This window comes from Harpia harpyja, chromosome 6, assembly GCF_026419915.1.
Source record: "Harpia harpyja isolate bHarHar1 chromosome 6, bHarHar1 primary haplotype, whole genome shotgun sequence".
NCBI lineage: Eukaryota > Metazoa > Chordata > Aves > Accipitriformes > Accipitridae > Harpia > Harpia harpyja.
In genome coordinates this window covers 41,877,439-42,021,617 of record NC_068945.1, presented here as the reverse complement: position 1 = coordinate 42,021,617, position 144,179 = coordinate 41,877,439, and the positions used below count along the sequence as shown (strand labels likewise).

Here is a 144,179-nt window from a genome sequence, read left to right as displayed (position 1 = left end):
TCCCCATTGGGAGGAGTTATAAAAAGAAGTAATCAGGAAGGCAGGTAGGTTGAGGAAGAGTTATCTTATCTGTAAGCAGGGGTAAAATTTGCTGCCTTAATTCCCTAAAACAGTGGCCTTTCTCTCTCCGGATAAACACCACGATAATCCTCTCTCCCACAAAATGGGTTACACTAGCCAGGTTCTCACCAGTCCTGACTACTGTTTTCCAAAGACTTGTGAGAAAAAAGTGTGATCTGGTACTATGGCTATGGAGTTCAACTGTAAGATCAGCAAATGAAGAGACTCAACATATCATTGAAATTTTCAGGTGTTGGAATCTAGGGGACTGTGATAAACTGTTACTTCATCTGCTGTTTGTTTACAGGAATTGTCCTCAGAAATCTACCCTTCTGCATCCTGCATTTTATAAGGGCTGAGGGAATAGTAAAAGCCTCTTCAGAGAAAGAATCAGTAGTGAAAGTCTGACAGCTATTTAAGTAAGATTTTAAGCTTAAGAGAAATGTAATATTCGACAAGATTATGCAGCATATAGCTAAATCACACAGTATTGAAGTGCAACTCTTACTCCAATGAGAACTAGTCCATTAGGGTCTCTAAGTAGCTAAATGAGGCAAACTACATTTTGGGGGTGTTTTTCAGGTATTTCATACAGACAGGTATAGTTCACTTTATAGTTCTAATGAAACTACATTTGAACAGAAAATAATTTGGACCTAGTGGTGTCTGCACAGTGGATTAGGAAAAAAAAAATCAGCCTCTGTTAGACCAAATGGCACCAGAGAATGTTTCCCTGCTGTAAGCAGAGTCCCTCTTGGATCAGTTGACCTCTTTAATAGAAGGAGAGTCTGTCCTTCCATTAAATCAAAGGGAACAGAAATCAGACCTGTAAGCAGGTGTTTGTCTCTGGCTGATGACCAAGGTCAGACTTTCTAACTCTTATATGAGTTACTGGCGAAACTGTCCATGAAATTGGGGACATTGTGAAGGTAGAGGCTAAACAAGCTGTTCAGCCTATAGCACTACCCTGCTAGTGTTACTGAGACTCAACACTAATGGTCTTCATGAAAACAGAAAGGCTTAAATTCTCGTTCTAGGACTGATGAGATTTTAGACAAGCTGCATGGTGCATTTTTCCTTCTGTAAGAATGTTATTTAAGTGTTATTGCCCTTTAGACTCAGTTTCAGCATCTGGTGAACCAAATCATTGAGGAGAACGAAGGCATTTGCCCAATAATATATTAATAGCAACTTATTTCTATCTGAGCAAAAGAAAAATACATTCCCTGGGGTAAGGGTGGGTTGGATCACCTTCAAGATAAGGTACTGATTGCAAAAATTGAAAAATATAAAGTGGGATTACTAGTACTGGTTTATCAAAGTGACTCATATAAATCCACATGGAGCATAGGCAGGACCTACTGAGGGTTGGTGCAGACCCCAAGAGCGTGCCTGGTCCCTTTTAAAACAGTGGACTTGTATGGGAGATCTGTGCCCTGTTCAAATTTGGTTGGCTTAGGTAATAAAAAAGCCAACATTTTCTGAACTCATTAATGTGAAAAGTCTTTGCATGGCACTTAGAGTAGCACAACATAAAAATCCAGGTCTGGTAAGTACAGATTTTGACTAAACCTCCAGAAACTTCTCAGTCCCTGATTTGTCAAAGTACTGGTGCTGATGCAGAGTACTGCTAGGGCAGGAAGATAACCAATTTTGTACTTGGGAAAATAAGAAAACCTTGCTTGCCAAGAAAGTTACTTGTAACTGTTGAAAAAGAGGGCCTTGAAATTTTTGATTCTTTCAAAGATGGGAAGCCTGACAATGTTTTTGTATAGGCAATAATCTTTTGCTCTCTGTTCTGTTTAAAACACTTGCTTCTAGTATTTTAGCTGTTTGATTTGAGAAAGCTGGCCATTGTTACAAATTTCTTCATATTTCTCATGTCATAAGGTGGTTTTGGAGATGGTGAAAAGTTTTTGGAAGAATAAATGAAACAGCAGCCTAGTGAAATCTTGATATAATAGAGTCAAGGCAGGGTACTTAGAACAGGACAATACTGGGGAGATCGACCAGGTAGAGTGTTGGGGATTTTTCAGCCCTGTCATTATGTTCATCAAACCTGCTCCTAAAAACCTCCAGTGATGTTTTCCAAGTAGCCTATTCAAATACTTAATGATCTTCATCCTTAAAAGGTTCTTATTGGTAGCAAACCTTAATCCTTTTAGTTTTCATCAAATCTACAGAGGGCATAAAGAACAGTTGGTATCATACTAGCTATAAAAACCTTTCATGCATTGAAAGAATATTCCCAAGTTTCATCTAAATGTTTTCTTTTTTTTTTTTTTTGGATTAAACCAGAACATTTCTTTTAACATACCTTGCAGATCATATTTTCTAAATCTCTTACATTCTTATTAACTGCTGGGCTGTCTCCCAAAGGAGAGGTAATCTTTGTATCATGTTGCAGTGCCCAAAAGTGAACACTGCACTCTAGGTGACATCTCTCCTATGCTGAACAACTCTCATGTCTTGTAGATGATGCTTCTCAAAATACATCTTGGAATGTCCTTTTGCAATAGTATCACTCTCTTGACTTAAATTAAATGTCCGATTCACCGAAAGCCCAAAGCCTTTTTTTCAGTATTGCTGACTAGTCAGCTATTCCCCTCTTGTATTTATGCATTTGAATGTTCCTTACTAAGCCCTTTACTTAGCCTTTATTGAATTTAATCATGTTGATTTCAAGCCGTGCCTTTTGTTTATTAACATTACTTAAAATTTAAATCCTATTCTGCTGAGCATTTGCAACCTGTTCCAGTTTGAACTTCTCTGCAAATGTTACAAATATGCTCTCTAGTCAGTCATCCAAGGCGTTGAGGAATATGCTGAATGCAGCCTACAATGGCTGTCTGCAGCCTGTCTCTTGGTATCTTCTGACAGTCAGGCAGGTAATTTTTGATAAGTACCTTGTGAGTGCTTTCTTTTTCCTGGGTAGTTACACACCTATTTCATGATGTCTATCTATATGTACTCTGTATTTGTGTATTTAGCTAGAAAGAATGATATTTAAAACAGTGTCAGTAGCTTTACTAAGTGCAGTGTATATCAAATATCTGATCAAGTCTCACCCTTTGTGAGTACTGAAGCAGAGATGATACTAACTTTTCAGCCTTTACTATCTGCTGTTCTCTTTTCTTCCTTGTTAAGCAATAGGAATTCTTCTCCTTGCTGTCTTCCCATTTCAAAAATATCTTTCTTGTTGCATTTTATGTCTCTTGTTAGATGAAACTCATATTCACTTTGATCTATGCTGCATCTTATTCCTTTATAGTCTCTTTTACATCTATACATGTAGGCCCTTGTTCCTACTTTTGTATTTATATTTATATTTTTCTGCTTTCCTTTTTCTTTTCCTGGCCCTTAAAGAGCTTTTGATGGAGCCATATTGGTCTCTTACTATGCTCCATATGTTTCCTTTGCATCACGACAGTCTGCCATTGTATCTTTAATATAGTCCCTTTCAGTAACTGCAAACTCTCTTGCAGTCTTTTTTTCCTTAGAATATCTTCCCAAGAGACCCTACCTTCCAGTTCCCTCAGTTTGATGAAGTCTGCTTTTTTGAACTCCATTGTCCTTATTCTGCTGCTCTCATTCCTCCCTTTCTTTAGATTTGTGAACTCTATAGTTTTGTAATCATTTTAACCGAAATTACCTTCTACCTCCAGCTTCTCAACCAGATCCTCCCTATTAGTCAGAATCAGTTCTAAACCAGCTGCAAGCTTCTCAGTATCTTCTTCCATCTTCCTAAAAGAAAGTTGTCCTCAACATGTCCTGAAAGCCTACTGGACTTTCTTCATCCTGACATTATTTTCCAGCACATATCTGTATATAATTCAAATGTCCCACTACTACAAGTAAGAGGGCACCCTTTGGATGCTTCTATTAGTTGCAAAAAAACCCACCCCAAAAAGCACCAAAACCTTCTCTTCCACGTCCTTCTGATGAGGTTTTTTCCTAGCAGGTCCCTATTATGACATTGCCTTTATTTTTTTTCCTTTTTACCTTTTCCTTGAGATGCTCAATGCACCTCTCACCTCTTCTGGTAGTTGAGCAAGGATCTACATTTTTGATGTACAGTGTGGCATCTTCTTTTTCCCCAGAGCCTGTTTTTCATAAACAAAGTATACTCCTTTATCACAGCAGTTAGAGGAAATAGCATGGAAATATGACCATTACACAGCAGTCATAGACAGCGGCTTAGTCCATCTGGGACTGTTTCTGTCTCACATTCAATAGCTACCTTAGTTCCAGGGAATCAGAAGGCTTCAGAAACTTCCTCGGTTTTGTGATACCCTTATCTGTGATTTTTCACCTGAATAAAAATTTTTAACAAGTTTGAGGCTTAGTGAAGTTGGAAAATTAGTTTATTGAGCAAAATACCTGTAATGATTACACCATACACAATCGTGGTGGGAATTCCTACCTTAAAACTAGTGCTAACTGGTATTAACTGGCCAGAAGATCATATAATAAATAGAGATTGTAATATAAACACCAGATCTTAGGGGAGGGAGACAGGGTAATTTTCCAGTAGAGCAGGGTTGATTTTTTTCCTCCCCTTTCAAAATTCCAGCTTATTCCTGCTGCAGTAGATTCTCTTTAGCTATGAGTAAATTTATCTGCAAAGCTACAGAAATCTTCATAAAATTGATGTACCTCTCTAACCTAGTAGTGGTTATTTGGATTACCTGGGCTATGAACAAGCCACACCAGTCCACTGACATCACCCTTCCCAACAGTGAAAGATTTTTTATGTTTTCATGATGGAAAATACAGCCTCTCCCTGTCTGGCAGATAGTTTTAATCCAAACAGCAAGAGATGCAAGCTACAGGGCTGCCCTGGGATTATTCCATGACTGTGGAAACTAATTCAGAACATTTATCATTGTCCCAGAAGTTGTTCCTGGTGTCTGTGATTTACCTGCACTGAAAAAACACAGAATCACTGAATGGCTGAACTTGAAGGACCCCTGGGGATCACCTAGTCTACCTTCCCTGCCCAGCACAAGGTCAGCCACAGCACATTGCCCATGGCCATGTCCAGTTGTTTTTTGAATATATCCAAGGATGGTGACTCCACAACCTCCCCAGGCAACCCACTCCAGTGTTTGAACAGTAAAAAAGTTTTTTTCTTATATTTAATTGGGATTTCCTGTATTTCAATTCGTGCCTACTGTGTCTTGGTCCTGTCCCTGGGCACCACTGAGAAGAGTCTGGCTCTATCTTTACTCCCTGCCATCAGGCATTTAGTCTTCTCCAGGCTGATCAGTCCCAGCCCTCTCAGTCTGTCCCATTGTCTAGGTCATTAATGAAGATATTAAACCATGTTGGACCCTGTATTGACCCCTGGGGGACACTGCTAACTATTGGCCTCCAGGTGGACTTTGTGCCACTTTGAGTCCAGTATTTCAGACAGTTCATTCTGAACAGGACTGAATAAAACATTGTTCTTTGTGTAGAAACACAGAACAAGACATATTAACAAGAGAGTACTTGATGACCATTCACTGATCCATACATGTACACAGGATATTTTAAAGTAGGGATGTTGTGAATATAATTCTGCCTACTTATTTGGAATACTGAAAAATATAATTGGTATTTACATGTCTGTTCCCTTAGAATGCAAGGTAGAAAGTTTTCCTATAAATATAAGATTATTTTGATTTGAAAAATTTACACCAAGGGTAATGCAAGAGTTGGCTGACAACTGTTGGGTTTTTTTGTTGTTGTTTTTTTTACTGTGCCCTTTTGAGAAACTGTCTGCAGCCCAAGAAACCAGAATGAAATTTCAAAAAGAATCTTCTAGATCAGAACGTAATATCCTAGATCTAGGAATTTCCGTGCTTTGTAGAATATACAGCAGCAACCAGGAATGGTTAACTGGCTGTGGCTTCATTTCCTCCAGATAACGGAGTGGTTCATACTTCTGGAGAATATCCATTACAATATCAAACAAATGAGTGAGATGATAATTCCTCAGCCTCAGTTCTCCCACCTGCTTCTGCAGGTGAATAGCTGTCACTGGGAGCTGTGGATACAGGGAATGCTGCTTTTGTGTCATTGCAGTCCTTTCCATCATTCCCAGAGCCCATGACTACCCTGAATAGCTTGGACCCCAGAGTTCTGGAAACAGAGATAGCCAGGGTGGGAGAGCAAGAAAGGAGATTTATAGCAGACTTCCCTCAAGAAGGGTGGATACCTTTTCAGATGCCCATAGGCAGTGCTCCAGTAGGAGCATGCTGCCAGTCCCTGTGGACAGGGGGTCTGCTCAGGTGTGGGGTGGTCCCTGCCGGACCTGTGCCTACAGAGGGCACAGAAGCACAGGGGAGAGTTCTGCTGGGCAAGGAATTTCCCATCTTGCAGCTAACCCTGGGCTCATGAGAACACTGAGCTTTTCTCCCCTTAAAAGGCAATGTTTAGTACTTTCTACCCAAGAGGTCCCTCTCTGCCCTCTCTCCTTACTAGAAAAGCCTGAGAGAGGCTAAGAGAAGTGCTGACTTCATTACTTGGACCAAAATCAATGGGAAAAGAACCAGGCTCTCCATGGGTTTAGATAGGTTTGGATTTACAAAATTTATCCTTTGTACACAAAATATACATTACTGATTAAAATGTGTTGTTTGAAAATGAAATACAAGTAGTAACGCCACAATTTTTTATTCAGTAGGTGTCTGAAAAAACCACACTCGGTTGTAATGCAAATATGCCAACCTATACAGCCTTTCTTTCCAGGTATATGCCTTATGTATTAAAAACTAATGCCCATACAGTACCTTCTAACAATTTGCATATACTGAATTGACTATGTAGAGCAAAAAATATGACTTGCATAATGAATTGTACACACATAAAAAAGAAGGTATGCAAAATAAACACATCAACTAGCTGAATACTAATTACCTATAAGCAAAATCTGGAGACACTCAGTATGCAGAACCAATCAGTTATTGCAGTGAACACCTATAACTAATTTCCTCCAGGAAGAAAATTTTCCATTAGCTTTAGTGAATTTATACCCATTATAGAAAGGTTGTAGCTAAATAAATATTATTTTAGTTTAATTGGATTAAAAATTAGAAATGCAAATTCTGATGCACCATGTCTCTAAGTCCTTGTCTCCCTTTTTATGGTAATACCCTTCTAATGGTTTAAGCCTATGAAGAAAAAACACTGAAGATTTTAACTAGCAGCTTTGCAGGGGGGCAGAAAGGAGCAAAGAAGATTTAGTGGTGAAAAGAGCAAATAAATAGGTGCTCCAAGATTAAACAGAGGGTAGAAGTGCATGCTGAGCTGTTGAAAGACCTCTCTGTGTTTAAAGAAAAATATTGTTTGGTTCTTTCACCAGTGCATGATCAAAATAAGAGGTACAAATTAGTTCATGGCTGCTGAAGCTACAAAACATCATGCAGAGAGCTGTCTTTGGGAACGTTTTAATGAGGAGAAGAGGTCATCAGACTGTGACATTGCTTTTCAGAATTCTTCAAGAACAACACAGACTTCCTGTTCCAAATGTGGTAAAGAATAAAACAACCTTAGTAGTAATCGTACAACTTTTGAACCGTGTTCCTTGGAAATACTGTACCGTGCTCATTTTGTAGCTTTAGTTAGCTATCTCAAAGGAACTCTTCCATATTTTCCATGTGCCCTTATTTCAAAAGTACAGTGAAATGGTAGAGCTTCAACAAGGATTATATTTATAAAATAAAGTTTTATTCAGTCTTCTAAAGAGATTTTAATGTTTTCATTGCTCTAGGTGAAATGGTACACTGTGGCTCTGTTCATTAACATTTAGCATCAGTGCAAAAATCAAGGATTACCACATACAGATTGAAAGGACATCCAAAATGACTTTGAAATTAAATTCACTACAATCTTAGTTTTGCAGCATTTCAAACGTGATTTTAAAATGTATAAGTTAAGTTAATGGCATTCCAGGTCAAATATCCCCAGCCCAATAACAAGTCCCACACAGAATGTCATTATTTAAATTTGTGGCATACTGTATATGCTGACTAGAATTGAAGAAGTCCACTGTAAATTTAATAAATAAGATGTATACTACAGTGCAGTTATTGGAAAAAAAGCTTCCTTGAGGATATCTAGAGAGACTATTAGCAAAGAAAAGATACTCGTAAATCAAATAATTATTCTAAGTTATGGGTGTCATTAGCAGAAATTTCACAACTGGAATGACTTCAGCATTGCCAATAATTATAAAAATACCAGTAACTAGCAAGTGACAGTGGTATTTACTCCTGATAAACAATTGCTCCTGTGAAAGAAATTGGTATCAAAATCATGATTTCTAAACCTCTTTTTCAAAGCTTTCTAGCAGTAGGAAAAACCACAAATATATGTCAAATAAGGTACAGAAATCAGGTGTTATAGTTAATAATTTGACTAAAAATTGATTTACTTATCTATTCATTAAAATAGAAAAAGCTGTATTACAAACCAGCCCTTTTTCTTTTTAGAATAGTTGTAATAAAATTTCGTTTGGAACAGCATCAGCAACAATGATACAAAGCTGGTGTAGATGGACTGTTGCTCATGCTGTAGAAATTCTATTGTAATTTTTTCATTGCATATTCTTTTAAATTATAATCACTATGTTAAGAGAAGAAAGGATAACATAAACCACACTGTATGCCACCTGTCTCTTCCTTTCCCACCAAATAAAGGGAGAAAATGAATTTGGTAACTGTCTTCTGTAATCAGAAAGGAAATCTCTGTCATAGTGGTTTCACTCAGCTTTTTTCAGGTGCAAAGAGCACTGGCAACTGTCCACCACTTGAAGTATGTAATTCTAGCCTGAGTAATGAAAGACTAAAAAAGAAACATATACGGATTTGTTAACAAAGACATGTTTTCATTGACAAATATATTTTAGTAATAAATATTTATTTTTATGCCATTAATCTTACAACTTTAAATATTAATGATTAACAGGTCATTGCACCCTGCAACATTCTCCCATGAACCAGTTTACTTAAGCTTTTACACTGATTTTATTTTCTGTGGTATAGTTTTCTTCTCTTTCACGAGGTACTGAATAGACATTTGGAAATATTTTAGTTGTCTGTTTCACCTCTAAAAAAATCCCAATGCAAATTTTTCCCACAAAGGCTAACAAGTTTGTTGGTTTTCAGCTTAAACCTTTAATCCTGTTTGAATGGATTGATGTCTTTTTCCTTGATTTACCAGATTCTTCTGTCAGTGATTAGGGCCTGGGAGTTTGGGCTAATCTGAGATTTCTCCTCTTCTTGTATTGTCATTCTAGTGCCCATTATTCTCTTTTTTCCTTCCCAAGAATACCACTGTATTCTATTCAATAACCATTGCTTGCTGAAAGAAGATGTCTTAGATAGCCAATTAGCTGTTATGCATAGAGTTTTTAGCCAGCATGGTAGCAGTATTTGTTACAGGCTGTAAGCAAAGCATTGAAAAGTAAATGTTAAAAAAGAGAGAGGAAGGAAAAGGAGATTCTGAAATTCTGAATTTTGCTTTCAATTATCCCAAACTACATCTACAGGCAGTAATGACAAGTGTAAGTTTTGCGAGTCAACATGATAGGAGAAAAGGATCTTTGATTCAGTGGATAAGCTGTGATGTAGAAATCCTGCAGCAGTTTTACTAGTAAGTATGCTTTTATAATTAGAGTATCAATGATTCTCTGTCTAATGCAAAAGTGTTGTAGGGTCCTTTGATAGCAAATGTGGGCAGCTTTTGGAAACTTTTATATAGCTGTCATAAACCAAGACACTGCAGAATGTTCCTGAATTAAATGCCATTAAATCCAATGAATAACTTCACTGACTGCAACAGATTTCTACTGATGTAAACAAAATAAAAAACTGCTCCTTGATACATAAAGATGTAAGTTTTGGAAAAAAACCCACACTTATAGACAGCCATAAAATAATCTAGGGTATAATCTAGGAAAGAACCATATATATATGGTTTGCTGTAATCAGAGTTTAAACTACCAGTCTTCTGTCAAAATCTTTTTTGAATAAAGAAAACAAACAAAACCCATACCAACATCCAAAACATTATTTTAATTTTTTCATCAAAAAGAAGTGATGTTGTTCATTAAATGGCAAACATATATCCTCAAAATACAATAATACATAAACTTTCTATAAGATTGTATAAATATCATGGTATATGCATATAACTATGTATTATTGTTAGTTGAGTATTTATTTGTACCACTATTAGTGATTTGCTATCTATTAATATGTTTATGGTTTTCGTGCATATATTTTATCTTTTTAATCAAAACATGAACTGTAGTTTGATATCAGAGTGTCTTCAAAAATATTTGACATTCTTTCATTTGACTAGTGACTTAAGATATGCTTACATAAGCATTTTGTTTAAAAGTTTTAGAAATATTTTGTAAATTTCATATCTTTATACAACTCTTCTGAAATTTTATCAAATATCAGTTGTACAGGAAAATCACTGATAGTTGTATCAAAATTATTTTTGCAGCTTCATTTCATTCAGTTTTGGTTTTCAGTGTGAATTTCTTTTTTTTAGTAAACAAAAGTCTGTAATATTTTTGAAACAGACTTATGTGCCATTTTGGGCAAAGTATTACAGCAGATCTTGAAAAAGGAAGGTCAATCCCTGTAATATAAAAAAGGTTTCTTGGGAACATTCTGTTCTAGAACTTGATGTTTTAAACACAGCATTTTCTATGAATGTGCCACTCTAAATGTCTACTGGTATTAAGGAAATGTCCGTTGGTGCCGAAGTAACTGCACCTGTGTTTTAATATTGCCAGATTAAATCCAGTATACCCCACATCTTGTTGGGTTGTTCCTTAAAATTTTAACTCAGTGAAAACAGATCATTCCAGTGAACTACACCTGAGCAGTGCTTAGCAAGCAGATGTATACATCTATGTATATTATTGTACACTGCATAAAGTAGCATACTGTGTTATCATGCCACGCATACCCTATGATCTTGTCAGGACTTATGAAAGGTATTTTATGAATGTGAGACATAAAGAAGGACAGTCTAGGTGCTGTATGCTGCTCTGGAAGTGATTTAGCAGGTGGTTAGTTCATTATGTTAAGAAAGTACCACTGTTATTATAGGGAGCTGTGAGACATTATGCATTGCTGACTTATTGTTTGGATGAAACATAAACCTAAGATTGGGTTTCATTGCAATTGCCACAGATTACATGGTAGTTTTAGCAGGAGTAAGAGTGCTGAGCCCTGTACCCTAACCAAACTCCAGATGAATTGGTTAGAGTCTACTATTGCAAGAAAATACATCCATGGGGTTTCTCACTTTGTAACCTATTGCACAGTGCTGCTTTTCTCTGTAAAAAGGTGTAATGTGTCACAGGTTGCAACCCTCTTAGAAAGCAGTGCTTTGTACATAAATGCGAGAGACCATTACTAAAGTGTGTTTCTATAAAGAACCTGTTAGTGATAGGTACCTTGAGACAGGTGAACAAGGAGGATCCTAAATCATAGCATTGTGTAAAAGGTAGCAGCTGTAATTAATACAGAATAAATCTTAAGACCTCAGTAACTGGTGTTTCTTCTACTGATGTTTATTTTTATATATATGTATTTAAACCTTGATGTTTATTCATAACACAACAGTGTATGTGTTATGAATTGCTTAATTAGTTAATTAGGTCCAAGGTTTCTAGAGTGCCAAGACAGGAGCACTGAATCTCTGCTTCCATCAGCAGAGAGCAGTTGGGTGGCATTTAGTCTTCTCTTGAGAGTAATTCCGCTTGTCCTCAGGACCCTCTGCGCATTCCTTCCAGGCAGCCCTGTGGGTTCATGCTCAAAGACTGAAAGGTGAAAGAAATGAGGAGAAAATCTTTCAGAAATCTAACAGAAGCAACCTAATAGACAGTCAAAGTGCAGTGAGGCAAGAGCAGCACAGTGCTTGAAGGGGCCCTGGTACGTGAAGGTAAATGGCCTTCTAGTTTGTCGTAAGATCCAGTAATTTAGGAGGCCAAACTTCCATTTTGTGGCAGTCATGGGAAAATAAACTGTATCCCAGAAGAAGAACAAGAAGGAAACTCTCTGAGTAAAAAGTATCGCCCTGTTATCCCTGTCAGTCCAGCACAGAAGAATATTACTCGAGGAGAATAATAAGAGAGAAGAGATAGACCCAGGGGGAAGGCAAATAGCGAGACATATAAAGAATGTACAAGATCCCCATAACTGATGTTATTAGCCTGATGCTGCCAATTGCATACTCAAACTGGTAGCTTAAACGTCATAACTATGCATCAGTGGTGTCATTTATTAAAACCTCATCACTAAGATTTAAACTCCTGGTCTTAGGACTCATTTAAATGGTCATAACTATGGGTAGGCAGAGGCTTTGATCCTCTTCTCTAGCACTTTGAGTCTCACTCCATGGCTGATTGCTGGTGAGTTGAGAGAAAAATTCTACCTGGTGCCATGCACATACCATATCAACACCACCCAGAATGAGAAGTTAGGTGGCATTTGCTTATATTTCTTTCCAATCTACTGCAGGACACTTGTCTTACCTATATTAAATAAAAGTTTCAGACATTTTTCTGTTTCTCTCTTTCTCAGACTTGCAGGCACATATCCTAGTTTTAAAATTGGGATGTGTGCCCTGCATGTAAACCCTTGTTCACTCTCTAAGCTTTGAATATGAGTAATGAGAAACTGTACATAGTATCGATGATCCCTAAGTCTTTTCAGCTACCCGGGGAGATGCTTTTCTATTCATATGCCATGACTCTTCAGAGTTGAGAAGGCAAAAATGAAGCATGCATAACAAGAGGAGGGTAAAACCATCAGGTTTTTGTTCCTCTAAAGCAGTTTGCTGTATTCACAAAATAATATTTATAACCTTGTCCGGGTTAAAGTTTGACAGTTTTTGCAGATGTTATAACTTTCTAGCAAGGAAGCTGCAAAATTGTATATATATCATTTTTACAACATCATAGATTGGAGTAGAATTATGAGCGACCAAGTGTCCTGAGAAGTGAGCTCTGAATGCAAGAAATATATACCAGCATTTATTCCATAACATAACTCAGCACTGAATCTATCCATCCACCTTGTCATACCAGCACCTGCCATGAGGGAAAAGAGATCTCGAGCAAGCAAGCAAGACATCACAAATAAACGTATTTGTCAGGGTAGGGCCCCCTTAGAGTGGTATTATGCTCAATGCCTGAAGTTGTTATGTTAGAATAAAAGTTATCCTGAAACTTACAGGAGGAAATACTTGGGCTGCATTAAAAGTGTTTTTAAAATATCTGTGTATTCTGGTGAACCTGACAGCAGCATCTATTGTTTAGATTGTCTCAAATTGTTAACCATGTGATTGTTTCTGAACTATTAACTGTTTGTGTTGAAATGTTCTCATCGCTGGACATGGCCCCAGGCAAGTTTCTGTAGACAAAGCACCATCATTTCTGAGAGCAAGGCTATGGAGAAAATACATTAGGCCAATGTTAAAACCTCTTATAGCTCTCTATTTGAAAAGGAATTGTGTTACCATGAGGTGGAGATGGTACTTTACATTTACCCAGCAGGCTACGGAGTATCAGAAAGCTCTTATATATGTAAAAACCCCCATAATAATAAAAAAATAAAAGTCTCAGATTATTAGATTCAATACTTGTAGATCGCATATAATCTCTTGGGGTTTGTTAAACTATAACAACAAAACCCTTGTATCACTTTGAGCATTACTTCAGCATATAGTTGCAGAGATTAAGGAACAATTTTTGCACAGCTGATCTTTTGCCTGCTGGAGGTCACAAAAAGAAGATAAAAGAGATACTTCAGCTTCATTTCCAGGACTCCCATTGCTACAGAGACAGGGAGATGGAGAAGAACCTAGAAGCAGGAAAGTCAGCTATTGAAAAGTTGAGAAATGTCAGGAACTTAAAACTGGCCAGCAGGTATTCACACTGTGTAGTTTAGCCTGTCTGCTGGAGGAATTTTTGTGCTCTTCATCTTATTTAATATGTAGCAATTGTGCTTCTGGTAGCAGGTCTGCTGCACACCTTGTTACAGATTTCTCAGCGAAAATGTAAGAATGACAGGATCCTGCCTTGTTCTCAATTTCTGTGGTTGGCTGCTGCCAGGTTAGCCCATGGTCTAGAGCATTTTTTTCCTATGCAAAGGTCCCTCTTAATGTATTAGAGTGCAAGGCCTCTTTGGGACAACATGGCATAACTATTCATGTCATCAGCAGCTTTTATCAACTGTATATGCCCGTTTATTGAATGTGTTACTTCCTCTTCCCCTCCTCCCTCAATATTTGGCCTAAAGAAGCATAATACTTGGTGTAAAAATACTTCAGAGATGCAGCCCCTAACAAGTAGTGTGATTGTACGTACAATTAAGGTATTTTTGTTAGTATTATGCTCTTTTCTGTTTTTCTTAATGCCTCACTTCCTCAAATTATGTGAATACAATAGTATCTCAAACATTCTCTCTTCTGAAATACGCTTTTGGCTCTTCTGAGACTGAAAAAAATCTGAAGAGTTAAGAAGCTTAAACCCAAACTATGATTTTTTTAAAATTTATGTAATGAAATAGCATGGGGTTTTGTACAGTTATTGAACTCAATGGATTCATAACACTGTTTTAGATATACTTAGGGTAAGGAGAGACTGTCAAACTTATGTGATCTGAATTTGTACTCTGTACTGGATACACTGTATTTTCATTAGAGGGCCTGTGAAACTTGAATTTGTTCTTCATTCATCCGAAAGACCCTCATTCTAACAGAGATCATGGAGAACATTGCATTGCATTGACCAGGAGGTCCTAAGGCCCGTACTGAAGGGACACCCAAGGGACTGCAGGAGGCCCACTTTGGGTCAGAAGCCGCCTGTCCTTGTCCCCCTGGTGCTGAGGCATCCCCACCAACATAAGGGTGACTGCTTCTGGGTGGAAGTGGGAACTCTGGAGGGCACCACAGGTTGTGCCTTTTGATTTTAATGAGATGCTTCTGTGCTAGTGTGTCACTGTGCTTGCAGTGCGGTGGTGTCCATGGTCTGGCCATGGGAGGGCTGCAAAGGTCGTACGTGGTCAGCTTGGGCAGCGAAGCAGCCCCTGGAGGGATCCAGAATCAGAGTTTCTGGCAATACACCTAGTTTTGATCAGGATGCGTGCAGACTGTCAGCAAAAGTGGACTATCTTGTGATGTAAGCTGTGGGAATGAAGATGGAGAGGGCTGTGCTGTGTGGAGCATTCCTCACCATCTCTAGGCTATGTATAGCCCCAGGCGTTTAATGTAAACTAATCCTGCTGCTTCACTGAATCAGGGACTTCATGACTTGGTGCCACAAATCAGGAAAGAGAGGCTACTTCTTCCATCTGTTTAAGTTGGACAGGACACTCTTGTCTTGATAGTATCAAGTCTATTGATCAAAGGGCTGTGTGTTTATTCCTTTATTGGTGGTGGTAGAGGGCATTAATTTCTTGTATGGAGTTATGCAGTTCTTTAAGCATGTATCCTTACAGGCTGTATTATTAATATGCATGCTTTTACATTTTCAAACATAACTAGCTGTATTGATTAGTGAGTTATATAAATGGAAGAAAATAATAAACTAAATTGAAGAGCTACCTCATTCATCTCTGGACTCTAGAATGCTGGTGAAATTTCCCTCCTTCAAACAGCGCTGAGGAGCCCTTTCCCAAGGGCTGAACTGCCCAGCACAGTGGGATCATCTTGGCCCCAGCAGCCCTCACACAGAAGAGTTGCCATTGTGCTGGTAATTACCAGATCTTCTGGTTTTGGCTCTGTGGGCTGGAAACCTAAATCTCAGCATATAAACAGATTCCTCCCAAGCTAAAAAGAAACTTTTCAAATCAAAATACACATTTAGCGTCAATATCCAGGCAGATCATTTACATCAGCTATAATATTTTAAAAGAGAAGCCTATAAATAATATTCAGAGTCCCTAACGTTTTCATTAACGAAATTGACAGTACTTATCAGCATTTTAATATACTAATTGGCTATGTTCTGTCTTCATTTCCACTTTGAGTGCTGTAAGGCAATGTTTCTCAGTTATGAACTGGGGATTGTTGCTAGTCTGTAAGATATCAATGAGTGATTCATGTAATTATCGCAAAACCACCATATATGCAGATGTACAGTTGAAGAAAATAGAGAAAATAAGTTAAAAAAAAAAAGATAATGTTGACATTTTAGCATGTTTTTCAGGCTAAGAGATTAGATTGTCTTTGATTTAAAAAAACAGAAAACACACTTTTTTTGTGGTAGTCCAGAGAATGGATTAATGTGAAGGACTCAGGGACAAATACTCTAAGGAACAAAAACTCCTGGCAGGTTCTGAACACTCTCCACACTCGCAAGTGCTGTGACAGCTGAGGGTACCCAGAGCTGGTGATTCGAGGTTCTCTATTAATCACATTATAGTCTCTGATATCTGCTATTGTGTTAAAATATTCCTTTGAATAAATTATTGGGATTTTATGTCCTGTAATCCTGAATCTGCCATTGATGCTGAAGGCAGGAAGAGGCACTGATGTGGAATTTTCAAACCCCCATGCTGACCGAGGAGCACATGCCCTACCAAAAGGCAGTGGGACTTCTGTTATGGAAATATTCTTAGAATTACACCACCAGATTATGTTAGCTAATAAATGTAGTTTAGATTGTAAACCAGTGGTGGCTCCAATGCATTTTAGCTTGGGTGGAAAATGTGCATGTATTTACATGAGTGTGCATGTACACATTCAAAAAACACACCAAAAGTCGAATAGAACAGTATCATAGAATATAAGTGGGTATAGGTTATTCCTTATTAAGATAATGCTAATAAGGTGCAATATCTAGTTGTTATATACTGGAAAATAGAAAAAATAGCTGTTACGTTGCAAAAGACTTTGTGACTTCGTCCTATGTACTCCTTTCCATGTTCAGCCCAAGGTGCCACATCTTTGTCTCTGCAAGGTTGGGGTTAGCCAGTAAAATTCCCCAAAGGTTACTCAGCAGGTTTGCAAATACACATGAACTTTGCAATGCCTTTAAGCATTAGTTTAAAAAAAAAAAAAAAGAAAATCTGCTATGTATTGTAACATGTTAGAACTTGCTACGAGCTGCCTTCATTGTTTCTTTCTTGCATGCTATTTCCTTTGGGTTATGCTGCTACTGCATGTCATTGATAGTGACATGCAATAGCTATGACAGGAGGACAAAGAAAGATTTCAGTGAGGTTATTAAGTTCTGGTGGGGATGGACCCCATTATCCTCAATATAAGAGCCACCCTTACTGAATTCCCCAAAATAAAATAATTTTGGAAGCATTTAAAGATGTCCTCTTGAGCTGAAATGCCTATTAGTCTTCTGATGTGTTTGCTGTTGGTTGCTAACCATTAATGCCACAAGTTAAGAAACACATTTATTTTTAACCTCTCTGTGCTTCAGTGACTCCTGTGCAACAATTTTTCTGGCCTTTGAAAGCTATGTCAAAGCCAGTTCTCTCCTCTTTTTATGGCACAGAGAACGTGGGAGCTGCATGGCTTGCTAAGGATCTTCAAGTTTGAGAAAAATTTCATTCTGGAAGAGAAGCCAAATAATTTTCTTGTCCTACTGGTCACATTAAAGCTTAATGAAATTTATGGCAACTGGGTGGGTTTTCAGGAAACTGAAGGATTTTCAGTAGCTGTTAGGATATATGAATACCTTTGGTAAGGCTAGTACTGTTCCGGTGCACTGAGGCCTTATACAGTTGGCTGATTGTTAAAGGTTTTGGCAATGTACCCTGCACAGGAAACAATCCCACCTCCCCACAGATGCTCTTCTCTGTTTCCTCATAAGAATGTAATAAATGACCATAGTGGATCACACCAGACATCCTTCTGGCTCAGTATCCAGTCTTCAGCAGTCAGTGGTAGTAGAAGCCTAGATAAGAGTCAAAGGACATCTCCAGAAAGCAATCATACTCCTCCAGGAAACAATCCCAGCATCAAGGAATCTGTGGCTCAGGTAATCCTGGAGTCAGAGATATGGTATCTTTGTAAATTATAGCCCCTGATGTTTTTCCATTAGTTAGCCTAGTGACTTTTCAAACCTATGTAACCTTTTCCTCTCTACGTAGTCCTCTGACAAAAAATACCACAGTTTAGACATAAGTGAAAATGTTTTCCTTTTGTTTGTTCTGAGCTTGTCCTGTGGTCATTTCATCATGGACATGACAGTCCTACTTCTTAACTAATGAAAAGTATGAAGTGTTTTCTCTTCACCTTCTTCACTCCATGCATGTTTTACACATACCTGTATCCTATCTTGCCTGAGGTGTCTTTTCTCCAGGATGGAGAATTTTGTCTGTTTACTTGATCCTCATGAAGAAGTCATGGTATACCTTCAACCACCTTTGCTGTTCTTTTTAGCACCTTTCCATATCTGCAGTGTTGTTTTTACACAGATAGACAAGAAGGACACAATATTTGAGGTATGAATACACTGAATTTAATGCATGACATTACCTTGTTTTCTGTGTAGTTTGTTTCTAATATTGTTTCTGTTAGTTTGACAGCACTGACCATTGGATTTGCCATCTTAGAGAACTTTTTAGCTTCAAAACCGTTTCCTAAGTGGTAACATCTAGTTCTATAAGAGCCTCTGCCAATAGTGTATAAAGTTAGAAATGTGTTCCCCCAAGTACATCACATAATTTTGCTGACAGTGAATTTCATCTGCCATTTTTTAACTGCTCAGTCAATGTCATGAGACCCTTCAGTTATACTACCTTCAATAACCAGCAAATTTTGTTACTTTCCCCTCTACAGTTTTTAGAGGCTATTTCTGAACATTCGGAGCATCCGGTGATACCTCTGGGATTTTGCTAATGGCAAAAATGGATGTAGATAGATTGGAGCATTGAACAATGATTAATGGGATGAAATTTAACAAGTCCAAATGCTGGATTCTGCACCTAGAATGGAGTTACGCCAGGCACAAGTATAAATTGGGAGAGGAGTGGCTGGGGAGCAGCCCTGCAGAAAGGGATCTGGGGGTGCTGGTTGACAGCAGGCTCAGTATGAGCCAGCAGTGTGCCCTGGCAGTCAAGAGGGCAAACTGCATCCTGGGGTGCATCAAACAGAGTATAACCAGCCGGTCAAAAGAGGTGATTATCCCGCTGTATTCAGCGTTGGTGCAGCCTCACCTTGAACACTGTGTGCGGTTCTGGGCCCCACAATTTAAGAAGGATGTGAAGGTTCTTGAATGGGTCCAGAACAGGGCAACAAAGCTGGTGAAAGGGCTGGAATGAATGTCCTATGTGGAGTGGCTAAGGACTTTGGGCCTGGCTAGTTTGGAGAAAAGGAGGCTGAGGGGTGACCTCATTGCTCGCTACAGCTCCCTGAGGAGGGGACGTGGAGAGGGAGGTGCTGATCTCTTCTCCCTGATGTCCAGTGACAGGACACATGAGAATGGTTCAAAGCTGCACCAGGGGAGGTTTAGACTGGACATTAGGAAGCATTTCTTTACCGAGAGGGTGGTCAAACACTGGAACACGCTTCCTAGAGAGGTGGTTGATGGCCCAAGCCTGTCAGTGTTTAAAAGGCATTTGGACAATGCCTTTAATAACATGCTTTAACTTGGTCTGCCCTGAATTGGTCAGGCAGTTGGACTAGATGATTGTTATAGGTCCTGTCCAACTGAAATAGTCTATTCTATTCTATTCTATTCTATTCTATTCTATTCTATTCTATTCTAATTTCATTGAGAAAACTGACCATTTATCCCTACTTTTAGTTTCCTATTTTTCAGCCTGATACCAATCCTTGTGAGGAGCTCTCTTATTCTGCACCGTTGTCCTCTTTAGCCACCTTTGGTGAGGGAAATTTCTAAAAGCCTATTGGAATCCCAGTGAACTGTGCAATCTGCCTCCAGTTTTTCCATATGCTCAGTGACTGCCTCAAAGAAATCTAAGAGATTTGTAAGGCAGGGTTTTTTTCGGCAAAAACCTCATCAGCTCTATCTCCTTACATTGTTACAGGTATTGTATGTGTCTAACAGTCTCCCTTTTATAAGTCTAACATTTTGTCTGGCATGAACATCGGATCTACACATGAAGTCAGTTTAAGAAAGAACTAATGCTAATCTTTCCCTCAGATGAAGCTGGCAGCAAATCATAGGGCTTCCTCCTCAGCTTCAGAAGGGGGCAAAATAGGGTGGCTACATGCACAGCCATCTCCACTTCTGTAGGTTATCAGCTGGAGGCTTACTGATGCTGCCCTTCCTCTATGTCTTTTTACACTTGTGCTTTAGGCTGGCCACTCCTACACAAGGTCAGCATGACACACAGCCTTAATGGTGGTGTTGGCAGAGGTATTTAGTTGTCCCATTCACGCACCGTTAGGCTGACACCCAATGCATTTGAGCACACTGCTGATACAGAGTGGAGGTAGGAAGCCCTCAGTGAAATCTAGGGCTGATGGTCAGACCCTATGGTCACAACAGACCCGGGCTTTACAGACCTTTATAACCACTATTTGCTATCCTGTCTCACCACCTCCTGCCTTCATAACAAGAAACCCTAATTGTCATCAGGGTATTGAATTTTCCTGAACACCTTCAAATGAAATAGCTTTCTTTGAATTTAGGTTATTTCTCAAACATTACTTTCTGTCGCTGCCAAGTGTTAAAAGAAGACTGGAAACAGCATAGATAGGCAGCAATGAAGCTTTTGGCAGGAGCTTTTCTTCAAAAACTTGTTTCTATGTGAATGGTAATCAAGAAAAAAAAAAGTTTGTGCCTGAAATCCTGCTACTCTCTTACCTTTGAGACCTGCATTTTCAAAAAGTTGATGGCAGGGGACTGTACATTTTCTTTTGCTGCTACTCCAGCCTGATCCCTCTGCAGTAGTGACCTCTACACTTGTTTTGCCTTTCAATGTCTTAAAATTTAGTTTTCTGTGCAGTCATTCACACTGAACCCTGAAAAGAAGATACATATATATTTATAATGATAAAAGAGAAAGAATTTCTTGACTGTTATGGGCTTCTGATATTTTATTAGCCAAGTCTACATTCACCCTCACCCTTACGGGTCTCCCTGTGGTAGCTCTGAGCTCTGCTGATCTCCTAGACAAATGATGGAAACATCTGACTTAGAGCCTTTTAGAATCAAAGAAGATTGAGAAGGAAAAGACCTGCTAGGTCATTTTGTCCATCCCCTGCCAATACAGGATCATGACCTACTGTACAATAACTTCACTAATGTTTTGCCAAGTCTCAATTTAAACGAATCAAATGATGGGGATTATATCACTTTCTTTGGGACAATATATCCCTGTTGCTTCATATTCTCTATGAAGAATTGTTATGATATTCTACTTAATATTCTCAATATCACCATAATTACAAGGATAACTTATTTTCTTCTTGTAACAATTGTTTCTTTCTTGGTATTCATATTTTTCATATATATCATGTTAGAAGCACTGTATTTGTCACGCAATTCTTCCCAGCTTTCTTCATAACTCAGCTCCTAAGTCCCTTATCAATGTTTGGTGTTTGCCTTCATTTAATTTCCTTCCACTTAATTCATCTTTCTGGTATAGGCTGCTCAAAAAGTTATGTATTGCTCATTAGATTATTCTGGATGTGATTCTCAGCTGTTAATGTTCTACAGCAAGGCTTTTGCCTGAGTCATAACGTGATGCATCTGGATATGTAATTCCAAATCTCCTGGGTGTCCCCGTTTATAGCTCAATGCAGCTCTCTGACCAGTTCTCATTCTTGTCTTTTATGGCACCAATATACCTTTTACACGCTGCTGAAATTCTATTTTAGTGAATCATCCTTCCAATTCTCAAGTAAGCCCACTTGTTCATTATTGTCATCATTTAATATTCTAACTCATCCTACTTATTTCCCTATGCCCTTTTGTAAAATATAAAACTTTTTTTTTGCAGAATTTCTGTATCTTATGTTTTAGTCAAACTGGAAATAATAATAAAAAGAAAAAAGCCAGACTTTGAGTTACATAAACCATATTGAATTTTTAAAAATCAATTTAATCTTTTCTGGAGCTGCAAAGACTAAACAGCTATCAACATAAATATACATTTATTGCTTGGCATTGCTACAGATCAGAGTTAAGTTTCTTTGGATAAACTCACTGGATATTTCCAAACCAGTATATATTTACCTTTCATTTCGAGATAACATTCATGCAAAGTTCCTATGAGGTTTTTTTACTCTTAAATAACTCATACGTACTTTTAATTTTAACACATCTTTCAATTTTTGTTTTCCATTGGAATTCTTTGACTTGTTGGTCTGACTAGAAAATTTTTAAAGCCTCAAACTATCAACAAAAATAAAAATATGAAAAAGATATTACATGATTATTTTTTAACTGCTACTTCTTGATCAGTTCTGAAGAAAGAAGCATGGGAAGAGACAAACTGTACTTTAAATGACCACAGAAATTAAGTAGAATTAACTTTGTTTAGCTATTTGTAAGCTGTTGTGCAAATCATATAAGTTAAGCTGGATTTCACTTTCAAAATACTAATTTAACTTACTTTTTACCTTTTTAATTGCAAAATTGCTGATGTAAATGAAACTTATAAATGGAAATATACTTGAAGTTTCTATATGTCTTTTATACATAACATTTGTATATGTGACTCTCCTCCTCCTCCCCCACTAATATAACTAAGAGATCATGAGTATGCATTCCTTAATAAACATGAATTCCTTCACTGTAAAAAATTGCTCCAGGCAAAAAGTTGGCAAGCAAAGAGTTAACAAAAAGGTCAATGAAATGTGAAGAAATCTGGTCCTCAATGTGTACAAAAATAATATTTGTGGTTTTAGATGTCTTTTATGTTTCTATTGCTCAAAAATAGATTTTTTTTTGATTGAACATTTTCAGCCTTCCATTGACTGAAATAGATGACCGCCTTAGGGCATTTTTGAAGGGGAAAACTAAAAGAAAAATGACTAAATTCCTTTGTTCAGAACTGCTGCTCTGCATATCCAGTAAATTTTTTAACACAAAGACATACCAGTCAATGGGGAGTTTTTCTTGCAAAAGGACTGCAAGATCAGCTTCTTAGTATGCAAGTGTGACCACCAAACAGGCATGATAAGACTGCAGTGACCAGGAAGGGGCACTTACATCCGTCTTCTCAGTTTTCATGTTTCAGAACACTGCAGCTATTCACATTGGAGCAGTTTGACCAAAACAGGAGAGACGGCCAGCGAGGGAAGGAAGAGAAACCGTTCACACTGCAAACCAGCTAGGAAACAACGCTAGCTAGTCCCATGGTTGAGGCAGCCTGGCGCTCAGACACAAGAACAAGGTGACCTTCCCGGAACATGGGAAGACTTCAGTTTTTGCTGAGCTTTAGTATGGAGCTGACTATGCACATACCTGCAAAGCAGGTAGTTAATCCAGGCACAATGGATCAAAGGCTGTATACAAAAGGACTAACCATTTACTCTTTGTGGCTAAGGAACAACATTAGCAGTTAGGAGATACAGCACATTTCTGTTCTTACTTTATTTTTGAATCAGCACAGATGAGTTAGCTAAACTGTTCCTCAGCTTTCCCTCTTGCTTGTATCTATTAGAAGAGGCTGCTGTGAGAAGCAGTGCTGTAGTTTTTGTGATGTATTTACATCAGAGCCTCAGCTGAAGATGCTCTGAAAGAACAAAGCCAGATCCTTGTCCTGACGTTTATTCTGGACACTCAAGCAGTGCTCTATGCAGAATTGCAGGGGTCAACATTACTGGAATAAGTTTTAGAAGTGATGTTTATTTTGTGAGCAAAAAGAAGAGGGGATGTTAGAGTGTTAAAACTTACATTTTTATTCAATTACAGTTATCCCCTCTTTAGTGCATATTAGCCAGTAAGAAATACATTGAAAAAGCCTTGATCAAAGGGGATAATCTACAAGGCTTTCTTCTCCACTGCTGCTGCTGGCACTACCAAAAATGTTCTGTGTAATGTTTTAAAATTTTTGTTATGTTCTTGGATATGTATTGACATCTTAGCTCATAACAGCTATTTAATGGCTATTGTAATTTAACAGGTTCATAAAATGCATATTTAAAAAGACCCTAGGCAGGCATCTGCTTAACAGAGGAAGGAATTTGAAGCACCAGAAACATAAAACACATTTTAAAAGGTCCTGTTGATATACATTGAAACATTGGCTAAATTAATAAATCCCAGTTTATTAGACTAGACTAGACTAGACTAGAACAGAACCGAACAGTTCAGTTGGAAGGGACCTACAATGATCCTCTAGTCCAACTGCCTGACCACTTCAGGGCTGAAGTTGGTTGGTTTATTTTTTATGGCATTGAATCTGAAGAGGGACATGAATGGCATCAGGAAGGGTTTCTACAGGTAGATCAACAGCAAAATGCAGACTAAGGAAAAAGCAAAATCATGCCTGACCAACCTGATAAGCTTCTACAGTGAGATGACGAGCTTGGTAGATAAGGGGAGAGCAATGGATGTTATTTAGCTTGACTTTAATAAGGCCTTTGAAGCTGTCTCCTATACCATCATCATAGACAAACTGACAAATTATTGACTAGGCAGTGGACGGTGAAGTAAATTGAAAATTGGCTGAATTGCTGAGCTCAAAGTGTGTTCAACATCACAAAGACTATCTGGAGACCGATAACTAGTGATGTCCCTCAGGGGTCAATATTGGGTCCAATATTGCTTAAAATCTACATTCATAACCTAAATGATGGGGCAGAGTGTAAGTTTGCAGACAAGAGAGAATCAGGAGGACTGGTTGCTATACCAGATGATTGTGCTGCTCTTCAGAGGGACAATGTGGAGAAATGGGGTAACAGGAATCTCAAGAAATTCAGCAAATGGAAATGCCAAGTCCTGCACCTGGGGAGGAATAACTGCATGCACTAGTGCAGGCTGGGGCTGGCCATCTGGGAAGCAGCTTTGCAGAGAAGGCCCTGGGGGTCCTGGTGGACCATGAGCCAGCAACGCACCCTTTCAACAGGGAAGCCCAAGAGCCTCTCCTTGGGTACATCAGGAACAGCACTGCATCACCTGCAAGTTAAAGGTGTGACCCTTCCCCTCTCGTCAGCGCCGGGGAGGCTACACTACAGCTGGAGTGCTGGGTCCAGTCCTGGGCTGCCTGGTCTGAAAGGGACATGGGTGTACTGGAGTGAGTCCAGCAAAGGGTCACAAAGATGCTGAAGGGCCTGGAGCATGTGAGTTACGCGGAGAGGGTGAGAGAGCTAGTATCGTTCAGCCTGGAGAAGACAAGGCTCAGGAGGATCTTCTTCATGTGTATAAATACCTGATGGGGGGGACTAAAAATTGTGAAGCCAGGCTCTTCTGAGTGGTGCCCAGTGATGGGCCAAGAGGCAATAGGCACAAACTGAAAGGCAGGAAATTTCAATTCCCCCATAAGAAAAAACTTTTTACTGTGAAGGTGGTCAAGCACTGGAATAGGTTGCTTGGGGAGGCTGTGGAGTCTCCGTCTTTGGAGATATTTAAAACCCAACATGGCCCTGAGCAATGTTCTGTGGCTGACCCTGCTTTGAGCAGGCCAGTTGGACTAGATGATCCCCAGAGGTCCTTTCCAACCTCACCCATGGTGGGATTCTGTGGTTTAGACAGTTCATTGTAATACACTCTGCTGTCATTAGAGATTTTGGAAAACATCTTTATTCTTTTTTTTTTTTTTTTTTTTACCCAGAGAGAATCATGTCATCAATAAAAAAAAGGTGGCTCACACCATGGTGTACCACTTCCCCCATTTTGCTTTCTGTTTATCTGATAGTGCTTTCTGCCAGGGCCTGGGCCAAGGAACAGGAAATCTAATGTCTCATGCTGTCCATATTACAAAAAATGCTCACACTGCGGTGAATTAGTAGTGGTGTTCAAGCCTCATTGTGTTTCCTGGGGGCAAAGGCAGTATACACCAGTATAAGCGTGCTTTTATTTTAAAGGGTTGGAGGCTGATCCTACAAACCCTTTCTAGCGCGAGTAATTCTGATATAAAGTTTTCTGCCCCAGAGCTATTCATTTTTGAAAGGGTTACTCTTCACAGGAACCAATCCTTGTGTTGTATGTGGCAGTTTAGAAACTGGACTGTGAAAATATTTCTTCTTCTGAACATAGAATGGTAATGTGGATGGTTGTTAGCAACGCAATTCCTCCAGCAAACGGGAATGGTTACTGCATACAGAATCAGTTTTACCTTCATTACTTTTCAAGAGGTTTCTTAAATATATATTGTATCTGCTATAGAGCAAGTAGGAAACAGAATGTGGAAAAATGAAGGCTTCTCATATCAATTGTGGTCCTTTTTTTTATAACTGGCAGTTGTTCCTATTTTCAAGTGTTTGTTTCTACTTTAATGAGGATACCAACTTTCATCCAGTGAGATGTGTGGGTCACTTTGTTAGTGCACTTGCACACACCAAGGCAATACGCCAGCTGGAAATTTTGACTTTTAGCTCAACTATTTTTCCCCAGCAAATGGCTTTCCTTTTGACATATTTTAATGTACTTGCACACTGAGAGGAAGAGTGGGTGAACAGAAAACAGACTGTTTTATTAACCCAGCAGTCACCTTTGAGATTCATACTTGTCCACTTTTTTCTCGCTTTTGTACCTAATCCCAAGAGACTGGTACCTGGCTTCCCTTGGAATAACAAAGTCAGTCACAAACCTCCAAACATGATTGTTAACTGAATGCCAACTGTTTCTTCTCATCTTTTTTTTTTTTTTTTTTTCTTTTCCCAGTACTATGTTAGGGATTGTGTCTTTTTGGGTGCCCTATAACCATATCATTAATTTGGTTTTATATTTAAGGATTTTTATTTTATTTTCAATAATAGAGGTACATTGTGCAAGAAATTAAATTGCTGCTTCTATTTTGTGTGTGTGTTTTATAGTGATTTTTTCAGCTCTGCTAATAGTGGAAAGGGAAGAAATAAAGCAATGCTGCAGGCACTGACTGGACTACAGTTTCAGCTCAGAGGAAAGCTACAGGATCAAGAGTGGACAGACAAGCACCCTCGAGAAGAAGCCCATGCACATTATTCACAGTGTCATATGCCGGTTTCACAGTATCCTGGGTTCAATGGATTTTTTCCTGTGGGAACACACTTTTCATCAGACAAAGCTCCAGCTATCTCAGAGGTACCTATATTACCAACAGATATTTACAAAGCAGATTTCTGAATGTTGTGTTACCTGCAGAAAGCTATTCTTAATTGTAACATAATTAGCTCATTTTGAAGTGCACCTAAATGAAATCCAGGAGGGAGGTGAGGGGTGAAGCTTTTGGAATTAACACGTTCTAAAAAATACATAGGGCTCAAGCAAGCAAATGCCGGGGCATTAACCAGCTAGGTCTTATCCCCACGCTACCTCCAAACATGCTCCTTGTATCATTAATCTTAGGATCAACTCTCTAATGATCTAGGGCTGACAACTTACACTCCATCTTCCCTTTGGATAGTGGAATGTCTCTGGAGCTTTCTTTCCACATCATGCTGTATTTCCAGGCAACAGACAGGCTGAGGTCCAGCCAGCGGGGAGCGGGAACAGGGCCCAGCAGCCCCTTGTTTGCTCCCTCACCCCATGGCAGAGCAGGCAGCTTCTCGTGACATGGGGAGAGAGGATGCTGCCTCCTGGTAAATCTGTGTCTGGCAGATGTGGTTTTGGCATCAGCCATTTGGGAATATATTTTTTTCATGCGCTGCGGTTGACAGCCTGGGGTGGTCCTGGACTGTGGTCTGTTCTCCCAGCTCCAAGGACGAGCGATGGGGATGTGGTTTGGTACAGTGGCCACGGTGCCAGGGGTAATATTGCACAGGCTGCCAACTCCTCAGCCTCAGCGGGGCATGCACAGGGGTGCAGAGCTGCCACACGTCAGCCATGCCATCCCTTGCGAGGTACGCGTTACGGAACAGATGCTTAAAACCATTGCTGAACAGATCAGATGACGCCACCATATTTCTCTCTGTTCGAATGGGAAGTAACTGTGGTATTTCAGATACCACATGGTGGCAGCTGTTGATAAAGGCTGATACTAGTTTGTTTTTCATTTTTAAAACTGAGGAATGGTTAATTGCAGTGAGTGGAGCAGCCAGGTAGCCATTTCAGAGATGTTACATCAGGAATGTTCTGATAGCTTGGTATCTGATGCACTGACCCTTTCGTTCTCATTTAACAGTGGGAAGGAAAACAAAAAGATAAGTAGAGATTCAGCTACCATCCAAACTCTGAATCCAACAATGAATATTTTAAACCTTTCTTTGACTGCTAATAAACTTTCCCTCCAGGTCTTGCCACTTTCTTTCTCTTCTGGGCTCCCTCTGCTCTCCTGTTCCTCCAGTATTCTTCACTGTAGCCTGGGGAAAAGAAGTTTAAGAAAAATAATAAAGTTTTTATTTATTCCTTACAGCTTTTCTGCCCCTGTGGGCATTTGTCTGCCTGTCTGGCTAATGTGCTGTAATGAATCTGCTCTCTGCCATACACACACGTATCGTCCTATCAATCAGTGAGAGGAAATGCTGAGTATGGTGAGCGCTAACAAGCACTCAGAGGGGTCAGTACACCAGTGCACTACAGTGGCATGCTACTTTCCCTACAGGCTGCTTTAATTGGGGGGAACACAAATGAGGTGGCATGTGGCTGGCACCATGTCTTCTTGCCTATCTCCCTGCTTTGGCAAACTGACCCTCTCTGCTTCAACTTTCAGGGCAGTGCTAACCCTCCTCTGGCTCCTGCTGGAAGGCAAGTCCCTCTCAACCCCTTTGGAGTCTCTGGGTTAACTGGGGCAGGTGGAGCTGCTGGAGGAGCTTGCTTGCAGAGGCTAGCGGGTGATCAAAGGGTGCTGAAGAGCCTGGGGGGATAGCACTTCTTTGCAGGTTGGAAATCACAAGGAAAAGAGAAATGGGAAAAGGTGGAGAAAAAGTAAGGAGGGCTCTGCGGAAAAGTAAAGCAAGGCGGGGATAGGAGATGGAAATGGTGAAAGAAATAGGAGATAGGGACACTGGAAGGACTGAGGGAAAAAACCAAATAAGAGGAGAGAAAAAAATAAAGAAGTAGTGACAAAAAAGATGTGGAAAGTCATATATAACTGGAGAGAAATACTAGAAGTAGGAAAAAAAATTGAGAAAACTAAAAATATTCCTGTGCAGAAGTCGGGGTAGACAGGAAGCAACATCTCCAAAAGATCTCAAAGAAGATCAGGTCACCAGAGGAATTTTTCAAAGGCAGATTTCAGGTTTTAGACAAGAAATCATGCCCAATCCATAATTAAGTAGCAGTGTTTTAAGTTATATTCCTATAGACAGGTTGACTTCTAGACATGATTTCTTTTCACCCATTTGTGGGCTGCCAGCATGCCATTAAGGACTGACTGTCATTGCTCTGTAGCACAACTTATGATTGAGTACATTTTCTACCGGAGGCTTCACAGCAAAGCCAATCTGTCCTTTGTTGGCTGTCTAGAAGGTGAAAAGAGATTTGTTGGAAAGAATAGAGGAACTATAAATCTCTGAGGGGTTATAAAGTCTCAGGTGGGAACTTGGGGTTAACTGTATGTAAGGACAGACCATTATACCTTTCTGAAAGTCCTGCATTTTCTTTGCATGCACAGAAGTTCTGGTGTTGATAGGTGTAGCACGATTGCAAGGCAGTCAAATGATAAAAAAATCTTAAAGCAGTGTTTCATTGCCCAGAGCGAGGACTAACGAGGAATCCATCTTGAGTGAAGTTTTACTGTAAAATACCATTGAGAAAACTGTCTTTGAGATCAAGGATTTGGAAAGGTAGCAAGAAAGGGTTAGTTTGGTACTTTAGAAAAACAGTAGCAAAGGCCTAAGAGAGTTCGAAGTCTGAGGCCTCGTGCTGAGGCCTCTTTTTGTGACACAAAATCTGGGTCCAGATTAATTTCTGTGTTGATCAAGGAGAGCCGCTTATACTCTCCAGGAAGGCAGGTTAATCTAACAGAAATACCAGAGGCAGTAAAAGAGGTACCAGATTTTCTCCTGCAGTATTTGTAAGCCCTATAAACTAAGAAACTTTGGCTTTAGCAAACATCTGGATTGGAGATTTTGAAAGAAAATCCAGAGGAAAGTAGGATGCCATTTGTGACTCAAAAAGTGTGACTTCTGCTCTTGAATAAATGCCTGATGAGGTGAAGGGCAACATGTAGTGAGAAATATCATTCTTCAGTCAGTGGGCAAAGGCCATGTTCCTACTCTCCATGTTTACACCCTGCTGCCCTTTTCTCAGGAGTGTTCAGTATCTTAGTCAACGTTCAGCTTAGATAAAGACTACGAACCCCCTTTGAAGGAAAATTTATTTTATTTAGGAATGGCTTTTATCAAATATTAGTTTTGGTGGAAATTTTAGTGTCTTATTCTCCAAGCAATCAGCCAAGCAAACTAATTATTTAGCATTTCAGGTTGCCACTTATCTTGTTCCCTCACTCATTCTTTAATGGATACGTTTAAGTGGATGTTAAATTATTTAATTAATATATATATTAATTCTCCAGCCTCTCCCTTCTCCATGGCATGCCTTTTTGTTTTCAGTGATAAACTCTGTGTTCACAAGTTCAGGATAGTGCATGTCCTTTGTAAAGACCATTGGCAACTTTAAGGTAAAAAGAGCAATATTGTATTATAGTAATTATCATTGCTAAAACCAGAAATAATCATTACAATACAAGCATTCAAACCAAAATATATTCCCTGGTGAGAAGGTGTTATGACTGGAAGAACTCTGTGGTTTTGGCAATATTTTAAAAGAGTTAACAGGTTATTCATCATAAATAGCAAAAGAATGGTTGATATGGCACTTACTTAACAAAGAGTGAAAGAAAGATAATGTGCCTTATGGAAAATTGATTTTGTCAAACTAACTTTGTATCTGTCTTGATCCAATTTCAAGTTTGGTTGATAGAGGTAAGACTGTTAATATAATATAGCCAGACTTCCTCAAGGTGTTTGATTACTACCCATGTCAAATTAACTTTCCATGCAATAATTGGATTAATAAACTAAATAACTGACAGATGTGAAAATGGATTTGGAAATAGGGGATCATTGCTGATTTTGACATAGTCCTTTGGAGTAGCACAAGAATGAGTTCTTGGCCCAGTGCTACATAAATATATTATCAACTACTGAAAACAGTTTACATGTGTAAGTGACTTCTTTGCTGAAGGAGTGGAAAAGAGTGCAGAAAAATGTCACTGGTATAGAATAGCATGGGCTTTTCAAACTGTCAAAACTGTGTGCACAACTAAATAATGTATATTTTAATGAGAAGTACAAAACCTGCACCTCCAGAAAATGAAAAGCTCTATCAGGCCATAACAAGATGGGGGACTTTATCCTGGGAACCTGTAACTTTTGTCAAAGACATGGGAGTCAGAGACCTTGATCAAGTGGAAATGAGCTGCCAGAGCAGCATTGCAGCAAAATAATTAATCAAATTTGTATATCTAAAAATGTATATAAATATATAAATAAATAATCCTTGAATAGGACCAGGGATATCGGCTTACCTGTGTATTTGGGGCTGGTCTGACCATTACCGGACGCTGTGTCAATTCAGATCTCCCCAGATCCAGTAGGAAACTGGTAAGAAGGTAAGGACTAGACAAAGACTCCAGCAAATTATTAAAGTATAAAAAGATCTATATTATCATGAAAGATTTGGGGAGCACCATCTGTTTAAGTAGTGTAAAATGAATTTTAAAGGTGACCTGCAGTAAATCCAACAGCTGTAGAGACACCAAAACATTCAGAACAGGCTCTCCAATAAACACAGCAAAGGTATGCAGGGGGCAGTGGTTGGAAGCCAAAGCTGGAGTCCCTGGATAAGAATCTTTTCACCTGATTTCAGGCACCTACAAGGTAGGTGTTTGCTAAATTCCCATTGCTCCCAGTGAGGCCAGAATGATGCTTGCCTGCATATACTGGGAAAAGCTCTGCATAAGGGTCTGTCTGTTAACCAGTTTGAAATCTCTACCCTACTACAATCTTCTGTGCGAGTGGCTAGGGAGAATAATACTATGGCAGTGACCTGGGACACTGAGGAAGCTTGGAGGTAAGCTTCTCACAAACATGTCTATAAATGGTTACATTTCTCTTGGAAATAGTTGTTTTAAAGCTGCTGGGGTTAATTTTAATACTTACTCTTTTAGAACCTTTCTGCAGGCAAATTTTATGTTTAAAAACAGAACAGGTCCAGTCCAGACATTGCTAGGAGGGAAGTCATGGCTTTTATAAAGTGTTCTGAAAGTCACAAATATCTGTTATACTTAAAAGTCCTGCGCTGCCTGCCTTGTATTTCCCATGTAGGGAGTCTCATTTACCCGGTGTGTCTGCTACACTGACATCTTTCCAGTTCCTTTTCTGATGTCCTCTGTTGGTTGCAATGGCTCCCACATTTCCCACATTGGTGGATAGGCACATAATTTGACAGAATTTTGACAGAATAGGAGACATTATGAAAGGGAGAACAGAATGGCAGCGTCTTACTACACCCACAAAAATACTTCATTTGAAAGCATGAAGACGCACTATATATCCAAGATCCTTTTCGGATCCAGGTATAGATCTCACCTGCCTCTGTAGGCTCTGTAATACCATCTCAGGGCTTTGCTCCAGGCCACAGCTCCTGTGTGAATGACATACTAGCAGCACATAGGAACATAAGAATACTTACATTAGAATAGATCAGCTGTCCATATAGCTCAATAATCTGTTTCCGAATGCCTTCCTTGGGATCTCCTCTATCTCTGAAACAAGTATCTAAACCTGAACTAGATGCTTAGCGACTTTTTGTAGGCAGTGGGGCAAACAAGCGCTTTTAAGATCCAATTTATCTGGCTTATTTTAGGCATTTACTTTCAAGTAAGATGGATTGCACCCTCAAAGTTCCCTTTTTCTCCCTGTTGACTGAAAAAAAGTCTAGATAATTAGCCTGGATGTAGGCATCTTCATTTTCTCATACACACAAAGTCAAATGAATTCCACCTCTATGTCTTTTGCTTCAGAGAAAGGATAGAAGTCTCAAAACTTCTTGATTCCACTTTAAAATTAGCTTATGAGCTGACGCTTGAGGGTTAAAATTTAATTTTATGTCACATTACCACAAGTGAAGTAATTGAGTTTATTATGCTTTTTAAGTCTTCCTGAACTGTTTGCTGAAGGAGTTTCTAGCAGCACAACTGTCTGTGTGTTTGCTGAATTCACATAGATTGTTTCATGGCAGTCATTTGAAATATGTTACTTCTTAGTTCTGTGGACTATAATATTATTTTTTAGTGTAATACATTTATTGATATTAATAACATCCTTATATTTGGTATTGATATGTATATCATGAGAAAGAGCGTATAAAGAAAAGGAAAGGTGGAAATGAGGTGGAGGGGTTCAGAAATAAGAGGGAAAAGGGAAATGGGAAGGAGAGCAAAATACGTTTTGGAAGATCTGGAAAGAGGAGGAGCAGAATGGAGACCAAAAGATATGGGTAAGTGGGAAATAAATAGAGAGATCTGTGTAGGATCCTCAGGCTCACTCATTATTTTGTGGACTTTTATAATATCTCTTCTTTTCTTCTCCTTTTCAAACTTCACAGACTTCATCTTTTTAACCTTACAGTGTGTAAAGTCCACAGTCTCCATTCTTCCTCCCATATACCTCATCATTTTTTGTTATTTTTTTAGACCTTTTTATTTTTGCTATGTCTATTCTTGCACACACCTCTTCACATCTGAGCACAGCTGTTGACCTACTTCTGTTCGATAATTCCTGTAGCATGGAAATCACTGATGTTGCTGCTACTGAGAGAGTAAGTTCAGCAGGTCCATCACCTTCATCACTTGAAGAAAGCATTAATGCTGGATCAAAATTTGATTTTTGACTCAAAATTAGAATCACAGGTAACAATCCTCTAAGGACTTGAAGCTGTCTACCGTTAGGATGGTTCAGTCTAAAGTGTATTGTGATTCTTTGTATGAAGGAGGCCAAGCAAAGTAGAAGACAGGTCTAAGAAGAAAAATAGTCATGCTTTAATCACAGGATCTCTTGATTTCTTCGCATGTATTCTCAGCTCAGAATCCTGAGCAGCAGTGAGCTGTCTGTCCACACTTATACATTTAAGTATGTCCAGGTCATGTCCAGGCAGTCATCCTCTCAGCAACTCTTAGAAGAGTTCTTGGCACAGTTTTGGCCTATGCCAACTAGTGCTCTCCCTCAGTGAGGTTTGGAAGTTACAAGGTCCTGGGACAGTTCGTAATTGTCATTTTGCAAATAGTTGTGTTCTTGTAGTTCGTAGAGATTTACTCACAGTGATATGGGTTCTTCCATGACTTCTGGGCTCAGTGCCCACTGACATTCCCAAGCATATCAATTTTCTGAATAAAATTATAGCTTGAGAGGGTCCTGTAAAACTTCTCTTTTGACAGCGATGTGCTTTTCAGTGTATATTTCAAAATGCATGGTGCAAATAGGGGCAGAACCCATTTGCAAGATATGTAAGCAATTCTTAATTTTTATTTTTTTTTTACATGGGGAAGATTAACAGGTCCCAACTGGAATTAACAAAGGTTTTGTAATTGTAAAGTAGGGAACGATAGTGAAAACACTGCTGGCCCTACCTTGAGGGTGTGCAGGCTTTTCCAGTGGTAATGAAAGGAGGCTCAGTTTCTTGTCACCTGCAACAGAGAAAATGAATCAGCTCCACAGACTTGCAAAGCAGATCAGCATTTTTTTGAGCTTCTGGCCCAGGATTAGCAGAGTAACAGGACTCCCAGTTTCCTATTGACTTCAGCAGAAAGGTAGGAACCATGGTGGGAGTTAGGAGTCTGATATAAGTCTATACTTGTCTTGACAGTCATACTATTCCGGAACTGACAAATGGCAGCCAAGCAAGAAGTAGTCAAACTGAAGGGTCACTAGGGAAAAAGGAGCTTTGAAACATAGTGCTAGTCTCTATGACAAGGGCTACAGTAATTGAATTTTGAAGAGACCTGACTGTTGAGATATTAAGTATTATACACTACATTAGTAATTACATAACAGATGATATTAATGATTCTTACGCAAGTGTTTGTTAAACCTGTAATTCAGATTTAACGAATAACCAATGGCCTTTGTTATAAGAAGAAACCTACACTTCATTTGTGAGATTAATCTTATTTAAAGCAAAAATTCTCTCTCTGAATAGCTGGTGGTATTCAACCTAAATTAGCATCTGCTGAAGTGAGCAGTTGAGCTTCATCTGACATTTATTAGGACAAATGCATAAAGGCTGTGCTGTGGCAATACCATTTAATTGTCAGGGCAATTAGTTGCCACTTTGGATATCAGAATTATCACTGAGTTTAAAAAAAAAAAAATTAAGGGAAGAAGCTGTTGGTTGTTATGAAGACCCAGCAGAAATGGTTTCCTTTTTAATTGGAAGTGGTGTCTGAATTTTATATTGCTCATAAAAGTGAGAATCTGATGGCATAGACTGGACCCAGGCATAACAGGGAAAAAGTAATCATTTTAACAGTGGTTGGTCTACTTATTGTGACTTCAAACCAATTCTGACTTTTATAAAAAATATGTAAATCACTGGATGCTAGGGGCAAAGTCCCTGTAGTGTTTATGGTTCTCTTACCTCCCTAGAAAAATCAGGATTATTTGTTTTCTTTTCAACTGTATTAATATATTAAAAATAAAACCCCCTTGTGTCCTCATGCATTATTCTGTGAGCTTTAGTTCATTTGCTCTGCAGTTTGCATAGATCTCCTTAAGCAAATCAGATGTGCAAGTTGTCCAACAGTTTGTTTCTTATCTCTTACTATAAGAGCTTTCTTATTTTGGAAAATATTCATGTGGTTATATTCTTCCAATATGCAAGTAAACTGGCCATTGCGTGAAAGACTCCTCTTCAACTGCCCTCGTTTATTGGTCTTTTTGTTCTCAAATGTTTTCTAAAGATCTTTGCAATCAGTGTTGCTTATCTGCCATGTAAAGTTAACATAGCAGAGCCAGAAAAAATCCGGCAGAGTTCGGAGTCCATTTAGCTCAAGGCTCTGATCACAAGCGCGGTGTCTGGAAGACTATACTCTGGCAGCTTGTACAATGGCTGGCCTTTGGATTAATATAGGAATGCAGAGTTACAAGTCTCTTAATCTTCATAAAGAATGACAACCATCTCTAAATGGCTGGAGTCTCTGTGTTGTGTGTTCATCCCGTCCTTCTCCCCTCCTCACCAAAGTGGCATTTATCAGTTCCACATCTGTCCAGATCAACTTCTACAGCCTGTCTTTTCCATGTGTTGGTCACTTCTGTAGCTGGACAGATAGGAGAAGGTGATTAGGTGATTCTCTGCTTTATAAAGGGGGAATTTAAAATCAAACTCTAGAAAGAAGACAGCGAGATTTTTATTTGGATATGCCAGAGACCTCTGGCCTATGCTGTGATCCAGCTGTGTAGAGGAAGAATTTTGCTATATCTCAGCTGCCATTTACTAGCCCTGCAATGGAGGTAATGCATCTCATACATTCATTCAAAACTGTTTCCAACCATCCCCAAAAGTTCAGTGTGTTTTTACCATGAGGCAGATGATCCTGTCTAATTAAGTGGCTGGTCTACTTACCAAGCAGTGCCAGACAGGGTTAGGTTCATTTAAAGCTATATTATAATTGAATTAGCTTCTATACATTATTTTCTGAGCAAAGATCTAGGACCTGTGGAGGCCAGCACTTCAAAACTTGGGAAAGTAATACTTTTTCAGGGGCGGGACATTAAAAATGTTTGCTACAAAACCCAGACTGAATCCTTGCAATTTATAGATCAATTGATTTCAGGTTAACTTCTTTGGATGGAGTGAGAGGCAAAGGGATTGAAATGAATGGAAACTCCACATAGCCTCTACAAGTAGTTGAAATCAAACTTAAATATGATTGAAATAGTGTCAAGATGTCATGATTTGTGTGATTACCTGCAGTCCCGCAAAACAACAGAGACTGAAGCCAATCTGATTCAAGAGATTGCACACTTTTTCCTTATTTTGAAGGTTTGGAGCTGAACAGACCATTTTCACGGTACTCTGGAGTGCTGCAATTTGTTGCCCATATGAGCTGAGGTATTGCTCTGTATTTCTGTCACGGTGTTTCTGCTCCTTTTGTTGCCAACCCTGTTTCTTCTAAACCTTTGTTGGTCTCTGGTATGTTGTGATCTTGTGTACACTGTCTTTCCTCATACTGATTGTTGTTATACCTATGTCCTGGTTTCAGCTGGGATAGAGTTAACTGTCTTCCTAGTAGCTGGTACAGTGCTATGTTTTGAGTTCAGAGCGAAGAATGTTGATAACACTGATGTTTTCAGTTGTTGCTCAGTAGTGTTTAGACTAATGTCAAGGATTTTTCAGCTTCTCATGCCCAGCCAGTGAGAAAGCTGGAGGGGCACAAGAAGTTGGCACAGGACACAGCCAGGGCACCTGACCCAAACTGGCCAACGGTGTATTCCATACCATGTGACGTCCCATCCAGTATAGGAACTGGGAAGTGGGGGGCAGGGATTCACCGCTCGGGGGACTGGCTGGGTGTCGGTCGGCGGGTGGTAAGCAATTGCACTGCGCATCATTTGTACATTCCAATCCTTTCATTATTGCTGTTGTCATTTTATTAGTGTTATCATTATCATTATTAGTTTCTTCTTTTCTGTTCTATTAAACCGTTCTTATCTCAACCCACGGGTTTTGCTTCTTTTCCCAATTTTCTCCCCCATCCCACTGGGTGGGGGGGGAGTGAGTGAGCGGCTGCGTGGTGTTTAGTTGCTGGCTGGGGTTAAACCACGACAACCTACTCCCATGAAATTTTTTTATTAGTGAATTTAAATACAAAGCAGTCTTTCACAACCCTCCTGGGTAATCAGCTTTACCCATGAAAGTACTACTCTTTTCTTCTGTGGAGTTGTTATCTGTCATAATATTAGGGCCAGATTTTGGAAATATGCAACCGCTGATGCTCATTTCCAAATCTCTGTAGCATCTTCTTGTACTATTTTGAAAAAGGGCATTTAGTCATTCTCTGGTATTTCCTGAACTGCATTTTTCCAGAAATGAAGCACATGGTTATTGTCAACAGAAACCTGTGGCCAATCTTGGGCTTGATTCTCCACTAGTTGGAAGGAAATAAGAAAAGCTAAGTGTGTCACTTCCTTCTGTCCTGACCCACAGCTGGTTCTGGATCTCTTTAGCTATACTTCAAATGTCCCACTGTATGAGTTTTTGATGAGTAAAACATGATGTAAATCTTTCATATTTGCCTCTGAGAAAAGGGTACGAATAGCTCTCTATAACGAGGTCAAGCAATTTTTGATTTGACAGGGAATTTTAGGACATTCTAATTTTATCTCAGAAGTTGAATGTACTCCCTAAAATGGAAAGCATCTTCAGTTTGGGGCATTGTATCTTACACTGTAGAGGCAGATACTCAAAATGCAGTAAAAATGAAGTAATTCATTGTCCATCAAATGCAAGTACAAAATAAACCACAAACAACTCAGCATGGGTAAAGTAACACAAGAATTCTCTTCCACGAATTCAGTTGCCTGCTGTTCAGATCTGTAGTATAGAAACATGGCTTTGTTTGCCATGACACTTTTCACCTATAAAAGGGCACATTTATCCTTTCTCAGGAGACAGCTATTTGAATGGAGTAATTTGCATCTGTGGGGTTGCTTAAATTTCACAAAGCTGAGAACCATACAAATTTGGTAATGGAGAAAATTGTAACAGACAGAAGGGGCTTTGGTACTCTTCAAAGGAGAATACCTGTTGTGAATGGCAGCAACTTCTTCTAGTGTCCATAAACCTAAAGGAAGAAAAAATACTGTTATTCTACAGCCATGACAGTTTTCAAAGCAAAGCAAAGCAATGCAGAGGTTGTAAAGAAAGCAAAAAACCCACAATAACCCCCACACCTCTAGCATTCCACATTCCACTTATTTCACCCAGGGCTGCATATTTATTTTGAGATTAATTTGGTACATGTAGTGTACATTTGCCAAGTTTTTTTTCCTATTTAAATCTTCAGTTCCAAAGCTATGTTTTAATCCTATTACTGCTAATTGAGTGAAGTCTGCAGTCTTTCTGAGTTAGGTGAAGTTCAAGTTGTAATTGGTATCAAAGAAAGGCACAATGCAAGAACTGAATATTAATATTTAACTCTTGCCATTTTATTATTTCCACTTGAAAATCACAGCAGTGGTTAAAAGACCTTTTTATGAGTTCATGAGGGTAGTGAATTGGAGACTATGGGATGAGATTTTTCATTCATGCAGCAAGATTAACAAAAAATTGCTTTGTAAGAAGTGTAAATGAAAGATTATACTGGTGCCCAGTAGTACTGGTTATAGCTACAGGTCTCTCAGTATTCCCATTATGAAATTTTGCCTGTAGGTTAAGTAGCTGCACTGTAAAATTTTGCTCAAGGCTAATACAGCATACAAGATTCTAACCCAGGAGCTATTTTGTTTCAAATCTTCCATTCAGCCTTTTGCAGGTAACTGGAAAGTGTGCCAGTTTTGGATGATGTTTTGGATTTGAGTACTTTTTAAATGACTGTGATTTTAAAGCAGAACATCTCATAAGATATGCACACAATGGTGGATTAATTGCTTATGACTGAAAATAAGGACAAAGACCACCCAGGACAAAGACCACCCCTTCGATTTCAGATCCCTAAACAAGTACATTTGTTTGCCTAAAATAAGTTGTTCAGAGACACAAATGGTTAATTTTTTTCAAAGGTCAAAGAAATTAAAAGAAAAATGTCCATTGACAATGGTGGCTTTGGAAATAATTTTTAGCCCCCTGATTAAAGAATATTTGGAAAACTCATTAACAAAGAATTTCTGTAAGTAAGTTTTATTTTCTCTATTATTCTGGGTTTTTTTCATTGGGAATTACAGGCTCTTTCTTTAATCATACCCATAATGCATATTCACTGCTATACCCTTGGGACTGCTATCATCAACGATTTGAGATCAAACTGGATAGAGACCACAACACAGGAATCATTCCAGCAGCATAGTAGTAGCAACTATATTTCCCAGAACTGTATGTTGCTGAAATATCATGAATAGAAGAAAAAAAAAAAAGGTGTCTGAGAGGAAGAAAAATTATAAGAAGTAATGCTGGAAGTCAGAGTAAACAAAGAAAGAGATCAAAACATAGAAAGGAAGCAAAGAAGAGATGAAAAATTAGGCAGAGAGAAAAACATTGAAAACAGCAGAGCAAAAAGGACAAAGCTGGAAATATTATATCTCCACCATTCATTTTACATTAGATGTGATAAAATGTGGTAATCGTTGCTTATTTTCCCTATCAAAATTGTTGTCCATCACATGAACATTGCAGATAGTCTAAACAAGTCATTTGGCCAAAATATATAACTAGCATTTGTAGCAAAGCTGGTTCCAGAGTGAGATACTTGATTCTAAGCACTTGCTCTGTGCACCATGATTTCAAACCAATGTACAGATAATCAAAGCTTTGTCTATTTATACGCCAATTTTTTCCATTTATATTTTATGTTAATTTCTGCAGAGTTTGTTACATTGAAAGACCTTGCAAGGTTGGACCAAACTGGGGTCCATGCAGGTCTAGTAACTTTGTGAGGTGCATTAGTACAACTGTAGTCATAGACAATTCCTTATGCAGAATGGATCTCAATTGCTTTCTAAAGCAAATAGGAAGAGTTTTTCTGGGGGTTTGGGGGGTTTTTTTTGTTGTTTTGTTTTGTTTTTTACAAAAGATTATGAAACTAAAACAGGATTGGAACCATATAATAAATATAAGCTTGTAACTTTCATTAGTGCTGTTATGAATCATGGACATATTTCTAAAGAACAGACTCCATATTTTCTTCATATCTTAACCATAAATAATTGAACTGTGTCTTGCCTTTTTAATATCGAAAGAGGCAGATTACAGTTACAGGCCAAAGGGTGTGAATAATTAAAAATAGGTTGCATTAGGTCTTGAGATAAGCTGTGGTATCGAACACACAGAGAATGAAAAAAAATTGAATGTTGCTACAACAACCTCCAACTGATTTAGTGAGAATTTTGCCTTGCAAAATGCCTTGAAAATTTTGTCTTGAAAAATTCAGTAGGACTGAATACAAATAAGCAATGCCATCCACTTTGTGCTACTAAAAATGTGGATTTTGAGGCTTAAGTGATAATTTTAATAGTTAAAGGACTTTTCATACAGAGTGCTTGAAGTATCATCTAGTTCATTCAAACTCCAAACTTAGTCCTGTCTCTAGATTTTTCCTTTAGTTAGTAAAAATGGCAACAACATTAGAATACAAACATTCAGTTCATACCTTCTGGGGGTTGGGGCTCATTGCCTCCAGCATCCTTTCCTATGTATTTATGTTAAGCGATTTTCTGGCCCCCACTGACATTTTGACAGTATCATATAAATTTTGAAGTTTCACCCCCCACAGTTTCACTGTAAGGAAGGTGTCGCACTTTACAGGTGAAAATTTAAGATGCATAGACACAAATTCAGCTCCTCATAGTATAAGGCTCAGTATAAGGCTTAGCTTCCACAAATACCGACATGGATCCAACTTTTTAGTCGTGTGAGTAATAGGTGTCTAATTAAAGTCAGTTGCCCTGGTCTCCCTCTGTGATTAATGGTAAGAGACGCACGTCCAGAGGAATAAAAAATAATAATAATAAAAAAAATTCCTGCCTTTATATAAAGTCTCTCAGAGGTATCTGAAAGTGATTCACTTTCTGGAGGTCCTTTCTGTTGCTATTGTCCAAAAGACAGACTTTTTCTTAACTTAGACTAGAAAACTATCTCTTAGAGATGAATGTCACCTGTGATGAATGCTCAAAATTATCCAGGGACCCATGTTCAGGTAGGAAATGGCACCAGACTCTTTGAAGTCTTTGTGTAGCAGGTAACCACTGAGCCATTCTTCTTGCAACCCAGATGATCTTCCTCCAGAGACTCAGTCCACTTCTCTTATATCCAAGTGAAGCGGAAAGTCTTTTCTCCCCTTCAAGTCAGTAATATGTACTTCCATCTTTCACAGGAGGATCAGCACCTATTACAACAAATACTGCCCCACAAATGACTGTGGGATGCTAAAGCTCATATTTTAGGATAGTGATGTGGGCAACTTTATGACCTGCCTGACAGTACGCTCGTCTTACAGCCTTCTGCTCCTCTGGTGCTGACCACTGGTAGAAGTAGGACAAGATAAACTGGTAAATGTGATATCTTCCAATATCTAACACAAAGTATTTCATGTTAGATACTGTGTGTTAATTATCTGGAGTATTCACAATGTAAAAAAGTTTTCTACAGTAGTTCTGCAGTAAAACAAATGCAGCTTCCCTGTGGCCTGGCTAAGGATTGCCATCTGCAAACTGAAAGACCTGGGACTAATTCCAATGTCTACTGAAAACAATTGGACTCTATTGAGCTTTACTTTCAGTCTACAAAAGCAGCATTTTTAGTGTTACAAGAAGGACCATCCTGTGTTCAAAAAGAAAAATAACTCTGAAAACATTTTGAAAGCATTCCAGCCAGTGATACTTCCAAGAGACTTGGTCTGATCAGACACTCTGCTGATTTGTATTTAAATCATTATTAAAAAAGCATGCTATGGAAGGTATTATTTTGGATTATAGGTAATAAAACCAGGGGGAACCCAGCAGTTAAAAGCCCTGTGTCTGTATGAATAAAAATGAACACACACAAAAGGAAAAAAACCCAAACAAATCCACAAAACTTTTCTGTATTCTTATTTGAAATCTTTATATGAAGTCAGGCCTCCATGTGTACAGGGCTATTTTAAGCACACTTTCTATCAAAAGAAGTGTTGATGACTTTTCAGAAGTGATTCCCTCACTGCTGTGCTACAGTTAATGGGCCACTCTTGTGATAACAGCAGTATTGCTTCTAAAAATGTGATGATCCTCTGCAGACAGAAACCTTTTTCTCTGCATTATGCCCATTGATTCAAAAAACAATACTAAAACACTTCTCCATGGAACACAGATTTGGAAGAAATGAGGCATAACTGGACTTTATTCTCAAAAATGACAAAAGAATAAAAAGAGAATCTACTAGAAGGGGTGGGCTCTTGCCAATCATTTTTTTCCTTATTACTTGATATTACCTAACATATAAATATACATATCACGCCCTCCACACATACATATATCTGCTTAAAATATCCTCTATAAGTATGTGTGAATGTGTGGAAGTGTATATAAAAGTCAAAAGCTGTGAGGAGTGGCCTATTGTCACTCCATTGTATAAGACACCATAAATATGGACAGGAGCAGTGAATTAGGGCCCCCAAATGTCTGCTGCCTAAGAGTCTGATCCCTGGCTATTCCTAATGGATCAACAACAGTTTCATTACAGAAATAAGGATTCCCTCACACGTAGCACCTAGTAGTCAAACCAAACAAGTAACATATGATTGCTGTTAAGGTGGTTGCAATACAGTATTTACTACCTTCTCACTTTTATTTAAAAAAAAAAGAAAGCTAGTGGCTAGAATTGACCCACTGTTTATGGTTGTAGAAGATAGATAGACATTCAGAATTAAACTGCTAGAGCAGATGCTTAGATGAGGCACATTAAGCTGAGATTGTCAAAAATGTCTACATGACTTAGAAATGCAGTCTCCATGACTTTAGTTAATTAATGAGTGCCAAATTATGCAGCAAACAGGTGAATATTTAATTTTCTTCATTCAGCAGTAATACCTAAATCTCTCTGATGTGTCAACAACATTCATGTAGTTAACCTGAACTACACTACCAATTATTTTTTTCTACACTTATTTCTTTCACAGTTGGAAGGTGAAAGTGGATTTTCTTTATATTTATATTCTCTAAATATAAGCATATTATTAGTCTCTTATGCAGTTTCCTTGCTGTCATTGTTTGCTGTATGCAGCCATTCGGTTCACTGGCTTTCTTTGCAGCTCTTAAGTTCATCATGCATGTTAGATCTTTCAGAAAGTATTTCTGAAATACTCACTGAAAAGAGAATTTTCCCAGGTGAAGTATTAAATGGTGCTCTTCAAGACTTCAACAAATATAATATACATCTTTAATGCAATGTGTTTCAGTAAGCAAGTCACTATAATTTCAATTATTAGATAATAGTCAGCCACTAGATCATACAAGACACTGATGGTATGTTTGAACAAATTCTAATACTTCAGAAACTTAATAGAAAGATTTGAGCTTCTGTTCATCAGCTTGAAAATCCAGTTTAGTGTAGATTGATTCATATATGATTTTCAGGGGGTTTTGGTGGTTTTTTTCCCCCTCAAGTATTTTTAATATCAGTGTTTTACTGCATCAGATTTTTTCTCCTATACATGCCCTTGCCTAAAACCTTTTCTAGCTTTTTTGACTGCTATTTGCTACATATTAAAAACACTGAAGTTGCATTCTCCATCATATCTATTCTTACCTTCCAGTTAATGTTAACATTAGAGAGTTGTTGCACAAGAGTTCCTCACATTATGAGAAAATGCAATGGCTTTTCAAAACAATAATATTTGCTTTAAAAATATTATTACTTCTGTATTGTCTCATCTTCATATCATTGTAGATATGTGGTCTTGTAGCTTGTAGCTTTTCTGGGATTCAAAGGATACCATGGTGACTTTGTAACTTCTCTGAAATCAGTTGAGAGTTTTGTAGTTTTGGTAAACCCCCTAAAATGTCTATAAAATCAGATTCAATAAATATATTTGATCTTTGCTTTTGTAAGGAAGTATACTATGGAACTCCAGTTTTTCTTCTGTTGTCTCCCACAGGGAAAAAGTCTGGGATGCTTCTTCAGGCTGTGTTGTATTAAATAAAAAAGAAACTTTTGAATACGCCTTATAGTGAAGCGGTGTTCCAGGAGGCTCAGTTTCAAAGCAGCACCCATCACTTTCACAAGGCAGCAATATTTGATCATTTTTGGCATAGATTTCTGAAGAAAGGTGGCATTTTTTTGATGGCAGTTGCCATCTGTTTGCTCATCATCAACCTTTCTTTCCTTCCATCTCAATAGTTCTTGAACCTGCAGGCCAGTTTCAACAGAAGTGCCTTGAGGTGACATGGAAATCCACAGGCGGGTAAGGAAAAAAGCATAAATTGCACCACAGGGAAGGAAAGCTTTTAATGACTCTGCAAAGTGATGAGCAAGGGAGGCTGGTGTGTGGGGTGGGCTCTCGGGCTAGCGTGGGGCTCTGGCTCAGGAGCCCACGTGCTGCGAGCTCCCTTCCCAGGCAGCAGATGTGATCAACCCTTGGAAGGTGCAGTGCAGGGATCACGAGAAACAATCCAAAATAGGGTAACTGGGAGTCCTGGGAAAGAAAGCTTTAAGGGAAATATAACAGAAATCCATGGGGAACAACACTGTATCAGTTTCACTATTCACGGACCAGCTTGTTAATATGCAACATTCAAATTATGTTGTGTATATGTAACATCGTCATGAGAAGAGGGACACCTGCTACATTTTATTTATCATATTTCTTCAGCTCACACTTATTTTGAGGCTGATAGTCTGTGTCTATTTTTGTACTGCAGGTTGTTAAGGTAGTGTAACAAATCAATGCTTTTGACTGGTGTGTTGAATTTCAACTTGGGTTTTGTATTTAGTTTCTATGCTTAAAATGCTCCACATGTGAAAATAGACATCTTTTGCCTCTGAAAACTTGAGGTGCCTCATTTACTTCATCAGAGTCCTGTGCAGTGCAGAAAGTTCATGGAAAATGTATAACAATAACAATAATAATAATAATAATAATTCCTGTAATTATTATTGAAGCAAAGTTCCTAACAAATGGCAATATTTTAAAAGCAGAATGGTAGGCTTTTGCCACTGTTTAAATAAGACATACTGCTTATTAGCTAAGAGAGAGGATCTAAAAATAAGATGCAATTGCCAGGGAAAAAGCTAAATCTCTGAATGATGTTACTGAAAGAAGAAAGATGCATTAATGTGACTAGTTTCAGAATCATATACTATTTTTGCTGTGTTTAGCAGACAGCTAACTTTGGACTACAGCATTTTAAATTAATTTAAGAAGAAGGTTGATAGAATCCTTAGTGTATCTTATTTATGGTATTACTGAGAAGATATTTAATTTGTTTCCACTTTGGAAAAACTGGTGGTTTTAACCTAATGATGCTCAGTTCATACAAGGTTCAGATACTCAGGCTTAAGTCCACCAGGGCAACCTAAGTTACATACAGTTAAGAATCTAGTTGAGGATAACTTGGACTTTTTCTCTGAGCAATTTTGTTGCTATTTGCACTTTTCTTCAAGTTCAAATGGATTGCTCTTGTAGGGAATCAACCCCTACTTCTGTTCTCTGCTGTGTTCCATATCTAGTGCAAGTTCAGCTTATGTCATGGCTCCTGGAGGCCCTTTATTAAAGAGTTCTGATTTAGGAGTTAAATATTAATCTGTAAGCTGTAATAAGCCTATTCACCTATGAATTTCTTCCTGATTACTCAAGGAGGAAATAATTTACGTTTCATACTGCTTTATTTATAGAGAAAGGAATCTAGAAGACTTCCAAACTTAGCTACCACATGAGATGGGACTGCTGAAAGACCTCTGCACTGAGCTGCTCCTGTGGAAGTTGTAAGGAATTGTATTGACCTCAGCAACACAGCACTTTCAGAAGCCCCAGCCGCGACTGAAAGACCTTGTAGTCAGAAGTTATTGGATAATTCTGGTTTCTTCAACCAGATCAGTGCCCCAGTGTGCAAAGCATTATACAGACATAGTGAACCACTTCCTTAAGGGCCTTACAGCTAAAAAGGACTTTATTGACAGAAAGCACATCTTAGACTTCTAAAGTCTCAATGTCAAATCCAGCAATACAGAAAAAAAGTGGAGAGGATAGCAGTAATCAATCAATGCAGATACTTAAGTCGTATGTTTGTTTAAGTGCTTTGGCAATGTCTTGCTTTTCTACATTAAAAATGTAGTTGGAGCTATACACAAAATAAAGAACTGTTCTCTGAAATAAAGAGTTGTTCTCAGCTCTGGGGCTTACTTCAAGGAGTGGGGCTGGGGATTCTGGAAAGTCCTGAAATATTTCTGTAACAATGAAATCTTCCTTAAAAACTAGGACTCTGTGCAAAGTATTTTTTAGTGGATTCTTCAGTGTAGAAAAGCAATATTTAGCAATTTAGAAAACTGATGTAGAGAAATTATCTAGTGCACAGAGCCTGCAAACTCTCCACTGTCTTGCCCCAGAGTGGATTATTTCATCGCCGCTTTAAATGCTGTGACGTGGTTCAGGAGAGTGGGGCATCAGCCTCTATGGTGGGATGCCCCCGCAGCTGAGCGTTGTGTGATATTGCCTTAATTTAGCAGCAAAGTAAGCGGTCATGCCAGCTGTGTTTTTCAAGCGAGAGCCGAGAAACTAGTGGGAGAAAGCATCCACTTGCTGACCTGTGGATAGTCTTCTGTGAGCAGCTTTCTGAAGTTAGATCCCAGAGGAGCAGAGCTCCTCCTCGACCTGGTGAAGGTGTTCCTCAGCACAGCTGCTGGTAACACAACATATGGTGGCTTCCCCTCTTATGTGATATATTCAGCATTATCAAGGGAGTCAGAAATGGGAGGCTAAATTTTCCAAAGCCAATTTTGGCAGTTTATGGATTTGGCATAAATCTCTATCTCTTTCAAGGAATAATTCTTTGGGAATATTTTTGCTTTTTGAATTTTTAACTTTATAGTATCACAAGCCCAACTCTGCACCATTGACTCAAGGTACTCTTCTGCTTTAAAGTTAGAAAACGTTCTCCTACTTCTGTAAACTATCTTCATTTTCAGATATTAAAAAATTACTGTTCTTTGAAGAGAAATGACTTGATATCTGGTTTACCTGAATTATGTATTAATGAGACAGAAACCTTATGTTTGGCTTATTTAATGAGGAAAAAGTCAAGTCATGGAGCGCGAAAGATCCATATTTTATGCATGGACACAACTATGTAAAGATAAATTACTTCACAGAACTCTCTGGTTTTTAGTCTTGATGCTAACATAGCTTATGAAACCAAATTTGAAATTGAACGCTTAATAAGTATGAATTCATGGATGATGAGTTTTGCATTAGTCCAGTCAACAGGTCAGTCTAAGAAGTGAAGTTGGAGAAAGTATTTTGTTTAGACTTACACAAATATTTTGCACACCATTCACCTGAAGATGGAGCTTGAGTGGTTCAGATACATATGCAAAGTATAACTCGTTTCACAGCACGGTGATTAATAACTTTCTGTTTGGACTTTGTAAAGGGAAAGAAGCACCATCTTAAGCTTATTTAGATTCTTGTGACAGAAAAATGAAATCTATAAACAAACTTTCTTTCTTTAATCTTCCTCAACTACCCTATGCTCCTGGGTGTTTTACAGATTCTTATATAAGACTCCTGTAATTATTGAACTGTTCTTTTGACCTGGTTGCTTGAAGGATATTGGATTTCTGTTATCTGCAAATGGAGATTAGCAGTCAGATCACCTGAAGTGCTAAAACACTGCTAATTTTTTTAAACAGATTTATTACAAAATCTTTTTTTTTTTCCTACCTTGGACTTCAGTATTCACATTTAACTCGTTGTAATATCTGTTTAGTGTAATTCGAGGATGGTATTCCCTGGGTAAAATTTTACTAAGCACACTAATGCCTGCAGTACAATGCTATAAACTAACTGGTCTCTCTGAAAAAAACAATAATTACACAGTTGGATAATTACTTATGTACCTAATATTATGATTTAAAATAATTAGAGCAAGTTATCTGTGGCTGCTCTTTTCTGGTTATTTCAGTGACCACTTTCTTAAAGGACTTCTTGTCTGTGCACACTGAATCTCAGAGTACTCTCTGAGGACCCAGGTTTACCTCTTTTCTTTAGCTTCTAGCTTTTCAGGTAGAGCCATTGATTTCACAGTTCCCAACCACATGGCAGTGACTATGAGGACCTAAAATTACTGACATTGCCTGCAGTGGAACTACTTAAAAAGTAGGGTATACTTAACTGTGAATAGGCTTGGTCCTACCTGTGCCCCTTCTGATTTGTGCCCCCAAACTATTGTCCCAAATTCCTAATTTTCTAGGGTTGTAGGAGCAGGAATGTGGGTATCTGTGGCAGCAGAATAACAAACGTGGAATTAGTGGCCAAACCCATGAAACAGATGTTTTCTTTCCCATTTGGAGTGAAAATGGAGAGTCCTGAGTGTGCATTTTCTGGAATTGGAAACCCGTGAACAGTTACTGAGTTTGTGAACAGGAGCCTGGGCTTTGACCTCACAGAAGAGAAAGTTTTTATTTCCCTTTTTTGTATTCTCATTATTACAATTTATTCTTTTTTTTTTTTTGTTATGAAATTTTGGACATGGAAGTATTCCTAATGCTAATACCAACAAAGAAATGTGATATTTTCTTTTTGTTAACTACGAGACTATTCCTAGAAATTATCTAAAAGATATATAGCGACATCTACCCCTCAATTCAACAAAGATCCCTTCTGACAAAAATGCAGAGTGGGGAGGGGCAGGGAGAGGAAAAATGAAATATTATGAAATAATTCTCATTTCTACATATGCAATAAAAGTACGAGACACTATGCTAGTAAATAAAGAAACAAGCATGGGAGGAGGAAAACAGGGTTGCTAAGACCAGTGACTTCCACAAAGAATGAAGAAGACAATTGTAAAACATTATCTATGCAGTTCACAAATCTTCTTCAGCTTCTGTCGTACAAGCCTGAGTGAAAACATTTTAGGCAAAGCTTTAAAAGAACCTGGAGGACTGTACAAAAATGCCAAGAATTGGATTAATTGGCATAATACAAGGTGGCTGGGCACAGTTGGGGAAAGTGTCAGTGTAGGGAGAATCCCCACCAAGTAAGACTGTCTGTGCAATTAGCTATCTGAACTCTAACCCTTCCAGAATAATTAATGAATAACAGAGGGGATCAAGACAAAGACACAAAGTGATTTGGTGGGTGCTAGCAAGTAATACATCAAAGAATGCTGGTAATTGGCCCTGTGGCTTTCATTCTTTGCCCTATTTCTTTCAATTCATTGACTCAAAATAATGGGTTCAGGTTCATTATCAACAGGTTTTAGCTGCAAGAGCACAACACTTCAACAAAGCTATGATTGTAGCAGTGCTGGTGGCTAAGTAAAAAGTTGTAGACTGTAGCACACTCCCTTGAAAGGGAAAGTAGCAGCATAGTCATAGGCTTTGTCTTACATGAAACAGTTGGTATTCACGAATTTGCTCTGAGTTTTCTAAGACTTGGTGTTCACTGAGGTTACAATGCTGGAATACAGTTGGTATGGGCAGGTATGTATAACTCCACTTCAAATGCTACTATAGCAGCAGCATCTATATTCTGTTCCTTCAGCTGTAAGAAATGAAATAGAATTCTTGACATCATGTGTCACATGTACATGACATTATCTGCATACTAATAGAGACAGTTTTGAGGCTTCCCCCCCCCCGTTTTGGCAGCATTGCAGTAAAAGGAAAATTAATTACTTTTGATGCTTAAAAATATCTTCCTGATCTGCAAAATTTTACTTGGGGGTTTGAGGGATTTTTTGGCCAAAAGCAGAAATGGAGTCTCCACTGTTCTGTTTTGTTTCTAGCTAAATGCTGTCGTAAGATGTCGGTTTAGCTGATGCGGATATATTTAAATAATTAGAATAGCTTTTCATAAGGAATAGAAGAAAGAGCACAATATTAGAGCAGTCGTCTTCAATGAGTGAATGATGTGTAATTTTGCTCTGCTGTTTCATTTTGCCATGATTGTTTCTCCCTATTTACAGGCTATAACATATGTTGTTTGTTATTTATTACCATCACATTAAAAACAATTACATTTACAGTTAAAAACTGTATGGCACTATGGTTAAAAACTGCCCTTTTGGTTTAGTATTTGAGAAACTTAAGAAGTAGTTTAAATTTTAGAAGGATGCTTATGAGCACAAATGGATGTAAAATTATTTTTCTTTTAAGTTGAGACGTTACTTTGAATTTGGTTTCATAGCAAATATGCAAAATGCTGTAGATGTTTTAAACACCGAATTGTACTCCATATACTTATGGACAACAATCTAAGAACTTTCCAATACCTCTGAAAAGTCTGTTAGGAGGTAGCTGCTTGTGCAACTCTTGGCTGCTTAAGTGTTACATGTCAGATTCTGATCTCAACTACATCACTGCCTTTTTGAAATAGCTTGAACAAAATTTATGCAGAATTTCATTTCAAGAGGACTGTATTTTGTAATTGTGAAATCATAAGGTTGAATCTTGAATAATAATAAAGTTAGATAAAAAGTTTCTGGTACAACTTGTGGTATTTCATTTTGATATTAGTCATGTTTCTGAGAATAACAGTTATGTATGAAATATTCAGATAAAGGTATGATTTACCAGTGAAGAAATACAGCTATAAATATGATGCATGTCCAGCAGCCTCCCCCCCCTTTAAGTGCACTTATACTGTTTGAAATAATGTTGTCACTGATCTGTGTGTAGTAGTTCTTTGTTGTTATCTTCTATCATGCAGATTCATCCATTAGAATACATGCCTTAACCATAACTTTGTCCGTGCCATGGACAAAAGTATTCTGGTTTTAGAGAAGCTTTATTAGCACATATTCTAAATTGAATAGTTGTTTTTGATAAATTCTAAGTAATGCTTCTTAGAATTTTTTTAAAATGTCAAATTTGTATTAGGACACTGCTTAGCACTGGGAACAGTGCTACAAGCCCAGCGTGACAAAGCTGTTAGAATGTTTGCTTTCCCCTCTCCCTGATTCCAGCTGGTTTTGGTAGGGGTTTCTTGTGTAAATCTCAGCATGACGATATATGAAACACTTTGAGACAATTTCAGGATTGTTGTTCTTTTAAGTTCGAATTTTAGTTCTTAGAGAGGCTTTTCATAGCACTGAGGAAGTCTTTTCCATCTCTTTACATTGGGACATGGATGATGTAAATATATCATCTTCACAATCATTAATGTTAAAGATGGCAAACAAACAGAAAACTGCGATTTATTGTAGTCTTGCCACTGTTATATGTTGTTAAAATAAATATTTTAAAACTATTTCTGTTGTGAAGAGCCATAGTCACAGTGCCTTCTGTCACACATAAAATTCAAGACCCTGAGTTGACAAAATACTGGTTGATCTTGTCCCAGAGGTTCTCACACTTTTTCAGAGAGTTGCTCCTCTTTTGTATAATTTTACCTTCAAGTGAATAACAAGACTTAGGGGGAGAAGGAAAATCGTTATTAAAAATACACACAGACTTGATCAAAATAACTTTGATGGCTAGAATGATGAGAACAGTCATTCTTTGCCTTTGACAGGTATTTTTTGGTCTGAGATTTGAGGGCGCCAATATTGATTTAGAAAGCTCTGTGGCTCAATTTTAAATGAAATGTAAAACTTTTCCATTTTCTCACCTATCAACCTCCATAAAATAGCAGCTGCTCTTGCAGGGAAAAGCACAATTCTCACTTTGGGTAGGTATCACAATGCATTTATGATGTGGGGCTTACCTAAACAGCTCCCCTGTATGTGACTAGGAAAGAAAGCCCATCTTTATTTAGGGTGGGATTTCTGACTGTGGCAGCTGGATACAAGTCTGGATCCAGGCTGGGATGTGGGCTCCGGACCCCCTTGAGTGCATCCTTCCCAGCAGGCACCCCCTGCTTTTCTCCTCTCTCCTGGAAGTGACAATGGCAGAAGGCTATTCCCTGCTCTCCCCCTCCTGCAAGCAGCTGCACCCCTCGTCTGGACATCCACTCCTCTTCCTCTCCAGAGAAATGGCAGCAAGCTGAATGTGCCTGGGCATTTGCCTGGATCCTTGTTAGCCCACAGAAAGTTTCCCAGAAACACGCAGGGACTTCATACTTTCTACCCCTGATGATCAAAATTACTCTTAAACACTGCAAATGGATTAGGTTTGATAGCAGAACTAACCATATATGGGAAAGGCAGAGGAAGAGGAGCTGAGGGACAGTCCTGTCTCAAACGCGCTCAGTTCCTGTCTTTTAGTGAGAACAGGAACAACTGCATGCTTTTAAGGATGTTCAGCAGATGAGAATTAGAATATACCCCATTGCATTGCTTTCTAATAGAAACTGCACGAAGGCTGCAAAGGAGAGGGGAGTCTTGGTTGCTGAAGGTCAGTTCCTGTTTCAAAGGCTGACCTCCTTTGAAAAGAGGTCTCTCTGCCTTGTGTTCCCATAGGAAGGGACCCAGGGGCTGGATCCATGCTGGCCTGTGGTCAGGGAAGTGCTGAGCTTCCGTTCAAATCACTGTTCCCTGAAAAAAAAGGCATTTCAGCATAACCTTAGGTGTCTTTGACTAAAAACTGGATGCTTTCTCAGTAGCGTCTTCATTTGGCTGATATTATGTGCTTGAATATCTCAAAGGCTGTAAACTTAGCAAAATCCAGACTTTTCTTAGACATGATTTTTTTATCTTCATTTGGTGTGGTTTCGTTTGGCCTGTTATCCACTGTACAGTGCATTACTGGGACTATTAGTAAAATATGGGCTAAATGGGTCTGGGAGAGAAAATCATATTTTTTCAAATTTTTAGGTGCCAGAAAGAGAAAAGCATAGGATGGCAGTAATTAGACTTAGGGAGTGCAATCTGTGTTTCTGAGTTTTATTCCTAAACTGTGTCATATACCAACTTCATTACCAAGCCTCTCAAAGATGACAATATTTACCAGAACAAAGCCTTCTGAGATTCTTAGGTGAAAAGTTTATGTAGCAGGGAAATATTACGGTAATGACATTTTAATTTAGTTATGTCTCTAACGGTGAAAAAAGGAAATACTCATAGCTTGGGGAGGGGAGGGAGCTGACCTCTGTTATCAATAATGTTTGTACTTTCTCTCAAAGTGCATTCCTTAAGCAAAAGAATAAGGAATCACCTCTGGATCTCAAGGAAAAGGGTGGCAGGATGCTGGAGGGCGCAGGGATGCTGAACAGAGTCCTGATCAGCCATTTCTCATGGAAATCAGTGAAGTGGAAGCCAGAAACAACAGGGAACACTCAAGGAGAATGTATTAGATATGGCATCTGCTAATGTGTCATTGGCCAACCAAGAAGTGACTAGTCCATCTCTCCTCTCTCCCCTAAGGCCAGGGCTTCCATTTCTGTCCCCTTTGCCACCCTGAGCTCCTCCATGATGGTTTTTATATCACTTGCCAGAATTTCTCTGGCTGAAGGTCCAAACAGGTTTTCTCACCGTCCCCCCCCACCCCCCCCCCACTTTGCTGAACTTTGTCTTGTTTGTGGAGCTTTGAATCCACCTCAGCTTTTCAAGTGCCCCATGGGGAGCTAGGCTGTCCCTGTCTAGAGCGGAGCTCAGATGAAGGCAAATGCAGGTCTCGTGACATTTTTTTAAGTTTTGCAGTGCTGTGAGAATAGCAATGGCATCTTCAGCAGCTTTAAGGAAAGCAGCTCTGTTTCAGTGTCCGAGGTGGACAGTGTCCGAGTGTTTTATCTCTCTCAGATGGTTTTGTCCCTGTATAACTTTTTGCCATATTGGACCTCTTTCTTGCTTGGTGAGATCAGAGGCACTATTAACTTCTTTCAGTATTGTTACTAAAAATTGTGAGCTGCTGTTTGAACTTCAGCCCCCTTGCTTTTGGTTTTGTGCATTGCACCAAAAACTTGACTGAGTGTGAGAACTTTCAAAGTATTTTAGTGTCTTTCAAGTAAAGAATAATTAAACCATGAAAATACCATGCTAGCTGTAGCTCATCTGTCATTTCTCGTGTATCCCAATTCTTGCTTCTCATGAAGGGTTAGATGAATCCTTTACTCTAACGTTACACAGAGAATAATACAGTGTGAGAGAAAATGGGTGTTTCTTGAACAGGACTCTGGGATGTAACTTCCACCTTTGAAAGTGTTTGAATGTGAAAATTCAAATATGCCCATAACACTTACAGCGGTTATAAAAACTGGCCTTAAAAGAGACAAAATTGCTTCCCTCAAGGCTTTAGCATATAGGCACTACTTTAAGGAAAAAAAAAAAAAAAAAAAAGCTTAGGGGACTTAGCGTGATTTCAAGTTATTCATAATTTGGAGGAAATCATTGCATTACAAAAGCCTATCCTGATTACAGAACTTTTTAATCTCAACCCAAGATAAACATGTCTTCAACACCACACACACCTGAGTTGCCCTTTTAAATACCCAAAACCTTGATCCATATTCAGGGCTTTTTTTCTCGAGTCTCCCTGCTGTGATGAAAGAGTCATCTCATCTCGTATTAATTTTGTCTCAGTACATGGAATATTATTATGCGATAGCTTTTGGGGCAGGTTTTCTCGTATATTTCTGAGAATTTTAAAGCTGTTAAAGTAATAGCTGAAATTTCCACCTCACTTCCAAAAACCATGTTTTGTTTGCGAGAGGAAGGTGGCGTTACGCAAACTTTGCCCTGAGCAGTTTTCTTTAACAGCCATCGAAAGTCAAATATAGAACCAAATTTCTAGTAGTTCCTTAAGAGGTCAACCTTGTCCCCACCCTTCATGGGAAAGGAAGCAGGATCTGTGAAACCCACGGGTGCTTGCTTCCCTCGCATTACTGACCTCCAGCCGGCCGGTCACGTCTGTCCCCCGCGGTATGGGTAAGGAGCTAGGGTGAGTACGGGGACGGGCAAGTGCCTGCCTCCAGGGACCATTCTGCTTCTCGGTAGTGGGGACAACCAGCTAGCAGGTTCTAACCTGGCTTCAGGGACCGCAGGAGAGGGTGCAGAGTCTCGCAGCGGTGGTGCCAGCTGTGGGGAGAGCCTGGGTGCCCATGCCAGCCTGGCGGGCAGCAAACTGCTTCGTGGCGGGGGTGTGCGAGAGCAGAGACTGACTGCACAACAGAGCTTAATTGTGTAGTCATTAATAATCGATTTTAATGATCGTATTTGAACTGCCATTGAACTTACAGTGTATTTTTGTGGCAGGAACTGGTTGGTTAAAAAGATATTTTCAGTGCCATCTGGATTTGGACTGTGTTACAATTAAACTATTGTACTTCTATAGCCATAGCATTGCACCATAGCTAACTGGGTTTAAGTTAGACCATTAACTTAATAAACTGCTTTCTGAGGAGACAAGAAGATTTCATTTCCCTCTTCTATAAAATTTAATTTGTTGTACTACATAAAACCGTACACGCTTTTTACTGCTTATTTACACAAAACTTCTGTTTAGTTCAGTGGAATTTTTGCTGAAAACTTCAGAGCAAGGCTGTATTCAAATAATATTTACATCACACCACACTTTTCCATTATGCAGTTTACCCTTTCCCCTCATCAATTTTAATAGTTAATTATGAAACAGTTTTTAGAACTATGGGGACTTTAACAATCATGTATGTACAGATGTTAAGTCCATGTATATGGATGTATAGAGAGCTATATTCATTCACAATTAAACTCTCCACCATAAAAACTTGATTCTAAATATAGACAATTTGTCCCCAAGGCAAAGACAAATAAAAACCACTGATCTAAGGAAAAAAACAATAACGTCCCTCTGTCCCCCAAACCTATAATTACTATTTGGTATCTAAATCATACTTGGTCTTTTTGCCTCCACGGTCATGGACAAATCTTTCAAATTTGGATGCCCAAGATGTAGATGAATTTTCAAAGCCTGAGAGTGATTTAAGAGCATAGTCTACAATAAGATCAGTGGGGACTGGCATTCTTGAGTCACTTTTGTGGTTCTCACAAGAATATCCTGAATGTATAATTTCACATCAAAGTCAGTATGCTCCTTGCAATTCTTAGGGGAGCAATTGAGTTTTGGAGAGCTATACACAAAGGTATTCTCATACTACTGTGGCAACTGACAGGACTGAGTACTAATTTAGATGCCTAATTTTAAATCAAAGTAAATTAAAAAAATCCATACTTATTTATCCCAAGTCATATTATAAAGCTGCTCCTAGTTTGCTCATCTTATCTGGGTTGTTCTAAAAGTTTGACATCTGGGCTAAGCCAGTTGTCATTATGGAGAAGCAAGATCTAACACAGAGCAATCAATCTGCCTGTTTCAGACATAATTAGGACACAACTCCCTAATTTAATCCAAAACTTGCATTCTGGAACTGACATGCATTTGTATGGAAGAAACATAGCAAAAGAAAAAAAAATGGTAACAAGGTTAGATTCGAAGCCATTCTTTTCTCTTCATATTGACCTACTGCATGCTCCTCAGCCAACACCTTTGCTGAATGGGAGAACACAAATGTGACCACCAGCCTTGGGGAATAACACTTGCTTAGTAGAGAAGCACTTACGTACTCTGCTCCAGGGTGACTCATCATGTTGGATGGATGCAGGTGTGAGGGTGTACACATTTGTAAATGCAAATGTATTTAAGAAAACGAAGGTGCAAATTAGAAATTTCTAAACCAGGTCAGTAAAAAGCAAGGTTGCCCTTGAGCTGTGCTTTGCCCTGGTGTGTTGTGTTTTAATCCATCACTCGATGTTGCTTCACCTTTATAGAGTTGTACTGCCAATGCACAAGACTGTAAATTTTCCCTAGCAGTGGTTTTCCCTGCACCAAAAGAGAAAGGGAACATCTCTGTGGGGATCCTTTTGCACAAAGGCATAGGAGGGTTGTGTCATCGGAGTGCTGCAAAGCCACCTTGAAGCAGTAAGTGGTGAGCATGTGGGCAGAGGCCCGGGTTTTGTGTCACAGTCATTCTGTTACTTTTGGAGGCTTCTTGGGACTGTATCAGTATGTTGCCCAACTAGATGATAGGTGATCTGGGCTGGGCAATGTTGTGGTCACATCTGCCTGTAACTGGCCTTGTTCCAATGGGACAGGTTCTGCTGAGTTGTGAAAGCAGGGGAAGCAGCACAGGGCTGCAGGCTGTTGTCAGCGCAAGGCTAGGAACTGAACAAACTCTTTCCTGTAAGAGATAATTATACCACGCTTCAGTAAAGGAGCGCTTGCAAAACCAGGCACAGCCAAGCACAAAATAACCTTGCTGATCAAGCAGCCATACCCATTGGGATCTATTAACTTTTCATCTTGACAGAGACTATATAGGTGTGTTCAAAACCTGTTGGTTTGATGTTTCTTTCAGGAAAAATTTAAGTGTAGTCCAAGGGAAAGCTGCTTCTCAAGTCTCAGGCTACGCAAGTTGTAGGAAATACTTGCCATTTTCCTCAGTTTCGCATGGTGTTTCAAAGCCTTCCTTCTTCAGAAGGTGTTCAGTCCAGCTGCCCGCCCTTGCACAAGTGGAATCCCCCTCTTCACCTCTGTGCATGGCTGGATGTGCTGCAAAGGCTTTAGGGGATGAAGGGAGATATTGCAGCACAAAATCATTTTTCCCTTTTTAGCTGTTTAATGAATTGTGACTTTGAAATGAAGAGTAAATCTGTTCAACTAAAGCAAATCCAACCAAATTCAGATAAAACTTTACTTAGGGTTGTATTAAGTGTCTATAATGGCCGCACAGGCTGTATTAGAGAGACTTCATTTGCTCTCATGTCTGTGTCCAGAAGTTGGATGTCTTAGCCTGAGTTACTAATGCCAGGTTGCCTTCATAACAAATGGAGTAGAGGAGAGAACTCTGGAGACCTCTGTGCAGTCCTCAGTTAGCTGTCCACGGCTGGTCGAACAAATCATCTCCTGGAGAATTCTCATCAGTAAGAGGATCATCGCGGGTAGAGACGTCTAACTTTGAAGTGTCTAAACTTGGTCAAGAGGAATGCCCTCGGGTAAAAATGCGTGGCAAGAAATAGGGCTTGCCTTGAAGAATTTATCATTTATCTAGGGAAGCCAGGCAAAAGGGCAGCCAAAGGATGGCACAGGGAGGTGACAGGAATTGGCCAAAGTGACCCAACCCCTCAGTCATTGCATGGGAATACACCCTTGCTGTCCTGAGACAAAGTTCTTCACCATATATCTTGGATCCATTTTAATCTAGTGTATATTATTAACTTCGCCATGCTCCTCCGAACTTCCTTATTAACTCAGAGTCTTAAGCAATAGCTGAAAGCCTGGAGGTGGGGAAGGGGAGAAGGAAGGATGAGAGGACACTTCTCACACTTCACAGCCTAATCTGAAAAAGGAAGTGCTGAAAATTTTGCAAGATAATCAGACCCTCCAAAAAAAGTTCAGCCTGTTTTGCAGCTAGTTTCAGAGCCAGTTTAATGGATGCAGTGAGTCAAACACAGTTCTGCTGCAAACCAGTTCAGCAACAGACTTTACTGCAGCTGCTCTCACTTGTACTGATTTGAAAATGGCCAAATAAACAAGGGAAAATTTATTTTTTCTGATTATTATATAAACTGATGTGTACAGTGCTGTAAGTGGAAATTCACAATCTATAGCACATGGGTTATGGGTTGAAAATGTGGAAATACCTTTCAGATCACTTTGCACTTTTTCTCTTCTCAATTTCCATTGGCTAAATGTAATCAATATGCCTATAAGCATGAAATATTCTTCTAGTTTTGTTTTTGTTTGCAGAAATTAAATTGCTTTAGCTGCATCATAGATGGTATGTGAATGTAAATACAAGGGTCAGTGGACTATATTGTCAATCTTCAACATGAGATGTGTTCCACACTGGGAAAAAAAGGAGGGAAAGCAGAAACAAAATGAAAATAGTTTCAAAACCAGGCAATTTCTCACCCAACAGAAACATGGATGAGATGGCAGACTCAAAAGATGAGCATTAGGAATGATTTATAGAATGAGATAAAAAGAAAGATGTTGATAAAATTTAAAAACTCAGCTTTCCAAGTATTTACTTAAATGAAATTTAACCTGTGAATCAAGTTAATATTTTGCCTCCCTGTTTTGAAATGAGTCTTCTAATGAAAAACTTGAGTGTTCTTTTTCATCTTAACTTTCCTCAATCTTCAGTCTCTGGGCTTGACATCTGTTTAAAAAAAAGTCTAAAAATAGGATAGTGAAATGTAATGACTTTGAGCAATAATGGCATGACTCAGACTACTTTTTCTTAGAGTCCACTGTCAACTCAAACTAAGGGTGGCCTCTGTTCAGTTTTAATTGCTAATGTTAGCCTATCTTTCTTGCAGAACTTTGGTAAAGACAGCTCAAATTTTTGTTGTATAAATTATGATGCCATATAAACTTTAATTAAAGGGATCTAGATATTCGGCTACTATATCTCAGGATTTAATGAAACGAGTTATAGCAAGTCATGATCTCAGCCAGTGTGACCAGCATACAAAGATAAGGATGGTCATTTACCTTACTCATGTGAGATAACTCCCAAACCATATAATTAGCAGCATCTGTAGCTCATTGGTATTAATATGTTTAATGATGATAAAACAAAGCCTTTCTACTGCAGTGTGGGAAATGTTCAAATTCTGTTTCCATAAACATTGCAGGACCTTTGGGGTAACATAATTCCTGCTGCTGGTATCTGCATACTGGAGAACCCACTCAAGGAGGGGTGTCCTGAGGTGGGTGGTGATAGACGTGAGGCTGGTACCACAGTAAGAGGAGCTGTTTCCCTGTCTATTTAGGGAACCACAGGCAACCGGGATTGACTCTGCTGTATGTGTGCCAAATGCCTCTAAGGTGTTTTCTGCTCCCTCTCAAAGTGGGTGAAGTTGGGGCTGCTGCTCAGAACACTCATGAGCTGTTCAGCAGCTGGAAAGAAAGTTACTCTTTCTTAAAAGAATCCCTGAGAAAAGACAGAACCTAAATACTGGCTGTCTCCCCTGAGGAGTAAATCATTCTGGATGTGCCTGTGGCTCCCTACAGGAGCTCCCTACAGTACATTAGTGCCTACAGATGTTTGATCAGGTCTGCAGCTTCTCACGCTTTATAGTGAAGTCCTTGAAAAAAAGGTGTCCAACCAATTATAAACACCAACAGGAATTTTAGTTTATAGTTACTAACATGATAGCAAGTTGAAATACTCCTACTTTTTAACCAAACTGAATTAATCAAATTTATCTTCTTCTTTGATGCACATGACTCCTGTTCATTCTGCAAAATGCTCAAAGGGTTAAATTAAAGATGAAATAGAAGACAGTAACATGCAGGAGAGCCTCCCCCTCCTTCAAATCATATTTAAATGATAAAAAGCCTTTCTACAGGGTTAGATCCAAACTGTAGATTTCCTGTTACATTTAATAATGTAACCTCATACATAATGATAAAACTTAATTCTTTTAAATTCAATTTTTGGAATTACCATAATTATTTATGTCAGAAAATAATTGAAACAATTTATTTTCTGTTTGTTTGAATATTGTTTAAAGTTGACTATTTTTATGCACAAACATTTCTCTATCGATTTTTTTCACTTTAATTTTAAAGATCTTCTTTCATGTTAATTCTATTGACTTCATTATTTTTCTCCACATTGCTATTTCTGAATTCATACCATTGCAATTAGATTTTATTTTAAATTTTAGCTGAGGAGAAACTGTCACATTTGTATGTTAGGGGGCTGTGCCAAGAGCCTGTGACAATGAGGACAATCACGATTTCATATTTGGAAAATGTCAACATCTTTATTAAGTGAAATTAAATAAGATAGCTTCAAAGTCATACATATTCAGCAACTACTGAAAGTCTGAGAGTACCATTGCTTTTTTGCTCCTTTTTGTCAAACAGGTGCAGGAAAGCTGTCGAGGAAATTAAAAATATCATATAAACGTTGTTATTTAAGATTTTTGAACATAACTTTATATGCCTGTGGAATTCATCACTACAGATGTGTAGACTTTGTGCAAGTGAGGAATATTCATAACTGAATGTTATGCAACATTAAAGTAAAACATCTTCAGAGAGCTTCTATGCAGAACTTCCTATTTCACCATCACTAACTTTCAGCTGGAAGTTGCCAGTCACTAACTTTCAGCTCATTGAGTCCCATTGTTATTTGGATTGCCTATACGGCTGTTCTCATTATTATATAATTTCCTTCCTTTTCCTGAATACCTGAAAATGGATACTGTTTGAGACAAGTAGATAAGTTGGACTACTTTTTCTCATTGGTGTGTTAGCTTAAGCTGCCTAAACTGAGCCTGATTTGTCCAAAAACTGTAGGAACTCAAGGTTAAGTGACCAAATCAAACTCTGATTAGAGAAGTATATATATATTTAATTCATGAGACAAGATTAAAGCACAGATCCACAATGGTGCTTAGGGTATATTTAGGAATTGTTTTTTACTGGCTTCCACAAAAATTAAGTATTTAAAAAGGAGTGATCCAACCAGGGCATGGAATAGGGCTCTCTTGTTCTGATGATGGGACATGACAAACACACTGCTCTTCAAATTACACTAATGCCTCTAGAAAATATAATTACAAATGGCGGAAGTGATATTTCAACGAATCCTACAAAGACCAGAATAATATAACGTGATAATAACTAACAAATTGCTGAACTATTGCAATCCTCATAAAAACTAACAGTAGGATTGAGAGTATGCACAAGAGCTCAGTGAAGCTGGGTAGTCACTGCATGTAGTATCCAAAGGAATTCTCATCAGTCTGCATCAAACAGTCATGTTTGTCTTTGTATGGTAAAGATCAACACCCGACTCCTCTTTCTGCTGACCCTCACATTTCCTTGAAGTACTTGTGTCTGTACAGAACATGAAGCTGCTACCTGCATCCAGGACAAAAGAGATTCAGAGACTGATCCTAACTTTGTTCTATAATGGCCTTTGTTCTCTGACTTGAATGTCAATGTGATGTTTTGTTGGTTTTTTTTTAAGTGTGCATATTTTCAAGTTTAGCAGGATTAAACCAAAACAAAATCTAATGAATACTATCATGCAATTAATGTTACAGGTCACTTGAATCTGTGAGAGTTAGCATGCTAATTAATTTAATTTTGACTAAGAAATTCAAAGCACACTTACTCCCCAGGTGTAAGAACAGATGTCTAGGCTAGCAGAAGCACGTATTTAATGCTAGCTTCATGTGCCACGTCTGCGCATGGCCTTAAATGTCTGAGCTAAGATTGTCTTATGTCCAGACTTCCCACTCTTAAGTTCACATTTAGAAACCTAGATAGAAGTGTTCCTGAGAGTGGCCATGTCTATGGTATTTTGTAGCCCATATAGCTTTCCATGGCGGTGGTTTTCCACACTTGTAAGAATCAGTTCATTTGCACTGAATGTCCTAAAGGAAAAGTGAAACATAACTCTCAAAAGACATGAGTTTGACTATTTTGCTCCATCATGTATGAAGTGCATTGATCTGCAACTTCAGAAGTGGATGAAAACTGGACATGAACCAGCAATGCATGCTCACACCCCAGAAGGCCAACTGCATCCTGGGCTGCATCAAAAGAAATGTGACCAGCAGGTCAAGGGAGGTGATTCTCCCCCTCTACTCTGCTCTGGTGAGACCCCACCTGGAGTACTGTGTTCTATTCTGGGTCCTTGGTACAGGAAAGACATGGACCTGTTGGGGCAAGTCCAGAGGAGGGCCACAAAAACGATCAGAGGGATGGAACACCTCTCCTATGAGGAAAGGCTGAGAGAGTTGGGGTTGTTCAGCCTAGAGAAGAGCAGGCTCTGGGGAGACCTTATTGAGGCCTTTCAATACTTAAAGGGGGCTTATAAGAAAGATGGAGCCAGACTTTTCAGCAGGGCCTGTAGCGATAGGACAAGGGGTAATGGTTTTAAACTAAAGGAGGGTAGATTCAGATTAGATATAAGGAAGAAATTTTTTACGATGAGGGTGGTGAAACACTGGCACAGGTTGTCCAGAGAGGTGGTAGATGCCCCATCCCTGGAAGCGCTCAAGGTCAGGCTGGATGGGGCTCTGAGCAACCTGGTCTAGTTGAAGATGTCCCCGCTCCTTGCCGGGGGTTTGGACTAGATGGCCTTTAAAGGTCCCTTCCAACCCAAACCATTCTGTGATTCTATGATTCTATGATTCTATGATTCTATGAAGTGATGTCAGGATTGTTATTTCCATGTGTCAGTCAGTGTCCTGCCCTGTGTATAACACATGCTGAAGACTAACAGTGTGCTTGCATCCTGTGAAACTCCACAGTGGAGAAGAAAATCTCATTCTCATTGTGATCTGTTTAGTCTGTTCATTGGGGTTGTTGAAGTAGCCCTTGAAGTTTTTGCATCTTGTTTTCACTGGATAGGAATTTAAATAGTGCTTGGCCCACCTCAAAGTTTTGACTGCATGAGGAGTTAGTGGCTCTATGTACTTACTTCAGGTATTTGGGTGTGATTTACTTAGATATGTCTTATGCTCATTAAAGCTGTGTTTTGCAGTTTTCTGGTTGTGATCATGGACTGATTAGTAGGGCTGACTCCTGCCCTGCTCTGAGAGAGCTTTTGTTGTCTACAGAGAGTAAGCAGGGAACCAAGCTCATAATTTGAAGCACACAAAGGCGGCAGAATTTTGTCTCAATTTGAGGGGAAAGCTAATTTAGAAATATCAGTAATCATAATAGACCTCACTTTTTCATTTCAGGATATAAAAAATACATGTTGAAGCCAATAAGATTAATTAATATAATACGATGAGAAACTCAAGTGCATGGAGAGTTTTGAGGTAAATGGCAAGGTTTTTTTTCTGCTTTAAAAGCCCTTTGTGTGTTTGCCCATCTATAGCAAGGCATGTATGAGAAACAGAGAGAAATACATACATAGGTATTTGTATATTATATATATACTGTCCATAAATTGCCATTTGAGGTTATCATTTCAGTTACTCATTCTTTACTGAACAAAAAGATGGAAAGGAGATTTTCTCTGTTATGACTGAGTGAAGGCCAGCTGTGTTGACCTGCCCTACAGCTTGATCGTCTCCTGTTGGGGGATCTGTTACCAGCACCATGGTAGAACTATATCTGAAAAGAGGGCCTGTACAGGAAGAATATTTGTGGAAAAGGTCAGAATAAGAGACAAACCCACCAATAATAATAGACACTTCGATTTATACAAATTGTTTGTTTGATTTTTTTTGTATGAATAGAATATTACTTAATTATGTCATTGCAATTTAATTCCCTTCACTCAGTCATGAGGAGGAATTCTGATAAGTGTGTAAGATCCAATTAGAAAAAAAAAAAATTCATCTTCTGAATGCTCTAAACGTCTGTCTGTCTGCCTTTGCGCTGTTCTCAGGGACAGAGTTCTCATTTGGAAGGGAGGGTGGAGGGGGAAAGGAGTGGCAGATGTCTTCAAGTTAGGCACTGCCTGCTCAGCTGTATGATATCTACACCCCTTCATGTATCTGAATTCAGAATTCCCTCATCTAAAACTGAAAACCACCCTTTGCAGGGCAAATGAGACTGCCAGAGACAGCCTTTTTCATAAACAGCAGCTTATCTGCTCTACTTTCTCTAGAATAGGAGCTACACTTAAGTAGGAGTCACTGTGCCTTTGTATGTTTACCATAACTCTTAGATCCATTTAGAAACTGTATCCCTGGTGATACCTGTTGCAGGCATGTAAAACTTTACATAAATAACATTTTGGATCTAAACTAACCCATAAATGGACAACATTATTTTTTTGGTCTCGATCTTACTGAATGCTATTGTTTCAGAATTCCTACACTGAAAGATGCAGGTCTACAAACGTGCTGTAGTTTTGAAAATTTTTCTGCATATATTAACTAGTCCTTAGCCACGTAGCCATATTGTACAAATGCTGCATAAGGTTGTGTGGATTGTAGAGGTAAGCCCCAGTAATTGAATAACGGGTGTTCCAGGTGGAGCCTGAGGTGGGATGCAAATGTTTGCAGTGTCTGCCTGCCTTCTTCCTACATCTGTCTCACTTTCATGAGCAATACAATTCACACACTATTATTTTTTCTCTTAGAAAAGTTGAACAGTTGGTGCCAGCCTACATAATGGCTGGCTATTGTAATGCCTTCTTTTTTTATTAACAAAAGCACTCTGAATATTCATAAAAAGTTGACATTATTTCATTAGCTGTTGCAGGTGTATGAGGAAGCCTACTGAAAAGAGTATCATGCTCTCTGCTGGATATCTCCATAAATGTTTCTAAAACATGAATTCCCACAAGCATGGAGGACCATATAGCAAGGCAATTAATGGGCACTGAATGTGTATTCCCAGTCATTCGTTCCTGCTCTCTTTCTTGTTAGTTCGGAGCTGTATTTATTATTAGTTCTCTCATAAATCTGTGACATCCTAATCAAGAGCTCCAATAGATAGACAGAAATGGGTGTTTGTCAAATTTCTCAGCCCTTTTGACTTCCTCAGTTTTAACAAAGAGGTTTTTATATATTGGATTTTTACCAGTATTACAGAAACAAGACTTTCAGAGTTTATTTCAAAATCAGAGTTGCACTCCGGGAGCTCAAAAATTTCCAGTCATGTTCAAAAAGCAGGAAACCTGCCACATTGTAAAGCTGGTGGTTATAACTATTGGCTGATTGTGCCTCCTGAGCAACCTGCGATGTTGGGCAGAGCCTGAAATTTTGTTCTGAGTTTGCAAAATGTATAGCGTGAGGGGTTTCTGGTATATCACAGGCTCTTAGGAGTGACATAGCTACTGAGTGTCCATGCAGTGCAGTTGTATTGATCAAGTGGGTTGCAGGTGCTGGGCTGCCAAGATGGCAGGAGGTAGATATAAGTGGTGATGATGGGCTGGAAACCCATTTCATTCCTTGCTTGTGCTCTACCACTGCTTCTCTGTGCTGCTATAATGCAATTAATAAATAATAATAAGATTTAATGAACAATTTTGGCCTGCTGACATTTTGAAGTAGTATAAATGGGTGGAGAGCTTGTGATGAGAGAGTTAGGATGTGCAAAAACCATCTTGCACTGGGCTCACGGAGGAGCTATTAGAAAGAAAGATCCATAAATCTCTGCTTAGTGATCATCAATCAGTCTGGGGACGAGATGCATATAAGCAAATGTCCTGGTTTTCCCATGAGCATCAGATTTTTTTTCTAAATTCTGTGCTTTGCAATAGAACTCCAGCAGTTGAGGTTTGTGATTCTGTCCATTATTTCCAAGTCCCTATGCTGATTTTTATCCATTGCTTTTCACCTCCACATGGATTAGCAGCTGCCTGTGAACTTACAGCCTTCAGATCCACAGAACATGTTCTAAGAGCTGCAAATCAATAGAAAGCAGCTGCTTAGCATCCCTACATCGCCCTACACAGAGCAACACACACACAGCCCATCACTGGAGGGTGAAGCAGACATGCGGAGGGAGCATAGTGATGCTGAACATTTGTTCTATCTTCCTTGTCCTTCTTGACCAGAGTTCAATGGTTCCATGAAAAGTAACTGCTGTAATAATGATCCAGCGGGAATCATTTGCAAGAACTAGACCCAAAACATTTTTTAACATGTACTCTTCCCATGAACCAAATAGCCAGATCTCTTATTATGGAAATTGATTGTTCCCATGCCTCTCTGTATGTTGTCTTGCTGCTACGAGGGGCAGGCCTACTTCTAAATTCTCAGTGTAACACTGTGGCTGAGACTAGGCTATTAAAAAATATATGTGTGTATATATATATATGTATATATATATACACACACACGTATAACAGAACTAGGTTTTAATCCCAGCTCTATCTAAACTAGCTTTATATGAACTCCCAGTTATTTTAGCTGTAAAACTCGTGAATAGTTATTATCCCCCAACGTATTAAGCCTTTTTGCATATTCATGGCAGTGAGAAGTAGTGAAATATTAGGAGCAGTTGGTGGACTTGCTGTGACCACAAGTCGTGGGGTCTGGGTTTGGGGTAAGCTGGGACTCGTACCTGACTACTACTGCAGGGACTGGGAGAGGAGCCATGTCTTCCTGGGGTGGAGTCACAATCTGTATTTTTTCCTACAGCAGGCTGCAAAAGCCGTAAATTTAAACAGAATAGGCAGCTGTGCTCCACACAGGGGTTGGGGTCGAGGTGAGACTGTGTATAATTCATTCAGTTCTGGCATTTTTTTCATGGTGGTGGTTCTGCTACTTGTACAAAGCGAGCTTTTTAAATGCAAGTTTTAGGGATAAATAGGAAACAATGAATAACATTTTCCTAATAAGTGAAGCCAACGTAGACATTCTTGAAATACTTTTGGGAAGCAGGGTTGACAGAAAGATATTTTGTGGACACACTCCACCATTTCATAACAGACTTGTTCTGAGCTACTAGAACTATCTACATTTCTTATTCATTAGGCCAGATCCCAGTACTCTGTTCCTCAAATCTCATATAGGTACATAAGTGGAGAGGAATAAAAAGCCCAATATATATATATATATTTTATGTTGAAAAAACTGACTTTAAAAAATATGAAAGTGTAACTTGTCATCAGGTGTAAGTGGGCTTGGCTGCCTTTGACTCCACTGCAGCTGCATTGATTAACACAATCTAAAGACCCGAGTCTACATTATTTTTTTTATATATTTCTCTCAGAGTTTTGAAAGCAAAACCACTTTTCAAGTCTTTCTTTTAAAACAAAGAACGCATGTAAAACATGTCCTCTATGTTCATCAGACATACTGTTGAATTTGATAGTCCTATCATTTGTAAGCTACATATAGTGTTGCTTTAATGCATTCCCTCACTACTTTGATAAAAGCCTTAAGATGTTGCCACTAGTCCTTTGATGTTTCCTTCTGATGTTACAGTACCTCTTTTTTTTCTTGTCTTCCAAAAAATCTGTTTTGCATAAACATGAGCAGGCAAGACATTTCTAGTTAAGGATAGAAACATCAAATTCTATCAATAAAAGGACAAAATGAAAAGGTATATCCAGACTTTTATATACTGTTGCCAAGCCCTTACAGATTAAAAATTAAACCTACATTGGTGTTTACATTGCAAACATATTAAAGCAAACATATTTCGCTCGTTCAAAAAAACCAAAAGAAAACCAACTTAGGCTGCAGTGAATTTTCTTGTGATGCAACAATTTATTTCGTGATAGGCTCTTAGAGGAACTCTGGGAGGATAAATCTTATACTGGTAAGAAAATACTTGCATGTCTAGTCTTGTCCATAAACTATCAGTCTACTAACATGGATTAATTGGTTGTCATATAAGAGAAAAGACTGCATTTTTATATTTAGCTTCAAAGCCATATATCTTATCTTGAAAAATAAAATTGCTTAGTCTGTTTTTTTACTGGGAATAAGTAAGGGATTAGTAGTAGTAGTAGTAGTAGTAGTAGTAGTAGCAGTAGTAGTAGTAGTAGAAGAAATGATTCAAATAAAGGTCCCAGTGAAGAGGAGGTGCCATTGTCCCAATGGGACTGAAATAATCCTTACCCCAAAGATTTTCCAAAATGAAAAAGATATAATCATAGTGATAAATAAATACTACTAGTTCACATTTATCAAGGAAAATAAATTAAACATTTTGCTCAAGGTCGTATAGGGAAAACGTAGCAAGGGCAGGGACAGAATACACAGAACTCCTGAGTGCCAATCCACTGTAATTTAAATTACTGGCAAGTGTTGTGGAAAGAGTGATTTTCCTATGAATGGCATGACTGTTTTGCTGCATTCAGGAAGAACCCAGTGTAGTGGAGCCACAACATGGTCTGGTGATTAAAGAATATTAACTTAAGCCAAGAAATGCCAGCTTGTCATCTTGCTTCTTACAAGACATACATGTCCCTTGGCTAGTCAAAATTTTTACTGTTTTCAAGAGCAGAAGATGAGATCTCATAATACATTATAGCTATAAACTAAAAATTGAAAATCCTTTTAAAAGGTTTATATGATCAATTCTCAGTAACGTAAATAGGCATAAAATATAACTTCTTTGTTGCACAACCGAAGAGTGGTATACTTCTTAAGGACTTCTTTTACAGCGCACTAATACAGGATGCCCTTGACAATTACTGCTTAAAGCTTCAGTCCTATAAATAATTGTCCATGTGAGTATTCCCCTGAAATCAGTGAAAGCCCTTGGTAGGATAAAATGGGAAAAGTGTAGGTAGTTGCAGGATCAGGGACTATAAAGGTATTAGCAATGATAAAGACATTCTTGTAGCAATAAGCAGTGACAAACAATCCCCCCACTCTCCCCCCACCCCTCCTACCCCCCACCCCCAATGAGATGGAAGTAGGTAGAGACAAAGTAAGCTCCTAATTAGCTAACAGGAAATTTGGGAATTGGAAATAAGTAGGTTAAACAAAAACTATTTGACTGTGAAATCAAAAACTATGCAACCACAAAAAGTTCCAGAGAAACAGAAAAATGGAATGAACTAAGTGATTCTTGAGAATTCGTATTTGTTAAACACATTTATTTCTTCATCCTACCTGAAGTCAACTACTGCTTTTGTGTCCACCTTCTATCTTCCCTGTGTTGTTAAAACTATTGAGTTCGGACTTGGGAGGATGGAGACAAGGCCTTCAACTTCCATTGCTCACTAGTAGAGAAGGTCACAACCCTGAAAGGTCCCTTTTTTTTCTAATCTGCAATACTCTATTTCAATACTGGTTGATTTTACTGTACAGCTGTAAAACAGCATCTGGAATTTATGCCATTGATCAGAGTGTGAATGATATCTATATATGAAGGATTATATGTAGATGTCTATTTCCTACTGCTGTGCAGGCCACTTCTTGCTGTAATCGTGTTTTCACCTTTTTACCAGCCTTTCTCTTTTTCTTACTCTCCACACATTTTCTTCAGAAATGGTGTCCAGATCTGAAGCCTACAGTAAAAAGACTTAGAATTTTACTGTACAGCAGTCACTGGTACCATGAATCATTTTAACTTGTTTTGCAAAGACTTAATGCAAAGACTTTTTTCTGTATCTGTCACATCCAGGGAATCCCAGAGTGTCTTACATCAGGCCTCCCAGATGGTGTGCTTTAAAGGTAGGTTTGGGGAATCAATAGCCATGTTCATCTCTCTTGTAACACACACTTCTTATTATTGAGGTCTAACTGCTAGGACTACTGGACACCTGGTACACTGAAATTGGGATTGTATACTGGGAATGGGAGAAATAATGTTTACTGTGGAGTTTTCTCTATGGCTTTTACTGAATCCTCAGCCAAAAAAAAATCCCCTCGTCCCTCACTTCTCAGTATTTGAAGTATGGTTAGTAACCAAATTATTTATTGCCCAGGGCTGCTCTTCCATGAGACACCTTTCCCCTCCCATCCATGGCAGTTTTTGCACACTGGACACATACCTTGCACATTTTGACATAAAATCTATTTCAGATAAGTTTCTGCATACATCCTCTAAACACTGAAACTGTAAAGCTGGTACCGTCTTCTTGTCTATGAGGGAGGATAGACTGGGATTTTCTTTAATGAATCAGTTAAAGCTTTAAATTATTTGCTTGCCTATTCACTGTCTGGTCCAATTTTGCCAACTTGAAGAGAAACCTAGCAACAAAACAACCAGGACTACTTTGGATCCATAAGATGATCAAAAGCCTGGTGGGGATTAGCAGCGTGTCTTGTTTTGCTGGTAGTCTTTTGTGTGATCCCCAGCCCACGCTGGCAAAGGGCTTTCTGGCTGATGTACTCCTGTGGTCTCTTCAGCTTCAGGTGTAACTTTAGGACCCTTTGTTCTGTGCAAATACAGAAAGTGAGCTAATGAAGATTTTCTGCATCCAAGCTTGTTTTTATGTTGAACACTTTCTCTTTCTTTGTTTTGTTTAATAGTTAAATATTTCTTCTACCTAACCACCCAGGACATTTTCTTGTGCCAAACTGGGAACTCCAATCCTTTATGTTTATTATGGCAGCACTGCTTCGTGCTGCTTACTGCCAGGGCCAGTTTTAGCCTTGGCACCTAAGTAAACTATCCACTAGAAAACTGGAATAGGGTCTAAATTTCTTCTTTTTATTATGTTCCAACATTCTCTGGTTGTTTTTGTTTTGTCTACTTCCCACCTTGTGTAATTGTCTCATCTCGATTTCCCTTTTCTTCTTTTAAGGTTGTTTAGTTTTTATTATGATGACAGACTCATCTTTCTTTTCTTTCACGGTTTTATTTTCCCTCTTTTCTTGGTGAAGGGCTTTATCTTTGCTTTCAAGTATTCTGTCTAGGAATACAGGGGTACGCAAAATATCTTTAAGTAGAGACTGAAATTAATGTTCTTTCCATCGCTCAGTCTTCTGACAGCTTTTATCAAGCCCAATTTTTTTCTATTTACATTATCAGCCTAATCTAGCCAGCTGGTCTAAATTTTCTAAATTTTATTAGTCATAGTGTTATCCCCTTTCATAATCATATTAAATGCTGTTCTTGTTTTGCACCTATTCATCCCAAGTCAGCATTTCCTGCTCTTCCCACTACACTGATCACTGCCTCAAAGCTTTCCAGCAAATAGGAGGATAATGCCATCTGCAAATCTCAGGTGACTTGAGTATTCTCTGCTGATACCGCTATGCTTAGTTTCTCATTCAAGGTTTATGGAGACCTTTGTGCAGGAGAAAAGGGGGTTGGTGATATAATTGAAAAGGACCTTTTCACTTACCTTGTCCAATGTAAATTTCGACTCAACTGCACTATAAATGTTTTTGAAGAGAGAAAGGCTACAATACTGTAATGTGTACCTTTGGAAGCGAAAATGAAACTTTAGTAGTCGACATGCAAATCTTGCTTCAGGAATTGAAAATGCAACTTAAATTTAGCTGGGCTGGAGACTTATGGATTGATGTGACAAGCTAAACTCTTCTGCTGGAAATCCAGCTGTGGGGGAGGGCCAGCGGGAATTCTGAACTTCAAGTAGTGGGATTTTGTAATCTTTAGGGAAGGATACTCTTGCCCATTATAGAGACCATCCTGACTATAACAGTGAGATGTGCACTCGTGCAGCTGTTGTCAAAGGAGGGACAAGGCAAAAACACAGCTCAGAGACCAGCACTTTTGCAGTCTGAAGCCACATTTACCTATGCTGTCCTTTCTGTCAGTTTCCTGTAAGAAAGCCTTCCCCACTCTGGCAAGCATTTATGCACCTGCTCATTCAGTGGGATGGTCCTGAGGGCCACCAACATAAGGACAAAATCTGGACTTGACTGAGAAAAATAAGGGTGTTATCGAAATGGAACTGTTTTACATATATGCTCTGCATACAGGTACAGAAATGGTGATAAGCTCAAGTAAATCTCAGTAAATTTTGTTGTTAAACTACTTTGAAACAGTGCTGAATAAACTGGGACTGTGAACTGGCTTGAGAATAACCCTAGTGTTTGATGTTACAGTTAATTATCTCATTCTATATTATGATAATAAAAGACTGTAATAGGAAGAGTTCTGCCTCCGTGTTTAAGCTTTGTGGCCTTTTGAATAGCAGCAGTGATGACAGACTGACAAAGTGATTGAAGGAAACAGCAAACATGGCCATACTATTATGCTGTTGATTTCTTTCTGCATCTATTCTTCAGTTAATAATGCATTTAAGACACAGACAGGAAGTTTCTTTCCTTAGAAGTGCTGCATCATTTCTTCTTCTTTAACTGAAATTCCAGCCAGAGTTAAGGAAATACCCTTATGAACCACTTCTCCTTTCTCTCCCTCGAACCAACTGGATATACAAACAGTGACATACATTATTCATGGCCAGATTTGTACTAGATCTTTCTTGTTTGCCCTGCTGTGTTCGGGTACCTGGGCTCTGGGGCAATGTTGTTTCGTAGAGATGATAAAACTGATAGAAATCCAGGCACTGCTGGTAGGTAACTATGCTGGCAAACCAATGTTTCTGCACTTTAACTGTGTGATGAAAATCAGGCTAATCGGTTCTTGCTTTATTTTGCACTGTGACAGAATCACGGTTTTATCTGTGATCTTCTTAAGGCAGACCAAAGAGGCTACTGTTTGCCTTCTTTCCATAACGTGGCCTACTGATTATGCTGATAAATGCTAATTAACTCACTTGATAATTAAATAAATTTGTTAATACTAATAAACTCACTTACTAAATCTTAGTGTTAACATTCACAGCACACGGCTTTGTTGCAGTACAAACACTGTGACATGTTTTCCTGCTGAAAGTTTTGTGGCAACATACTGAAGACTCTTTAAAATACTGTTACCATTATTAAATATTGTTACTTTCAACTAAAAAAATTATTTTGGGGGCAGAAAGATTTCACACAGATACGTAGCTATGACAATCATTTTTCTAGGCAATCCTAACAACTTATTTTTAACTTGTACATTCCTTTCCACATTAGGACCATTACATTTGAAATACTTGTTCTGTACAACACAGCTTATAATTAATACTCTTAATAATGACTTACCAGTAGTAATCTTTAATTCCATATTCACACAGAACTCTCATTCAAACTAAGTGGGAATTTTTCTTGAATAATCCCAGTAAAATCAATCATCTTCTGTTAATTAACATGTTTTTATTTAGTGGATATTGGCTGAAAACTGTTGAGTTATCACTCCTCCAGCTCCTGTTGTGTAGTGCCTACTAAGTACACAAATGTTTGCTGTACCTGAATGGAAATGGAAATGCTGTAATGTACAACTCTAACACTGAAGGACATGTACCTATTTCTGCTAGGCTGCCTTTCGATTCTACTTACGGTGTTTTTACAGCAGTTCTTGTTCTAAAGGTTTTTAAAGGCTGATTTCAGAATTTAAGAGATTATGAAAGGAACTGAATTTTGATCTGTTGTACAGTAGAAATTGTATTAGGATCTTTTTTTTTTTTTTTTGGCTAATTGAGTTACTGCTGAACAGAACATGTTGTGAACTAAGATTAGTTTAAATACACATCAAAAGGCAAGACTGCTTGCTCAGTTCAGTACTGAAAGTACCAATTATGCTATTTTTGTGACATTTCCAGTCAACTGCAGAGTACAGCAAAACAGAAACGTTTGGAGCCTTGCACTCTGTAAGTGTTCTCTCAATGAATTCTCAGCTTCCTTTCTCCTCTTTAGCAGATATTTATCAGTGTTAGGCTGAAAAATATCTTTTCAGACTCAAACATGCAAAACTATAGTTCAGAAAAAACTCCTTGAACTAAATTATACAATTTTAAGTGAAAATTTATAGTTGTTATAATTTCTGGGACTATGAGGTGTTTTTTCACTAACAGCTAGGGTCTTTATTTAATTCTTATTTGTACAAATAGTGACAAACATAAATCCTATGAAATTATTAAAGTATTTCAAGGGCCACGTAATTACTGCACTGTAAATCCACTGTTATTAGTCTCAGAACATAAGCGGAAGTGTATTGCTGAACGACTATACTGATTTGTAGCTGGTGTTCAAGTACTGAAAGTAATGTTTGCTAACCTCATGAACAGCATGCCAACAGCATCCTGAAACATCAACATGGTCAGACTCATTGCCACTTACAGCCATAAAATATATTTGAACACAAAATGGACCAGGTGGATTTAAAAAAATGCTCTTAACAACTGATATGAAATATTTTTGTTACTTTTTTCTCATATAGCTGTTCTTGATGTGCCATTCCTGTTTTTGATGGAAATGTCACCTACTGCTGTCAGCTAACCCAATCTGCTCCCCTTGTATGAAAGCACACTTTGTGGCCAGATCCTAAGCTGGCCCAAAATGATGTTGCTGCCTTGATTTCACAAAAATCGTGTTGTGAAGCTGAAACCTAAGATGCCTACTTTGAAATCTTCCCCCCTTGCCCCCTTTATCATTCTGAGACTGAGGAAAGCAATAGAAAGCACTTTTCTCAGGCTGAAGCTGGTTTTGTCTGTGTCTTTACAGAAGCTATAACCCTTCACAGACTTAAAATAGCTTGTCCAACAGATTAGCCTCCCTGATGTGACTACCTCACCAAACCACCTTATGCCACTGGCTTTGTTTCCTCAGTTCTTGCAATGCATGGGCTGGGGGGTGCATACCTCAGTACAGTTTGTTTTCAAAATGAGGGAGGACTGAAACACACAGAAAGAAGTTAGTAATAAGCAGTGCTGTCATCTGGTGGTGAAATTGTTACCACTTTTAACAAACTGATCGTGCTTTTCAGCCAATGGCTTTCACTTTTTTGAGGAAGTTGATGTAGTCTCCTTGGCATACAGTCATGAATCTTTCATAGTAGAAATAGGCAAAACCAGTGGTTTTATCCAAAATCACTAAACCTTTTGAGCTTACTCTATTTTTGAAGAATAGCGCGCCAGAGGTAGGCTTATTGTGTTCAGGTTTTGTCTTTTTCTTCTTCAGCTTGTGCTGCCAAAACATTACAAAGTTATTGGAAAGCGCATTATAAATGTTGGGTTTTGTGTGCAAACACTACTTGTCCAATGGAATGACGAAGTAAGGACAGAAAGGCATACCCTTCCCTCAGAAATATCAGTATACTCAAATGCCAAAGTACTATTTTCTCCTTTTACAGTTTTACCATCAGTACTTTTTTCCCACATTATATTTGATGCCCATATCCTTACATACCAGGAAAATACACTTTTTAGATCTAGCTTCTAAGTTTGTTTTGCTGTCTAACTGAACAGGAGGGATATTACTGCCTTCATTGCATCTCAAATGATACAGCGTCTGCTCACCTGGGGAGCCAGAAAATATGTGTAGCAAACAATGAGAAACTTGTTACTTCATGCTCCCTCTTCTTACTAAGGCTGACTTCTCTCTGAATTCTCTTAACCTTTAAAGTGAGATACAAGTAAGAAAATTATAGTTGTCACATGAAAACAATTAGAAATCAAAGAACAAACCAGAGCCTTTTGAAACTATTCAGGAATTTAGTAAAGTAGCCATCACACCAGTGATCTTTCTTCTTTTGGTTCATTCATTTTGAAGCTCGGTCACCTGACTTTCTCATCTATACATAAAGGTAGTACACATACCTACGGGTTCTCTCCAATGTTAGACCTATACTCCAAACTTTACCTATGGATAACAAAACAGAATATATGGATCTTCATAATACAGCCATCTTTTGTCTTTTCTGAGTGCTTTCATCTGAAACTAAGTAGTTAAAAATGTTGCCATTAAAATATAAACTTTCATGTCTGCAAGCATTTTCATTATTCCTGATCCCCATACCAGCCTGTATGATACGAATCCTATATTTTGGAGTAGATTTCTTTTTGACATACAATATTTGTCAGAAAACCTCGAATCTCTGAACAAAATACATGATTCTAGTTACGGATTTCCCATGCTGCTATAACTGTAATTTTTCTGGATCTGTGCTAGTTGTTGCAGTTGACAAATACAGAACTTTTCATGCTGCTATTTTATTTATTCTACAAGGACCGAACAAACTGCACTGGTGGAAGTTCATTAGCAGACGATATTTAACTAAAACCCAGATGATTGTACTTTCCATATTCAAAACTGATTTTCCTTGAATACATTTGTGAGAACCCCTTCTCCATTTAATAGCATCTTATTAGGTGTCCTAATCTGAATAACTTCTGAAGATACAGACACGTAGTTAAGTAAAGGTATCAGGACCTAGCTCTTTAAACATAGCTAGCCGTACAAAAAGTTTCTTTCCATTCTTCAAATGCAAGAGTCACATTCACTGTCCTTTAATAACATCAACAATAAAGAGGAACTGGAACAGTAAAGATTTATTATATTCACAGATCTCATGAATCAATGAGAGCATGGACAGGGTCACTGTGCAGAGTCGGTGTAAGGATATTAGCCGGGGATTCATAATTTGATTGTGGTCCGTTGTTATGCTTGTGTGGCCTATTAACTGTCATGGTTGGTTTTATTCACAGTTTAGATTTTCAGCTTAGATTCTAACTTAAATCAAAGGGATAGTTTTGTAAAAATACTTCCTGTAGTTTGCTTTGCTTAACTTTATAGGCTGTTTTTATAGTGCAATGTTAAAAACTTGAGTCTTTTCTGCCAGTGAAGACCACAAAGTCATCGAGACTCATTGTTATTTTAAAACATGACAAACTGGCCTTAAGACCTTAGGGATCCTTTCTTCAGAAGTCAAGCTGGTGATGGATAAGGAGCCATCAGAGCTGTGTGTATCTTAACTGCAGGAGTTCAATTAAGAAGCCAAGAGTGTCTCAGGTACACGGGCGCAAATGGCAGTGCTTGCTTTGATAATGTCTCTGTAGCTGCTCGGTGCAGGTAGTTGGCTTTCCCCAACTCATTTCTGATTGCACAAGGAGGTTAGCACAGAGGAATACCTGAAAGAACTGAGCTCCATCAATGCTCAGTGAGTGCCGGAGAATACCACAATGGGGAATGCTATCAAAATCCCTGCGTCTGCACGGGGATTTGAGAGGAAATGGCTAGCTGTAAGATCTAGCCTCTAACAGCCACAGCCCTGAGAGCCCGGCCACCTTTCTCTCCCCGAGAGGAACGCTGTTCTGCTGCCTGCGCTGTGCAGAGAAAGTTTCCTTACCCAGCACTGGTTTCTGCAAAGTCCGTTCTGCAGTTCTTCTGCTCCCACATTCCTCTTGCTTTTCATAATGGTTGGCAGTGTGATGGAGAATTTCCGATTGCTCCCATCCTACCCCACATTTATAATTATCAGCTATTTTTAGACACCGAGATACCAAAATACAGAAGCGGTAGTGATTGTTGAAGACACGGCCTTTGTCAAAGAACTTTAAAATGTTTCCTCTTCAGTCTCTTCACCCTTGAAAGAACATTCACAAGTTCCTGATGAATATGATGTCAAAGGTTAAATAAGATGAAAAATAGTGCACTAGAGTCACATGAGAATTTTTTCTTAACTTGAAAGCTACTGTAAGGCATCAACTAAACACGGCCGTGAGTTGCCAGACTGGATGTCTTTTGCTTTGTATTCTCTCTTCATGCATATTAATGGAGAAGGTCTCATCTAGTCAGATCAAAGTTCCAATAAGAAAAATATTCACATTTAAAAATTAATTACTGTGTTTAGCTTAAGTAATTAATTGACATAATCACACATGCTTTTATAAACTAAACATTAAAGTGAACAGCTACGTTATTTGGTGATAGTTTTTAAGATAGAATAGAAGTGTATAATTGCTAAGTTAAATTGAAATTTCATTTTATTATGAAATAATATCACAAATACCCTTTTCTCAACAAGTTTAATAGAAAGAGCAGGACAAACAAACAACTGATGTTCATTTGTAATAGAAGTTAAAAAGGATTATTTCATCACTAAAAATGCTTTCTTTTCCCTAACCCTTAAAATCCATTTGAAAGTCCTCAGAAATAGAGCTAAAATAGTCTGTGTTGTGACTGTGTTTCTTATCTTAAAATGGAATTAGACTTTTTGGGTACTTACAGAACATTTTAATAATTAAAAAGTTCATAATTAGATGCTTATTTTCTGGTACAGTGGCTGAAAAGAACATGAAGCCCCATAACTCAAACAGTTTCAGAGATGTGTTGTGTTCAGGACAAATGATAAATTATGTGATCCCGTTGGGGTGAGAAATTTTACTTCAAAAGCTATTAAAAACACTGGAACAAATGAACATCCAACATAAATGGCAAACTGTAGTGAAGTCTACTGGGTTCTGCCCAGTACACTATGACGATATCTAAGCATATTATTTTGTAGCAGACTTAAACATTTATTAAATTCAGAGTGAATTTTCATCAAAGAAAAAGTTGCTATTATAATAGCCAGTTCTCAGATCCAAAAAATCCATAAAATTTAAACACAGAAAGGACTATTAGACCACGCATTCTAATTCCTCTAAAATCACAGGCTTTGTATTCCATTCAGTTATTATCCTAGTACTCATCTTTGAGTCCAAGAATGTGTTTGATAAAAGTATGTCTTGGCTTTGGCTAATGCATCTCTTCCAGAAAGTCATCGACCCTTAGTTTGAAGAAAACAGCAATTAGAGCATTTCCTTTTGAGTATTTCACTGTTTCTTCACATAATTTCCGATATGAGCTTGCCTAACATCAGCTTGTGGCCAGTGGCTCTTGCCATGCTTTCTGTGATAGCTGAAAAACCCTGCCACATTCAGCATCTCCCACAAATTTCACAGATTTCAATTTGACAGCAAGAACATAGCTGAGTTTCTTTAAACTTTCGTCAAAACACTCTTCTTGGTCTTCAATTACTTCCATAGTTCTTTTCTGCATTTTTTAAGTTTTTTAAACAGTGTTTTAAAAATGTTCCAGGTAGAAATATTTTTAGGATTCCATTATTGATCTCTTGTGAGCCATAAATAAAAGAAGAGTAAAGCCAGGCTCCTGTTCACTACTTACTTCCTTTATGTCATTTTCCCTTTCTTGCTATAGCATCACCTGGACACTCCTGCTTTGTTGGTTTGTTATGACCCCAAATTCTTTACAGACTCGTTGTTTCCAGTGTTTTATCTGTTCAGTTTTCTCTGTTGTTGCATCCTATATTTCTTCCTCCAGCATATGCAGATGTGTATTTGGCTGACTGGGAACACATTTTCTTTCAGTGGGATCACTAGTCTAAAAAATATTTATTCTTTTTAGTTGGTTTTATTTTTCATTGGTCCCAAATCACGGATGGAAATGTTGAGTGGTACAAGACTGAAGAGCACCTCTTTCTGATGCCAAGCCTTTGCTGATTACTTTCTTATGCATGTTCGTTAACCAATTCTTAATCCAGTTAAAACACGCTTTATTGATATTGTGTAGTGCTATATTTTTAATTAGAATATTGAATGATACTAAGTCAAAAGGCACACAAAAGTTGAAGTGTATTATACCTACATCGTTACCTTTGGCAACCTAACTTGAAATCTCATCAAAGAGCAGAAGTAGATTTGTTTGACAAGGCTTATTTTGCACAGAACTATGTTGACTAGCATTAATTATATTCCTATCTTTTAATAATTTATTAATTGAATATCTTTTCAGTATTCCTATTATTTCTCCCAGGACTGATGTAGGGCTAAGCAGCCTGGGAGAACAGGTATCACCTCCTTGCCCTTAGTGGAATACCAATACAAGATGTAGCACTGCTACTTGCCGGAATACTGCTGAGATTGTTCTTGCCTCCTTTAGGTCCCCTAAATATGCCCTCTTTCTTATTTTTGGCATGCTAGGTATTCTTTTACTAATGGAAAAAAAATCTCATCAGCAAATGTGGAAGTAAAATATTTTATGTAAATAATCTACTGAAGGCCTAGTTATGCCATTGTGCAATATATTAGAAATGAAAGTAAAATTAGTGAGAATGTGGGAAAAGACATTACACAACTCTACCGCAGCTTTACAACATGATGATATGTGCTCAAATTAGAAAGAGCGATTGAAGAAGTTTGAATATGCACCTGTAATTCTGAAAGGCTGTTATGTTCTTGTTCTCAGAACTGGCTTGTCAGTGAGATATAAAATAGAAATAGGTACAGTCAGTTACATGTGCATTGGGATCTTGTCTGGATTAAAAAATCCATCTCAAAGTGTTCATTTCTGTTCTAGCTTTGTTCTAGTGCAATTATAATATTTGAGTTTGGGCTGGATGCTTTTGGCTCCCTGCATGCTTGATGTTTGTGGCTCTGAATAGGCTTTAATTTCACCATGATTAGGAAAGCCAGATAGTAGACAAAAGCAGTGCCTAGGAGGGAGTGGATAATCTATTTACTGTTGAACTTTATGCTGTCCTTCACTCCTCAAATAATCTAGAATAATTAGCATTTAAAGTACATGGCCATAGCTGCTGCAAGAGAATGCCTGGGAGGAGAACCAGCACTTCATCTGTGCAAATTCGTCACCGTGTTACACCTTGCACACCCAATAGTCAAAAGAGCCTATATAACTTTAGGAACACTTGGCAGGAAGGGTCAGGTCCCTGACTATACCAAGAGCTAGAGCAGATGTGCCAGCAGGACAACGCTAAGTCCTGGGCTGTATCTGAGGCTTGTCTGAGTCAGGATCTGGATCGTCAGGTGGTCACTGAGTGCCTATTTCTGCTAGGGATTCCCAGAAATCAAGCATGTCAACAAGCAAGGTCATCCATTTCACAAAAAAATAGGAAGGCAGAGAGACATTTAATAGAAAATGGTCTGCTGAGAGCTAGAAGATATGCTTTATCAAATCACACTGCTTAATGTGTATCAGAGATGAGAAGCCAGATTCCACGGAGCTGCCAGCTTCTTGGACGTTCTACCCTGAAAACCATCTCAGGGTCTTCCTTTCAAGCTGTTCTGCTTTAAACAAATTATTAAATATTCATTGACCCAGAGAGAGGTAAAAAAAAAAAGGTAACCCTATAGTCAGACTGTTGTGACAGTAAAGGGTGTGTCAGCATCAATGCTGCAAGTCCCTGCTCCAAAGAAGCTTTAAGACACCCTCACCTTAAAATTTCACATAGCAAAATGGTCTCACAGATTATGGGAACTCCTCAAAAGGAATTAGAAAATTAGTCTCCCAACACTGCTGGAGGATACTGTACCAGGATTATTGGGCAAAATAATGATGGTTCTACTCTGAAAAATCTTTTTTTTTCAATTTTTTGTAGAAGGACCTTATCTGGTGGATCTAAGATATGCACATGATCAAGGTCTCTAAGCAGCTAAGTGCATATCGGTCTGGACTGTTTTATTTGTGGGATTACTTATGCGAGGGATTGGTGAAAATTGGAAAGTGATCTTTCAGTTCTTTCACTTTTTGCATTTATTTCACTGAACCCCTAACCTGATACTATTTTTTTCCCAGACTTAATAATAATTATCCAGAGTTTCAATATTTAGACTACCAGTTCAAATTTCCCTGGCTATTTCTAGACTTCTTTTGCTTCCTCAGGTGCTCGGGGCCGTGTCCAGTCAAGTTTTGAAAATCTCCAGGGATGGAGATTCCATAACATCTCTGGGCAACCCATGCCAGTGCTTAGCCCCTCTTTTTACACCATTAAAAAGAAGCTCAAAATCAAGTCAATGTTTAATATCTGTAATTATGTAATAGTTATTTAAGATAGTTTATTTCATCTAAAATTTTCAGAAAACCTAAACTGAAACTTAGCTTAATACTACCGATATAAGATAATAGAAGTCATCCAGCACCCCAGTGGAGAGCAAACTGGACTATCTGGTTTCATAAAGTTAAGTTTTGAGTTTCTGCTCCTATTTCACACATGTTGCATGGGCAGTTTTAACAGTCATTTCTAATTTTTGAGAGCTTGACTTGCAATCTTAGTATTCCTTTAGCATACCATGACTTTTTTTCCCCATTTATTATACACTAGCAGTATGATTATAAAAATAGGATTCCAGCTCTGCTTTGTCTTTACATAGTGGTTTGACTTTCAAAAGTGCTTTACTTCTTATTATTAGCATTCACTTCTAAGACTTATTTAGGTATATAAAGATGATCAGGGATTGCAACTTCAGGTACTTCTTGAAAATCAGGGCATAGGTCTTTTTAACCTCAATGGTTCTGCTTTGTAATGACTATGGCTGGCACAGAAAAGGGGATAGAGAGTTTTGCAAAACCATAGCAACAGATCCCATCAACGAAGCTTTAAAATCTTTTCCTGTTTGTGGAAGTTCAGGACAGTACCGACAGGATATAAGCACTGAAAGAATATCGTACAAAATAAGTTGATTTTTTACTTAGTCAGCAGTTAGCTGATTGTCTTTCACAGATCCTCCCCTTGCCTGGTGGGATGGCCCTGTGGTGGTTCACTAGGAAATCAGGCTGCACAGAGGTTTTGGTCTACCACTAGCAATCTGAAGTCCAGAGAAAGCAAAAAGCAAGCCACTGAGTTTTCAGCAAACTTCTTGTGGCAGAACCCACTTCCTTACTGAAATCCCGTATTAAAAACAAATTTTAAATCAACGTAGTATAGACTTCAGGCACTGCAAATTTCTTATGTTTCCCATTCAATTTGAAGATATGTGATATTCTGAATTTCATGCTTCAGGTAGACCTGGAGAATTTCTAAGACAACAATTCATTGCTCATTACAGAGCGATCACCAGCTTCATTTAAGAGAAAAAAGTAGTTGGGGTGAAGTGTAGTAGATGCATTTGTAGCCTATGCATTGATCCCACTCCCATTTATGCCATGTGAAGAAGCTGTACTTTCAAAGCTGTTGATTGCAGTGCTCTGCACTGCTGGAAAGAGATCTTCATCAGTTTAGGCACTGCAAGAGTCTGGGTAGTGGTCACTTTGCGTGGATTCATGCAGTGACCCTAGAGTCCAGCACAAGCACAAAGTGTCCCTGGGTGCTTCTGAAACAGCAGCAGAAGACAAGGGTGCACAGCAAATCCCTGCTCTGGCCATACAACGGGACATATTTTCTTTTGCTCAGCACATTGCATTTCACCCAAGATTGATACTCTGGTTAAACTGGCATGCAGTAGATTTCATGTTTGGATTCTAATTTAAGAAACTGCTTGATTGTCTAACTTTCAATATGAGCTTAAGCCTTACTGAAGCTGAAGGAACAAATAGATGCACAAGTATCTGAATGATTTGGGATGGTTTTACATGTATCCTTACACGTGATAAATCAGAGCTTAAATTAACAGTACATTATACACTTTCTAAAACTAACACAAGGATCTCAGTTAAGAGAAGTAGTATCATGATTTAAGTAAATCCCAAATACACATGCAGTTTTTAAAACCTTACAAGGGATGCATACCTTCCTAACATAAAACAGGAAAATATAAACACCATATTTAAGATTTTATATCAATATTTTAATGGAATGTTATTTAATAACTTTAAGGCTTACATCAAAATAATTAATATTATAGTCATTACTGGATGTCTTAATCTTTTTTTTATGACTAGAAAATTAGTTTAAAGAAACATAATTAAAATAATTCTAGACATGCCACCATAACATGATTAAAAATAAAGTAGGTACTGCAATATTGTACAAAAATACAGCTAATTTAAATGCAACCCCCTTTTATGGGCTATTTATCTCTGCTTATTTATGTTAGGGGAATTAAAAAGAAGTTTGTTTAAATGACTGAATTTTTTTTTTTAGAGAAAAAAGGGCTGCAAAGCAAGTCTTGCTATTATTTAACAAATATTAATCATGTTTACACAGAGGCCACTTGAGAAAAATTTATTACAAGAAATTTGTGACCAGTCATGCCATAGGAAGAGGAGAAAGCCACAGGGCTGAAATGACAGTAAGGTTTGTGTATGCAGTGCTCCTCTGGTAGTTAAATTGCAGGAATGTGACATTGATCTGAAATGGGAACTGTTTGAAGTAGCAACTGTCAATCTCTGTAATCAAAGGATGGCCCAAAGTCTCACTCAATTAGCCATTTTGGCATGACCACTCAGTTTATAAAGTCCTACCAGCTCAAAAAGTGTTCTGTCCTCAAGAGGCAATTCAAGAAGACTGTGTGGTTTGAGGATAGTGAACAGTCATCCAGGACGATAGCTTGGACTCTTCATTTTGTTGTTTGGGTTTTTTTTTTTTTTTGCAAAAGTACAGCAATGCCTCATTTAACTGACTGTACTTACTACAAGGTGAGCCAAATGTGGATTTAGGTATGAGTGAATATCTGCTGCTGTTGATATTACTTGAAGTTGGTTGGATTATGTTTTCCTTTATACATTTATTTACTCTTTCAAGTATGAAAGAGTAAATACACTGATATTAATTTTAGAGTACATATATGCCTGTAGATTTGATTGTAATGACCATCGATTTCAACAGAGATCATTCTTAAATGAGAAGAGAAAAATGTGTAGCATAGTTCTGGTCTTTTCTCAGGATCATGTTTATCTTTTCTAATTCTTTCATAACTTTTCTTTGATAATTGTTCAGAAGGTTTATTCAGCTGTGTTAGGTGAAAATAGTATGCAAATAAGAAATGTGTAAGGGTGCAAAACTGAAAAAAAAAAAATTAAGGTTAATAATAATTCTGTCCAAGTGTTATTAAAGCTGAATCTATTGTTTTGAAGTTTTATAAGTGAACATACGGGCAAATACTGGTACCGGTAACTTGAAACTTTAGCAATTGTTTCCATTCTTTCCCAGGTACAAACACACTTGGAAAATCAGTCTAGATACCACATACAGCAAAGCCAGAGGCACCAGGTGAAGCAGTACCTGACCCTCGATACCAAGCTGTCCAGCCAGACGCTCTCCCTGTCGCACTCCCACACAATCCAGCCTGTGGGAGTGACCTCCATTTTACGAAACGGACACATGCCTCCTGTCAGCGATATTGGCACGCCAGAAAGCCCTGTTACCAAGCTGCTGGCCCTTGGAGGCGAACACGAAAATGCGGTAGGGCGGGGCTGGTGAAAGGAATGGGGAAATGGGCTTTGCGTACTTCTACAAAAACATTACATGACCCACCTTGTATTGGTAGTGGGCAAGAGAGAGCTTACTTTACTTTCATGGGGTCTTCAGTTGCAGCACTTAATCCCTGAATCCTTTTGGATTACATGGGTGATTCCTTGAATGAATAGCTTATTGCATGATCAGACTTCTGAATTACTGCCAGTTAAAATGTACTGTTGCATCTTTTTATCTATGCGTCATATATTGCTGTACGTTTTTTGAATACGTACTTCGCAATGCAAAACTTTTTTTTCAGATGACAGTTATTTCTGTCTAAAAGTATTATCCTAGCTGCATAACAAAGTTAAATACTGATTACCTTAAAGATGTAACTGAAAGGATTGCTCATTCATTTTTCAGTTAGCTGATATATTTATGTATGGGTTATCTTGGGTAAATTGGCATAGATATGCTAACTTTAGTGCCACCATGGATTTTAATAGAGGTACAGCCATTATGCAATGTCAGATTCTCAGCCAGTGTGAGATGTGGATCATTATGGCCTTTAATACTTCAACAGATTTCAAAAGAGACTGCTTATTAGGTAAAAGGAATTCCTACAGAAATGAGAAATAGAGATGTTGTATCATATCTTGGGCTTTAACAGAACAGAAGAATCTTACAAATACACTGTGACCCATTTGAGCATTTGGATGTTATGCAGCTAAGCGCGAGGGAACTGAAAAAAATAAACCCGACACATCCTGGAGAGCTCATCTGGGGTCCCTCCATTCCTTCTGCATTGACAACTGACATTTTATGTCAGGCTTGTGGATTTCTGGAGCCACTAGCCTGCAAAGATTATTTTAGACGGCCTTTGTGGAGGCCTCTGTGGTCACCTCTGTGCTGGTGAGTGCAGCGTGCTGGAACTGTTCTCAGGCACTTTGAGTACCTGACCAGGAATAACTGGTGCCTGCCCTTGTACCACTCTCTGTCCGGGAGAGCAAGACAGCTGCTTGTAAACCACTCTCCTGAACTGTGCCTGGTGGTGACTGGGAGAGTGACAGTTGGCGCTGGCCAAAATCCTTGCAGGCATCTTTCCAATGATTTGAATAATTCCATCCCAGGGCCTCAGGGAGATGACTGGCACAGTGTAATTTCCTAGTGCGGATGTGCCCTGTGGTGGAGTGTAGGCTATAGTTACATTAGCAAATAATATAGAGCAAATAATTTAGAGCCAACACAGAGGTTGGTGCAGTGAACTGTAGTCCTTCATATTGTCTAATTGCTGGCATTTCTTGGCATCCTTTTGGCCCTGACAGCACTTTCCTAGATAAGTCTAGGCACAACTCCTGGGACAGCACATGTCTGGTTTTTAGAGAAGGAGAGGAGTGCATGTGTGAGCTGTGCTGGGCCAGGTGGCCTGAAAGCCTGTGTTAAAAGGTCCCTGGCCAGTGTGATACTGTCTTTCCTTGCATAGGACCCTCTACATTTCCTTCAGCTACAGCTCTTCAGACAGCTCCCAAGAGCCGCTTGAAAGGCCTCAGAGCGTGAGCCAACTGCTCCTGCAGACGGTAGAGATAACAGTGACAGGTTCATCACGGGATCTTTCCCAATTTATTTTGTGAACAGAACCAGACCAAAATTATCATTGAAAACTCATGCTGTACCTCGTCCAAATCTATGTCGATATGTCTCCAAAGTATTCACTGTTTCATCCCAAGTAATTAATTAGTTATTCCATCTGCTTCAGTAGTTTTTGATTCAGATTAGGACCAGAAGGCTGTCTGGAGAAGTATCCAGTGTACTGCCAAACACAACACAAACCTTTGCCTGCTGAATCTTGAGAGCAGTGTGTACCACCAAATCTTGAGTGACTCACGCTCTTGCAGAACCACAGGTTCCTTTCAGCCTTCCCGCACCAATGCAACAATACGCTGTGGATATGACACATTTGATGAAGGTGACAGATCACAGTTACAACTTAGCAATGCACTCCTGTCATCTGATCTTGGTGTTGCAATAAGGGGTTAAAAAAGGGGAATGGGCTGGTGTTTGGGAGGAAAGAAGTAACTTGCTAAACCACAAAAACTGTTTTCACAAGAAGTAAAAAATGTGAATATTGTGTAAAAATGCTTGAATTGTTTGAATTTTAAAATGTAAACTTCTGAAATTCAGTTTTATTGCTGTAATAAATATTCAAGATTAATTCCTCTGTATTTTCAGAATAACATTGTTTCCATTATTGTTTGTAATGATTGGTCTTAAAATATTATTTTATCAGATGGAAGAGGTGATTGAAGACATAATCAATATGGAATCAAGTTTTAATGATGAAGGGATAGGTTGTTCTGAAACTCCTCTACTAATGCAAAGAACTGTAAGTATTTTGTGGAATTTCATCTTGCTGTTTATTATAAAGAATTTCACTGAGTGATTCAAGCACACGTCACACTTCAGAGGCTTAAGCAGTACTATCAGTGGACTATTCCCCTTTCTCTTCGGTTGTTTGTCTTTTTGTCAACAAATATTACAGGAAGGGGTTCCAATGTGGGGGGACACAGCTGTTTTAAGTGGTCTGAATAGCATTTGGGGTTCTAGCCCAGCACCAGGTCTGGCACATAACCCGTTCGAGGTGCTAAGTACCATGCAGGACTATGGATAAGAGGAGTCTCTAGACCCTAGACGGCCTTTTAAAGTCTTGCTTAAAGATCCTTCTACCTCATCCAAAAAAAAAGCTTCCCATGTAATATTTTCTACAGTACAGTAGTTTCTCCAGTGACTTATGCTGAAGCAAGGGTGGGCTCTATTTCTTGACTTTCATAAAGGCAAGTTGCACTTAGTTAAATAATTTTAAGGGCAAAGATGAGAAATAGAACTTTTTAGGTGAAATGTTTTATAGGATTAAACGTAACAAACATAATTTTGTAACATCTTTTTGTAAAGAAATGACAGAGGATTAACAAAGGCTGCTTACATTTCCATATATGTTACACATTTGAATAGGAAGGATGGACCTTTTCTGCACAAAACAATGCATAGAGCATTATTATTTGTGAAAATAATGCCTATCAATAACTGTAATGCAACACACTTCATAGAAGGGAAGTTCTTTGTCCTCTCAACCCTAATTTATCTTGGGAGCTGTTTACCACAGATTTTGTCCTCAGGGCCTTAAAATGGGTACTGATAAAGGGAAGCTTCACTCTGGTGGAGGCAGAAAGATTTTCACAGGCTTCGACAGTCTACAAAGTTCATTTCAGAATACAGAGTCATGTGCTTGCTCTTAATCACCCGTTAAAGGAACATCTTTTTCTGGCTACAGAACATCACTGGCTACAAAAATACCTTAGGAGTTAAGATCTCTATGCCTCTGTGTTGCCCACTACACAGTCCAGTATTAAGGGCAATCAATTGTTCCATGAATACCTGGCATTTGCATGCCAGCTACAGAACTAACACAGTCAGACTGATTTATACATATCTCAGTACAGAACATAGCAAAGAAATGCTCCCTGGGGAGTGAATTAATATTTTGGCCTAAATTAACATGAGGCAGGGGAGGATCCTTTCAGGTGTGGTACCGTGGGATGGTGATGAGAGGCATGAATTCTGGGTTTTGGATTAGATTCATACTCCCTCAACACCTTTTAAAACTGGGTGATGTTAATCTTTGCTAATTCCAGCCTCATTAGCCTTTATCTTCAGCCATGAAGGACATATCTCTCTAAAATGTAGTGAATACTCCACTCTTGATGAGCAAGGAAATAATATGCAATGACTGTTAGGCCTAGCTGGTATCTTACTTGCAAAGGTTTGAGACTCCTGCAATGTCTGTGGGCCAGATAATGGTGTTTATATGTTTTTGTGCTGAGGAAGTCACCAGGCTAGTAGATAAGCCAGGGAATAGCGTGTTGTCGTGGTTTAACCCCAACCAGCAACTAAACACCACGCAGCCGCTCACTTACTCCCCCCGCACCCAGTGGGATGGGGGAGAAAATCGGGAAAAGAAGCAAAACCCGTGGGTTGAGATAAGAACGGTTTAATAGAACAGAAAAGAAGAAACTAATAATGATAACGATAACACTAATAAAATGACAACAGTAATAATGAAAGGATTGGAATGTACAAATGATGCGCAGTGCAATTGCTTACCACCCGCTGACCGACACCCAGCCAGTCCCCCCAAGCGGTGATTCCCCGCCCCCACTTCCCCATTCCTATACTAGATAGGACGTCCCATGGTATGGAATACACCATTGGCCAGTTTGGGTCAGGTGCCCTGGCTGTGTCCTGTGCCAACTTCTTGTGCCCCTCCAGCTTTCTTGCTGGCTGGGCATGAGAAGCTGAAAAATCCTTGACTTTAGTCTAAACACTACTGAGCAACAACTGAAAACATCAGTGTTATCAACATTCTTCGCATACTGAACTCAAAACATAGCACTGTACCAGCTACTAGGAAGACAGTTAACTCTATCCCAGCTGAAACCAGGACATGTGTGTTTCCAAATCTCTGTGCAATACTATGGCAAAATAAAGCCTGCCTTCAACAAGGCACGCAAACTGCATCAGTGTGGAAGCAATCAAACCTCTTCTGTCTTCCCTTTTGGCAATGTGTACTCCAAAAATATATGAAAGAAATGGGCATATAGAGGTGATTTCAGGCATTTAGCTCATGACTCACCGTTTTATGGCATCTTTCAGGCAACATCCTAAATCTGCCTGCAAAATTTTGGTCATAAGCTGTGCAATAGAGAAGGATAGAGAGGCAGGTAGAAAATAAGTTTTTTAGATCCAGTTTTTCATTATCATATTAAAAGTAATGACATTTTCTTTAACTGAGTTAAAAATATATATATTACAACAGTGTTGGACTAGGAGACATGATCAGGAATGAGAGAACATCTAATTCCCCTGAGAAGAGGAACTGGGTTTGTGCTCTACTTAAACAAAGATTCATATTACCTCTTATGTACTTCTGCTCAAGGTGCCTGGCTATGGTGGCTGCCATCAACATAAAGTAAGTGAGATCACAAGCGGGACTGAGTTGCCCGTGTACCTGGCTGATTTGGTGTTTGCTGCCTCTTTACACTTCTCCAGTGTAATGCTTAAGTATTTTTAGAATTTCATCTTAGATTTTTCCCTCCTTGGCACTGTCTTGAATTTTCCCAAACTGTGCAGAGTAGTCTCTCTAAAATTCTGAAAAAAACTGTCTCTCTTGGTTTTCAGAATGTGGTGTGAGGCTAGGGTGTTTTTTCAGCAAAATCTTTTCTTGAACAAGCCAAATTCATGAAGCCATTTTCTTTTCTTATTTTTCTCAATAGAAAGTGGCTGAGATTAGGGACTTTGCAGTGCTACCTGTTGTGTGTTGCAATGAATTAATGTTTGCTTTAGTTAGATGCAACCATGTACCATTTTAATGGCACATTAAATGAGGACATTGAATTCTGTGAGACCACTCATGTGAATAATTGCTCAGAGGCTCATTGTCTGACCCTGAATTAATGAATTACAGTCATGTATTAGTAGAATCAGAGAAGTGAAAACAAGAACATTCCTCCATCTCTCATTAAAATAATTACAGCTTCTGAAGAGTGGATTGTCTGGCTTTTATTGTGTTTGGACCCAAATTCATAATTTCATAAAACTCTCTGGGTTTGGGTGGTAACTTAAGAATTGCTCAAAGTAGGGAATTCTCTGGCTGTGTTTCTATTGCTCTTAAGAGTACCCTAATGGTAGAAACCTACTTTTTATAATCATTTTTTAGAAGTTCAGTTAAAATATAAGACTAGGTCCTCCCTATATATGCAAGAGGTCTTGATTCTTCTGAATGTATTTGTAAACCCAGTTATATGTTTGTCCAGAAAACATAGCTGAAATAAAATCATAACTATTCTTATGAACTATCATTTGATGACAACTGTTTATTCACCATAAAGAAGGTAAGATTTAATTAAAAAAACCTTGAAGATGACACCAATTTAAAGTCATTTTTCCTTTTCATAATAATTTAGTTTTATGAAACTGTTTACTAACAGACAGCAACGTATTCATCTACATCGTAAGAAATTAATTTCTTCTCTAAGTATCATACTAGGAGCAACAGGTTTCTTCCTGACTTTATAGGAATCATTACAAAAATGAAACAAAGAATATATGAGTGAGTTTTAGAAGCAAACTAACGTTACATACGTCAGCTATTGTGACAGACATTTGAAAAGTAAACGTTTTTCATTTTTATTAAACTTTTATTCTTATTCAAAATCCTCACAGGCTATTCAACATTCTGTAGTGAATTTAAAGTTTATTAACTTCCAAATGCTCATAACATAGGAAATGTAGATGTGCAGGTCTGTTAATGTAAAGCATGTATGACACCATCATTAAAAGTTTAGGGCAAGTTCTAAAAAGCTGTGGTCTACGTTCCTTTTAATATCTGAAAAAAGGAAGTTTAAGAAACATGCTGTATTAAGGCAGATGTGGAGAGCATTAGTCACAGTGAAGAGAGCCGGAAAAGAGCAGAGTTAAAAAATAGGATCTCTGTGCTTTTCAGGGTGTGATTTGACAGTGTGTGACCTAGTAAACCTCTACTTGTTACTAAATGTTGTTTTGTTTTGCTGATATATGTATACAGCCCTAGAACTCACCAGAAAACCTAGTAATTTAGCAAGTACAACAGTGATCTCTATGAAAACATTTGGCATTTTACCAGTACCTTCATTCAGAAATAACTGCTGTAGCCCAAATAATCACAGTACAGCTACTGGGATAATGTCCTCTACTTGACCTGCAGTCCACTAAAACTTACGTTAAGCACATTAGGAGATTGACTGGCTTGGAAGGAGAATAAAATGAGAGGGTATTAATGTTCTGCAAAGGCACGGGCTTCTCTTGCACCGTGCTGGGTGGCACCGGCCAGAAAATAATTTAATTTTGTGAACATTTCCAAGGATTCTAAGTTGTCTTTTGTTCTGGCGCACAAGAAAACAAGAGCTTTCAGAATTATTCTTGAAGAAGCCTGGGGAGAGAGGGTCTGTAATGATTAGATAGGTGGTGGTGAAAGCTAAGGAGCAGTGCAGAGTAGTGCTTGGGGCAGAGCACTACCATAAAACTGGTCTTCAAAAAATCACCAGCAGCGGCCCAGCTGGTGGTATGTTGAATCAACTGGGCTGACTGTTGCTGGAGTAGTAAATATTGAATGACTAAACAAAATGGAGCAGTTCCTTTCAGATTGCTTTGGAGAAAATTGAAAGCTTCTCCATGGAAAACCTTTTCATTGAGTTTTTACCATGTCCAGTACTAAATAGACCCAAGAAAAAAATGTTTCTATGTTGATTTATTCATAATATTTAAGAAATGTTTTCTTTAATTATCCCCTTGAACGAGCTTGCCAACTGGAATGTTTCCTAAAAGCAATGGCTTCTAACCAATAGAAAGCACAGATTTTATTATTATATATGGATAAATGCACCATAAGTGTGATCTAAAGAATTATTCTCACTCAGGGAATAGAATAGCCTTGGTAGCCCTAGACAAAGCTGCATCAAATATCTGTTAAAACGTTATTTTTAAAAAAAAATGTCCAAAATAGTTTCCAAAATGGTTCTCTCCTTTAAAGAAAAGAAATATTTAAAGATTTGAAACAGCATTAATTCCTCCAACAGCTCCAGCTCTAACTGTGTACTGAAATCATTACGGTGTCACTGGTGCTTTGAAGTCCACATCACCTCAGAGATTTAGAGCTGTCACAAGCAATGAATCTGTTGTTGGGAGCTTTGTCTATCTGTGAAGCTAAGCAAATTTCTTCGGTCCTCCTTTGAATCTGACTTGATGTACGTGGTATTTATATGCCGGGAAAAGAAGAATTAAATCACTAACAGGGAGGGGAAGCAAAAGCACCTGGTTTTGCTAGCCGTTGGATGGCAGGGCTGAGCCGAGGGCCAGCCGGGCGTGGGGAAGGCGACAGAGCGGGGAGCACGGTGCTGTGCGAAGGCATTGCCTTGGAACAGGTCACCTCTTGAGGGATCCTGTGAGGCTTCGTTGCTTCACTTGCATGACTTCATTTCATACGTTCATAGCACACCATTTCATTAAGATTGGGAGCTACGGTCTGCTTAAAGTCCACTTTGGAGTCAAGTCAGTTGGGATTGCTCCACTTCTATTCACTCTTGCAGGAAAACAGCTTATGGAGAAAATCCTCAGTTGCCCTGTGGCTCACTTGTATTTGTTGATCTCCTCTGGCATTTGAAAAAACCTTGTGTTGTACAGGCATGGAGTAGAGGTTAGATCAGGACAGGACAGGATAGATGTTTTCCTTCTCTAATTTTTATGATTCTGTTAACTACAGCTGGTATAAAGTTCTGATTACATCTGTTAACTCTGCATTTGATTATATGGCGACACTATTTATTGATAAAAGCACAGTGCACTCTGTCTGCGAAATCTCACTGCTAGTACAAGGTCTTTGAGGTCACAGTTTCTCATCATGGCATTAATAATTTGTATTTGTATTAATTATTTGTCAAATACTGATGGTTACCATCTGGATGGATTACAAAAACTGCTGTCTGTCCCATTCCCAGAAATCATACAGAAAAAAGATATTCAAGTAGGTATCCTCCACAGTCTTTTATTCAATAATTGCCATGATTATTCAGTCATGAAGTGAAACAAGGTTTCCATTAGAGGTGCATATAGCATTGCTGATCTAGGCAACCCCCTGCTGCATAATCATGAGTATTTTTTATTTAGTGAATACCAATGTCATCTGGCAACCTTTATAAGTGTATAAAATCTGCTAAAGTTCAAAACTATTTTAGAGAAAGGGCTGGAGTAAACATTAACAACCTCATTTGCTTAGGTTGGGTAACTTGAAAAGACTGCATAACATCAATGAAAATGCTTTGTCAATCACATTCTACACTAGATTAGTCTTAAAGTCCAAGGAAGAATCAAAGTTCACCTAAGTATATAAACTCCTGTATAGCACTCCCTGGTATCATTTCCAAGTTTAACGAAAAAGAAAAATGAAGGAGAAGGAACAGTCGGTAGCTATTGAGGAAATAATAGACTCCTCAAAAATAAAACTGGTGAGCAAATATTTTCTTTGTCTTTCTTCAATAGTATAGAGGTGCTAGATAGGAAATTGTGTCTTTCAATTGAGAGAACTAACAATGAAATGCACAAACTGAGAACTCCTCAGGCCTGTTTTCTGCAGCTGGAGGAGTGTTTTGCTATCACTGCCTCTGCTGTTTTGAATGTCATACAGAAGACAGATGAAGGTTTGTTTTCAGTATTTCACACAATATAGTAGTTTGAGGCCGAAATGGGCAGTGTTCAGCTCTCTTGCCTGCTGTAAGTACTCCAAATAGATTGAGTATGAGTGTTTGCAATTTACCTCGTGCCATAGAAAAGGTCTTCATAGCATAGAGCATACAATACTTTGGGTCTGGAGAAGAACTGTGGTCCTCTTTCACATAGCTGCAGCACTCAAAAGCTGTGCAAAATGCCCAAATAGCTCAGCTCCGTCTCTAACAGTGTAACAGCACAATGTCTAATAACCATTCTCTGTTTTGGGGGTAGACCCCTCTGGCTGAAGGGAGCCAGAAGACTCAAGCTTCATGCAACTGGAGTAAATTTTTTCATAACTATGAAATGCAGGAAAAGTTTCTTTTTTCCTCTTTGGTTTTCTCTTTCAGAAAGGTAAATAGATATAAATGGAACTATTACTCTAAAATACACAGTTGTTTGTATGTAAGTACCTCTTAAAACATGGTCTTCATCTCAGAGCTTAACACATGTTGAACAGAGGTAAGACTAAAGGATATGTAAAACAAGTTTCTAGTTCTCCTAATATGCACTCCTCGCTAATTCTAAGCTCCTGTGCAGCAGGATCTGCAAAAAAATTCCTGCTGTTTGGGGCCACCAGGCAGATTCTGTTTTATCCCAAAGCCCTGATGCACAGCCTCTACTGCATATCTCTTGCTGTCTGCATACAGCAATGCAAGACCTGAGGTCCTCAGTAATGACAGATAATAGAGAAGACTACATCAGGCTCCTTGGGGTCTGTAGCATATAGGTTATGATCGCTTCTGGAGCTAAACTTTAGGAATTTCTGTCAATGGCATTTACATAGGTTGAATAAAAGACTTGTGATGTCAGAGGCAACAACAGTGGCTACTTACTTTGCTCTCCAGGCATAGTTAATCTTCTTACTGCACGATAAAACTAACTTGTGGGAAACACAAGGATTTCTTGAAGGCTGTTTTAAGAAATAAAACCCTAAAAGATACAACTGCTTTTCTTAGCACCTCATTCTCCATCAGCCAAGGCCTTCTATGACCTTTACCACATGTGTACAGTGGTTTATGAAGTAGTTAACTATGCATTTATATTTACGCTAGAAATAAACACTTGTGAATATATCAGAAATCAACTGCTACAGAAAGGAATTCCAACCAAAATGAAACTCTGCAAAGTACATATTAATCCATGTGAACACACTAGATCGCAGAAATCAGTAAATACCTTACTGTAATGTATTCAGATACTTAGGTGATACGTGAAATGTAAGAGGACATAATACAAAGCATATAATAAGTATATAAAATATATCATATAAATACTGTGCCGTGGTTTAACCCCAGCCAGCAACTAAACACCACGCAGCCGCTCACTCACTCCCCCCCCACCCCATGGGATGGGGGAGAAAATCGGGAAAAGAAGCAAAACCCCTGGGTTGAGATAAGAACGGTTTAATAGAACAGAAAAGAAGAAACTAATAATGATAATGATAACACTAATAAAATGACAACAGTAATAATGAAAGGATTGGAATGTACAAATGATGCGCAGTGCAATTGCTCACCACCCGCTGACCGACACCCAGCCAGTCCCCCCGAGCGGTGATTCCCCGCCCCCACTTCCCCATTCCTATACTAGATAGGACGTCCCATGGTATGGAATACACCATTGGCCAGTTTGGGTCAGGTGCCCTGGCTGTGTCCTGTGCCAACTTCTTGTGCCCCTCCAGCTTTCTTGCTGGCTGGGCATGAGAAGCTGAAAAATCCTTGACTTTAGTCTAAACACTACTGAGCAACAACTGAAAACATCAGTGTTATCAACATTCTTCGCATACTGAACTCAAAACATAGCACTGTACCAGCTACTAGGAAGACAGTTAACTCTATCCCAGCTGAAACCAGGACATACTGGTAATAGACATGTTAGCACCTATATTTAAAATAAAATGCCCAATATTCTAATCCTTCAAAAAAATCTGGTTTTCACTTGTCCCTCAGTCTCAATGTGTCACTTTTCTTGTGTTTTTGTGCTGACATTTGTTCATTGTTTTTACAGGAAGAATTTGAATGATTTGGTATATGCATTTGCATATGGTAGCCAGAGAAATAGAGGTTGGATGGAACCGTGATTTAGTGCATTAGCTGGTGTTGCTAGTGAAATAATCTTAGTAAAACAGCTAAAGTGGAGCTGTCATTTAATTGTCATCTTTGGGTTTCAGACCCTGGATGTTAGTGGGGCAGTACTGCTGTGACATTTGATTTCCAGCTGCAGGTTGGATGATGACAGTATCACATCACTTGACTTTTGGTCGGTGTCTGTTATGTTAGTGTTCTAACAAGAAAAGCCAAGAACAGCTAAAAACATATAATTAAGAGATGACAGTTGAAAGAACAGAACCCTCTTGCAAAAGGCTGATTCTCCAGAAAATTCCTTTGCTTGGTCATATTTGATCAGACATTTATCTAGACAATGGACTTCTATGTATACGATCAGGGCAGGAATGTACTGTAACTGGGAATATGAACAGAGTTCATTTTTCTCTGATGAATAATGAACCAGCTTGATGATCATTATTTGAAGATAAAAAATGAACCAGTTTTCATGCATAATATATAATGTGTAATATAATATATCTGAACATTAAGTCCTGGTTGAGGAGTGTGTAATTATGAACCATGTTAAAGATAAATATAGAAGGAGATACAATTTGTTCAAAGGAAAACAAGTCTGAAAAGGGAAGCATTTGCTTTTCTGCTGTTCTCTTTAGATAATAAAAAGAGGAACTGGAACATTTGGGTATTAGTTATTACTAAAGACCATCTATTTTCAAATATAAGTATTTTGTTTTGCAATTACAGAAGGACCTAAAACTCTAAAACCGGTATACTACAACTTTTTTGACAGTTGGCAGTGTAAGCACATCCCTACAAAGAAAAAAGATATCACAACTTATGTTATTCAACTTTCTTCAAGCCACACAGCAGTTGCAAAAGAAAGCCAGAGGTTGAACCCCAGTCTTCTGAGTACAGAACTTGGATTGACCCACAAGATTATGCATCCTGTCTGCAGGATTAGGTGAAAAGGCACAATTTACTAAAACACACATTGAAGATACAAGAATTACTCCAGTTTTTCCCTTGTCAAAAACTGGAAACACCCAGTATTCCAGATATTGCTATTTAGAAAATGGATTTGCAATGACTGGGTTATTATACACTTATTGATCAACTCACTATTTGGCCAAATTCAGTGCATATTTTGAAGTTAATCTGCAAACTTCAAAGATTGAAAAAAGTTTTGTTTACCTGTCATGAATAAATAGGAAAGGAATGACAAGGAATTAAGTATGTGTTTTTTATGTTTCGTACCCCGGTAACAAAAATACTGAACAAACTTTTACCTGATGTGTAAAATGAACTGTGGACACAGTTCCAAATTTAGATTTCTACATTTGGAATGCATATATGGGATAATAGTACAAAAACTTTGTAAAATCCCTGCTTTGATTTTTTAATTAAAATGAATAAGCAAGAACCACATTGAAATGGATGGGTGCTAACATGTTTTGTGGCTAAGAAGAAGAAGTAGCCTCATTTTACAAAACTGTTCTTTGAAGTGATGCTATCAATTAGGTTCATGAGAACATGATTTAAGTGGGATATATTTAGGGGTGGGAAAGGATAAAGTATTGTACTAATATTTCACATGTGAACACTTCATTCTAGATGCAGTCTGAGCAAGTACTAATTTTTACCAAGCACCAAAAGAGATTTTTTCTTGCAGATATAGTACTCAACCTTTCAGGTTAGGCAGCTACATAGTTTCTTCTTGGGACCAGTAAAGCAGCACGTATTAGGCTTCCCTGTTTGCGGAGTCTGTAGGTGCAGTACAGGCAATCTGACCACGTGCAATAGGGCCAATGATCCTCAGAACCATCTGTACTGCACAGCTGCTCTGCCATACTTCTGATACTGCAGGAAATACAGGCATGTAGACACACTTGGTGAGTTGCATGTCTGCAGTTATTAACCCTGCAAAAGAGGGTAGCGAAGGAAGTTTCTGCTAGTAGGACTATTCCTGCAGCTTGCTTCCCACTTGCCCTCTTTTTCATGGGCTCTTCTGACCTGGGCAGAATGAAGACCTCTGGTAGAGGCAGTCCGGTCCCGACCTCTGTATTTTCTGGGGGCATCTTCACCCTTCTGATCGTACATTTGGGCTTGTGAATGTGACTGTGAGGAACTACACCCTGAGAGAAATGGTAGCTGGAAATAAGCCTCCACTAACAGGACAGTCCCTCCTGCTGCCTGTTCCCAGGTCCCTCAAGGGAAAGCAGGCTAGCTGATGGATTTTTTTGACCTGTTGGAACAGTCCGGATGCCTTCGGTGAAAAGCTTTTGCTATCCTAGGGTTTAGCAATTTTAGGCAGCTAGAACATGTAAGATGTCCACTCTTTAAAATTGTATATACCCTCCATCACTTCCATGATTAGTGACATCCTTTTGGATTCATGGAGAGCTGTCTGCTACTGGAATTAGTCTTTCTAGCTAGTCCTGCATATCCAGGGTTTATTGATTGTAGCCTTCTTTTATGAATGCATATTAATAAAATGCAATAGAGATTATATAGAAAGCAACTGAACAGGATTCTTTTCAGGTTAAGGGGCAAGCTAAAGAGATGATAAAGATTTTGTTAAAAGAGAAGATATTAATGAAGTGCTCCAAGAATCAATCCTCAGCTTCAGTTTATTTAATATTTTCATTAGTGACCTTGGTACAAAAAATACATTTATGCTGATGAAATTTACTGAGGTAGCAAAAGTAGAAAGTATTGCCAATGCAAAGGAGGATGAGGATATCATAGAGGAAGAATTATATGACTGTGATGACAGAATAGTATAAATGGAAGGAATGTAATAGTACTGAGTGCAAGGTCATTCATTTAAATACTAATAACAGGAATGTCTGCAGTAAGCTGAGAGTTCATTAACTGGAGATGACAGAGAAAGATCTGGTTACATTAGTTGCTCAGAGGATGACTATAAGCCATCAAAATGATGGGACTGCAAAAAGGAGAAAAATATGATCTTAGGATCCATCACGAGAGAGATTTCCGAGAGATTACAAGGAAATATCTACTGCAGAATTCACTGGGTACAAAACTTTTAGAATGCTGTAGACAAATAAAGGTGTCCACCCTTCAGAAAAACTAATTCAAAGCAGGAAAGGTAGAGTGAGGCCTGTTAGGACACATCATAGCATGGGAAGTCTGGCTAAAGAAGCATGGCCTGTTCAAGTTAGCAAACCAAAGGCTTAAGGGAGCTATGGTCACTCACAATAATCACATGGGGATGTTAAACAATGAACTATATAAGTTAAAAGTGACACAAAACCAAAACAAAATTTGTCTAGGAATGGAAATAAAAAGAAAGATTTTCAACAATATTGTGTAATCATTCCACCTTTGGAACGTACTCCAAATAAAAATATTGGAGATGTGAAACTTAATTGATTTAATTGATTTTAGACAGAACATTATTACTTTCTGAAATGGATTACGTGATGGTATGTTAAATGAACCCAATATCCAGGAAATGCTTTCTAGTCCCGACTGGGCATTACCACATTCGGCAGTATTTTTAAATTAAGAAAAATCTAGCTGACTTCAGAAGAGGGTTGGGCTGTTATTTTCTAGCTGTGCAACATTGCCTGTGATAGAGCCACGATCCTTACAGACTTGAGTGTTACTGTAAGACAAACACATCATGCAAAGATTAGCCAAAACGGAAAAATACTTAAATTGTTCGTGATCATGTAAGTGAACATTATCGTGACATAGAGCTGTCTAGGGACTACAGGTGACAGACACAGACAACCTGTATCTGTATATTTTTTATCATATTAAGAATCCTTCTCTTTCATTCCTGGAAGATAAGGAAATGCTCTTTGGTTTAAGTCTTCCTTGAAATTACATGATATTTACCAATAGCTGCCATGCTATGGGATTTGGAATACCACATGATTTCCCTTAATGAGGCAATGTTTTTCCTGGCTTAGTAATGTTCTCCTTTAAAAAAAACCCCATAACTTGGTATTAGAGACTGCAAATTGTGATCACAGCTGTCCATTGCCAGACGTCCATGCGAGTAACGAACCCTTAATATTTGCCACACAATCCTGACTGCATAGCAGTTCAGACCCAAGTATTGAATATAACAAGCTCCTCTGGATGAGGCCTTTACAGTACTTGTCTTGGACACTGCCAGCAAGCACAAGGTCACGGGCCCTTGTGAGGTGCTGCCGAGTGTAGCAGGGAACCATCAGGAGACGTGAGCCGAGTAATAACCGGACACTGATATGGTTAAAGTTGTTCTCCCCTTTAATGCCCAAATAGCGTGCTTATATACCTTGTCAAGCTAAACATCAGCTGTCCACGCGCCAAAAGCTAAAATATAATTGGTTATACTATCTCTGTACACGCGCATAAACATAGGACACAATTGGTTATACTAACTAAAACATGCGAAACTTGTCTCAGCCTAATTGGTCAAGATAAACTGCCGAATTGAGGTTCTTCATGCCAAGTTCCCTTTATCTTGGAATGTGCACCTGTGTTCTTCTAATTGGCATCTTTCTTTTTTTGTCTTCTTGTTTATTCTGTTCAAGGCCTTCTAAAGGCATCTGGAATGCTTTTGCGACCGTTAGCTAAATATGTGTCCGCAACAGCCGAGCTCAAGCCAGACACTACTAGCTCAGGTACTTCAGCTGAAGTTTGCTTTTATAATTAGTCTAAGCTTCAAAGTTGAGCATCTTTCAGGACTGAGCCCCGTGAATGGAAATTCTCATGTTCCAGTCTTTGCACACAGGCATTGAAGATCCCATGACACTCTACACAAAAAGAAGGACGTTAACCCCAGTGTCCTTGCCAAATGTTAACTTCGTTAATTACAGTCTGCTTTCTTTAATTCTCCTTGCAGTTTTAATTAGATATAGTATTATTCTCTTCCTGTACCACATTGTCACTGGTTATTCCCACTTAACCATTTGCTGCGTTAAAGGTTGTTAATCTTTTGTCCAAAGCTGGCTGTATGTCAGAAGCAGGAAAAATGGCTAATTATATACTGCTATTTTTAATATGTGTGTGCTCACCCCTTACGAGCCACTTGCATCTAAATTCTCAGACACACATACATAAATGTGTGTATCATGAAGGGAAAGGTTGGACACTATGTGACTTACCAGGACTTCTCAGAACAACACAGGTGTGAAGCAATATAGCTCATGACACCTGCAGGATAAATAGATTACTTCCTGGGACTTACGAATCTTCATATACAAATGTCTGTGTTTCCACATCTCTAAACTGAAAGAAAGAACGTGCTTTTGACACAGTGTAATCAGCTGGAGTTTTAAAGTGCTTTGGGATTCATCAGGTTTGACAGTGCTATGTAATTGTAAGATTATCATTGTACACATATCATACAATTATGCCATTGCAATGATTTCTACTTTTAGTAAGATTGCACTGGATTTTTGTAAGATTATGTCAATGTATATATTTATCTTGTAATGTAGAACGGGAAGCTACTTGAAGCCTCAGTACTGCAAAAACTTTCCCTGCTTACATGACATTTTAAGAAATAAATTGCATTATGGTGTTTGGAGTTTTAGTGCATATCCAAACAACTAGATGTATTTTGACACACAATTTCTCTAATATATTGTGCTATATATTTTAATTTTGTAATTTAAAAACCAGTTATTTCCCAGATGTCTACATTTCTAAAAGAGCTTCCTGCTTTGACAGACAAAAAAAGTATCTTTCCTCATGTTGTATCAGAATTGGCCAATTTCTATTTTAAGATTATTCTCAGTGTTCAGTAACATTAGCAAGGAAATTCCTTGGGACTTTCCATGCTTGACATCAATGGAGGGCAAATTGAGGTAGAGAGTTTCAACAAAATACTTTGATACATTTTTTACTTTGTATTTTTAAAACTCCCTCATAATCAGAAATGTGAATATTTGTCAAGAAAGATCCAGTATGGTTTGCTTTGTTGTTCTTATGTGATTTTTAAACCAAGAGTTTGTTTGGAAATTTTCATATTAGGAGCACAGTGAGGTTTTGTGAGAAGGCACATGTGGAAAACCTGCAACAGTCACCCCAAGCCTTTCTTTAGAGTCAAGAAGAAACAGAGGTGATTCAGTTCACTCTAAGTGTCCAAGACAGATCAGATTAATCACCCCCTATTTCTTCTCCTGATCCTGAATCCTGACACTGAGAGTTATTCCTCTCACACTAATTCATAGCAGATTTTTCTGTGTGTCACCATTTCTGTAGGAATGAAGTGACTGTCAAAGGCAGTCTAATTTACTGGTGCTTTATACCCACTTTGCCCTACTGTAAGTGTGAAAATGCTGTGCTGGCTAACTGAGAATGAAAACAGTGTGTCATAGGGAGATCACCAATGGCTCTATCCACAAAGAAGCCTCTTACCCATCATAGTGGCCATTACAATATACCTGAGATTTCTACTAAATGCACAGGAAGAAAGAGGCAGTAGATACTGTGATTGGGACAACTGCTTTTGTACTAAGCAGAATCATCCAGACAAATGCTGAAGGGAGACAGCAATCCTAAATCTGGAGGGGTTGTAGGTATGAAGAAAAGAACCTTTTTTTGTATGTCCTTTTTATGGCCAAATGAGTAAACTGTTTATTTTGTTATCCAATCCTTCAGAGCACTGACTGAGATGATGACAGACTTAAGGGGGGTCAAACCTACCATTCTCTATTCCCCAAGAGTACCCTACCTATGGATTATTAAAAATGGTCATATTTGTCACACCTGTGAATGTTTCAATTCGAAAGACAGATTCTGCAGCTCAGAAATTAGTGCTTTCAAAATAGGTGAATGAGTGAGAATTTTGTAGGCTCTCTGTGACAGTGCTGTTGAATAGGGTTATTCTCCGATGTCCAAGTTCTGGAGAATAATTTAGGACAGTTAACATTAGATCAAAGTTTCTCTTTAATGGTGTGGCAGAAAGTGTCACATTTGCTAACTTCCAGTCAACTGGGACCTCCCCAGTTAGCCAGGACTGCTGATAAATGATTGAAAGTGGCTCGGTGAGCACTTCCACCAGCTCCCTCAGTGGGTGGAATCCACCCACCCCTTGGTGGATCCCATCCGGCCCCATAGACCTGTGTGTGTCTATATGGTGTAGCAGACCATTTCCCCTTGGATTATGGGGGCTTCATTCTACTCCCCATCCCTGTCTTCCAGCTCAGGGGGCTGGATACCCCAAGAACAACTGGTCTTTCTATTAAAGACTGAGGCAAAGAAGGCATTACATACCTCAGCCTTTTCCTCATCCTTTGTCACTATGTTTCCCCCTGCATCCAATAAAGGATGGAGATTCTCCTTAGCCCTCCTTTTGATGCTAATGTATTTATAGAAACTTTTTTTACAGTCTTTTACAGCAGTAGCCAGATTAAGTTCTGGTTGGGCTTTGGCCCTTCTAATTTTCTCCCTGCATAACTACATGACATCCTTGTAGTCCTCCTGAGTTGCCTGCCCTTTCTTCCAAAGGTCATAAACTCTCCTTTGTTTCCTTCTTGAGTTCCAGCCAAAGCTCTCTGTTCAGCCAGGCTGGTCTTCTTCCCTGCTGACTCGTCTTTCGGCACATGGGGATGGCCCCCTCCTGCGTCTTTAAGATTTCCTTCTTGAAGAATGTCCAATCTTCCTGGACCTCTTTGCCTTTTGGGACTGCCTCTCAACAGACTCTGTCAACCAGGCTCCTAAACAGGCCAAGCCTGCCCTCTGGAAGTCCAAGGAAGCAGTTCTGCTGACCCCCCTCCTTACTTCTCCGAGAATCGAAAACTATCATTTCATGATCACTATGTCCAAGACAGCCTCCGACCATCACATCACCCACAAGTCCTTCTCTCTTCACAAACAACAGGTCCAGCTGGGCACCTTCCCTAGTTGGCTCCCTCACCAGCTGTGTCAGGAAGTATCTTCCACACACTCCAGGAACCTCCCGGACTGTTTCCTCTCCGCTGTATTGTATTTCCAGCAGACATCTGCTAAGTTGAAGTCCCCATGAGAACAAGGGCTAGTGATTGTGAGACTTCCGCCAGCTGCTTATAGAATATTTCATCTGCCTCTTCATCCTGGTTGGGTGGTCTATAGCAGACTCCCACCATACCTGCCTTGCTGGCCTTCCCCCTGATTCTTACCCATAAACACTCAACTGTATTGTCACCATCATTAAGCTCTGGACAGACAAAACATTCCGTAACATACAGGGCTACCCCACCACCTCTCCATCCTTGCCTATCACTTCTGGATTAACACATGTGAATCATTTGAATTAGTGAATTTATAATATTGTAGCCATCAGTAGATGAATGACTTGGGTTTGGATTTCATTTTCATCATCTCCACATGGAGTTATGACTCTCTTTCCCTAATGACTGAGAAAAATTGCCAAATGACGAGGGGAAAAATTCTGGACACCGTCTGTGTGAAACAAAGATGATATGGGACATCAGGGAAAATATTTCATGCCTTTCACACCTCGATGGAAGTAGTGCAGCCAGACATAGACCATGGACAGATACTCACTTGCAGCCCCGGCTGTGTGGGATGACACTGCCCCAGCAGTTCTGCTGATGGAAGGAGGCATATGAACTCATATCACTCCAGACAATGGCAGCTGTTTTAGATAGAAGTACTTTCATCAACTGTGTTACCAAATTCAGCTGAAATGTCTACCTGTGGTTTTAAGTTGAGTTTACTCACCCCCTTTTGAACCCTCACACAATTCTGAACTTTCAGGTGTGTTGGTATTATTTTTTCATTACCAGCTAAGTTAGCCATTCATGACCTTTTCTCTTGGATTTGGGCCTTATCATTTGAATTCACACTTTTGAGAATAGACTATAAAAATTTAACTATATTTTGAGGATGAAGTTGAACCACTGTTTGAAAATTAGAAGTAATCCTTTATGTATCATCTCAGGTGTTTGTGTCAAACTGTAGTTTACAGTTGTGATTTTTTCATTAATGGTATTGATAACCTTATAAATTAAAAAGATTACCACCAGTTTCATGCAAGTTATTGACCTCATGTACACAGCTATGTGAAATATATAAAATATGATAGTTATGCATTTCTCATTTGTTAGATTATTTATTAGATTATATTATATTCCGTGGTTACTATTTCCTAGAATTTCACAAAAACGGTAGCCTAAACCATATAACAGCCTTATCCAAAGTCCACTGGAGTAAGTGTAGGAGTCACATTGACTCTCAATTTTTTATATCATTCTGTTTTCATATCATTTCAATAAGCAAAATTCTTTTACATGAATGTAGGAAGTAATTAAATATGTGTCTAGAGCTAATATGAGTTCACTCTTGTAATATAGTTATACTAGCCCTGGAACAAAGAAAATGTGAAGGTAAAGCTGCAGTGAATGCTGTAATACTTGTCAGTTTACCACTCTGGAATGAAACAAAGGTGCTTAACGGGCAAATGCGCTTAGCATTCAAATCCTGCATATTAAACATAGCTTGTTCTTGAGTAATACTCAACTGAATTCCAAACATTCTTTTAAAAAATATTTTCATTGAGAGATCAAATATGTAAGCAGATTTTCAAAACTGACTTGCTGTTGTGATTTCTAATGGTATTTAAGAGTTGTCAGTTCTCCTAAGTAATAAACCTCTACTTTAAAAATGAGCGTGCTATTTATGTGTATTCAGAAAGAATCCTGATTCCTTCATTTCATTGTAGGTTATACAACTGGGAGAATTTAACACAAATTAGGTTCTCAGATAATTTAGTAAAGTTACTAGTTAATTTAGTAAAATCATTATTTGAAAATAAAACATTTAAAATTTCAGATTTAATATAAAATATAGCAAGCACTGCCATGGAACAATTTCAGACTGAGCACGTCATTGGGAAAGTGCCTCCATTCAAAATAGCTTGTGGTGAGGCTCACAGTCTCTACAAGAAAAGAAATGATCAGAGCCTAAAAAAAGCTAGTTCCCAGCAGACCTATGGTTGGTGTCTCAATGAGCTGCCTGAAAAACTCCAGGGTGTTTCAGGATCCATGGGTGCAGGGCAGAACTGTAAAAACATGTTTTCTTGTCTATGAAAAACAAGTTTCTTAAATAACTCCTTATTTCCTTTCATGCTTTTCTGTCTCAAAGTCAGTAGTTTTACCCACAATTTTCCTCACTTTTTTTCACCCACTTTTTCCTCCTTTTTTTTTTTCTCCTTTCTTCTTGGCCAGGTGGACCCAAACTCAATTTCTGAGTCCTTGTGTGTTGGTGGCAAAAGAAAGAAAAATGTCAGCACAAACTTTGTATGCATGATAAAATGAAAAAAAATATGCTGCTCTCATTGCCTTAGAAGGCAATAGGAATACAAATCTTTTGTTGTGAATCTGGACTTGGACTCTTTTTATACAGCTGTTTTCACATGAACGTACAGAAATATATAAGATAATCATCAATGCTGAAAGGTTGGTTATATGGTCATAGAAACTAAGCAAAACCTGAAATGTTCTTTACTAAACTTTTACACATTTTACAGTTATTTCAGATATGTAAAATTACTCAAGTAAAAGTAATATTTGGGTAATTATCTGGAATCCATAGAAATATACTTTAGCCTTACTTCTCTTTAAGTGCATTCTATGGGTTTATTTAAATAATGTTATATTACATTTTAGAAGGTAACAAGGGTAATGGTATACATTATCGTATATGTTATACATGTTAAAACCATTAGGCTATCTGGTTTATCCTGACAACAGCACAGTTTCTTTCCTTAAAGCATATTCTTTGATGTTCTGTCCACTCTAATTTTAACTATTGCATCTATATGGGTCACTGAATCTTTATACTGCTAAACCAGGTGCAGTATGAAGTACCAATTCAGAATTTAGTGATGTGGTTAAAAAATCACTGGGGAGTAGGTCAAAACCAGCAAGGTTGTTTTTACTTTCAACCTAATTCATGTTTGAAATGCAGTTGTGGTAATCCTGTTACTGGAAAATATGCTATAGAAGTAATCGAAAAACAGACACTGGGAACCATATCCTGCCATCACTCTGCATCTGAAATCCACACAAAGGGCACTTAGAAAGCTGCTTGTGGAACAGTGGCAGACTGTGATGCTTCATTTTCAATTTTACTTAATACTACATAAAGGTAAGCTTTACCTTTAGACACATGTACACAACTACTTCTAAAGAACACCAGACTCATATTCAAAAAAGATTGCTCTTTGTATTTATGTTTTTTTAATCTTTTAAGTCTTTAACTTATTTTAATATTTTTTTTTCCTTATTCTTCTTTCCTCCCCCTACCCCTCAAGCTATCTAGCAGCATTTTGGATATATATAACAGTGACCAGGGAATGGCACCAGCTAATATGGGTCTCACAAATGCTTCCTGCCCAGCTAATCTACCAGTAAAAAGGGAACTCACAGGTAAAAGAACTCTCAGATTTTAGTATTTTATAATTGCAGAAGTGATGGTGTTTCTCTTAAAAGTTGAATAAATCTTGCCCATGAATAGATGTCTATAATTAAATTCCTGAGCATTTTGCAGTTTGTAGTTTCATTTAAGGAAAGGAACAAAGACCAAGGAGAAATGTTTTCTTTCTGTTCTCCTCTTTAGCAATTCAGAAACCATATTTGCCCCCTGTTTTTTATGGACATCTTGCTTCTAATAAACCTAATTATTTTAGGAAACATAGTGGATTCTTCCACATGTTGGCTCCTGATCAATGGTATAAATAAATTATCATCCATTAAATTTGTTCCAGGGTAGAACAAATGGTTCTTTTAAAACCTTACAATAAGGCTATTCAAGGTAAATCCATATTAGTGGATTAACAACTTTAAAAGTTACATTCAATTAATCCAAAGAATGCCAACAACCATGTACAGTTTATTAGTGTCACTCAGAGGAAACAGTGAGTTTGTTCAATATCTTACAAATCTGATTAACTCTTGCATTATGGGATATACAAATCCACGCGCATTAGTGTATTGTAAGTTTTATCCTGATGTAAAATACAGCAAATTGGAGAAAAATACCCCTCCATGACATTTCTATGTTCTTAAATGAAAAATGTGCAATAAAAAAATCTTAAGGAATCTGCCAGACTAGCTCAAAATTTAGTACTGGTAGAATATAGATTTGCTTATGATCTTATTTAATAATAAAAAGAGTAATGAAGTAAAAAGACTAGAAGGCTGCTCTTTGTGACAAGAGGCCATTTTGAAAAGGTGAAAGAAGTACTGGAATTGCAACTTAAGGACTGTTTTAGTAAATGTTACTTTCTGTCAGAAGCAGATACACGAGCAATGGCAAAGGAAAGACAAAAAAAGGATAACCACAATCTCAGTAAGTATATGTTCATCTTCCATCTCATTAAATGGAATGTATGGGGAATGCAAAAATAATATACATTAGCTACCACATCTCTGTTCTTCTAGATTAGCATCTTACCAGGGTAATCAAATTGAACTCAGTCTGCAAAATCAGCTAGCCACAGAGCTTTCTTCCCTGAACTTAATGTCTTTCACTTTTGTCTTTCAAAATACTTTGCATATTGTAATGAATTTCTTTTCATTCCATCTCCTGCTACTATGTTTTTATTCTACAGTTGTACATGTATCCTGCACACTTTACTTGATGTTGTCTCTAAGAATTACAGTGGAAAACAGACAAGAAAGGAGGCAGATGATGAAAAAACTAACAGTGAAAATACAGTCTTCATACCTTACTTCCTGAAGCACCCAAGCGAGAGGCTATATCTATGGGTGATGGGAAGGAAAAAAAAAATTACAGAGGGTATCAGACAACTTCTAAACACTAGTTAAGCACTTAAAGTTGTGGAAATTGTGTGTCACAAAAGGACATCAGGGCAGGACTGGGTGAGACTCACAGTGCTCTGACTCTGCTCTGATACAGAACCCCCTAACCTTTGAAGGCTGGGTTACACTTCTGTCTCCTTTATGGACAGCAATGCAGCCATGTACGGATGTTAGGCATTTCAGTTCTAGCGGAACGGTCAATTTAGGCTTAGAACATAGTAAAATTCATAGTGCAGTGTCTAAATATTAAATTTATAAAAATAAACAACAATTTGGTTTGTCAAGAATAGAAAGAAAAAAACAGTTTTTATTGCTGAAAGATTGCCTATAAAATTAGGCAATTTTTCCCTTTAAAGAGTAATTTGAAACAAAACCCCTAAAGGATTCTTTCTGGAAAGTGTTGAATATAGCAATTAGATTTTCCAGTTCTCCTTTCCACTTTTTCCAGCAGAAATAGTCTGGCAGTTGGACTCAGTGATCCTTATGAGTCCCTTCCAACTTGAGATATTCTATGATTCTATGAATTTAAACCCAAATTGGTAATTAGTTAAGAGCTGCTATTTATATCTTTGTTGTCTTATTTATATCTTGGTTCTCTGGCTATTCTGGTAATCTTAGAGGGATTTATGGCTTTACCTGCATGAAATTATACCTGGAAGTATACATACACCTGTACAATATGCTAGCAACCACCATGGACAACTTTCTACTACTTAGACTTTCCAGAAGGCATCCGTTTTTCTGTCTGTACGTTTTTGTGGATTACAGACAGACCATGTGTATTTTTAGGCCTGTTGCTAGCACATCTTCTCTGAAGTGCCAATGTAGCTGCTGCCTGTCTTGCTTGGGTAGGAATGGGGAATTTTTGCTGGACTAGGAAAGGTGGTGGGTAGGAGTTGTCTGGAACTGCAAGGGGAAAGACAGGCACATGCATACATTGGGGATGCCAGGTCTTACTGTTGCCTCCATTGGTTATTTTGGCTCTGAGTTTATCCTTCCTGAACACAGAAGACATGTCTGAGAACTGTCCCTCACCCCTGGCAACTGAGCTGAAGGCTGAATGCCAGGATGATAGCATGCAGACATGTGACATCTCTTCTGGTTTGGCTCCAAGTGTATACTTCAGAGCCTCTCTGGCAATAGCTCTACTATCTGATGGCTTGGACATATTAATGCATTACATATAAAGGCTTTATTAGTGTGATTTACTCTTTTATGAGTACCTTTTTTTTAGAGATAGTCTGAAAAATCAGGTTTCAAAACTTGCAGAGAATTATACAAACATTCATGTTTCAGGTTGAATTAAGGTCCAGATTTTACAGAAATGTTCTTGTACCTTCTCATACCAAGGAGGAACTAGAAAAAAGATCTTTCTGAAAGGTTAGATCCTCAATGAAACCATGAAAAGGGATTTAGATTTAAGAAATAGAACCCCTTCTTCATGTAACAGCAAGAGTTTAAACCATTACTAAATGTATTTTGTTGGGCATTTTTGGTTTTTGTTTTCCAGACAAAGAATTAAAGGTGTAATACTTGTTTGTTATACGGTCAACCTGTTCACATAGTTTGAAAAATAATTTTCTAGTTTGTCTTTGGTATAATTTGATACTTGAAATATTATTGATAACTCAGGATACCACTGGACTGTAATAGACGTAAATCAGGAAAGCTCTATTGAAACATGTTTCCAAGCTTCAAAATTTCCCCCCTAATTCATATTGGAAGTTTCTTTTCAGGAAAAACTACAAAAACAGAAAGAAAAAGAATTCTGTAAGTGTCCACTTGTAAAGAAAATTTTTTCTTTGCCTTGTTTTATTGCCAACATTTAGTTGACTACTTTTTGATGAGTATCTTGCAGAGCTTTTCCACAGTGTAAATATTAATCAAACAGCAGCTATTATGCCATATGACTGTATAGTTAATGCATATTCTTTAACTCCATTTGCCCTGCCATTATTTTGCCAACATAACTGAAATACATCTTTTAAATTGTTCGGTTGCTATGTGCTTTTGTACACTGTGTTCTCTTACGAGATCCAGCACGTTCATGCCAATGGAATGCAAGGGGTCACTTAACAGTACACTCAGGAGAATTATAACCCTGTCTCCTGAATATGTGAATCATGACTACAAAACCTGAGATGCTTTAATCTGTTGAGTCAAATTCCTGTTTCTAGAAAGAATAGACAAGTTAGTACGTCTCACCGAGGCAAAGCACTTCATCAGGGTAAATAATAACACCTAGGGAGCTCCCTGAGCTGGAATCAGCTAGAGAGGAAATAACCGACAGCTGCACAAACCTAAGAGCCTCACACAGACAGGAAGAAAAAACACCTTTATGTGTTGGAAGAAGTAAAGAACTAAAAGTGATCTACGTGGTGGGACTGAAGTGGAAGCAATATGCTCGTATGACTGTGAGAAGGTTGAAGTCAGCTTAGGAAGACCCACCAGGCTGCCCTTGGCTTTACACTTCTAATTTAGCTCTACTGGGCTTGCCGTACTTATATTCAAAATTAGGACATCAAACTTTTAGTGCACATCTCCATACATGGATGAGGGGAGCATGTATCCATTCTGCCCATGTTCCAGGCTGGCCGGGTCTGTTCTGACAGAGTACAGAGGCTTTAGTATATTGAGCCCAAGGTAAGGTCTTCCAAGAAGCGAGGGATAAGACAAACAGCAAAATGCAATCCTAGTGATGGACCGAAGCTGAATCCTGTCCATTCACTGAGGTTTGGATTGAGTTAAAGTACAACGTGGAAGGAGTGGACAAAAGTGTGAGGTCACGCCAGTAGAACATCACTGCTGGTCTCTGACACTGACCAGTACCACAATGGGGCTACGTTCTCGCTGAATATACTTTCTATGTCACAATTATATACAAGAAACTCCCTAAAGCAACTAGATGTCCTTTGGGCCTATCCACTAGAAAATGTGAAGTTTCTACGTGTAAAAGTAACTGGCGAAAAACTGGTGAGGAAGCAGAGGAGAATTCTCTGTAAATTAGTGAAATGGGAGGCAGAAAGATGACAGAGCCTTTTGTACAGAGAAGGATCACACACGCCAGTTTGGATAGTGGTACAATGCCGATAAAGTGGACTGAGAGCACAGAGAGGGGGAACTAATTTTAAGAGGCTTATCTTCTCCTTTTTCATTTCTAACTAAACTACAAGTAAACCAAGATACCATATCTATTTTTTCTTAGGAGAAGCATAAATTTAAACACAGAAAATTTTTTTGTATTGTTTAAATTATGTTTTTCTTCATCTTCTGTGTGTTTTAAAAGTTATTGTAAACACATCTGTGCTGTCTATCACCAAAGGAAACAGATGTGCTGGGGATGAAGTGTTTCTGGGACACAATCTTTCTCTGTTTCAGTGAGACAATATGGTTGCCCTTATGTCCTCTCTGTGGTTTGCAGTGCTGATAGCTGTAGATAAGGGATAGTGAAGCTGTTAACTGTGATCTGTAGCAGGAGTTCTGCCCAAATATGAAATGTTGGATGAGTTGTCTTGTGTCCCTGTTGAAGTCATCAACAAAACTCCACTAAGCTGAAAACTCTGTTGTGTGGGAGCAGGGTGGAGAAATAATATAGAAACATCAGAAAAAAAGAAGTGTTAGCTCAGTTTAGACAATATGTGACTATTTCATTATCTAGGAGTCTAGCCGTAAATGGGGGAGGAACCTACAGGTAGGGTAAGATACAGAGATGGTACTAATCATGGAGTTTGTCCTGAGAGTAAGTCAGAGTCAGGTAAGGGATCATGTTGGGACTTCTATTTGAGGAAGAAATTTTCTGTACATCGACTGACTCATTTTTAACTAATTAAAATGTTTTATGTTGAATTTCTTCAAGAATATTTCACCATAAAAACAGTAACTGTTTCTTTTTAACAGTTGAGAGAAGAAGAAGGTATAATATTAATTACCGAATCAAGGAGCTTGGCACACTCATCCCCAAGTCTAATGATCCGTGAGTTCAACAGTCTTTCCTATAATAATGTTTATCGTTTAAATACAGGAAAAAAAAGACAGTTGCATATACTAGCTATAGGATTGAGTAATGGCATACAAAATCTTCCATGCCGGGTCACTGGCTCAGATTAGGCTGTTAAAGTAACAAACCTTTGACAGAGGAAACCTTTTGGTGGCTGTTGGGAAAACTTACGTGAAAGGATAATAAAATGAAAGCAGTTCCAGGATGTTTAAGAGAGACTGCCACATCAGGGGAAAAAAACAAAAACCAAACAAAACCAAAAAAAAGATAAGGCAAACAACAGACAGTCCAGCTCTCTGTCCCTGGGAACAATTGTGTGGTGTCTCTGGAGAAGGAGTGATGTTTTCAGCCCTTGCCATGGGCCCTCTAGTGGGATAAAACAAAATGCATGTTGTCACTGTCTGCCCTTTGCCTAAGAAAAAAAAATATCAGCTTAAGATTCTGTAGACTGAGCATTTTTTGAAAGTCCTCCAGTCAGTGCAGGGAAAACAGTCCTAAAATGCAAGGATAAAAATAATAACTGCTATAATAATATCATTTTATACTAATACATATACTGACAGTAACAGAAATGCATATTTCTTAAACTATACCTGCATTCCCTTAAAGCTTTTATTTGTCATCAATATGAAAAAAAGCTGCCTCGGTAGGAAAGCCTGTTGCAGGATTAGCAATAACAATTCAGTGTGATATTTAGTGCTGAACTTTAGCCTTAGATTTCTCATGTCACTCAGGGAAGCCTTAAGACCGTGCGCTAGCATGATTGTGACTCATATAAAATTGATTATACAGATTTTCTCTTTATCATTTGCATGTCAATACAGACCTGCATGATACTTCAAATGAAAACATCTATTGATATTTCAGCCTTTTTTTTTTTCCTTAGGACTAAGAAATTTTTGATTATATTAAGGATTTCTATAACAATGTAAAGCTGTGTGAGACTTACATAAGTACAAGGTTGGCATAACAAGCCACTTGGAGTGAAACCACCAGAGAGAAAGTTAACGTACCGCATCCATTTTAGAGAATTCATGAACTCGTCTCCTTCTACAGCATCCACCCAAGATTAAATAAATGGGCACGTTCTTGTTATTAATAAAGAATTAGGTATTACAGCTGAGTTAAAATAAGAAGTGCTTTAAGTACCTAAATAAAGTTTTGGCCGCATGTGATCTGTTGCAAACACAGACTGGTAGAAGGGTTTTAATTTTGCTGGTGCATCTCTCAGTATTCAAGACCTTTTGGGCAAATAATTGAAAGATTTCTCAGAAAAACAGTGGATGGCACTGTTGGTTTGCAGCTATAAAGCAATAATGGAAGCAAGTTATACTCAGTTAGAAATGGGCATGAGGTACAAATTCCAGTTGTGATTTTTGATGGCCTACAGAGGTGTTTCAGTTACATGTTTTGGTCTGGAATCAGGCTTAGTTTATGAACTTACTCAAAACATTTATACCTAGAGCAAGCACTTAAGCTCTTCATGAAATGAATGACCTGGACCTGTAATTTTGCTCCAGTAAGTGAATGATTTTACCCACAGATTTTGGTGGTGTCGCTTGATGAAAAAAATTCAGGTATAGATCCTGAAGAAATAGCCTTTTCTTGTGTTAGTCTGCAAACCCATGACTGAGTTCAACAGTGTGACAGCCCCAAAGTGGCTTATGTTTACAAAAGCACGAGGTGAACTTAAGTGTTTCAGGTTCTGAGGACTGCTGTCTTCAAAAGGCTGGTAATCAGTACTCCTTCTGAAAATAGGCCTATTTAAAAGGTTTCAAGTTGTTGTTAAAAAAAAAAGAAGCATCAAAAGGTGCAGGACGCTTTTGAAAAACTAGGTTGTAACACAGCGTTGCTATAGCTTGGTGCCAGGCTAAATTAATCCAAAGTGTAAACACATTTTTTTTTAATATATTTGTAGGTGGAAAAACATAATTTGACCATGTTGTTTTGTTGGCTGAGCAGGTCAAAATTATTATTTCTTTCTGGTATGGTCCTGTGTTGACAAATCATAACTCAGTGTCCTTACCCTCTCTTTCAGTTCTTGCTTTTTCCTTCATAACAGCTTACTGTGCCCCCAATCTGCCCCCTTCTTCTTTGAAAGAAGGAGATGTATCATCTCTTACAATACTTTATCTGTAACATTTTATCACACATAGCATTTTCACCTCATATATTGATTTTAGAAGATTCTTCTTATAGTGGGAATTTAGCTGTAAATGGAGAAACCTTACTGATGCTTGGACTAATGACAGTGAAGCAAATCAGCCTTTGCATTGAAGAGCAAATACTACTATAACTAAGCCATTGTGGTTAGCATGCCTGTCCCAGATGGCTTGCTTCAAGAAGATTACATTCAGACTCAGGAACAGAAAAGGACATTTTTGATGCTATTTGGAAACCTTTTATGATTTATATTTCTTAGAAGTGGTGTGTGGGGTTTTTATTTCACTTTTGTTTTGTTAGTTATATAGTGAACTTGTTTGGCTCCTGCAGAGCTTCCGCAGGGACTTTCTTTTGACTGGCTTAAACCCCTATTCTTTTCACTTCTTTTTTTTTAATTTAATGATGAAAAGTGTGGATTACATTGCTTAAATGAATGGGTGTTTAAAGTTCACTTCATCAGCATTAGAAAATGGAGATAAGTATAAATTGCAAAGAACTTTGACTCTTTTGTTTCATTTTCAATGCTTAGATATCCAAGTGGTAGATGATTCAGAATGCAAAACAGTTATACAGAATAATTCAAAAATAGAATTTAAAAAAGGCCCAAAATACCCAGTCATATTTAGCTGAAAAACTCATAACCTGTTCCTTTAACTATACCTACCTTTCCATTCATGGTTCCTTTGTGTTCAGCCTTTCAGAATCCACCTTTTATGTGTGATGGAGTCTGGAAATGCCTATGCAAGAACTGTTTTATGGTAGTCGGACTAGAATTGTCAGAGATACTAAGAAGAAAAAATCTTTCCTTTAAGAATTCTAGTCATTCTACAGAACTGGGGTGTTAAGAGAACCACTGAGGATTTGGGCAGAAGCAGTGGGTTGCTCTCACTCTCTCCTCTCTGCATCTGCGTGTGCCTGACCTTCTCTCTGTTGTCTGTGGACAGACCTGCTAGCAGCCAGCACGGCCACGTTTCTTGTAAAGGAAAAACTTTCGTACACTCATGCTATTATAAAGTGGAAACTTGCTGCCTCTTTCAGGAGAATAGACTTTGTGATTGTGCAGGTCATCAAAACAAGTGCAAAGTCCTTCAAAGTATTTCTCTGAGCAAGCATAGTTCACAGCTAATTTCTCAGAAATAGGGAAAGAAATGGTCTGCAAACATAGTTTCAACATCACAGATGTATTTGTTATTAGTAACTGCTCTGTGGCTGGCAAACTCTGTGGCTATCGCCCTCTCCCAAACTCTGTTTGCGTTAATTAGTTTTAATCTAAGATGATCAGATGCTCTCAACCTTCCTAGAGGAGTTTGAATCTCGGAATTAGACCTCCAGTGAAGATTTATTTCAACCTATGAGAAAAAATATCACTACCATATACGTAAAAATTCAAACTACCAAAGCAAAATGAACTAAAAGTAAACAATATCACAAAGGTTGTCAATTATGTGTAACATGAATGAATTTAATCACAAAAAGATTCCAAATACAGTCATGAATATATAGCTTATTCATATGTCAATCAGAAAAACTAACCAAAAATATTTGGTTTTGAATTTGTAATATTTTATAACTGACATGAAATTGTTTGTGAAATCACTATGAAATATTTGCCAAATATGTGATACATGCATATTTTTCTCCTGCTGTTACATGTCTTAATTGTTTCCATTTTGCCAGCTATGGATTAATTTCTCATTTCATAGTGCTACATTTTTATGTTCAGACCATCAGTCCAAAACTGACTTAGTTTTGTCTTGATTACATGCTAGGAAGAGGTGACACCCCTTGCCTAGGCAGATTGTGTTTCTCCAGAGTTTATGCTATATATATATATATAGCACTTTTCAAAGTTGCCATGAAAATGTCCTAAATCAGTCGTTTTCACTTGAAATTAACCAAAACCCTACTGTAATTCTGAGCTACACATAGCACATGTAGTTCATATCTGAGATGGCAGTGGAGAGTCCCAGTCTGAAACGTTGCTGTCCTCCTAGCTTTAGCTGCTCCTATTTATTCAGGAGTGCTCTGGTGCAGACAGACAGGCACCTCGCTGCCTTTCAAACTCCACGGCAATCCAGGTGTAAATAGGGACCTCTCAGTATTTCACCAACTTTCCAAAGAGGTCTGAAGAAAACAAGATTATAATGTGGTGATGGCAGTCAAAGATTTGTCCAGAAAACAAGCATTATGTGTACTAAAAACTTCCTTAACCTTTGAACATAGGTATCCCACACGTGAGGAGGAAGTCCTCTCCTGGGAGGGAGTCCATGAGATGCTGGCAGGAAAATGTTCTGTCCTCCCACCTGGGCAAGAAGTACAGGGAGAGGAACGAGGAGACAGAGGGACTGCCAAGAGGTGAATCAGCTGTCATGAGGGAGACAGGTTCTGCTCTTGGCTCCCAGTCCCACGTCTGCTTTAGTTTTTTTGACCAGGGATTGTCTAAACGAAAATACATACCCACTTCAGCAAGCAGCCTCTGATGTTTTGGCTTTGCAGACAGCAGGTCTGAGGCAACAATTATTTTCTTTCTGACATCCTCACCTTCTAATCCCGAAAGCTGTACATTCCTGGCTCACATCGCTGAGATGAGGGGGGTCCCAGAGTGCTGGAGTCCCATGGTTTGTGTGCTGCCCAGAGAGGTCAGAGATGTGGATTTGAGCTCTCTCTGATCAAAAAGCTGGTTCTCCCAAATCTCTAGTAAATGATCTAAATTCTAGGATATGGTTAAACACTGTGATGCTTTATCACAAATAATTTTGCATATTCTTCTGAGCATCTTTAAAGCTATCAACTCCATAAGGTTTTATCCCCAGTACAGTGTGTCAGGAAAGGCCAGGTGGTCTGGGTCCCTAAATCCTGTACCTGCTTGGCTTTTGCCCTATACATTCAGTAGAAAGACAACTGCCTTGGTGGAAGCATCTAAGCATGCTTTGCCTTGGGGCAAGGGTGCAAGGTTCCTTAGACACTTAGACAGGCTGAATGTAAAGCATAGACACTTCTGCAACAAATCCACTCCAGATCACAGTTTTACTCACCACAGGTAAGCATGTGAGTGGGAGCGAGTCTCACTAACTAAAGCAACCAAGGAATAATGGAAGGTGATGATTGCCTGGAATATAATTTATATTTCTTTTTGACTCTATAAATGCCAGTGTATAAGTATATGTATTTGGAATAGGTACTAAAAAAAAAAATAAATGCACTAAGGTTGTTGCTTGTCACTCCCAGCCGCAGATTCTTACTGGTTTAAATAGCTTTTTCCTTCTCAGGGTTGTTTTGTAGGACCAGAACCTCTGCCAATCTTCTGCTTGGTCTAAGCCATCTTGCATTGAAGCGGATAGTTTGGATAAACCCTTTTGTCTATATATTTAATGCAGTGGGCCCACCCTGTAACATAAACCTTATTAGAAATTAAACATTTTCAACAAATTTAATTCTTGTCCCAAGGCCTTCAAGACCTTACATAAAGGAATACATGGAAAATTGATAAATGGGTACATGAAAGTCCTTGAACAGATGCATTTGAACAAGTCTATTGTTGTTAGTATGACTGCTTGTAAGATGGAAGTTAAACCATGATTTCCTGAATGATGGACAGGTTTAATCTTGTTTTTTGCAAGGCTTTTATTTTGAGTTGGGGTCTGCATGTAGCTGTGGATTTTAACTTGGTTTATATTGTTTCAAGATTTTTGAACGGGATTTTTGTCATTCCATAGCCATTATGGTTATGAAAGTGTGATTTGTCCGGTCTACCATCAATGAGGAGTGGCATTCAGCACAGACCATTTTTTTCTCAACAAGCATAAAAGCAACCTCATTAGTAAGTCAGGTAAAAGGAGTAGTATATTCAAAATGATCTTTAAAAATTTAGGCTTAAGTCCTCAGTAATGTATATTTCCTAGTTCATTAATGCAGAAATACTGCACATAGATTTTAATCTTAGAGTTAATAATAAAAGCAATTTTCACTAAAAATATAAAAACTGTAATGGTAGAATCATGATATTGCATTTAGCTCTCCCACAAAAAGTCACTTTATTACTTTCTTTTGACACTTATTTTCATTCTGGGATTAATTTTACTATATAAGGGCTTCTTAACTATTCTATTAAAATTTCCATTCAGAAGCAATAATATCTAAGAGTGAATAATAGTCATGTAAATCATTATTTCATATTAATGTAAAAGATTTTGTAAGTTCTTATGAATTCTGCTGACATGCACAATTGTGAAAAGGTTATCTCTACATTCTGCAGTGATATGCGCTGGAACAAAGGAACTATTTTAAAAGCATCAGTGGAGTACATCAAGTGGCTACAAAAAGAACAACAGAGAGCCAGAGAATTAGAACACAGGCAGAAGAAATTAGAGCATGCTAACAGAAGGCTTGTACTCCGAATTCAGGTTTGTATAAGAGCGTCTCCGTGAACTACAAAGCTTTCTCAGTACTTATCCCTCATCAAATTTTATTAATCTATATCAGTTTTCCCCAAATAGCATTTATTAAAAATGAATTGAGTTTCCCTATTTATCGCTGTGTATATTGGGGAGGATGTATTTTTTAGATTTCTAGGAAATTCCTTTGATAATTAGACGTTACATAAAGGAATACATGCAAAGTTAATAAAGTATTTGTACAAACAGTTTCCTTATGTATGTATTAGAGCCAGAGAAAGACAAAAAAGGAAGCAAAAAAAAGTATATCCCTGTGTCCCGATCCAATGTCGGGGAAGGTTTCAATATGATCCCAAGAGCAAGATTAAGGCACAAAGGAGGTCAAATGCCGTATACCCAAAAGAGTTTTTATTATCAAAAGTATCAAAAGTAGAAAATAGTAGCGATAGGATAGAATGGAAGAAAAGGCAGAAATCAAGCAAGCAGTCGGGATAGAGTTGCAAGGATAGTCACCACCATGGATCCAGTGGCGTCCCGTTGGTCCTCAGTCTTCAATTCTTCGGTGGTGGGTGCACACCACGGCTTGTCTCCACGGTGTTTTATAGGGCATAGTTTGATGATGCATGCACATACGTACTGTTCACGCACTGTTCACGCGCTGCAGGTTTCGTCTATCATACGACCTTCGCGTCATCAACACCAGAAACCAGTATCTTTTCTCAAAGATTACAGTTTCCATGAGAATGGTAGTCTCCACATTCCTGCATGCTTCGTCGACTCCAGCCCGTTTCCTCCCCTGGATGCCTCAGTGGCCTGGTAATCATCCTTATGGACAGAGGAGTGTCCTGCTTAGGCCATCTCAGAGACAAAGGGCTTGAGATAAACAGTTCACAATTCAGTCTCTCACATCAAACAATCCTTGAGATGAATGGCTTGAGATGACAGTCCAGTCTCTCACACCTAACAATCTTTGAGACAAACAGCTCAAGGTAACAATTCAGTCTCTCACACCCTGCAGCAAAAAATCAATATTGGACACAAAATTCTCTTCACTACTCTTATTTTCCCTTTGTAACCATTTCACATGTTACACTTCCTTGGGTGTTGTGTGCCATGTTATATCTGCTTGTGACATGAAACAGCAGAATATAGACCTGCATGGCTTGAAATGCAAGATTTGAATGTAGACACATATGAAGATGAAACAGATAGATAGGCAGACAATCAATCATCTTATATATGGTGATTTATACATATATCTGTATATCATAAACATCACCAAATAAAGTGTCTTCTGTTTCTCTGGAAAGCAGTGGATTATGAACTAGAAAGTTGCAACATTTTTCTCTCACCTTTATTGGGTTCAGTACACAGTGGTTTTAGAGTGGCTGTCCTACTTCTTATGTTCCCATAGGACAGTTACTTAAAGACAGGAGGAGAAATAAAAACACTGGAGTGGCAAATTTTAATAGATTAACAATTTTCTATTTTAAAACTGGACAAAATATATTATCTATATATATATGTATAATTAATTTGCATGTACAATCCACATACTTATTGCAATAGTTCTGAAGATGCTGTTTTGTCGTTTAAAGTCATTATCTGGTTGTTTTTGTTTGAAATGTTAGGAACTAGAGATCCAAGCACGTGCACACGGCCTTCCAGTCATGTCTTCACTCAGTGCTGTCGATTTAACTGCACAGGTCATCAAGCAACAGTCTTATCCAGAGGAGAACTCTGTAGACTACTCTCAACAAATGCCTCTGGCACATGGACCAAACTCTGATGCTTGCGATGGATCTACAGCCTTTTCTGATCCACTTTCACACTTCACGGATTTGTCCTTCAGCGCAGCTTTAAAAGAAGAGCAACGGCTAGAGGAAATTTTATTGGATGACACGGTGTCGCCATTTGGAACAGACCCACTCTTGTCCTCCACGTCCCCAGCCGCATCGAAAGAGAGCAGCAGGAGAAGCAGCTTTAGCACAGACGATGGAGATGATTTATAAAAGCAGAAAGGGCCTCATACTTCTCTAAACCACTTGCTAAAAGACTGAGTTGAACATAAGCATGGTGTTTGTGCTTATTTTAAACATGAACAAGGAGAGCCACTGTGAAGAGAAGTTACTACATGACAAGGGTTTAAATCAGCCCTTACTTCACAAGAAAATGAGATAGATGGACATGAACTCATATCACTTTGCCTCAGATTCACACCCTCTGTTCACAGCTGACATTTGCACAAATCTTTCTTCACTGGGAACGTTTTTACTACCATTCCATGACTTTTTACAGCACTCTGAAAATGGTTACCACAAAAGGAAAATCCATGTTACAAAAGTGTATTCAAACTCTCTCTTCAATCTGTGTTCACTTTTCTCTGCTATAAACAGAGTGAGTCATTTGTTAATTTCTTTTTTTTTATATAACTAAGAATTCTACAAAACATGAAGCAACAGGGAACTATTTAAGCTGGGAACTGTAAAGATGTTACAGGTTTTAAAATCTGAAAAAACAGACAGTAATGCTTTAGCACAAGTGAAGTGAGCATGAAATTTAAACTGTGTAGGCTTCTTTTTAAAAAGAGAAAATCCATTAAGCTTTTCATGGAATTCCATTTTTTTAAAATTTCATTTGTAGAAAAAGAACAGACTTTTAATATATATTTTAATGATACAGAAGAAAAATGGAAACTAACATAATGACAGAAACTCAAACGAACTCAGACAGAAAAAGATATGACATTTCAGCAGAAAGACTGTATGGATGTACAAGACTCAACAAAGATACTCCATGTTACGAATAGCACAATTTAAAACAAGCACTACTGGTAACAGTGCTATGTCAGCTGCTTATTCCAAGAATATTCAAACTGTGTCCTTTTTTGTGTGGAAGAGATCATAATTCAGAGACACAACAGTGCGCTTCTGGACAGTGCTTTCCTTTGGCAGCACAGTAAGGTTTTTCCAAAGGGACTCTATCCATACGCATGCCTTTGATCCATTTGGAAATGGAGGGAAATGACAAGATTCCCATTTCATACACTTGAAACAAAGAGAATTTAATTTCAGATTTGGCTGTGGATTCACTACAGAAAAGCTGAAAAGGAAGACTTTTTGAAACCAAAGGGGATATTCAGAAGTGTTGATGTGATGCACTGCTTCTCATAGCTAGCTTGCTGGTAGAGGGCATTCAGAAAACGTGTTTTGGTGACTCAGTAAAGGCTTGGCAGTTAGAGGGCAGGTAGAAGGCATATAATTTCTATATATGGTGAAATTCTGGAGAGTGATGTATGTTCCTGGAAGACATTAAGTGCAATCATCCTAATTGTAATATTAATACCTGGGAAAATAAGCTGGCACAGTTTCTTCATAGCTCTTCCTCAAGCAAAGCCAAAAGATCACATTAGGGAGTTCTGTAACAATTCAAAATATATTTCAAAAGTGTGTATTAATTTTGCTGTCACTGAGCCTGTCTCACACCCCAGGAGTGTCACAGGATTGGAAATAGTAAGAAAAGATTAAAGTGGATTGTTGTTTGCGTGAATGTTTTCAATTTATTTAAACATATTCTCCAAGAACAGAGCAGTTGTTTCTCCCTATCGCCTCTTCTGTTAATGGTACCTGGGTCCTCCTCACAGTCCTTATGAGGTTTGTGTTCCTCCAGGGCCGTAGCCCATTCCTGACCAACCCAGCTAGTGTCGCGATAGTTTCTTAATTGGAAAGTTAGAAGTGGGATAATAAATTACATCCGGATGGCTATGAAAGATGATGGAGTATCCAGTTTCACAAGAATATGTAAGTTTTTAGGAAACTCAAGGATTTCTATGAGCCTGTGCAAGCTACTTGGATGTAAGCGGAACAGAGCAGAACTGATCTTCTTGTTGCATATGTGTGGATTCCCAGGCAGCCCAGCCCTCAGAAGAGGCTATGATACACTTCCACTGCTTGGTTAAAAATAACAACAACAACAAACAGGGTTCTGGTCATTTTCCTTTTTTGGTAGCATGGAGGAAAGAAATGGAAAGACGAATGAGTATTAACCAAAGGTAATTGATCAGCATTTTAATTTGAGTGCTTCTATAAATTAGGCTCATTAAAAGACGAACCACTTTGTCATAGTTTTGCCAAAGACTAGCTAATATTGAGATTTGAATACAAAATATGATTAATTAAGAGTAACATTTATGCCCACATTATGTCTCGTGTATGATGCATATTGTCCATTTCAGATGATGAAAGGAAGGGATACTTGGTTGATATCAAATGCCATTTGTCCTTGTACTGCAGTTTCTACTACATTAGTTTTAAATATACCAGTGTGGATTGCTCATAATGGAGAAAAAGAAATTAAATATGAATGTATTACATGATTTTCCCATTGAACTTTTACATGGGAGTTAGACCACACTTCTGAACTATATTGACTTTAAATAACATCCTGAATTTCATCACTTTTATAAGCAGTGTTCTAAAAAAACATTATAGTGCATCCATTAGATTTTTTAAAGTTGATTTTCATTCTTCTGACAATTGCTTCAGTCTGAAGCACCAGATTTTTTTTTTCTCTTCCTGCATGAGAAACTTAACAGAAGATAGTGAATGCTCCTTTTGCAATATATTTTTGCAATATATATGCAATAACCTATCATTAAACGTACTCAAGGTGTCTTCATTCACACAAAATCCCCAACCCCCTTGCCCAAAACACTAAATGTATCCATACCTGTAGGTGTACATGACGGCAATGTTGTTTCACTACTATTACATTTCGTCTAGTAGGAAGTCATCATAATTAGTATTTTAGCTAATAACTATAACCTGTGTTACAACATCACCCTTGAAAGTGAATGGTGGTACAGGGTGCAAGAAACAGTAATCTAGGACATTCCAGGGATGAATAGGTGGTACCGAAGGTATTTAGGAGATAGGTGTGCTGGTAACTGTATCCCAGCCTTTCCGGAGCAAGCACTCCCTGTCCCACCCCAGGTTCGGTGAGGCTGCTGCGAAGCTGAGAGGACTGTTAGAGGAGAGCAGAGCATGGTCCTACTGGCTTGAACAGAGGAAAGGGATCTCCTGACTACCGGGACAAATCCTGACGTCCTTCCTCAGGCAGAATTTCTTTCTGTCCATGCGAGTTTTATTGGAATAAAACGTCGTGCAAGCAAAATACACTTTTTAGCTATTTCCTACAGAGATCTGTTTAATGAAATCTCATGAAAGAGATGCATAATATGTCTGTGGCTCTGGGCCTTGAAAAGAATTTAAAGACTTACAGAGTTTGACCTCAGGCAGGGCAGGGGGTGAGGGGAGCTGGCTATTTTTGTCAAGATGTATTAAATGAGAAGTTCTTGCTTCTTTTCAGTAGCAGCTCTTCAAAGCTAGTGGACATATTGCTACAGAATACACAAAACAGTGGACAGATAATTACACAAAAGGAAAGGGAGTTGAAATATTAACATCCTGTTTAATTCATGAAATGGATATACATACTATACTAAGAACAGAAACCTAAATTATTTCGTTGCGCATAGAGTGAATAGTGTGAAAAGCTACAGTAAGTGCAAACAGTTTTAACAAACAGGAACACAGTTGCTTTACATAGTAAAATAACTAAATATAATTCAGTCATTTAATCTTAATAAGAACATTGTTATTATAATATCTTTTGACTTTAATAGGGCTGTATATATGAATTGAGGATGTAAAATTATTGTAATTTAAAATTATGTTAAGTCTCTTAGATAAGTAAAGGCATTTACATTACTATTATGAGACTGTAGAATATTTTTATAATAATTGCTATTTTTCATTGTTAACCGTATAGTATCTTGTTTTCTAAGTCAATGTATGCAGACAGAATGTACTTTATTACGCGCTGTACATGCAATCTTTTTAAAATTACATTTTATACATGCTGGTATTTTATGTTTATTATATGAATACAATTAAAGGGCTGAAATTAAAACATCTCTTTATATGTCCCTTGTGAAACTTCACTATCGGGTCCCTCAAAGAATGCCATCACAAGATGATATAATAACATCTGCTAAGAACATCTGAGATACCTAACAGACAAAACACTTCACAACTGCTAAACATTGAGTCCATTATGATACATCATGATCCAGTAGCCTCCCATTAATAAAAATAATTGATACATTCTTTAATATGGTCTCCTGCCATCTGCTTATTCCTGCTGCTAAGGCTTTGATTTATGGAAAGTGTTTTCAGAATGTTGCAAAATTGCTAGGAGGCACGATGATATCAGTTAAATCACTAAAGCTCTACAAAAACCTTTTAATGTACTGGATGTTCCCCAGACAACCTAGGATAAACAGAATACTGTATTTTAAGATGTAAAACATTTTTTTAAAGCTGATAATTAGGTAGCATTTGCCACTAAAAGATACTCTTACTTAATGAATTAAGTAACAATTTGGATGGCATTTTGAATTCCTAATATCAAAAGTGCTGCTTTCTTTAGAAGATATTTGGTGCTTTCTGTGCATGAAATGATGCAAAAGTTCTTGAGTAGTAATATATATTTCAGCTATAGTTTTGTAATAGTTCATTTTTTCATGTAAAATAGTGCTCATTGTTTGTCTACATCAGATAAACATTCTGTTTGTAATAAAGATGTTCTCCAGGCTCTTTATTTCATCAAAACATTAAGACACTCCTATCAGTCATAAACCAGAATATTATTGTAAATATTATTTAAAGTTCAGTGATTAGCCATGGAAGGAAGCTTTGCTTTTTTTACATGTTTATTATGTACTTAGGATTTGATCATAAAATGTACTCGGTTCCTTTGTGAGGGACTGAGAGCCCTCAGTTCGCTTTGAAGAAAGGCAATACCCAGCCTGTTGCAGACTCAGACACTTAACGATTAAATAAACAGCATCAGAAAATGAAATCAAAAGTTAGTTCAGAGATTAGAAAAGCACTATATGATACACTGCTTGATTAAAAGTAGTGATATTTGCAATTGACAGACAAACAGATTTAATGTCAGCATCATTTGTACTGACAACCAACGGGAGATTAGAGGAAAATGTATGAAGTTGTGATAATAATCAGACCAAAAGTCTAATTATAAAGGAGGCTGCAGCAGTGAAGTATGCTAAGGCTTATTGGTTAAATCACTGGTACCCATCAAGTTAAATATATATCGGTTTCATTAATTGGCAACCACAAGACAGGTGTTCTATATTCAGGGTGGTGATGATTTTGATATAATCCACCACATTGTGGTTAAGTATATGATTCATGTAATAAGAAAAAGGTGCCTCCAGGCTATTGTTCCTAGCATGGATTAAAATTTACATATTGCTTCTCCTTATGTCAAAACATCTGGTGCCTGCAAATGCTAACATTTCGTTAAAAAGTTTCACAAGATAGAAAAAGTGGATTGGAAACATTGCATGTGAATCATTCAAGCATTATAATGGAATAAGAGGCTAAGTCAAGAACAGGCAGATTGAACAATAGTACAGTCAAAGAGATTCATATGCTTATGAGTTTGATAGACAACACTTTGTATGAGAAGGGGAAATGCCCCAAATCATAAGAAATAACCAATATTTTTTTTCAAACCTCATTGAGATATATCATCTCAGTTACATTGCAAACTGCATTTTTCCCTCAAATCAGAACCCTGTACCTAAGTATATGTACTAAACTGCTAAAATCATGGCTAATACATTCATTTCATTCATGCACTTTAGTATGTTGGCATCCTTACCTGCCATGTAGTTTCGTCAGAAAATTTTACGACTCGTATTTTTACTGTCCTATTTCACAGCAGTATATAATGGTAGATCTCAAAAGATTTGGATGGCCAGTTACTCTAATCATCTTGCTTCCTTGGAAAACCTAGCAGTGCTTGCATCAGCACCTAGAGCCTAGACTTAAGACCTTTTTCTCTTTGATTTCTAGGTGGGAGTTAAGATGTTAACTTTCACTTATTAAAAAATATTTTTTTTTGGTGCTACGTTATCCAGAAAGCTACATCACAGATTGCTGTGATTAGCAGATACATTAATGTTGGAAACTTCCCTCTCTGTGAAAGGAGGCAATAAACAGTGTTTTCTGTGCAGTGCCTTGATCCAAGTGATACTATATCTATTGATTTTCTGGAATTAAAACATAAACATTCCTAGACGGGCGTTGTGTTTGCAAAAGAGGAACAATTCAAAAAGTAATGGCTCCCCCAAAGTGCTTTTGCATTTCAAAAACTGACTCCTTGGACTGGAAATTTACTTTCTCTTTAAGACCTCTGGACCTCAAGCATGTAAGATTTATGTGCCCTAAGTCACCCCCTGACGATACCCCAGGGATGTCCCAGGACCGCGTATCTGTGCAACGCAGACGGCAGTGACGGCAATCACTCTTTTCTGCAACCAGTCCCACTGCCGGCAGAGTCAAACGAACAAAGCCTCGGGCGGTGAGCCCCATCCTCCTGTCTCTCCAGAGAGGAACACCTCTCCCCAGTCTCACTTTCCACCTGGATTTCTTCCTTGGAGCTGGCACAGGTCTCCTAATCGTCCTGCCTCAAATCCAGAGCGGGGTCATCTTGCAACCCTGCTAACACCTAACAGGCTCAAAATCCATAAGTGCAAAAAGGAGGTTACACAATCTGGTTGCTCGTGATAGCAATCAAGGATTTGGCAATGAGCTTGGGCTCCTCTGCAGATGTCCCAGGCTTCCTCCCACCGAGTTTCAGGGGGTTTGAACAACAGGGTAGCCAAAGCCCAGCACAGGCCAAGAGCTCTCCCTACTACAAACCCTGGGAGAACATTAATTTTGTGAATGGTGGTTAACAGGAGTTTGGGTTTTTTTTAAAGCATTTTACATAAACACACGTTTGTACATTGTATTTACTTGTAATGGACTTGCCTTGGGTTATTAAATGATTCCAAATTATTTAAGTTTAATATACAGAATTTGGAAAAAATCTGTTAGCTAAATATTTCACATACTCTCCCAGGAGTAGGCTGAGTTAAAGGAAATGTGTCTTTTTAAAACATAAGATGATAGCATTAAAAATTCTTAATAAAATGTCTCTTTATCAATTAGTTGACTGTGGTATGGGCACCTTTCTTCATTATTAGGATGAGGAACCTCACCAAGAAAAAATCCTGCATTGCTACAGAGCCATTTGGAAAGTAAAGTGAATACCCAAAGTCATTGCAGAAATACCATTCCATCATTTCCACTGGAAAATGGTTTCTACTGCAGGACAGCTAATATACACAGCCAGCTTGCTATAAAAACAAACACACACAGAGCAATTTAGTCTTACTGCGAAGTACACTAGGCATGGTCAACCGTAAGCATGGACCAGAGAACCGGCTTCTGCAATAAACACTCAAGGGGCATTGTCTCCCCTCGGGAATTTACACTCTAAATTCCACTAAATTTGACTTGCCCTTTTGCAGTGGGTAGAGCACCCTTTGGGCAAGTGAAAGCAAAGCCTGAGACAACTGAGGTTAAGGAGCATGGAAAACAAAAGAAGGTACATTCTTGATCCCCAAATGTCACAAATGGGATCTGGTGCACCCAAGGGAAGATCTCTGCTTGAAGGCCAATCTCAGCCTGAAAAGCAGGCAGGGCAGTACCGGGCTGGGCTCTGGCGGAGCCTGTCCCTTCCCGCAGAAAAGAAAGGAGCTTATTTCACAGTATTTGCAGCTTCCAGTGGGGTAAGTTATGAGTACCTCTCTTCACCCAGCTCTTTCACATCATTCTCTCCCTTTTTAAACTGTGCTGGATTCTGGAGGATAGAATGCAAATATTCTTCCCTCCCTTCCTTACTGCTCTTCCTCCTCCGGAGGCTGGTGCAAGTGTGAGGAGCATCAGCTCCTCCTGCTTGTCAGAGACCAGCTGCAGCCTCAGCTGAACTTGGCAGGTCAGTCAGTTTTAACTTGGCAGGTCAGGTTTAACAGGTTGGTAGCTGTGAAACAATGCCAATGGACTACTGGTGGCAAGTAATTATGTGATTATTTAAAAGGCCAGAAATGGTTTTCTCCATATCTTGATCCTCAGTGTTACCAAGTGTGGGAATAAAATAAACTTATTTGCCCTTTAAGCCTTGCCATTTCAGAGGAATTAACTTAGTTTTGATGCCCAGTGTATTGCAATCCAGTAAGAAATAGTTGTTCGGTTCCCTTCGGCCCCTGAAGTCCCAAACTGGATGGTTGTTGGCTGCAGGCACTTTCAGTGTTACCAGGAGGTGCACATGGCTTGCTCTTGACAACCTTGCTGGTGGAGCACCCTTTACATCAAGGGCCTGTTGGCTTTACTGAGGACTTTCGTCTAAATAAGGGGGTTTATGCTTGAGCTTACAAAAGTATCTTTTTGCTAGACCAATAAAAATATGGTTATTACTGTAGCTATCAGCCTCATGTCCTATTTTGCCAGTGTATCAAGGCAGAGAAGTAAGTACATTTCACACGAAAATATTTGCAAAAATGTGTCTATTTGGTCTTTCCCCTTCAAAGCCTGTTTCTTGAAGCAGATGTCTGGAGTCTGAATACAGGCCATGCATTACTTTGTTTTGGGGAACTAAATTCTTAGGTGAACTGAGAGCAAGTGATTCAGGACCATTCACAGACCGTTTCGGTGAGACTATAGCTTTCTTATTATTCTTTCTGTCTTTGCTTAACCATATTGTCAAAGTGCTTGTGCTAGATTCTGGTACCTGCCAGAGAATTTAAAAGCACAGGGACGATGATCTGCTTGACAGCTATTGCCCAAATCAGATTCATGTATGTACTCTGAAACATGAACACAGATTCTGTGTACCAAAATAATTAAGATGCTTAGCGTCCTCCTCAAATTCAATCTACTGGTATGTGGAGCTAAGGTGTTACTCAGAGCGGCACAAGGAACTGATCTTGCAGAAAGTATTGCAGTGATGTCTCACTTTCCCAGGCTTAGAGACCTGGGTTTCTTTCCTCTATGAAGCAACTTCAGAAACATCACTTTTCTATTCCATTATTGGAGCATATCTGCTAGCAAGAGGCTGTGGAAGTCCTATTCCTATTTAGCACAAGGCCTGTGGTATCTTTCTTGTCTATAAAATACAGGGCTACTTATGTCTGTATTATAAATAATAATACATGTATGTGGTGCATGATTCTAATGATGTAATTCAGTTTCAGGTTTTTACTGCCATTCATAAACTGCTTTGGCAGACTTCTTGTAATTTATGGTATCAATAGAGACCCTTAAATTACATCCTAGATTCTGCCATGTATCGCCCTACAAAAGAAAATGGCTTTGTATCCAATATCACTGCAAGAGCAGTGCTAAAGGGAGAATGAACCAAAAGTCAAGTGCCCTTTATTGAGAGCGAATATTGCCTTCATGGTGTGCAATATGTGAGAACCGAACACTTGAAAACAACTACTGTAATCCTCAACTTAATTGTTTGCTTTGAAACTATGTGGAGTTTCCTAGCACTGGTTTGAAATAAGCTTGTCAGGGTCACAAGAAAGGTGAGGCCATCTTTCACTGTGCTGTAGTTTTTGGACCCACAGCTTCTAACTCTGAGACCATCAGGGCCAAAGCAGCTGCTGCAAAATTTTGGCATTGTCTAGTCTGACTCAGGAGCTTCTTTCTCTGGCCAGGGGCTGGCTGCCATGCCCGGACTTGCTCGGGGAAAGCAGAGCTCCCTGGCTGAAAAGATTGGTCCTGAAGCCCACGTTGCCCAGGGTGGTGATGACATTTGTACAGGAGCCAAGTACTCTTGACTGTAGCGTGAATCTGCACCGGCAGTTTTGAATATTTCCAGTCTTGACCCAGGTAGAACTTGTCTCTTCTGCCTTTGTTAGGTAAGGGGATAAATCCCAACGCACCCATTAGGAGGTGGATCACAGCATGGTAGACTATTGCCTCCACAGCTTTTTTCCCCTTTATTCACCTTCCTCCTATAAAATCCCCTCAGGAGGTCAAGAACTGCAGGTGGTGAGGGGGTGGAAAGGGGACTCTTCAAAACTAAGCAGAGAGAACTGGCCAATTTAGCACTGAGTTATTTTAATTCAGGTGCTTTCTTCCTCTGCGATGTGTAAACCTTCCTTGAGCAGAGGTGTCCTGGGGGCAGTGGCTGGAGGGGATCCATCACTGCCTTGGCTCCATCAAAGGCCTTCTGGGGACAGGGAGGTGGTGTGGAGGCACTGAACCTCACTGGGGGACAGCTCCTGTAGCTTCCCGTCACACAAATGCTTTTATTCCTGCCTAAGGAATGACTTACTACTGCTAAAAATCAACAGAAAATAAAGTTGTATAGAAGCTGTACTTGCAGAACCAGTCAAACTTCTTCTGGTTTCACAACAGCAAGCACATTCAATTGTTTGCTCTGTTTCAGCAACAAAAGCCATTTGTATTAGACATTAAAGCTGGATTCAGAAAAAACACTGTAACTGGTATACCAGCCAAAATACTTGAAATGTTAATAGGATTTTTAGTAGGTTGTTTTTAATACTTGTGGGTACCTCTGCTTTTTCAAAGTATTTAAATTGAGTTTGACCTTGATTGTTACCTCTGACGAAAGGTGGCTGTAGAGCTGCTCTCTTGCAGAAGGTGTAAAAAACAACCTTAGCTGGTTTTATATATGTAGGGCAACTCTTGCAGTTTTCAAAGCAGTTCGGCTGATATTAGGGGAGCATAATCAGATTTATTTTGTCCAAACAATGGAGGAGACCTGAAGAAAAAACTTATTCTGAACATCCCACAAGTTTAAAAATACTTGGTCTTGGACTTAACTTTGAGTATTAAGTGTACTGATACCTGAAGAGGAGGAAATGCAGTGGAGACAAACAAGACACAGCATGTGAAAATTTCTCAGATTTTTAGATAGTCCCCTAATCTTATTGCAGCTGTACCTAACTATTTATATAGGACAACATACCAGCTCATAGGAATGTTATCTAGACTACTTGTTATCATGATCACTGTTTTATTTTCTTTCTTTCTTTTTTTTTTTTTTGGGTGCAATTTAATTCTAGTGGCACTGTGTAATTTCCATCAACAAAAGAAATAAAATGTATAGAGTAGAAAATGGATCCTGTTTTAAAACGCTCAGACCTGTCAGGTGTCCATTAATCTATATGTATTCCATGTAGGAAGTAGAAAGCAATATGAGTTTTCACATCCTTTGTATTTAATATTTACCTGTGGGCATGTATAAAAAAATTCTAATAAATCCACCGCTACTTACAATTTACAGAACAGGACTAATGCTGGTAGTTGATCCTAAACTGACACAAACCAGATATTCTCTTAATGTTACTCCAAGGAATTTTAAACTGACTCTGTTAAAGCCAAGGTTATTTGCCTTGGGGATGCTTAATGGAAGGGTTATTATAACACTGTCCACAAATAGGTGTCTTGAGAGAGCCAGGGCCATAATACTTCATTGACAGCTAATAGATTGTGCTATTGCTGTATCATAGTGATCTTTGAGGCCAAAGGTCACACCTCTTCCTTAATATTTAAATAAAGATACTTGACTAGAGCAGAAAACAGCTTATTGCCAGTGATGGCTGCTGCTCAATTTACAAGAACCTTTACAAAGTCATGCTAATTCCCGGCCTCCTTAGAATGCACGATAACCTTTCATAAATCCATCTTTTCCACATGTCCTTGGAAATGACAGTTATAAAACTACAAATGATTTGTAATGCAAAATGGGGCTGACAGACTTGGAGATTAGTTCTCAATGTACTAAAATGACTAAAGACTATAGCTAACAAAAGACTTAAAATGCATCAATAAGTATCTGCCAAAACAGTTCATGAGTATCCTAAACATGTTCAGTAATGGCTGGAAAATAAGAAATACTCATGAGTGTAATATGACAAATGGCCATTTTCCCTCTGAGGGTCTCGGAGCAGAACTTTGTTTCTGTGGGTCAATCTGGAAGGCAGGTTTTGAATTCTCATGCTTTGAATGCAGTGTTTTATTTGTCTGTATCATCCTCTTCATGAACAGGACTGTTTATGAACCAAACACAATTGTTTATGAGATCAAATTCTGCTAAGACTTATGCTCATCACAGTTCCAATGGATTATGAAGTGTATTTAGATTTAGAAAGTGCTACAGAAAATACATATGATTAAAATAAGAAATACTCCTTCAACATTTAGGGAAAATATCCTCTTCAAGATTTTGAAAGTATATGTGATTAAGGTTTCTAAGTTTCACTGAAAGTATACACTATAATTTGTATATATAAATAATTTTGTTTTCTGCTACTCCAGGGGATGCTTTATAATGCAGAAAAAATATGAATTTTTAAATATACCTGTATAAGCATCTATGAATTCTTCAATATTTCTAAAAGTCTATAGAAATCAAAAGAAATAACAGATGTTGACAGGGTTGCCTAGAAATACAATCTTCTGGCTAAGGCAAAAACTACTTTCTAACAGTGAAAAAAATATTAAGAGAAGCCCACCCCAAGGCATATCTGCACCCTCCCACCCAGAACCTCCTGCAGGGACTGCCTGGTGGGTAAAGCATTAGGGTGATGGCAACAGCTCATAGAACCGGCGGGACCTGCTGTGGGAGAGCATCCTGCATTACAGCTCGTGTTCACCACCCCTCTCTTCTTTGATTTTTCACTCCTACTTTCAATGTACCTGCTCTCACTTTTGTTCTCAGATCCTTTGTCTAAAAGACTTTAACCCTGGGAAATGTTATTTTTGGAACGTGGAAGCATTCATTGAGTTAATAAAGTATTTGATGAAATAAATAATAAATGTTATCCATCATGCTAAGGAAGTATGTTATTATGAAACGGTCATTTTGTTCATCTTTTCATACTTTTAAAGCTACCTGGGAAAATGATAATATATATTAGAACCAATCACATAGCTTAATTGGTCACAAATGTGTTCCTAGCTTTTGTTCATTTGGGAATTATTTCACAGTCCTGGTTTCTGCAGAGGTATTTGTAATTCCCAAGTTTTATATGGATTATCAAAATGTATTTCAGCCGATTGTCTGCTCACACACATTTTACCTCACCTGTACAGCATTTCTTTCATGGCAATGATTGTTTGCCAAGATATAAAGACGTTGTTCCTGCTCCTAGATTGAATTAGTGAAAGTTAATAATCAGTCACTCCCTAGTTTATGAACAAAAAGCTGTTCATATAGATATTAAGGAATGGCATTAATAAAGAAATCCATCTGAAAAAAAATAGCTCTTCAGCCTTTGATCTAACGTTTGTGAGCCACGATCTTACTTTCCTTCTAGCTCTATTTTGTTTATTTTTATAAAAAATTCTGGTTTTGTACTCTGGAGCTCAGACACTAGCACTGTGATGTCATTTGTTGTGATCAAGAAAGTAAGGGAATAAAGCCACAGTGCTCACTGCACCCCTGTGCAGTAATAAGTTTGCTACATCTTTTCCTTTTATGGGATATGTTGACCCAAACTGGGAAGCCTCTATCAGCTGTCACTGTTCATTCTCACTGAATGTCCTTTCTCCTCTTTCTGTGGGACCTTTCCACTTGCCTCCCCACACCATTTAGTGCAACCCTTAGCTAGCAACTGAAGCAAATTTCTCTCTACAACCCCAGATTCACGGCTTGCGGGGTGCCCTGCAGCTCTCGGTCTCTCCCTCCCCAGCAGCCTGGGCACCTCCACAGGGCTTCGCAACAAGGTGCACAGGGCCTCTAGCTCAACCTCATCCGAACAAGACGAGGGGCAATTAAGCATCTGAGGGTAGGGAACCAGGAACCAACTGACCAACCCCAGAGGAACCTGCCAGAAAAAGGGCAGAACTTCGACCTTTTTGTGTGTGCCTGAGTGATGCACTTTATTTTGTTCTTCTCACAGCCATTAATTTTTCCTTGGTGTGAGGCATTAGTGGCATTTAGATGAAAATTCAGAACGAGATTTAACCACCAAGCCTTCCTGAGCAAAAGTGGCACAGGCAATCGCCCAAGGGTAAGAGACCTGGCTTTGAAATACTTGTTTTGTCTTGTTTAATGTCAGGCTTAGCACTTTTTCCATCCATGTCACTGATGAGCACTTTAAATAAGGCATCGATCTTTTCCCAGTTGACTTCAGGGTTTTGAGGGGGTGTTTGTTTGTTTGGTTTTGGTTTGTTTTGTTTATTTGTTTTTGTTTTTAATAGGACATGAAACTCTTTCATTCAGGAGATATTATTAAAAAACCTCAACACCAGATGATAGCCTAGTGGTAAGAGCAGCCTAGCTTCTTCAACAACAAAAGACCCCAGATCAGGCTCCTCTTTCAGATTAACTGCCATTAGGGTTTCAGACTTCCCACAAGAATGCCCAGAGTGCTGTTCTTTGAATTACTGTGCACAGTCTTCTTGTCCTAGCGTACCTGGTGCAGCTTAGATGTGCACTAGAGAGATATGATAAAGTGGCACTGGTGGGTTAAGTGGAGGGGGCCATGGGTTTTGACAGGATCTGATGCTCCGAGTGACTGAGGACCACCAGGACTTTGGTAGTTATGTGTATGTTCGTGAAAAGGAACTGTGTGGGTAGGCATAACCTCGTCTGCAAAGCAGCTACAGCAATGGGAGCTGTAACCACAACTCAGTTGTTGGTTGTCACCCTTCAGGTTTCAGAGCAGGGCCCTCCGATGGTGAACTCCAGTGCAAGGAAGAACAGGTTCACTTGAGTCAGGCGCTGAAGAGACTGTAGTGAAGGTGAACACCAACAGCCTCAGAAACTGAGCAGCTACAGATATCTTGCAAGCAAATGTCTCACTACTATGTTGCAAGCATGTGAAGCACGTACAGACATGGGAGACAGATGAGCAGAGCTCTGTGAATGCTACAAAATGTTGCCCAGATGTTTAAAAAGAAATTCAGGTGCCTGGTAACACTAATAAAAATTCAATGATTACTGAGATATTTTTTCACATTTACACTGGGATATTTGTGTCTGGTGGTTTGTAATAGTGATAAAAGGGATAAAAATCTTTCCTAGGTGTTTTCCCTGACAATTCAAGTAATGATGATGTACACGGTTAACCTAATACCCAACAAAAAGTATACTCCTAAACGTATTCATCTCCTGTGAGGGATGTGGGAACAGAGTTTGTTTGCCTCTACAAACATTTAAGAAAAGGATACTCAAAAAGCAGGGAAAATAATTCTCTGACTTTTTAAGTTTACAAATCCCTGTTTATTTGTATTAACAGAAAATCAAAAAATAAAAAGTGAGAAAAAATATCACAGTGAGAGGATCACTGTTTGGGATCCCTTGACTCCAGAAAACAGTCTCTGAACTTGCCAGATATATTTGGAGATTAAAAAGAAAGGGAGGGAGTATTGGATGGCTCCATATGAAATGGTTTTACTCTGCCAACCTGTCCTAAACCAATAATTCAATTTCAATAAGAAAATTGAAACCATGTGTCTCTCTTTATAGGAATGATTGGTAAATTACATTTGGTTAACCATTTTCTCCCTATTTGTTCCTAATATGGTACACTTCTTCAAATTTTTTACCTTTTCGCAGGACTAGCAATGAATCTTTTCATGTTTAAAGGATCAGCATATATTTTATGCACAAAGATTGCAGTGCCAGATACATTTCTGCAGCAGACCACCTCCAGCAATAGTCTAAATAATATTTAGAGAGGAGTCCACCTACAGGGGAAAAGTAGCCCAGACACCTATCTGATCAGAGATGATGAGGCAAAGATGATGAAGTTATTCGCTAAAGTAGACCCCATAGTTCTTCTGCCATCAGCAATATATTCAAGGAACTGATTGATAAGGCTTGTTTTCATGCAATAAACCTCTGAAGGATGAGGAAGGAAAAATGAAGATGCACCACGTAAGAGTAAATGTGATGGGAGCACAAAAGCAGGCTGAAAGGAGATAATACAGCATGTAAACTGTACCATTAACTTGTCTTTTGTCTTCCAAAAAGAAAAAGGAAATGAGAAGTAAAAAAAAGTAAAAAGAAAAAAAAAAGTGAATTCAGAAAGAAGGAATCAAGCTTTTTCTCCCACTTTTAATAATGTCATTGCTTACTTAAACTACTATGTACTTATTCCTTTCCCCAGTGATGTCCTATTGTCACCTAGAAAACAAAGCTATATGAACAATTTTTATGCTATTACAGCCTATTGAAAAAGATAAATGCTCTCACTACAAATTCCAAAGTGCCAGTTGTCCGATTCATGGGCTTGCTGAGATACTCACACACAAGTAACAAACAGGTTTCCGCAGCAAATTGCTGAGAATTGTTGGTAAAATTCCTGAAAGAACTGTGAATAACCTGTGTGATGAATGGGGTTGAGAAATCTCATCATCTTCTTATATCTGAGGAGAGCTTAATTAATTCAAATGAAGAAATTAAAGGTGTATGAAGGGGATTAAGGCAAAAGCTGAAAATAAAAATAGAACTGCAAAATATTAGATCTCTCCTAGCCTCAAAAGAGATCAATTAAATCTTTACAAGAGAAAAGGCACTGAAAAGGTCTCCTGTGGGGCCAGCAAAAGTCTGAAGTGTAATATTTTGGAAATGCCATAATTTAAGGAGAATACAATGTGTTATTTTTATGTGCTGCAGAACCCCACAACTCCACCTTCCTCTCCTGTTAGAAATGCTACCCAACTAGCTTAATACTTGCAACTCTTTGACACAGCGTCCTGGATTTTAACACTTTCTGCCTATTTTATTTTCCATGTCTGCAGCAGTTCCAGAAGTCAGTCACCTCAGTGCTATTATTCTCCATAAATCAGAAAGGATTGATTGATTCCTTTATGAATTATGTGTACCGCACAGGAGACTGGCTGGTAAACATTGCGATAGTAAGCAGGCCTTCTCTTTATACATATATTTTTGAGAACCCTGCACAAAGAGTTTAAATTTCTGACAAAATGCTTGCTCCATCTCTAATTAGCATTAACACTAAAAACACTATTCACTATTCATATTTGCTCATCTCCTTATCTTAGATTAACCACTGTTTAATATGTGGTTAAAATTATTCTGCACATCATCAACCGATCTATGTGAAACAGCACAGAGAACAAAAGAAGCTTAATCTTCCATGAAGCTTCAGTCAAGTGAAACTGTACATAATCCAGAGACAGTTTCTTTTTGATAACCTGCACTTAATACACACTGCATGTCTCCCCTCTCTCTGCCCCTGCATATTTTGAATCTGCTTATTAAAATAAAAAATAGCCCTGATTTTTTTTTTTTTTTTTTGCTAGTTTTCACACACTTTGGGCCTAATTGTGCAAACTCTTTGCATTGGGCATGATGGTTGAGCTGTCCCAGGGACACGACTCTGTGCTAACAGCCGTGATACCAATGGGACCACTTGCAGTAACATTCCATCCAGGAAGAAAGAGGAATTTGTGAGATCAGGCTTCAAATAGTGATTGTAGCTGCAAACAACTTGAGACAAATAGTTGCCGTTTGAGCTGCTATGTTGAAATAGAAAAATAAAATAAACAAGATCCTTCCCGTAAACAAGTAAGAGGAAGTTAACTGTATGGAATTATTAAGGTGTGACAGCAGAGGGTAGGCTCTTGTTAGTAAGAACATACATTGCACCTCCGAACCCCTATGCTTTTCCAAATGAGTTACCTAAGTAAGTCTAAGAGGGCTCAACAAACAGGCGCTGTAAACCAAAACAATTTTCTGTACCTTGAAATATTTTGTATTTAAGGAAAAAAAAAAGTCACCTGGGATTTATAGCAGCATTTTAATTTTTATAGCGCGTCCCCCAGCGCACTGCTGCCTAACACGCTAATTAACGCCTGAAACGGAGCGAAAGGCGCGTTTTGCCCGTTTAGCCGGCCGGTCCCCTGGCAGGAGGAAGACGCTGGCGGGCAGCCCCTCCGAGAAGCGCCGCCCGCCCTCCGCCCGGGAACCGAGCGCCGGGCGCGGCGGGGCGCGGCGGGGCGCGGGGCGGGGCGGGGCGCGGGGCGCGGGGCGATGCGCGGAGCGGGGGCGCGGAGCGGGGCGGGGGGGGCAGAGGACAAGGCGGCCCCGCGGGGCCCCCCGGGCTGGTGCTGCCGCCGCTAGAGGTCTCTCTGGTTACAGCTTTCCCGCTCCTGCGCTCGTTAATTATTTTACTCAAAGGAACAATTCTGCCTTTTAGATTGGAATGCCTGGCTTTAAGTGGTGTGCTAGAGAAAGATATAATGCCTCCTCAGCTTGTTCTCCTGCTGATGAGTAGATGTTGGCTTGACTGAATGAATCATCCTGGATATTTTAATACACAATGGATATACTTTAGCAAAGAAGTTTGAGCTTTCACCTTGGCTTCCAAAAGGTTGAAAATTTGACCAGATAAAACAATATGCTACGGTAAAAAGGGCCTTACTACTGAGAGACAGACAGCGTGATGCTTCAAACTCTCCTGAGGACACCTAGGATCCGGTATAAACTTAGATCCCATAATTGCAAACGTGAACCCTTTTACGTTCATTTCTTCTTTTTTTGGAGAAAGGGGAAAAAAATAAAAAAGGTGTATTTTCCCATATGACTTGACAGTAAAGTTTTAGTGTATAACTACTTCCACTCTGCCATGCATTTTTCTTTTAATAAAAAATGGGATATTAACTGTGGTACTAATCTTTTTTATCGTAACCTTATTATGAAAAAAAAAACAAACCACATCAAACTTCTTTGTTTACCATGTTCTTACTGTTTTAAATTCTTGCAGGATGTTGCTTCCCTTATACTTGCTACACAGGCGAAACACAATGTCATCCAACTTACGTAAAGTTACATCCTTCTGATAAATAAAAGCAAAGGACATGAAGAAAACGGAACGAAACGCAAACAGAATCCCAGCCCCATAAACAAGGCAAACCATTTTTGAAGAAAGTACAGCAAAGCACATTGATACTGGCTAGAAGGCAATATCGATATGCATGGGATAGGAAGAATTTTCCAATTTCTAAGGACGGTGGAGGAAGACAGGTGGAGAGCATCTTCTTAGCACAGGGAGTTAGTTGCATGTAGGAGGTGAAGAAGAACATACTGCAGCAGATCAATGCCGGTATCATGCTGAAGAAAGTCAGAATAAGGGAGGAGATTCCCCTGTTAAACAGGGAGGTAGGCACTGTGCAACAGTAGGGGGAAACAAAGGGCTTGGATTAGTAGCAGTAGGGTGTTACAACCTGGCCAAAATTACAAGATGAAAAAAAGCCAGAAAGTTATGGAAAAGGATACTGTAGCAAAAATTACTGTGAATTGAGCAAGAAAGCACTGTAAAGAAATATTATGGGGCCATAATCGCACCATTCAGGCTGTGCTGAAAGAATTCAAGCTAAAGCCTATTTCCTACTAACAAATTGTGGAGTTACAGCATGAATACATACTCCCCACAATATCTTACTGGGATTGTTAAAATGATAGTGTACATCCGGATTCTGATGGCACTTACACTACTTTCACTGTAGTGCAGCTGGAAACTTCAGTGGAGTTACTGCTTATTTACAGTCCTGTGAGATCACACTCAGTATTTTAAAAACAAAGACGTTCTCAGTATTCCTTTTATGATTCCAAATTACTTGTTCAGTAACAAAAAATCTTTCACCTAAAAGTTTTAATGGGCCTGATTTTCCATTTCCATCTCCTCACTGTTCCCACATTTCCAGAGTGGGTGTAGAAAGCTACCTTCCCAATTTTGCCTCTTGGCACTCAGTTTGCCTAAGCACATAAAGCTATGCAGGGGCTAGGTAGTAGAAAATCATGCAGTCATAATTCTTAGTATAATTATGTTGTTTAAATGTTTAATAGACCAAACTTTAGACCACGATACTCCTACTACAAGGCTTATGCAGAGCCAGACACCCTGACCACGCTAAGGTAGGCTGATACATATTGTGAGACTATTGGCCTTCTTTAATGAAGCTGCTGGCACCTGATGAGACACCATTGTTTTACCTCTGCAAGGGGAATGGCAATTGTGCAGCCGCCCACTTGCGTGTTTAAATTCTATTGTTCAAGTGAAGAAAGAAGCAGGGGTTTTGCAGTCAGAGAGGACAATGCTGAGGGTAAAACTAGTAGGCTGTAGGAGAACGATATCACTGATCTCAGAGCTTTCCTGCAAGCAGTGAGCACCTTCTTGACTCAGCGTGGAGAGGGAAGTCCCTCCTTCCCTACCAGTGTAAATCCTGGGAGGCTGAGAAGGCTGCACAGTCCTCTGAGCCCAGTGGCTGCAGATGTCTTTCCATTATGGAGGAGGAAGGTGGGGGTAAGAAACCTTCTTCATCCTCTCCTTCTGCATGAGGAGGCCATTTTTTGTTTCGAAATCCTGGTAGACGTTCAATGCAGTTAATTTCTCCATCCTTTACAGTAGTTCCACACGGTTTGTTGTAGCCTGAGGGCTGTCATTACTGCTAGGGCTTACAGAAGGGGAAAGAAAGACCAGATTCATTATTCATTTGTACTGAAGGGAGAGAGAGTGAATCCAGAGAGACGGAGTGGTCATACGCAGAACCCAGTTTTCCCGATTCGCAGTGTATCCTCTGGGCTATGCTGCCTTTGGCATGTGCCAGGGGTAGGAAATGCATTAAGTACCAGTGTCTGCCCAATAAGCTGTGTAGCTCCTACCCATCTCCTGGCGCAGAGCAGCCCCAGTACTGCTTTGGACTGCAAAGTGACAGCTAAGGATGAGAGCCCTTGCCTCGCCTGTTTGGGGAAACATCCCAGCCTAGTAAGTGATGGGGAAGGGCTGCCACGTTCTTAGCCAGAGCTGGATACAGCTGCAATGGTGATACAGAGAGAGCAGCATTTTCTTCAGCTCATGACCAGAGTATGTGCCCCTTAGTTTCTCCCATAAATCCATTGCTGCTAACTGCTGCATTAAATAGACCCATGACCCCAATATTTTTAGTTCATCTTTTCCTGGACTCTGGCTTAGCTATTACTATAAATTAGGAAAATGAGAAAGGATTGTATTATCTCTGGAAGTGTCCTTGTTCTGCAGACCCCTCACCTGCTGTCAGTAGTAGCAACAGCTTTCAATTAGCCTACTCTTATGATTTGCAGGGGCTTTTTTTTGGTTGTGGGGTTTGGTTTTTTTTACATTCACGTAGGACGAAAAATACATGGTCAGTGTGGGAGGTTTATAGGTGACGTTCTTTAGCAGCAGTGCTAACCAAATTGTTATCCTATGTTACTTCTTTGGGAGGATGTTTCTCT

At 38.6% G+C, this 144,179-nt stretch overlaps 1 protein-coding gene across 2 annotated transcripts; it reads left to right on the top strand.

Moving 5' to 3' along the window:
* Positions 1-55,751: 55,751 nt before the first annotated feature.
* On the top strand, positions 55,752-127,635 carry TFEC (transcription factor EC). Of its 2 annotated transcripts, none has more exons than XM_052790560.1 (8): positions 55,752-55,800; positions 85,994-86,245; positions 88,527-88,622; positions 108,938-109,052; positions 109,921-109,974; positions 114,345-114,420; positions 120,863-121,010; positions 122,633-127,635. In XM_052790560.1, exons 2-8 carry the CDS (start codon positions 86,165-86,167, stop codon positions 123,011-123,013), a joined length of 951 nt encoding a protein of 316 aa, XP_052646520.1. In that variant the 5' UTR covers positions 55,752-55,800; positions 85,994-86,164; the 3' UTR covers positions 123,014-127,635. The 2 variants fall into 2 exon arrangements, with proteins under 2 accessions (XP_052646520.1, XP_052646519.1); XM_052790559.1 differs by having other exon boundaries at positions 109,918-109,974.
* Positions 127,636-144,179: the final 16,544 nt, after the last annotated feature.

Coding starts and splice junctions, on each gene's coding strand:
- TFEC (XM_052790559.1), top strand. CDS start 86,165: ATGCCTCCTGTCAGCGATATTGGCACGCCAGAAAGCCCTGTTACCAAG. Junction 86,246..88,526: donor GAGGCGAACACGAAAATGCG/GTAGGGCGGGGC, acceptor TTATTTTATCAG/ATGGAAGAGGTGATTGAAGA. Junction 114,421..120,862: donor ATCCCCAAGTCTAATGATCC/GTGAGTTCAACA, acceptor TACATTCTGCAG/TGATATGCGCTGGAACAAAG.